We start from the raw sequence: 134,917 nt of genomic DNA, 5'->3' as shown, positions 1-134,917 counted from the left end.
GATGTATACTTTCTGCTGGCAGAAGGAGCAGGGGATGTGTAGTGATTTTCTTCTGAATGGGATCAATGGAAAGTTCTTGGTTGGTTGAGTACATAGTTGCTTGTAGCTCAGAAGGTATATGAAATTCTCATGTTATTTTAGGATGGATTGGTATATGCGGTATGTGTGGAGGTTGGGATTTGCGTGTGTAAGGTTGCGGTTCAGTTCTGAACGGAAGGCCATAAATTCTTAGGCAGCGAGCAGTTTCAGGTAATTAGAGAAATGAGCTTCAGATGATTAAGGAAATGATCTTCAGATGATTAATTAAATGGTATTGCTAGTTGGAGGTAATTTGACGAGGGTATATGTTTCATAAAAAGGAAATGTGATTAAGTTGATGGTACTTCGGTAGTATTGCGGCACTTTCTGGTAGATCGACTGCTGATATCCGAGTTTGCTTGGAGGCATAGAAGAATGTTAGAGTATCTCTCGTGGAATGATTGGGTATTAAAGATGTGGTATGTATTCGGACGGCGAAACTGGAATCAGGTATGGTGATTCGTGTGCTATATGGAGTTGGATACTGGAAATTCTCATACTCAGGTTATGTTGTGATGTCAGGTCGTGTGTATCGGCACTGTGTAGTGTCTATCGGGGTATGGAGACCTGAGTGGATCTTTTGCAGCTTGGTATGTAAGATTTTGGATGTAATATTGGGTATAGACTGGTTGTCATCGTGTTGCGTTATTCTGGACTATTGCGCTAAGGCGGCAATGTTGGCTATGCCGGGAATGCCACGGATTGAGTGGCGAGGTTCGACGGATGATGTTCTTGGTAGAGTGATTTTATATTTCGAAGGCCCGGCGGATGGCTGTGGAAGGATTGTTTTTCTTATTTTGGGCTCTCGTGATGGATGTCAGTGCAGCGGCCCCTCATATTGATCCAGTTCCGATGGTGAGGGACTTTTCGGATATGTTTCTTGTGGCCGGGCATGTCGCCAGGCAAGGTTGTTGATTTCGGTATTGATTTGATGCCGGGCACCGTATCGTATGGCACCGGCAGAGTTAAAAGGAGTTAAAGGAGCAGCTTCAGGATTTCCTTGATAAGAGTTTCGTTGGCAGGCCAATGTGGATGCGTGTTCTAACTTGAGTCGGCTTGGTTGGCTCCGGATTGTATCGTGGAGGGATGTGTTGATTCGATTGTTATTGAGCTTATTAGTAATCTGGGGAGATCTATGAGTTACCTTTTCTGTGTTGCGAGGCGTTATGATTTGTTGGGTTTAGGCACAGATGGTGCGGTTCCATTGGGGGTTTCTTAGCGGAAGTCGAGCGGGAAAGAGTATTGGATATTCCTCGGCAGATAGCGTATTGGTTATATCCCTTTGGGTTGAGTAGTGTTATGTATTTGCCTTACTGTGGTCATGATGATTTTCTTTGGTTCTAGACATCAATTACGCGTGGTCGTCAATTTCGAGCAAAGTGACTTGGGGTGTTTCATGTGGAGCAGTATTTGGATAGGATCGCGCATTACAGCGAAGTTATGTGGAGATATGACCTTGCGGGTTAGATTCGTATGTTCTATTTCTATGATGTGAGACGGGTTCTCAGCTTTGTGTTGTGGTGGTACCGGTGAGCTTGAGGTACAGCTCTTTCATTTGGGTCATTATCATGAGTTGAGTATGTTCGGATTATCTCTTATTGGTGCGCAGATTGCGCAAGTTACAGCTTTAGTCTGCATTGAGGTGTCATGTCACTAAAGTGGTTGTGTGTGATTAGATGAGATCGTTGGGATCATTAATGAATACGAGAGGATTCAATTTTTAGCACGTTGGAAGGATAAATATCGAGGGTTGGCTCAGAAATTTGCTATGGTTTTTGCCAAAGGAGTAGAGGCTTCATGAATGGTTGATATAAGAAATGGCTGTGGTTTACTCCGTGTTTCATTTATCATTGGCAGTATATGGAAGTGTTGGAATGAGACTTCAGTTGATAAGAGGTTTCCTATTGATATTCGATTGTTGTGTGCGGCTGCTGTGATTAGAAGTTATTGCTACCAGTGTTTTGAGTTATGTGGTATATCATGTAATTGCACCTGAGGTTGCAGGTATTGGTTATTACAGCTTGTTCGGGCTTATTCACAGTATAAATGTGAGATTCTGATCGCATTGAAGGTTTTAGAAGTGGAAAATGTGGTTCTATGGTTTTTGGGCTGGATTGGATTGTGAAATTTCAGTTTCTATGTGTTATCGAACCTATAGGAGATAGGGTGATGTGGGATCACCCCCGGGTATGTGCATGGTAAGGTCATTCGGCAATTGGTCGGCTTTTGGAACAACTCTGGGCACGTTCGAGGACGAACGTATGTTTAAGTGGGGGAGGATGTAACGACCCGACCGGTCGTTTTGAGTTTTTACACTTTGATTGCCAGTTCTCGGGCATGGCTTGCCCCGTGTGATGTATTACAACTTATTTAAATTGTAGGTTTTGGTTTTCAGGGTAATCGAAATGAATTTGGAAGAACAGTTCTCAGTTTGAAGCTGGAAATTTGAAAGGTTTGACCCAGATTTTACTTGTTTGTATATGATCTCGTATCGGAAATTTTATGATTTGGTTAGCTCCGTTAGGTGATTTGGGACTTAGGAGCGTGATCGGAATGCATTTTGGAAGTCCGTGGAAGGTTTAGGCTTGAATTGGCAAAATTAAGATTTCGGCGTTTTCCGGTTGATAGGTGAGATTTTGATATAGAGGTCGAAATGAAATTCCGAGAGTTGCAGTAGCTTCATTATGTCATTTTGGATGTGTGTGCAAAATTTCAGGTCATTCGAACTTGGTTTGGTTGGGTTTTTTATCAAAAGCGTATTTCGGAAGATTTTTAGAAACTTAAGCTTGAATCCGATGTGTTTTGGGTGAATTGATGTTAATTGAGGTGTTTTGATGATTGGAACAAGTTTGAATAAGGTATTGGGTTATGTTTGTGCTTTTGGTTGAGGTCCCGGGGGCCTCGGGGTGATTTCGGGTGGTCAACAGAGAGATTGGATATTTGTTGCAGCAGCTGATCTTGCTGCTTATGGTATTTTCGCATCTGTGGATTGGGGACCGCAGATGCGGCGCCGCAGATGTGGGTGATTTATCGCAAAAGCGAAAAAGGGGCAGATGGGCAGAGACCGCAGAAGCGGTATGTTGACCGCATCTACGATGTCGCAAATGCGGGAGTTTAGTCGCAGAAGCGGATTTTTGGTCCCTTAAGTGATTCCGCAGAAGCGGAGGTTTAGACCGCAAATGCGGTACCGCAGAAGCGGGTTTTGGACCGTAGATGCGGAAAGGCCTGGGCAGACCATATATGTTATTTCATTTTGCGATTTTGGGTTATTTCACCATTGTTGCCTTCGACCTTCGAGCTTTTTGGGCGATTCTGAAGAGAGAAATCAAGAGATTTCGTTAAGGTAAGGAATTTTGGACCTAAAACTCAATTCAATGGTTGTATTTCATGAATTTAGGGCTGTAATTGAAGGAATTAAAGGGAAAAAATGGAGGATTAAGGCTTGAGTTTAAGAGGCCTTTAAATGGGGATTTGAGGGGTCATTTGGACTCCGATTTTAGTATTGTTGATATGTATGAACTCATGGGGAGACGAGGAATCTATTGATGTAAAAATTTCTGAGTTTCAAGAAGTGGGCCCGGGGCTCGGGTTTTGCTAATTTCGGGATTAGTGCTCGTTATTGATTGTTTTCGCTTGGGCTTTGTTCCCTTGGCATATTTTTATGTCCTCGTTCTGATTTTGGATAGATCGACACGCGTGGAGGCCGATTCGAGGGGCAAAGGCGTCGCGAGCTAGAGATGTAGCCAGTTCGAGGTGAGTAATGGTTGTAAATGATGTTCTGAGTGTTTGAAACCCCGGATTGCACATCGTAGTGCTATATCGAGGTGAGGCACACGCTTAATGGCGAGCGTGGGGTCGTGCACTATTGGGGATTGTGACTTGGTCCGTCCCGATTGATTATTTTACCGCGTATTTTATTGAAATCTATTTGCTATCATCATTATTTGGGCTAAATGCCATATTTGAGCTCCGCGCTAATTATTTGAACCCTTCGGGGATTGTTGTTGATGTTTCCTTACTGTATTGACTTTATACTTGAACTCAGTCATGTTATTTTCACTGTTTTCAAAACTCAGCCATGTTTACTCTATTTTAATACTCAAATGATTTTTAAATGATGTTTTGGGCTGAGAAATACTGTTTTACTGTTGCCCGAGAGGCTTATGTGATTTTGACTGAGTAAGGCCGAGGGCCTGTGTTGTGAGGATATCTTTTGGTTCGGGCCGCACGCCGCAACGGTGATACACTGATAGTGATATAAGGCCGAGGGCCTGAGATTGTACGCCACGAGGTGGCTTGATATTGATATGAGGCCGAGAGCCTGCTTATGATGCCACGAGATGGCTTGATATTGCGCTTGGGCCGTAAGGGGCCCCTCCAGGAGTCTGCACACCCCCAGTGAGCGCGGGTACCTAGTGTGATGTGAGATATAGCCCGAGGAACTGGTATTGTTCTATGTGATTGCCTGAGGGGCTGGTAATGTTCTGAGATATTGACCGAGGGGCGGATTTGTTGATATTGTGCCCGAGGGGCGGATTTCTGTGCTTATCTGTACTAGTTGTTCTACATTCATTTGTGCAACTGTTGAAAAAGTTATTTTCAAAAGGGTTTAAACTGAGCTAAGATGTTTTATAGGATTTTACAGCTTCATTGCTTTTCTTACTGGTTTTGAAACTGCTTCTATATAGCATATTGATGCTCGTTTCGTGATTTCTTATCACTCAGTCTTTATTTATGATTATTACTCACTGAGTTGGAGTACTCACTTTACTCCATGCACCTTGTGTGCAGATCCAGGTATTGTTTCTGAGCTTGGTGGCAGTTGTCAGTGGAGTTAGCAAGGTAGTTGCCGGCGTTCGCAGCACTGCTTTCTCTCTCTTTACTCTAATAGACTATACTGAGTATATTTCAGACTTTGTCAGTTGTATTTAGACTTAGTAGATGCTCATGACTAGTGACACCCCGGTTTGGGCTGTGTTTGGGTTGTACTTCCACATTGTTATGATATTATCCGTTGTTTAGTGTTATTAAATCATGTTTTAGCCTGTTGTATTGTTGTTTAGCTGTTTAACATCGAATTGGAAATGTGTCGGCTGGCCTTGCCTTCACGAGTGGCGCCATCACGACCGGGTCTAGGTTTAGGGTCGTGACAATACTGACGCCACCAAATCGACGGTCGAGGAGCTATATCAAGTCTTATTGACCAAACACCTACCATATCGGAAGGTATACCTGGGCACGGGGTTAACCCCCGAGCTCAGGAAAAAGCTCGTTAATTTTCTTAAGATAACATATCTTGTTTCGCCTGATTCCATCTTGATATGACGGGGATCTCACCGGAGATAACCACTCATAAGTGGAGTTTGGACCCAAAGTTCCATCCGGTTAAGCAGAAGAGGAGACCTCAGTCCGAGGTCAAGCACTCATTCATCAAGGATGAGGTATATAAACTTCTTAAAATAGGTTCCATCCGGGAAGTTAAGTACCCGGATTGGCTAGCTAACATAGTGGTAGTACCTAAAAAGGAACTAACCTAAGAATGTGTGTAGATTACACAGACTTGAACAAGGCATGCCCTATGCATTCTTTTCCTTTGCCTAACATCGATCGAATGATCCGCGCGATGACTGGGCACGAGATACTCATCTTTCTCGATGCCTATTCCGGTTACAACGAAATTCGGATGGACCCGGGCGACCAAGAAAAGACTTCCTTTATCACTAAAACTGGCACCTACTGCTATAATGTATTGCCATTCAAATTAAAGAACATAGGTGCCACCTATCAACGCCTAGTAAACCGGATGTTCGAAGAACAGATTGGAAACTCAATGGATGTTTATATTGATGACATGTTAGTTAAGTCCCTGCGAGCAGAGCACCATTTGAAACATTTGCAGGAAACCTTCAACATATTGAAAAAATACAATATGAAGTTGAACCCAGAGAAATGCACATTCGGTGTCGGATCGGGAAAGTTCCTCGGATTCATGGTGTCTAATCGGGGAATTGAGATTAATCCTAACATGATCAAGGCCATAGAAGACATCACCGTGGTGGACAGCATCAAGGTCGTTCAGAGATTGACCGGGTGTATAAACACCCTGGGCCAGTTCATATCGAGGTCCTCAGACAAAAGCCAGGTTCTTCTCACTATTGAAAAAGAAGAATAACTTTTCCTGGACCTCGGAATGCCAACAAGCTTTGGAAGAACTCAAACACTACCTTTCTAGTCCGCCCCTACTCCACACTCCGAAGGCAGATGAGCAATTGTACCTTTACTTGGCGGTGTCCAGGGTGGCGGTAAGTGGAGTTTTAGTCCAAAACCAGGAAGGTATGCAATTTCCTATTTACTATGTTAGTAGGACTCTAGGCGAGGCCAAAACAAGGTATCCTCACCTGGAAAAATTGGCGCTCGCTTTGCTAAGTGCCTCCAAGAAGTTAAAACTGTACTTTCAATGTCACCCCATATGTATCGTAACCTCTTATCTACTGAGGAACATCATGCACAAGTCTGAGTTATCAGGTCTATTGGCCAAATGGGCCGTCGAAATTAGCGGGTACGATATCGAGTATCGACCCTGAACTGCCAAAAAATCTCAATTTTTTGTCGACTTCGTGGCCGACTTTACGTCGGCTATAGTTCCCAAAGTCGAAAGAGAATTACTGTTAGCCTCGGGGACTACCTTGGGAATTTGGACCCTTTTTACGAACGGAGCCTCAAACGAAAAAGGGTCCGGTCTCGGTATCGTACCGAAGCCCCCTACGGGAACTGTAGTTAGGCAATCTATTAGAACTGTGAAATTGACTAACAATAAGGCCGAGTATGAGGCCATGATTGTAGGTCTCGAATTGGCTAAAAGCCTTGGGGGCGAGTTGGTCGAAGCTAAGTGTGATTCCCTCCTTGTGGTAAATCAAGTCAATAGGACGTTCGAAGTAAAAGAGGAGCGAGATCAAAATAGGGCAACCTCATGCCTCTAAGCTAGGACTGGGAAGTTGTCCTCGGATCCTAAATCAAGAGCTCTGCGCACGAAGGCTACCAGGTTTAGCTTGGTCGAGGGGACTTTGTTCAAAAGAACATTCGATGGACTTCTTGCCATATGATTGGGGTCGGGAGATACCGAATATGCCCTGAGAGAAGTTCACGAAGGCACTTGTGGAAACCATCCGGGGGCGGAATCTTTGGTTCAGAAATTAATTAGGGTCGACTATTACTGGACCAAAATGGAGAAAGATACAAAGGACATTGTACGAAGATGTGATGCCTGCCACAGACACGCACCGATGGTCCACAAACCGGACGCACTGCTTCTTTCAATTTTGTCCCCATGGCCGTTTATGAAATGGGGAATGGACATTGTCGGTCCCCTGTCGTGGGCACCCGGTAAGGCTCAATTCATAGTTTTCATGACTGAATATTTTTCTAAATAGGTCAAAGCTCAAGCGTTCAAAAAAAACGAGAAAAGGAATTCATTGACTTTATCTAGGACCATATCATATGCCGATTCGGCATACCATCCGAAATCGTTTTCGATAATGGGAAACAATTCATCGGCAGCAAGGTAAGTAAGTTCTTCGAAGATCACATGATTAAGAAAATATTATCAACGCCTTACCACCCGAGTGGAAACGGACAAGCAGAATCTACAAATAAGACTATACTCCAAAACCTGGAAAAAAAAAGGTTGACCGATGCCAAAGGGAAATGGAAGGAAATCCCGCTCAAAGTCTTGTGGGCATACCATAAAACTTCGAAGTCTAGTACCTGGGCCACCCCATTTTCGTAGGTCTACGATGTCGAGGCCTTAATACCAGTCAAAGTGAGAGAACCGAGCCTTAGGTTCCAATATGTGATCGAAGAGTTTAACAGCGAGGCCATGAACACGAGCCTGGAAATATTGGAGTAGAGGCATGAGGTCACCCTAGTCCGGTTGGCCGCCCAGAAACAGCGGACAGAAAGATATTACAACCGAAGAGCCAACCTCCAACACTTCAAGATCGGGGACTTGGTGTTAAGGAAAGTTACACTGCACACCCGGAATCCAAACAAGGGGAAGCTGAGACTGAATTGGGAAGGACCATATCGAGTTGTCGGAATTACCGCCAAAGGCTCGTACGAACTCGAAGCAGGAAACAGTGTACAACTACCTAACAACTGGAACGTGACGCACTTAAAGCGGTACTACTACAAAGGTACGGCCTCATTTACTTTTTAATAATATTATGAATCGGACTAACACTTGCAGGCAACGGCCAAGGGACAATGTGACTATTGGGTCTGAAAGCACACATTGCACTCTTTTTCCCTTGAAACAGTTTTGTCCCAAAATGGGTTTTTCGGAAAGGTTTTTAATGAGGCGAAAGTAAATCGTGCTAACTTAGAATCGAAGGCCGGTCTCAACCGGGTCAATGGGCGTTCATTTCACATCAACAATATCTGAGTCCTCTCAAGATCGACCTTGAATATTGGGGGCCATTACCCTCGGGTTAAGTTCTTAGCAAGGAGGAAACTTTGTACTTGAATAGATAAGGATCGGTGGTTAATAGATAAGGCTCGGTGGTTAGAATTTATTGTAAGGGCCAAACGGTCGAGCGAATCGTGCCCACATAGTCCACCGTAGCCATTATACAAGCTTTTGCATGCTTTCGATCATGTACTTTACACACAGAAATGAAAGAAAGTTTCCACCTTGCTATTACGCATTTTTGCCTCTTAAATTATGGATCCAAAGATCCCCAAGGTTACCCCTATTCAGGGACTATCAAGCCCAGGATAACCCTATTCGGGGACTATTTATCCCAAGGGCTACCTCTCGACCATCAAGCCCAAGGGCTTCCCCTATTCAGGGAATAGCAAGCCCAAGGCCTACCCCTACTCGGGGAATGTCATTTGAAAAAAGTTCGAGCAACTTGGGCTACCAAATACCGGAGGCACAAAGCCTATTAGGCAGTGCCTAAACACAAAAGGCTACGGCCACCCTTAAAACGGCTCAGAGACATCCGAAGCTCGTAATTAGAACAGAAGGCCTATATAAAAGTCAAAACCTGTTAAAAGATTACCCTCGGCAAAAGCATCGTCTAAAATCACTTAAGCATCTTGAAAAAATTCCCGATCACATCGAGTTTTCAAAGCTCGAGCAAATAAAGTTGCATCAAAGTCAGGCTCCGTTCGAACTTCTAAAAAAATAAACGCCTTATAACTACGTCTGATTCTATAATAAGGCATTAGAAACATTGCAAGGATAGAAATTATGAAAAGATGCTGAAAGAATTAAAGACTCGAAATTTCCATTAAGGGAAAATTTTATATATATTCCGGCATATACATACATAGGCTTCTTAAAAACGGCCTCAAAATAAACAAAAAATGTACATAAGGCAAAACCAAAAAGTACTAAGGCATCTATGCCTAATCTTCACCAGGGCCCGACTAGTCACCATAGCCGTCGGAACCCTCCGACCCCTCGGAACCCTCAGTGCCCTCGGCACCTTCAGGCTTATATTGGCTTCCTCGATTTTATCCGACGGGTCAAAACCTCGGGCGTGGACTTCCTCGAGGGTCACTCTTCGGGATAGCCGCTTCATATATTCGGCCTTTTCCTGCAGGTGGGCCTCGGCTGCCTCCATATCGGCCTTATATTGGGACACCATTTAGTCGGCATCGGCAAAGTTTATATCCAATTTGGACTTCCATACCTCATATTGCGTCCCACTCTGCGACAGCCGAGCTCAGTTGTGCTCGGAGATCATCACTCAAGCTGGGACCATTTGTCAGCTTTCTCCTTCTCCGCCCGAAGTTGGACCTCTACCGATGCCAGCTTCGCCTTAGCGGTTTCCTTCTCCGAACCCAGCAGGTCCATTATGCTTTTCCACCCATAAGCCATGGCTTGGACCTCGTTCATCTCGACTTAGAGTTGGTCGATCTGGTCGATCATCTGTTGTACCTATGAGGTTTTGTCGTTAGCCACCACGACTAGCTCCTCATTTTTAACTTAAAAGACCTTTACCTTTTCGACCAGGTCAGCATGTCCCCGCCTCAGGGTCGAAGCTTCTTTCTGAGCCCTATCCAGCTCGGCCTGAAGGTCCTTGATGGCCCCGTCTTGTTGCTCACTGAGGAGCTTGTACATATCCTTCTTTTGAGCCTTCTCCTTGAATCGAACTCAAGTTGGTTGATCTCGGAGTGGTACCGAGAAAGCTCTCATGGTGAAGTACTGAGGCCTGCAAAAAAATGAAAATAGTGAGAGATATCAAAACTAAGTGAAATTCAAATGGGAGTATTGGTTCCTTACCTAGTTAAGCGCCTGTTGCGCCTAATTGAAGAGATACGGCGCGCCCACCTCGTTCATCTTTGCCTGGTCCTCCTCGGTCACGAGGCATCGAAGGTAGCTGGCTATGCCCACGGGAGGGGATAGAACCCGAGCATCCTCCGGGATAGCAAGAATAACTGTTTTCTTGCGACCGGGGTCCACACTCGGAGCGGGAAATTGATTAACCAATTTTGGGCTCGAACTCGGCCAGCCAGCTTCCGAAGATACATCCTTTTTCAGGACTTCCAGGTTGCCCAGCCCGGAAAAATCTTCTAAACTAGACGAATCCACACCATCGAAGAATGAAGGGGTCGTCCGCGCCGTGGACTCCTTTACTTGACTTATCTTTTCCTACTTAGGCATCCTCGAGCATGGACTTGGTGTAAGAGGGCGTCTCCATGATATCTATTACACCGGTCGCTTCCTTCGGAGTAGAACCGTCTTCTCGAGGGGTCTCGGCCCCCATCTCCATCTCGGCCTCTTGAGTCGGAGGGAGGTTGGTCTCATTGTGCACCCCCTTGACTGCGGCTTGTTCCCCGGCAAGGGTCGATCCGTGGGCAACAAAAATGTCATCTTCATTAGACTCATCCCTGATCCAGAGAAGCGAGTCAGAATCCGGCACCCAGGAGTTGGTGCTCTTCTTAGGCTTACGAGCTTCCCTCTTCTTTGGCTTCACCTCGGAACCCAGAGAGCCCGAAGACTTTTTTTTCCTCTTTTTCTTTTCCCCCGTGGCAGCCCCGTGTTGTCCTGTAACGGAGGAATCAATGAGTAGGGATGTGTCCTTGTCCCCTTTCAGCGGCCTAAGTTGGCTGGTCTTAGGTAAACCTGCGAAGGAAAGAGAAAGGGTCAGCATTATAAAAGTTCGGAGCGTAATAATAACCGTTCTGGGAAAGGCCTTACCATGAGAACGAGCCTCCCATCGACCCTTCGATAGCTTGCGCCACGAGTGCTCGAAATACAACATCTGCTTACAGATGCCGTCGATCCACTCCTTGAGCCGAGAGACCTCATTGGGAACCCGAGCAATAGCTGCACGATCACAGATACTGATGGTGAGGAAGGGAACAAAGAAGACCCGACACTTTAGGAAAGATTACACTTACGAGATGCGTTCCATTTCTTGGGGAACGGAAGAAACTCGGGAGGGATCGGATCTTCAGTCGTCACCCGAATGAAGCGCCCCTGCTAACCTCAGTCTCGATCCCCATCAATACTCGAAAAAGGGGCCTTGCTGGCCCAACGAGTGAGCTTGATTAGTCCCCCTCGGAAAATTTGGGGACTGTATAGACGGAGCAGGTGGTCGAGGTTTAACCGAGAGGATTCGGTGTGGCTCACAAAATAATGTAGGAGGATTACGATCCTCCAAAGAGACGGGTGGATTTTCCCGAGGCACACCTCGTACCTCTTACAGAAGGCCAAAATCACCGGGTCTACCAGGCCCAGCGTGAAGGGAAAAGTGTAAACACTTAAATACCCCTCCACGTGGGTAGTAATATCATCCTCGATCTCGGGGATTTCTACGTCCTTGCCTTCCTATTTACAGTCCTCTCATACCACGATAAGGACATCTTCGATAATGGAGCATATATATCTACATGCTCCTTCGCCCCGGTCCTGTTTAGATGAGGCCTTCTCGACTTTGAAGTCGTCTGCGATTGAGCAACCCCCAGGTATAAAGCTTTTGATGGGAGGCTCGGGGCAGCCTCGGGGACAACTGCCTCGGGGCAGCCATCTCGGGAGCAACCACTTCAGGAATAACTGCCTCAGAAGTAGCCACCTCGGTATTTGTAGCGGGGTGGGAAGATGAAGAGGCGGCATGTTGAGGAACTGATTTGGAACTTTTATCCATTACTATCTGAGAAAGTCTGAAAATTTATAGTAAAAGTATGAGGTTTGAAGGAACAAGTTTGAAGGCTGAAGAACAGAGTATGAAGATTTGAAGGTAGGATGAAGATCTAGGTAAGAACATAAGAACAATTATGGACATTTGAGATCAAAGATAAAGATATGAAAGTTTGAATGAGTTGGTAATAGCTAGAGAATTCGAAGGTGGAAGCTTGGATCGGAAAGTGGAAAAAGAGAAAAGGGTAGAAGCTTTTATAGGGGAAGTACGCGACGTTTTGCATTCGGGGGAGACCAGCCGATGGTTGACACATGTCCGAAGTCCGAACGACGCGATTGATAGGACGTTTCGACTTCTTTTTCGTTTGGTTGTAACATACGAAGGAAGGAACCGGGGAGCATCTATCGTTTCCCATCGTTTCGGAAAACCTACTCTCTAAGAAACGAGGGGACTATCTATATACGGGTAAAACCGGGGGTAGCTTATACCCCGATTTCCTGGTGGGGCAAACAAAGCAAAGGCATGATTATATGGGGTCGGAATCGAAGCCGGAACGCCTTGTATTGAGGTCAGAACGGAGTGGTCACCACCGGACCTCATAAGACAATACTTCTCTGACCCCAAAACGAGCTCCGAGACCTCGGAAAACACGACAACAGTTGCGCACGACTAACGAAGGGCCGCGATTTCCACACCTCATCGGATATCACGACGAAGATTCAGCCCGTATCGGCAGCGGATCAGTGATTAACCAAAAAGAAGATTTTTTACCTTTCTTAGAATTGTACTAGGGGTGAAACTCTCCTATTATATAAAGAGGGTAGTTTTATTTAATAGGGACACTGTAACACGCATATCAAGGCAATATAAACTTGCTTTTTCTGCTTCTAAGTTATTCAAAAGTTCTTATTTTTGCTCACAGTTCTTCATATATATTTGGCTCCAAATAGAGGACAGAATAATTGTTAAGCTCATATCCGAGCTCGGACTTAACATCACAACTGGTTTGGTTATTTATTTTATCTTTAGTTCGCTTATCTAACATTATTGATCACTTGTATTGAATTAATCCACATATCCTTAAAACCGCGTATAAATCCAATTGTTATCCATTTTTAAGGGTAACAAAAATATTTTTCATGGTAAATATTTCCATAGAAACAGTCTCTCTATCTCCACAAGGTAGGGGTAAGGTTTGCGTATACACTATCCTCCCCAAACTCCACTATGTGGAATTATAGTTGGTATGTTATTGTTATTATTGTTGATAAATATTTTTTTTCGTACCAAACACATTCTAGATGTTTCTACTTGCATTGTAAGGAACAACAATATTGACTTAAATCATTGATCAGCTCAGAAAGTATTCGGATTTAGGTTCTATACATCTGATAGGCTTGACCTGGTGGTTGAGCATAAAGGAGGTGAATTAGGTTTGTAATGGTAGTCCCTTTACTTTTCGTGGTAAAGACGTGGCTAAATGTAAAGGTTTAGTTGCAATACCAAATATAGGAGATGTATACAAATGAACGTAGTTCTTGTTTTTTTTTTTTTTTCCCCTTTCTGAAAGTTTCTATGTAACCTAAAGAAGTTATAAGAAATACAAAATGATGTGACATGCTTTTTGGGTTAAATTTAAGATGTCTTTGGTAATTTAAACCAATGGTTTTTGGTGATCGAACAGATTTTCATGAAGGATAGCTGGATATATGACAATCGCATTTATAAACTTGTTGGAAGTTACTTGTGAAGTACAATTTAAAATTTGTATAGCACTTTATAAATGAAAATAGCAACTTTGTCAACTTTGGTTTTATACAATCATCAGATTTTGAGAAGCATTAGAAGGACAAATGCAAATTACAGCAAATCTCATTCCATTATTTTCTAAACTTTTTAAAGTAGAAAAGCGAGCATTAATTGAGCATTAACTGTGCTTTAGCCAAGAATGATAGGACACACCAGGTACAAAAAGTTTGGAATTTTATTACTCTGGCAAGGATCAACAGTTCCCAAGCTAAGACGACAAAATAAATAGACTATTGAAAAGAACTCTTCTAACTTGCTCTCACTCATTTCTTTTCTCGTATTATGATTTCTTTCGTTTCGTTGCCTATTGAAACAAACAGGTAATGAATAGTTAACTAGCTCTTTTCGTTACTAATTGAAACCAATAGTTTTGTTTCTTAAAAAAGTTGAAGTCAGTGTTTCCGACGTGCTTGTACGGCTGAAGAAGATTGTAATGCTAACAAATTGTATAGCACCATAACTTTTTTACAATGGTTGAATTATATTGTCTTGAACATTTAACACATTTGAAAACTTCAAATTCTTAGACAAGTTGACTAGACTATTTCTGACCAACTTGGTGGATGAAAAATGAGTTTTACCAAGACAATAAAAAATTATTTGTCCAAGTTTCAGTGGATATATCACCATTCACCACCGATAAAATGATTAGCGATATTAAGTAATTAAAAATCGTGGAAAACAAATGTGAGAAATGAAGATTTAATCACAGCAACAGCTTTTATGGTAATGAAATGACCAGTGTATTTAATATAATATGGACATGTGAAAGCATATCATTATTGTTAAGTTCAATAAAGACTAAAAGAAAGTGCGGACCTCTCTAATCTACAACTTAGCTATGTTAAAATCACATAGAAATTCACGTTTTTCAGATGCACCAAGAAATGTCGCTACATCTTAAACAACTAAAACATAGGGCACCGAAGGGTGTAACATAATGGTCAATGAAATGGGTTGAGAACCATGTGGTCTTAGTTTCAAATCTCAGCAGAGGTAAAAATGCTTGGTGATTTTTTCTCATATGTCCAAGCTATTATAGATAAAGTTATTCGATACCTGCGCTGATAGGAGGTAGGCTAAAATTTCCTGGACACCACGATTATCAGAAGAAAAAAATAACAAGTATAACATATGTTGGAAGGACAAGTGCATTTAATATGAGCCCTACACCTTCAAGAAAGAAGTAGGAAGTTCCTTCCACCAAGGGAACGAAGTGGAAAATGGCCACTGGCTGCTGTGGGTGGGGAAATGGGGTTTGCCGATATCAAAGGAAAAAAATTTATGGACACATGCATGAGTTGAAATACAATAAATCTTCAATTTCTTCATTTTAACAGAAATGGACCTTCAGTATCTAAAATAATGAGTCAAGTAATTAAAAACTGGAGGCGAACCCCAAAAGTTGAGTTTTGAACTCATAATACGGCTGGGTTTGGGAACTTTAGGATCAAGAACAAAATAAACTAATCTAGTTTGGTTGATGAATTTTCAAATGGAGGCAACCCCCAATCGGCTGGGTTGAAATCAAGTAAAGAACTCAAAACCTGATCAGCAACTTCATGATATGAACTGTCCAACCTTGCATCTGGAACCATAACCACTGACCTGCATGCAGTGCATAAAACCCACGTCAGTTGATGATGATACCCTGACCATGAGCAGAGCTTTTATACATTCGTGTGGAAAACACATTTCCATAATCAAGGCAAAAATTCAGGAACAAAGTAGACAACAACGTGCTATGGAGAAGAGCAAGATCAGTGACTTCATCTAAAGATGCAAGAGAGGCATACAAGATATCTTCAATGAATTCTTGGGTATGCATCAGAATGAAAAGATGCAGGAGCATTTTGCTTTGTTGTACAAACACAGAATTGAATTTCTCTGTCAGTGAGAATGAAAAATAAGGATAAACATAGCAAATAACCTATGTTGCGCGGACTCTCCAAAATACTGCCGCACCCGTGTCGGATTCTCCAAAAATACACTGCTTTTTGGAGAATCCGACACGCACCCGGCATATTTTCGGAGAGTCCGAGCAACATAGCATATAACTGCCCCTCTTTTTGCATCTTCTTCGAGAAAAGTTTCTTTTCTTCTTTTTTTTCCTTTTGCTTCATCATATTTTTGCTGGAAAAAAACATGGTAAGCTGGCAGAAGGTAATCATAACCTTTTTCACAAAAGGAAGGATGGAAGAGCAAAGGAGCAAAAATAAAAGAAAAATTAAAGTGAAAGGAAGTTGAGCACATCTTATTTGGAGCATGGACAATATAATATGGGGTCCCAACATCGGATGAAACAAGAATTGGGTAGGCCCGGCTCTGATACCATGTGAAAGAATTGGACCTTGGACCTAACTCAGCCCCGAAAGTTAGCTCATGTGGTGAGAATTGCCCAATGCCATATAAAGAGACCACGAAAACCTCATCCCACCAATGTGGGAACTCAACAGTAATAATAGTAGGAAACAAAGGTGAGAAAGTTCAAAGGTTATGAAAATGGTTAACACTCCACACTTAAGACATCTGAATATATCAAATTAAAACAAGAAAAAAAAAAGATAGCCTTATAATAGATAAAACAGGAAACTCCATTAGAAACTAATTTGAAAAGACAAAAACCAGAGAAACGCCAAAAAGGAACCATGTTACAAGGACTCTGGTGATCACTATTAGCCAGATATTTGTGTCTGTATATTTAAGGATGCAAACAAGGACTGCTGTCTATCCATCATGGGTAAAACACTGGAGTTTGCGTGGGTGTCAGAGGAAATTTCAGGGTCCTGGTAAAGCAGCAAACAACTGAGGCAGTTGAGGGCGGAAAAATAATATAAATCTTTTTGCTTATCCGATGACCGTGATGGGGCAGAAAAAGAATTTAAATCAGAAAACAAAATTATAACACGAGGAAGCATCGTCAAACATGATAGGTTCAGAGAGTTTCTTGAAAGTCAAGACAATTCACAATAGGTGAAAGAAAAAAGCAAGATCCTGAAAAAAGAAGGCTTGGAGACCAAGTAAATTGACTTGTCAGACATCCCAAAAACTAGCAGCTAGATGAAACCAGTGTCGTCAGTGCAATAGAAAGATATATAAAAGGTAACCTTGTTTGCTATACTGAGCACGTAGCTCAGACATGGAGAACCATACCAAAATCATATTGTTCCCTCGATAAATTTTAACTAGGTGTTATCTTCAAGAGATTTACACCTTCTATGAGTTAATCAACTAAACATAATCTCAGTGCCAAATTAGTGAGAGATATATATTTAGACGAGTGACCATGCTCATAAAATCAATCAGTGTAACCTTTTGTAATGACCCGGACGGTCATTTTGTGTATTGTAGCCCCATTTCCCTATTTATTGCGTCTTCTATGTTCTTTTGTGGTTATGTGGCTTGTCGGGGTGGTTGGTTTGGTTTCGGGGAAGTGTTGGAGTGAATTGGGACACTTAGTCCCAAGGTTGGAAGCTTAAGTGGAAAGAGTTGACCGGATTTTGACTTTTGTGTAGACGACTCCGGACTGGTATTTTGATGATTCCAATAGTTTTGTATGGTAATTATGGACTTAGGCGTATGTCCGGATGTTGATTTGGAAGTCCGCAGTTGATTTGGTGTTTTTTGGCGATGTTGGAAAGTTGAAGGTTTGGAAGATTGAGAGGTTTGATCGGGAGTTGACTTTGTTGATTTCGGGTTTGGATTTTGGTTTCGAGAGTTGGAATAGGTTCGCTGTGTCATTTAGGACTTGCATGGAAAATTTGAGGTAATTCGAAAATTGAGGTATTTGGAGTTGATTTGATATGGTTCGGCATGAGTTTTAGAAGTTAAAAGTTCATTAGTTTCATTAGGCTTGAATTGAGGTACGATTCGTGGTTTTGGTATTTTTTGATGTGATTTGAGGCTTCGAGTAAGTTCGTATTGTGTTTTAAGACATGTTGGTATGTTTGGATGGGGTCCGGGGGGTCTCGGATGTGTTTCGTATGGGTTTCGGACCATTTCTCCATGTTCTGGCATAGCTGATCCTAATGTCTGATTTTCTTCTTCGCGATCACGGAAGGGTTGTCGCGATCGCGTAGTTTATTTTTGGAAGGCAGGCGGGTTGTTCTTCACGTTCGCGAAGTGGTAATCGCGTTCGCGATAGTTTGGTATGCAGTAGCCTTCACAATCGCGTTGCGGTCGTCGCGTTTGCGTAGAAGGTAGGCTGGCTGGGGGCATCTGGTTGTAAGCCTTTGCAGTCGCGAAGCTATACCCGTATTCGCGTAGTGTCAGGTTGTGTTGTGCTTCGTGTTCGCGTCCTTGGCTTCGTGTTCGCGTAGGGTCTTTTGAGGAGCGGAAAGTTTGTTCTTCGCGATCGCGAAGATGTGGCCGCGATCGCGAAGGGTATGCCTGGGCAGAATGTTTTAAATACCCTATTTCGAGGGTATGGTTATTATATCACACTTTGGGTTAGAGAACTCGATTTTGGGCGATTTTGGAGAGGATTGTCACGATTTGGATTGAGGTAAGTATTTTTTACTCGGATTTGTTATTATTTCATGATTCCATCTTTATTTTTAGCATTTAATTAGTGACTTAAAGTGAAGAAATTGGGGATTTTAGTAAAAACTTTCCTATAGTATAAAATAAGGATTTGAAGGACGATTTTGAGGTCGAAATTGGATGAAATTGGAATGGTTGAACTCGTAATTGAATGGATGTTTAGAATTTGTAAGTTTGACCGGGTTCCGGGGTGCGGGCCTGGAGTTGACTTTTTGGGTTGACTTTTTGATTTTGATGAAGATCGAAACTTTATTGTTCGAAGTTATTTCCTAGGGCATTATTTGTGATATTAAGTTGTTTGTGACTAGATTCGAGTCGTTCAGAGGCCGATTCGCGTGGGAAGGGCTTTTTGGAGTATTGAGTCTTGCGTTTTGAGGTAAGTAACATATCTAAACTTGGATTTTAGGGTATTTAACCATGGGAACTATGTTATATGAAAGGTATTGGGGTGACGTACGCGCTAGGTGACGGGCGTGTGTGTGCGCACCAGTGTGTTCATGATTTGAGGTGGCTTTTAGACTATTATGGGATTGGTTTGCTATCGTGCCTCGTCCTACCCATGTTTCTAAACATGTATGATCATTTGAGTTGTGATTTATGTTAGAAATCATGTCTAGACTATGTGCTATTTGTTTGAGACCCGATAGGGCTATTCTTGCTGTTTCTGAGTTATTTGCCTTAATTGTATACATGCTCTTAGTCATGATGCTATATCCGTGTATGATATATCTGCCTCGGTACTTTCTTATTTGATTCTTCACATGTTGCTGATGCCTCATATGTGTAACAATGTTGAATTGAATACTGTGAGATATGGTGAAGTGAGACTTGACCAGTTGATGACTGAGATTGGGCCATAGAGCCGATTGGTATTGATTTTGAGGTGACGCGTACGCCACGCTCATATTGAGCTACGTGTTAATGATTTGGGGCGACGCGTGCATCAGGCCTCACTATTGGGCTATATGGTTAGATTAGCGCTTAGGCAAGATCCGTCCCTCCGAAGTCTGACATGCCTGCAGTGAGCGCAAGCACAGTGTTTTATATACGTGCTTGCTGATGGGCAGCTATGCCACGCGCCCGTACAGTGCTAAGTGTTGATGTGTGGTTAATCTTAATGGTTTCACTGTGATATTGTTGATTTGACATGTATATTTGACATGTAGGCATAGAGATGTACCTGTCTCATGCTAGCCGGTAAATGAAGTATCTTATCCGCGTTGGGCTTAAATTGTTATACTTGGAAAGCATGCCTAAATTTCTGAAATGTGATCAAGCTGAACATAATATCATTGAGTTACCAACTTCTACTGTTTCTGAACTATTACTGATTATTGATATTGGTCTCTAGCTGTTGTTTCTGAGCTCGTCACTGCTTTCAGCCCAAAGTTAGTGTTGTTACTTATTGAGTACATGGGATCGGTTGTACTCATACTACATTCTGCACTTCGTGTGCAAATCCAGATACTTCCGGACGAGGTTATCTCCAGTGTTTTGTTGCTACCAGCTTTTGCGAGACTATGAGGTAGTTCTCTTTCATTATTTCTATTATTATTGTTTTACAATTCAGACAGTTGTATTGAGAATTTGGCCTTGTATTTTGATACTCAGTAGTGCTCATGTACTCATTGACACCAGATCTTTAGGATGGTTGTAGCAGTATTGTGGTTGTTTTCATAAGATATTTCATGATATTTCCATTATTGAGCTTATTAAACCGTGTTTATCCAAATTCGTTGTGTTTGTGTCACTGATGGCTTGCCTAGCAAGTAGTGCTAGGCGTCGTTACGGCTTCGGTGGGAGTTGGGTCATGAGACCTTTTGTACAGGATCTCAAGTACATAAGTCGAATGGAAAAACTATCCTAGTAAGAGCTACTAAGGCAAAAATACACATGACAAAATATAAGAAATGCACTTGTGCAAACATTTAATGGGAAGTGCATGGGGGTTAGTATCAGTAAACTCCTTAAACCATGAAAGAAGAAGTGCAATGAAGTTTAATTTTAATTGAAGCACTTAACTGAAAAGCAATAGCGTAGCTCTTTCAAGCTATCTGAAGAAAATTAAAAACATATCAGCAAACATTAAAGTTCTGGGTGATAGGCTTACATTCCAGCATTCTTGGCTGCAAGGACACCTGAGGGCGCATCTTCAAATACAAGAATCCTCTGTGGATCTACTGGTCCACCCTGTCCATGTTAAACTTTAAATATACAGCTCATAGGCATCCATGATATATCAGACTTTAATTATACCGACCATACTTCTAACTTTCCATTATCTGAAGGACTCAATTCTAGTTTTACTAATTAAATCTAACAACCTCAGCCCTGGTAACCAAATCGGTGTCAATTTACATTCTTTATTCCATGAAAGCTTGTACAATCAAAAAAAGTAGTCTTTTGTCTAATCCAGGGAACAAATTAAAGTTGCTTTTTTGTAGTCAAACGTACTAGTTTCCATCATGAATCTTTTAGATGTTGTACTCTTTCTGCTTCAAATTGAGCACCCACCTTCTAATTTTAGTTCATCCCAAAATAGTGGACTTCCTAAAAAGAGAACTATATAAACATACTATACCATAATGGGGCCCATTTTTTGCTCCTACACATATAAATAGACCTAAAAACGCCACTTTTGACACACTTTAGACCTAGGGAGAGCACAGAGCCGCCGTGGAGACCGAGAAGAGACCGACTTTTGACACACTTTCGACCTAAGGAAGCAAGAACACACTAGGAGCAGGCGGAGAATTCTTCGATGAGTTTTTCACTTCCTTCTTCCTATTTACATTATTGGTTATGAATTCTAGTATTGTAGTTTTGCATACTATTATGAATAGCTAATTTGTTATCTAGGGTTTTGATGGAACATATTGGAGGATGATTTTCCTGTTACGCTAACATAGATTTGTTGTAGCTTTTTCTCTATTTGTTCAACTACGTTTATATTGTGGTTGGTTGAAGAGCTCTCAATCGACTGTGCCTATTTAGTGTGTATTACTCGGGAGAGAGTGCATATTTAGGTAATTGTTGAACAACATCACTCCTAACGTATATGAGGGACCAATACGGAGGATTTAAAGGTGGGATTAGGGATAACGAAACCTTGGTACGATCCGAGTGAGCCGCACTTAATGCCAGCTAGCGTAATTCGGGAGAATATGTCTAGTAAATGTGGTAGTTACTCGGGAGAGAATTACAACACTCAGAGCACTCATGATCGGTAGAGAATACTTAGGCAAATTTATAGGAAACGTAGTGGAAAGGATTCCGACAATTGGAAATCATAATCCTAGACCTCCTTAATCTTTTCTCCAACCCGTAGTATCTTTAGTTGTTAATCTACTACTTTAATTATTTAGTTAATTAGATATAAGAATCTTAATATTTATAACTTAGGAATTGTTCGAACTTATCTTCTTAGTGATAGTCAACAACTGTAGCTAAGTCTTAATTCTCTATGGGATTCGACTCCGGACTTGTAAACCGGATTATATTTGCAACGACCGCTTAGTCCTTTTTATAAGGCATAGTTGGGCGTGATCAAGAATCTTCTTCTACATGAATAGCCTTTTTTTTCAAAAGAAGTGTTTTTTTTTCAAAGTTGAAGTGCTTGGCCAAGCTTTTAGAACGAAAAAAAATGGTTTTGGATAGAAACAGAAACAATATTGGAGAAGCAGAAAAAAGTAGCTTCTGTCTAAAAGCACTTTTTTTAAAAATATTTTTTTAGAAAAATACACTTAGAAGTACTTTTTTAAAGCTTGGTCAAACACTAGGTAGGGGTAAGGTCTGCGTACACACTACCCTCCCAAACCCCACGGTGTGGGGTAATACTAGGTATGTTGTTGTTGTTGGTCAAACACTAATTGCTGCTCAGAAGTGCTTTTCAAATCAACTAACCAAACACAAACTGATTTTCATCAAAAGTACTTTTGAGAAAAGCACTTTTGGAAAAAAACGCTTCTCAAAATAAGCTATTTTTTAAGCTTGGCCAAACAGGCTAGTATGCTAGCAGAGATAACCTTAGAATATTTGTCTTCTCAGTTTCAGCAATTTATGACATCTCAAGGAATTTTTCATCAGACATCTTGTCCTTATACTCCTCAGCAGAATGGGATTGCAGAGAGAAAGAATAGGAACCTCATTGAGACTGCTCGCACACTTCTCATTCAGTCCTATGTTCCGTTGCATTTTTGGGACGTGCAGTTCTCACAGCTTGTTACTTGATTAATCGGATGTCTTCATCTCCTACTCAGAATCAAGTCTCATATTCAGTATTGTTCCCCGAGTCACCTTTATACTCTCTTCCCCCTCGTGTGTTTGGGAGCACATATTTCGTTCATAACTTAGCCCCTGAGAAAGATAAGTTAGCTCCTCGTGCTCTTATGTCAGCTGATGTCACATTTTCTGAGTCTCGTCCTTTCTTTACCTCTTCTGATCATATTGATATATCTGAGGTCTTACCTATACCTACTTTTGAGTAGTCTACTATTGCTTCTCCAATATCCCCAATCACTGAAGTCTTACCCATACCGACTTTTAAGGAGTCTACTGTTGCTTCTCCAATATCCCAGTTGCAAGAACACCACTCTTGACTTATCACCGTCATCCTCGTCCAAAATCACGCCCCGCTGATTCACGTCCTGCACCTTACCCTGCTCCTACTCGGACTTGTCTCCTCCTAGTCCACCGATTGCACTTCGAAAAGGTATACGTTCCACATTTAATCTTAATCCCTATTATATCGGTTTAAGTTATCATTGTCTTTCATCACCCCGTTATGCGTTTGTATCGTCTTTGTCCTCTGTTTCCATCCCTAAGTCTAAAGGTGAAGCACTATCTCATCCAGAATGGCGACAAGCTATGATTAACAAGATGTCTGTTTCATATACGAGGGAGCTTGTTCCTCTTTCTTCAGGTAAATCTACCGTTGGTTATCGTTAGGTATATGCAGTCAAAGTTGGTCCAGATGGCCAGTGTTGATCGACTTAATGTCCGTCTTGTTGTCAAAGGGTATACTCAAATATTTAGGCCGATTACAATGATACTCTCTCTCCCGTGGATAAAATAGTATCAGTCCGCCTTTTTATATCCATGGTTGTTGCTCGCCATTGGCCTCTCTATCAGTTGGACATTAAGAATGTTTTTCTTCACGCTGACCTTGGGGATGAAGTTTATATGGAGCAACCACCTGGTTTTGTTGCTAGGGGGGGGGGGGGTCTAGCAGCCTTGTATGTCGGTTGCGTCATTCACTCTATGGTCTAAACAGTCTCCTCGAGCCTGGTTTGCTAAGTTCTGCACAATTACTCAAGGAGTTTGGCATCACTCGTAGTGAAGCTGATCACTATGTGTTTTATCGGCATTCTGCTTCAAATCTCTATATTTATCTAGTGGTTTATATTGACAATATTGGTATTACCGGCAATGATCAGGATGGTACTACTAAGTTGAAGCAACAATCTCTTTCAGCACTTTCAAACTAAGGATCTGGGCAGATTAAATTACTTTCTGGGTATTGAGGTCGCTCGGTCTAGCTCAGGTATTGCGATCTCACGACGGAAATATGCCTTAGACATTCTTGAGGAGACAGGAATGACGGGTTGTAGACCTGTCCGAATTCTAAACTTCTGCCTGGACAAGGGGAGCCATTTAGTGATCCTGCAAGATATAGGCATCTGGTTGGTAAATTAAATTGCCTCAAACTGACTAGAGCTAACATTTCCTTACCTGTGAGTGTTGTGAGTCAGTTTATGGATTCTCCCTGTGATAGTCATTGGTATGTAATTGTCTGCATTCTTCGGCATATAAAATCAGCTCCAGCCAAAGGATTATTATTTGAGAATCGAGGCCACAAGCAGATCGTTGGATATTCAGATGCTGATTGGGCAGGATCACCTTATGATACACGTTCTACGTATGGATATTGTTTTTTAGTAGGAGGTAAATTTGGTCTTTTGGAAGATCAAGTAACAGAACGTGGTTGCTCGGTCTAGTGCGGAAGCAGAAGATCAAGCAATGGCTATGGCAACATGTGAGCTAGTTTGGATCAAACAATTGCTCCAGGAGTTGAAATTTGGTGAGATCGGCCAGATGGAACTTGTGTGTGATAAACTGATAATCAAGATGTCCTTCATATTGCATAAAATCCGGTGTTCCATGAGAGAACTAAATACATTGAGATTGACTATCACTTCGTCATAGAAAAGACACTCTCTGACATATTGCTACAAAGTTTGTGAAGTCGAATAATCAACTTGCAGATATTTTCACCAAGTCTCTCACCGGTCCTCGTATTAGTTACATATGTAACAAGCTCGGTACATGATGTGGATGCACCGGCTATAAATAGGGCTATTATAAAACACTTAATAGAATATCAATAATATTTTCTCCTGTGTTTTCTCACAAGTACATTAAAAGTGATGGAGATAATTTGTCACAATGCTACATCCTAAGATAAATTATAGTCTTTACATTTTTAGTTGGGAGCTAGCAATTAAAGATGATAATGTGTTGATCATAGTGTCAGTGCGAATAGATTACAGAGTAAAATTTAAATCTCGAAAGAATTAGATTATGATGAAGCTTGATATAAGAACTAAGCCAACGGTAACACGTACATTTGAAAAGTTTAGTAGGTAAATTATCGGTTAGACAAGGTTTGTGTACTACAAGATTGACCCAGAGCTTAGATTAGTGTCATAGCTATGAGATCTCTCAGATTATGTCAACGGAAAAGGGCCACATTTGTCCCTCTACTATCGAAAATAAGCTATACCCTCCGTTTCAGTTTCATAATGATACACTTATTGTTATACTTTTGAGTTTATTTTACCCCTTATCCGTTGAATCCCTCTTCTAAACTTGAAAATAACATGTGGCAAGCCCTGATTGAACTAAAATAATCCGCTCCACTTTTAACTAAACCCAACCCGACCCAGCTTATTTACCCACCCATTCGAATCCCCCTAAATGCCCTCATTCTCTGATTCTCTGCCTTCACCCCTCAGCACTCTTAGCAACTCCAAAGCCATTGCCTTTGCTTTGTTGTTTCCATTAATAGGTACAGTGACAAGTTCAGGGATGACTCATTCATCCATCACCGGTTGACAATATTGAACCTTTTGAGAGCATAAAGAAAGAAGAAAAGCCACTGCATGCTCCTGGTCATTGCGATTGTAACGTTAGAGAAGTTTAACAAGTGAGGCAATGCATCCATCCATTTCAGCTATCGCAATTCTAGCATCTTCATTGATGCATAAGTTTTGCAAAATAATAACACAATCTCTTTCAAGAGCTCTATCCTCAAGAAAAGGAACCAACTCGGGAAACAAATCCGAAGGTACAATGAAGGAACCAATTTTGCTACTTTTTGACATGTCACATAATAATTTGATGGCTGATGCCTGCAATTCCCTTCCGTGGGCCCTGATTGAGGGTTGGTCTATTTAGACTGAGAATGAGGGAATGAGGGGATTTAGGGGGGTTCAGATGGGTAAGTAAATAAGTTGGGTCGGTTTGGATTTAATTAAGGGAAAAGGTTCAAATTTAACCCTCTACTTTTGAATATTATCTACATTTAACCTCCGTTATACTATCCGGCCAAATTTACCCCTACCATCAACAAACTTTTAAAAATTACTCCTCAGTCCGTCATGCGACCCAGAATCTTCCAAATCATTTTAGTTAAGTCACTTATTCTTCTTGATCCACTATTTTCAAAATAGTTGGCATTTACCTGCTTTCTTAATTGGAAAAAAGAAATAAGAGAAAGAAATATTAAAATAATGCAGCGGTTAGTAAACAAAGTATAGTAAATTGAAGAATCTAAATTAGGTAGCTTGTCTAAATTTCAAAGTATTTACAACACCCCAGCTTTAATGAATTCGTTCCACCAAAGGTATGAAGACTTTGCAAGTATTAGTGATAGAAGTTGAAGTTCCATGGAGATTTTGCATTGCCGAATTCAACTTTGCTTTAATCAAATGCCTATGCGTTGTGCACTCTAAAGTTAATCGACCGAACTCTATACTAACTAGACAATTACAAAATATATTCGAATATACACGTACATACATGATGAGCAGTCGCATATAATACATAATAATGGACCCATAGAAATTTGTTGTGTGTATATGGTAGAAAAATTATAAAAATTTTAAATCAGTTCCAAAATCATTATCACAAGAAGGGAAGTGGGTGTGATGGTAACTAAAAACATCCATGAATAATTTGTGTAGTTGAATACCTTTAGCATTCACATTAATAATATTTCTGAAAATAGTGGATCAAGATGAAGAAGGGGAGCCTTGGCGTAACTGGTAAAGTTGCTGCCATGTGACCAGGAGGTCACGGGTCCAAGCCGTGAAAACAGCCTCTTGGAGAAATGCAGGGTAAGGCTGCGTACAATAGACCCTTGTGGTCCGGTCTCTTCCCCGGACCCCGCACATAGCGGGAGCTTAGTGCACCGGGCTGCCCTTTAGTGGATCAAGATGAAGAACAAGTGATTTAAATAAAAGGGATATGGGAGATTTTGGGTTACTTAACGGACTAAGGGGTAATTTTTAAAAGCTTACACATGGTAAGGGTAAATTTGGCAGAATAGTATAACGGTAAGGGTAAATTTAGCCGAATAGTATAACGGAGGTTAAATGTAGACAACATCCGAAAGTAGAGGGGTAAATTTGGACCTTTTCCCTCTAATTAAAAGTGGGGCGGATTATTTTAGTTCAATCAGGGCTTGCCACGTGTTATTTTCAAGTTTAGAAGTGGGATTTAACGGATAAGGGGTAAAATAAACTCAAAAGTATAACAGTAAGTGTATCTTTGTTATGAAACTGAAACAGATGGTAAATATAGCTTATTTGCTATGGTAGAGGGGCAAATCTGGCCCTTTTCCGTTATGTCAATCTACAGGAAAAGCAATATTTTTTTAAAACAATAGTCCTCTGAGAAATAAAAATACATCAAAGTTAATCAGAAAACTACCTCAAATCTGTTTGCAGCTGCAAGGAATATATCAGGTGATGGCTTTCCTTGTTTAACTTCTGGATCATCACCGCGAACGATATGATGCATCAGTGAAAAAAGTTCACCATGTCTTTGAGTTTTCAAGTCAAAATGCCGTGTGTGTGTACTGAAAATGCATTTATATTAGTTCACTTATTGCATCTTACTTCTTAAAACATTATTTTAGCTTATGCAGAATGTAAGGCTACTTGCTATACTAATTGCGCCACCAACATTAAACTTTCTAAAGAACAAAACCAAAAGAAGATGTCATACCCCGTAGCAACACAAATTGGTATTCCATTTGCATGAAGGTGATGAATCAGGCGGCTGGACCCTGTAACAGGACAAAACGTTAAAAGATGCAAAGAGACTCGTGTATACTAATCTAATTTTGCATTAAACAAAATCAAAAGACTGAAATAAACAGTATGTACAATGTATATGCAAGTCAAGTTTCATACTTGATAGCCACTCTACTTCAGAGATAACTGTTCTAAAATTACATTACTAGACACAAGGAACTTGAAAAAACTATTATCCTAGAGGATGTTGGACAAGATTTACAAGAAAGGAGATAAGGAATCAGATTTAAGATCATGGGTGTAATTCTTCCAAGCAATTCTCAAGTTGCTATGCAGCTTTACTCACACAAGCTATAAATGTTTAATTTCAATCCTTTTGATAAGATTGAATTACTTAATTTGTCCCACGCAGACAGTGCTTTCTACATTTTACATAGGGACCTCTACAAATGGTGAATTTTTTGGAAGGAGTTAACAGATGCACAATACACAAAATGAATAGTCAAACTAACCATTTGCCATTGTGATGGTTGGAGCAGAAAGAAACCACTGCAAATCATTTCTCATGCTGGCAGAAATGTTCTAACTTTGAAGAGTGTACTACAAGAGGGTAACAGAAGCCTTTTCCTTGAATAACTAGGAAATCATATGCTCAATTTCACTTAAATATAGAATTTTCTTTTATAATTTTTTTTGATAATAGTGGTATCGAGGGCAGCTTGCATGCACCTCCACTAAATCAATCCAGTACCTATCATCTCCAACTAGCACATGTACCAGATAGCTCTAGCCACCAAGACTTTAGGCAAATTGGAAGTTTCATCCAGGGTCGCCTCTGCTGAGATTCGAATATAATTGATCAAGGTTGTTACTCCAGCTCCCAACCACTAGGCCATCCTCTGGCGACAGTTCCAAGGCTTTGAAATGCAAAATAAAGCAAAAATGTTATAAGGGAAGCTTTTATTTGGCATCTACGGTTACCTATCCCTGCATATTACCCGCTTCTTTTGGGTGATGAAAAGAAATGCAGAGCTATTTCCATCAAGTAAAGCACAGCCTCTCCAGAATATTAAACTCAGCTAAAGTTATCCCCTATTGGTAGAAGTTCATCGTGAAATATCATATAAGTTAGGCCCCATTAGCCGGCAAAGATAGAGATAAAGAGAAAGGATTGAAACCCCATTAGCAGCTTGTATGTTCAGGCAATATGGGTGTCTCATCCTTAAGAACTGGTTATTCCCTTAGCAAAACTTGGATAAAGTTGATTGCTATAAAGTAGCTTGCTTTGTATGGTTAGTTTCTAAGACGGCATGTCTGACTCAAGAAAACTTGAAGAGAAAGGGCTTCAAGTTATGCTCTAGATGCTTTTGTATGTGGGAAGGAGTCTGAGACCATCAACCACCTTTTCATTCACTGTCGACTCACTGACTAGCTGTGGCAATTGTTTCTCAGTATGAAAAGAATTAAGTGGGTTATGCCTAAGTCCACAGGAGATCTGCAAAAATGTTGAAACAATATGGGAGGTACAGTGAAGCATAAGAGAAGATGGAGCTCAATTCCAGCATGGGTATGGTGGACAGTATGGATGGAAAGGAACTTAGGTGTTTTGAAGGAAATGCAGCCCTTTACAGAAAGTTAAGATGAACTGTATGATGCCATTTTATTTTTGGTGTAAAGAAGAACTTCTGGAAGATGTAGAGGCTTTAGCAGATATCATTGGATCCTTGTAAGACCTTTTAGGGTCTCTTTTTGATGATCTTTTTGCTCTGTATATACGGCTTCAACACAGCCTTTTACCTTTCACAAAAATAAGCATTAAACCAGAAGATCTCGTCTTGTTTCAAGAGAGATTCGTGAGAACGCGACCCCCTGCCTTTTCTCTTTCACAAATTTCACAAATAGGAAGTTTAAAATCCGACTTGAATATTGAAGGGAACACCAGATATAATACAAAAAATTTCCACCTGTCCCTACTTGTCTATTTAGCACAATTCAAAACTTAATTTCACATCGTTTGGATCAACTTCTTTTATATAACGGTGGTGTCCAGTCTAGCTTGCGCACACCTCGACAGTTCTAACTATCACTTCAAAGTATCTTTTTCATGCTAAAAGATAAAAAATACATTCACACGGTTTTCACCTGAAGCTAAAACCTGAAATTTGTGCCATATACTGGTTGAGAAAATGGAAAACTAAATGTGAGAAGAACTAGGAGGAAACCCAGAGTTTTCTGGAAACAGAAGATTTCTTTAGTAACTAAAAAGAAAAATGGCTCTTTCAGTCACATCTCATGACGGAAGGGGTTATTGGAAAATCAATAGATAGATAAAAATGAAGGAATGATGTAACAGTCAGAAGAAACAAAACGATGATTACTGAAGCTAAACTCAAAAGTAACTTTGCAGAGAAAATTTGCAGAAGGGACCATCAAAGGGAACTAGGTCAAAAAGGAAGGTGGCTACTCCATGCCATTTTAAGACAAATAACCAATCCCATAAACGTCTGCTACTCTTATGTAGAACACTGAGGAAGGGTGAGAAACCTGAAACTTGAGAAAGGAATAAAGAAGAAGAATCTGCCACTAGTGCTTAAACTTGTACCTGGCATGAGGTCACTTGTGGGGAACATTTTCTGCAACATTTCCTCTCTTTCTACAAGAAAATCTTCAGCTGTAAGTGAATCACTTATTCCTGTCTCTTCAACAAAGACCCTGGCAGCCTCTATCGCCTTCTTCCCCATCATCTTTGCCTTGAGTGACCAATCAAAAGTCTTATTATACCTAGCAAGTATAATCTCCTGGACCTCCGTATAGAATTTCTCTGTGTCTGATACACAAAAGAAAAGCAACACATAAGCTAGTCAACCAAGACTTGAATTCAAGTAGCAACTATTCAACTACACAAAGATTTCCTTGTTTCTTTCCAATAGAATCCAACAAACAGGAAAAGCCTGGTATATCAATCTCCCCTTGGATCCCCCAAGTTAACAATCTATCCTCACCCATTCTTCCCATTATTTAGAAGCTCTCTTTTTTTCAAAGAAACAGACTGGAGTGTCCTAATATATCACATGATGTAAAAAACATTAAATCCAAATCAAATAAAAAGCCATGCAATGTCCGTTGTGGTTAAACCACATACATATACCCAAGGGGCATAACAGATTTGGCTGTGTAAATTTGTTCTATGGTTATTTAAGTTATATAACCTGGGTAACAAAAGAAAACCCAAAATAACAAACTCTTGGATTGAAAAAGTAAATGACCTCACTAAAAATCAAATGAAACGGTACATGGATCCTTTTTCTAAACTTCAAGATCACCTATAAGAAATAAACATCAATCTTACTGTTGCACTGAGAGAACGGGAGACTAGATTTTTTTCTTTGGTTGACAAAGAGGGAACTAAATTCTTTTTGACATTTATAAATCTCAAAGCGCAACAAGCTTTCTAGCGTATAAGAGTTTGTTGAGTTGTCCCATATCGTTGGGATGTGGAATATTTGCTCACCTTATATGGTCCTGTGCAATCCTCACTTCATGAGATTGTACACCTCTAAGAAAAGTAGAAGATAAAATAATGCATGGTAGAGGAGACTTTCTCTAACTATCCTGTTGCTAATGTCTCCACTACAGATGCACACCAGTGTAAGGTTTCTAGTGAAATAAGAATCATACCAGCGTATAGGCAGTGAGTAATATGTCATTAAAACAAAGAAAGCAAGTCTTTTTCTGCAATGGTAGCATGCTCTCAGAACCACCAAAGCTCGGTAATTTACTCTTCATTCCTTTTAATTAGGGGGAAATATAATCAAAGAGCTAGAAAGGCCATTTTGTTTTCTTTGATAGGTGAGAAATGTCTTAGTCTTGAGCTATGTTGCTTGGACTCTCCGAAAATGTCGCCGGGTGCGTGTCGGATCCTCCAATGGTAGTGCATTTTTTAAGGATCTGACACGGGTACGGCAACACTTTGGAGAGTCCCCACAACATAGGTCTTGAGTAACTTACGTGCCAGATATGTGATGTTACATCAGAAAGACATAGAAATACAAATTCCTATACATGCTTGAGGAACACACTTATTATACCATCTCCATTAGAATGTTTAGTGGCTTAATTTACCTATAGAAAACAACAACAACAATAACAACAACAACCAAATATATCCTACTAGTGGGGTCTGGGGAGGGTAGTGTGTACGCAGACCTTACCCCTACTCTGGGGTAGAGAGACTGTTTCCGATAGACCCTCGGCATCCGTCCCTCTAAGAACTCCCCACCTTGCTCTTGGGGTGACTCGAACTCACAACCTCTTGGTTGGAAATGGAGGGTGCTCACCACTACAGCAACCCACTCTTGTCGGTAAATTTACCTAGAGAGAAAAGTAGTAATAAATCTTGACTAATCTTCTCTGCATAAGAAATGGCCTAATGGTCACAAGGTTTCACTTAAAGAGACTAGATATTGTAGAGTTGTTCACATATCACTTATCATTGACAACTTGTGGTATCAATAAGAAAGGCCAACTTCAGAATTCCAAATCAAATAAGGCCCTCAAGCAGCGGCTGATTGTTTTGTTGCACCGCATGCGCTCAATATTCTCCCACGAATGAAACTTTACCCTTCAAAAGCTTTTCTAAATTTTTAAAAACGCCTTAAGGAATTACTTCTGTCCCCTCCAACCCCTAAGATATTTATTCAGAAGTTCCGCTAAGTATTGTCAAATAGATGAGCTTCCCTACCCTATTTTTACAAATCCTGAGTCTATCACAGCTAACAAGGTATAACATCAAAAGCACAGTATTCAACCTCTTCTTTTCAATCATAATCATATTCTCTATTATGGATTTTTTACCTCATTCTATACAAGACCCTCCTATCTCTTTCTTTTGTGAGCTCTGGTTATGGAAGATGTTGCATCTGGGATTGATGCAACTAGAAATGATTTGACAACTTATAGATGACAATTAGGACAATGACGAACTTGCATTTGTAGTTCACTAAATTTACACTAACTTTCACTGACAAATGCAACTTCGTCGCCGTGTCTACAAGTCATTAAATCATTACCAATTGCACCAATCCTAAATGCAACATCTTCCATAACCAGAGCTCACAAAAGGAAGAAATAAGAGGGCCTATGTAGATTGTGGTCAGAAATCAATATTAGAAAGTATGATTAAGACTGATTATGATTTAAAATAAGGGTAGAACATATCACACTCAAATTTTTAACTTCACATCCCAAAAAGGGCAGCCTGGTGCACTAAGCTCCCGCTATGCACGGGGTCCGGGAAGGGCCGGACCACAAGGGCCTATAGTAATAATCACATCCCCAATGATCACAAATTTTACGACATCCAAAGAACAGACAATTTAAGCAAACGATTGCATACCAAGGGTATACCAACCCTTGAAAAACTACTTATAGGAAATTCCCACAAGCACATTACCAGTTATTGGCAAAATGGGCAATTGGGTCAAGAAACAGTGGGCATTGCATTCTTAAGTCATCCAGATTTGCAAAATAGAATGGAACTATAGTAAATCTAGTAGGAAAGATCTTATACAGAATGATATATACACATATATACCTAGAAGAAGGCCGTCCATGTCAAAGATTACGTGAGTGGTTGAGGCTTTTCTTGCAGATGAAGCATCACTGCTGCCCTGATTTGCCATTTTTTGAACAACTTTTAAGCTTCTAGAAGCCCACAACAACCTGCAACCGGATCTGTAAGCTTATTTTTGGTTAGCCTCTCGGCTTAATTTGAAGAAAATGCACTAAAGCAGTACTGATGGGTTTAATTGAGTTTTTAGCGTATTAGCTGGTTGAACAATATTTAGTTGACGTCCCAGGAAAAGATTTAAAAATTCTCTCTCGTTTGGCCATATTAAAAAATTAAAAATATTATTTATTCATGGTATTCAGTTTTAAAAATAAAAAAAATTATAAAAAAGATTCAAGTTCCCAAAAATTGGTTTAGGGCAGTTTTTGAGCAAAAAAATTTTCTTCTACTCACAAAACTTCAACTTTTGTCAAATAAAATACATGTCCAAACACAACTTCAACTTCTAAAAAATATTTTTCAACATAATTTTAAAAACTCTTTTTCCAAGTTTCAATCAAATCTATGTCCAAACGTTAGAAGTTGCAACTTATAAACAAGTATTTATTCCTTTATAGGGTTTGTTTGGTAGGAAATGAAAATATTTTTTATTTTCTGAAAAATAAATATTTAGTAAGTAGGCAAAAAATATAGAGAAATTTTCATAAAGCACTATCTTTTAGTGGTAATTAGCTATCTATAGATACAATTGCTATATTATGGATTGTAGATACGTTTTCTGTTGTCATAAGATGTATTAGATGTATTTAAGCTATTGTATTCATGAATACAGTAGCAAAAATATGTGAATCGGGGAAGTCCAGCTAATCGGTTGTTGTATTCGAGTGTATTCGACTCTATTCATGGCGTGAAACACGGGATTACAGCTGGACAGATTATTGTATTCGACTGTATTCACGGCGTGAAATAGGGGATTACACTGTTTTTAAACGGAAAGTGAATCAATTAACATAATAGACTCCTAATATAACTCAACAAACTCAACATAACACACAAATTTTGTATTTTCAGTTATAAAAAAGATTCTCAACCAAAAAATACCCCAAAAACATAACAATCTTCAGAGAAATTATATAATACATCTAAATACATAAATTATATTAATTAAAAAAAATATGAATACATTCATGGCATATAGCGAGACAGTGAATGCAATAAAATACATAGAATACAGCGGGATACATTTAAATACAATGAAAAAAAAAGACAGTGAATACAATGAAATACATGGAATACAGCGAGATACATTGAATTACAATGAAAAAAATATAATGAATACAATGAAATACATGTAAATACAGCGTGATACGTTGAAAATACATTGAAATATATTAACCGAAATTTTGAGATGGGTGAGAGGAATTTGTCTCGGTTTTAGATGAAGGAGCAGCAAGGGGCGCCGAAACTGCCGCTGAAGATGCCATTTTTGGATCAAGATTGACGAAACCCTAGATGGAATACTACTGGATCGAAATGATTCTGAGTGAGTGGAAAAATAGGAACTGTGTATCGAAACCCTAGTGAAGTAGAGAGAAGAGAGCGTGGGTTCTGGACAAATTGAAATTTGGGAAGGGTGACTAATGGTAGGTGATGTGGGTGAGAGGAATTTTGAGATTGAGCATCGTGTTTTCAGGGAATGGGGGAAGAGAATGGCATGTATCAAAGTAGACAGAGAAAGAAAATAGTGTAACTGAATAGCGTATTTAGTGGCTTAGGGGTAGGAGGTAGGGGTGTACAAAGGAAACCGACAAACCGCACCAACCCGATAATCCGAGTCAAACCAAGAAAAAAAACCCGACTATGGTTTGGTTTGATTTGGTTTGGTGTTCGAGAAAAAAACCCGACCATAATTGGTTTGGTTTGGTTTTAACTAAAGAAAGTCAAACCGAAACCAAAACAACCCGACATTACATATATAGAAATTTTAGATATATTTAATATATAAATATACTTATTGTGATGTAATTTATAAATATTTCTTAAACTTTTTCATAATTTTATCTTTTAAAGTATTATTTCAAGGTTGGACTTAGAACTTTTGAATGTTCCAATAAGTTTTATAGCCATTAATATTAGTAACTTAAATAATGCTTACAAAAGCCCAAACCATAATCAAATCAATACTAATGCTAACAAAAAATATTCAATTCAATACTACGAACGGCAATGTATTGAATATCTATTTTTTGTTTTGCAATAATTTAGATAATTAATACTCCCTTATTAGTCTACTTATTTTAGCATGACTTAGTATTTTCAGGTTATGTTTATTTTTATTATGGTTTTTTAATTAGCAATATTTATAGTACATAATTTTATTATCTTTATTGTTGAATATTTAGGATAATGCTATGATACATCTCATATTTTTTATTATTTTCTTGGAAAATACCTTATATAGTTGTATCTTACTAGGATTAAAGAAATATTTTGTGCACAAGTTATATGTTTTGTGCTACGAAGATTTTACCGGAAAAAACCTCGAAAAACCTGAAAACCCGAGAAAAACCGATATTGAAAAACTCGAGTTTTATTAGTTTGGCTTGGTCTTTAGATTTAATAACCCGACACAATTGGCTTGGTTTGATAATTGCAAAATCCGAACCAACCCGACCTATGTACACCCCTAGTAGGAGGTAACTAAAATTAGATATTTTGCTATAAACATTAAAAGGTATCTACAGAGTATAATTTTTTTAAATGGTATTTATTTAAAATAAATAAGGTGTTAACCTTTGCTATAGGAGGTAAAAATTCCAAAAATATATCACCAGAGCATGGATATACGCAGAAGAGAGGGGGCCCATCCCCACCCAAAACTTTCATGCCTTCACACTTTAAAATACGGAAAGGCCTAAAAATGCCACTCAACTTACAGAAATGACCTATCGATGCCATCCGTTAAAAACTTGTTATTTCTATGCCACTACCGTTAGACATTTGGCCCATCTATGCCATTACTTGACTAACGACTGAATTTTTTTTTTTTAAATATTTATAAGACATATATTTCCACGTGTCCTGTCATTATTGGTCCGACTAAACCCCTACATAATTTTAACTTTGGTTAGGCATATCTACGCAAAACCAACCCGGTTAAAATATACCCAAATCATTAACCCAAACCTAATTTCAACCCAAATCTCTTTCATCAAAGAAGGTTAATTTCAAGTTCAAGTTCAAGGTTAATTTCAACCCGGTTAAAACACACCCAAGAAGATTGTTAATTTCAAGTTCAAGGTATGTTCTTGGGGGTTTGAATAATTGAGTTTTACAGTAAATTGGTTTTGTTCTTATCTGCCTTTTAACTCCGAATCGAAAATCTATTATCTGTCTTTTTACCCGAAATCGAGTATCCACCAATGAGATAAAAGTAATTTTTTTTCGAGTAACCTTTGCTCATCTCAAGGATAACCGATGCAGGCGCAGCCCCAATCATCATCAAGTTTTGGAGTGAGCAGTGGAGTTAGGTCAGCTGCAGCAAGGTTCTTAGGTGGAAATGGTAGTAAAGCACTTAGTTTTGTTGGAGGAAATGGTGGAAGTAAGTCTATTAATGGCATGAGTGGTAGGGTTGGATCATTTAGCGTGTCAAGTTCAAGCAATTCTCTTGGCAATTCGAACTTTGATGGCAAAGGAACCTATTTAGTGTTCAATGTTGGTGATGCAATTTTAATCAGTGACTTGAATTCTCGAGATTAGGTATGCTCATCAACAGATTTTGCTTTTCTGAGATGGTAGATTTGATGATACAGATGAAAGAGACGACCGGAGAGTGAAAGGGATTTGGGTTGAAATTAGGTTTGGGTTAATGATTTGGGTATGTTTTAACCAGGTAGGGTGTGGGTAGATAGGCCTAACCAAAGTTAAAATTATGTAGGGCATGGGTTAAGCCGGACCAATAATTACAGGACACGTGGAAATGTGGGTCTTATAAATATTAAAAGAAAAATCAGCCGTTAGTCAAGTAATGGCATAGATGGGCCAAATGTCTAACGGTAGTGGCATGGAAATATCAAGCTTTTAACGGATGGCATCGATAGGCCATTTCTGTAAGTTGAGTGGCATTTTTAGGCCTTTTCCGTTTAACATATGATGACTTTCACTTTTTTTGTGGTACTTGTTCCTCTTTTTTTCCTTTTTTTCTTTTGCTCCTTCTCTTAATTTCTATAAGAAAAAAAATTATCTTTGTATTTTCTCTCTCTTTGCACAATCAATTTTTTATTATTTATTTAAATTATATATTTGCTTCCATTTTTTTCTAGATTTTCACTATTGTATTTGAATGTGATAGTAATCATTTTCTATTCTTATATGTGTAATGTCAATTTTTTCTTGATTTTGAATTGGAGAATCATTTAGTCATATGATCGTGCGTTTGTTTATACACCCAAAATCTTGTAAATCAAACTGACTTAATTCGAAATGACACTAACCAAATCGAATTGTTTAAAATGAGTCAAATAGACTAAATGTACGTCTTAATTCAATCTCATTGACTGGCGGTACATTTGTATTAAAGACAATGGTACTCGTAGCCATCAACCCTATCACCAGGTCCTTGGAGACTAATTTGTTGAGTTGACTCAGACTTGCATGTCCAAGTCTCTTGTGCCAAAGGAGGGGATCATTGTCCAACACACTTAAGCAAGTGAGTTCATTTTCTGAAAGTGTGGACAGATCTACAATATATATATTGTTCACTTTTTTTTCCCTGCAAAACAATCTTGTCAGTGGTAAGCTTTATCACAAAACATTTGGTGGAGGTGAATGCTACCAAGTTACCTCTATCACACAATTGTGATACACTGATTAGACTGTATTTTAGGCCATCTATCAAGTAGATATTCTCAATAGGGTGAGAATCAGTCTTACCTACCTTTCCAACCTCAGTGATCTCACCTTTCTTCCCGTTTCCAAAGGAGACATTACCTCATTTGAGGTCCTTAAGTGAAAGGAACTGGTTCTTGCTTCCTATCATATGCTTTGAGTAGCCACTATCTATGTACCATATTTGGCTGCTCCCCTTCACATGGACCTACAAAAGAAAATCATGGGTTAGTCTTAGGAACCCAAACTAGTTTGGGTCCATTTCTATAGGAAAAAGGGTGTATCAGATTCTTTTTAGCCCCACTTGGCAGCCTATTTTTCCCTTTAACAAATTTCTTATTCTTTTGACTAGCCTTTTCTTTTGCAATGCATTCACTTTTATAGTGACCAGTTTTATCATAGTGTGTGCAAATTTTGTTCTCAGAAAGTGTGAGGTACTTGCTTTTGGGATCCCAATTAGGTGCAGGGGTCCCGTAGCCAAGTCCTCTCTTGTTGCTACTATGGTATTCATGTAGCCATGAAAGTGCATCGGAGGACATGTTCCATTTACAGGTTCTGTCTAGCTCGTGCTTGACCTTGCTTAGATCATCCTTTAGGACTCTTATCTGCTCATCTCTTTTGTACAACTCATCTTTCATTTTTCCTACATTTTCTTCTAAAGTAAGTTGTGTGTGATCAGCTTTTTTTTTACCTATTCCTACTTTCAATTTTAGATTTTCAGATCTAAGCTCTAGGACAGTAGTGTCAAGTTCATGAAGCTGATTCTTTAATACTGCATTTTTACTTTCACTTTCATTAGCCCTAAGCTCCAGATTTTTGAACTTAGCTTTCAAAATCACACACTCCTTAGACAACTATTCCTTTTCATTATTTAGATCCTCAGATTCATCAATAAAATTTAGAAGTAACTCAGATAGCCTTTCTTTAGACAAAAATTTAATCTTGTCTTTGAGATGTATTATACTTACCTCAGATTCCTCATCATATTGTCCAATGGCCATAAGTGCTTGTTCATCTCCATCTTCATCATCTGAGCTTTCATTTGAGCTTTCTCCCCAAGCAGCAACCATAGCCTTTGTTGATCCTTTGTTCTTCTTGGGTTGAACCTGTTCCTTCTTCATGTTTCTTCATTCAGCTCTTTCCTTCTTCCATTCAATTTCCCATTGAGGGCAGTTTTTCATGTGGTGATAAGTCTTCCTACACTTGTAGCACCCCTCATTGGTTTGCTTTTCAGGAACCCTTGGTTTGCTATAGCTTCCACTTCTTGAAGGACCCTTTCCTCGCATTAGGTACTTCTTGAAGTCTTTTGTGATCATGGCCATTTCATCATCTTCTAGTTCAGAACCTTCAGTGATTCTGAGTGCCATGATCTTTTCCTTCTTGGGTACATCCATATTCATGGTTTGCCTTCTAAGTTCATAAGTAGTGAGATTTCCAATTAGCTCATCCAACTTAAGAGTGGCAATGTTCTTTGATTCCTGAATGGCAGTGATTTTGCTCTCCTAAGTGACTGGCAAAACCCTTGTCAAAATCTTCTTAACTCTGTCTTCTTCAGGAATAATCCTTCCAAGAGACTTAAGTTCATTTGTTAGTGTGGTGAATCTTGTATACATCTCCAGGATGGTTTCCCCTTCTTTCATGGTGAAATTCTCATATTGAGAATACAGTAGTGTTCCTATGAACATCTTCACTTGAGGTGTTCCTTCATGAGCCACTTGCAAAGTGTCCCAAATTTCCTTAGTAGTGGTACAGATTTGAATTCTATTGTACTCGTCTGGACCAAGTCCACACACAAGCCATTTCTTGGCCTTAGCATTCTTCTCCCATTTCCTTAAGTCCTCAACACTGCAGTCAGCTCTTGTTTTTGGCACATCAACTCTTTCAGCATTTTTCTTCATGGTAGTCAGGGGACCATCAGCGACAATGTCCCATAGCTCATAGTCTTCTCTGATGATGTGATCTCTCATCCTATTTTTCCACCAAGAGTAGTACTGGCCATTAAAGAGTGGTGGCCTAGCAGTAGATTGCCCTTCCCAGTTTCCAGGTGGTGCACTCATCTTGATCTGTTCCTAAGGTGTTAGCCTCTTCAAGGATAACCTGCTCTGATACCAATTGATGTTTTAACTTCAATACCACACAAGAGGGGGGGGGGGGTGATTTGTGTGGTGTCCAATTTTTCACTTAAACTGATTATGGAAGGACCTTGTTCTTCTAAGTGTTCCTTAACCTGCTATTGCTAAAATAGTAAATGCGTAAAGTAAAGAACACAAGTATTTTACGTGGAAAACACCTGGCTCAAAAGGTGAAAAAATCACGACCTACTTCCCAATAGGATTTTCCCAAACTCTCCACTAAATCACTGAGCCAAAAACTGCATTTACAAAACACTTTTGTAAACCTAGGATTAACTCTAATCCCGTTGTGTCAAACAACCTCTAATTATTGCGACAACTTCAAGTTAACTCTAACTTGAATACTCAAAGTGCCTGGTACAATTGCCTCTAGATAAAGCTGAAAGGTAAAATATGAAAACACCTACTACAATTGAACTAGAATAAAAGACAGACACTTGGAACTAGTTCTTCTATCTGGTTCATGTAGCTTCAGATTTGCACACTTTAATCACGCACGAACTGCTTGCAAAATGCCTTGCTATTATGCTCTCAGTTCACGTTTAACTTCTACTTTTGTGCATCACCTATAAAGTGAGAATATCCTGCGATTTGTAGAATTAGTAGAGTAGAAAATAAGAGTTCTAATGGTACTCTTCCTTGGTGGAAGAGTTCTAGTTGATCTCGACTTCTAACTCCTCCCTTATCTTGGATAGTGTTCTCTTTGATTAAGGAGTCCTTCTCCTTATCAATTATGCAGCCTTTTCGATCAGGAGATATCAATTATACCAAGTTAAGCTTATCTCCTTCAAGTGCATCCCACTTGCTCGAATTTGCCCATGTATATGCACACAAGGGATGTACCTTGTTCATGCCTGAGCTTCCTTTGTCAATCTTCAAAACAAACCTTCACTTGGACCAACAACAATGTTGATGCAGAAGATAGGGTGATTGCATAAGTGTCTCGACATTTGAAGGTTCATGAGAAGAATTATCATGTGCATGATCTAGAGTTGGCAGCCATTATTCAAGTGTTGAAGATTTGAAGGCCCTATCTATACGACATTCCATATGAGGTCTATACTGACCATCGGAGTCTCCAACATTTGTTCAAGTAGAAGGACCTTAATTTGTGGCAACGGATATAGTTAGAGTTGCTGAAAGGCTATGATATCACCATATTATAGCATCTGTAGAAGGCTAATGTGGTGGCCGATGTATTGAGTAGTAAAGCTGAGAGTATGGCCAGTTTGGCTATTTACCGGTAGCAGAGAGGCCACTAGCCATGAATATACAGGCATGCCCTGGCCAATTTATTTGTGAGATTAGATATTTTAGAGCCTAATCATGTTCTTGCTTGGGTTGTGGCACAATCATTGTTGTTAGGGAATATCAAGGCTCGCTAGTCTGATGATCCTCACTTGTTGGTGTTGAAGGATACGGTACAGCGGGGTGGTGCTAAGGAGGTTGTGGTTGGTGATGATGGCGTTATGCGGCTTCAAGTCCGGATTTATATTCCAAACGTTGATGGGTTGAGAGATTTGATTCTTGAGAAGGCTCAGTGCTTGTGTTTTTTCATTTACCCATGTGTCACGAAGATATACCGTGACTTGAAATAGCACTACTAGTGGCGGAGAACGGAGAATGATATCGTTGCTTATGTCTCTCGGTGTTTGAATTATCAACTAGTGAAGTATGAGTATTAGAAGCCGGGAGGGTTAATTCAGAGGTTGGAGATACGGAAGTGGAAGTGGGAGCGCATCACTATGAATTTTATGGTAGGCTTACCACGTACCTTGAAGAAATACGATGCAGTTTGGGTTATTGTGGACCGGTTGACTAAGTCCGCACACTTTATTTCAATGATGACTACCTATTCTTAAGAGCAGCTGGCTCAGATTTACATTCATGAGATTGTTTGCCTTCATGGTGTGCCCGTGTCTATTATCTCAGATCGAGGCACTCAGTTCACATTGCAGTTTTGGAGAGCAATGTAGCGAGAGTTGGGCACACAGGTTGAGTTGAGAACAAAATTCCATCCTCAGACGGATAGACAATCCGAGCGCACCATTCAGATCTTTGAGGACATTTTATGTTCCCGTGTCATTGAGTTTGGAGGTGCATAGGACCAGTTTCTACTACTCGTAGAGTTATCCTACAACAACAGTTTTTAGCTGAGTATCCAGATGGCTCCTTATGAGGCCTTCTATGGGCGAAGATGTCGTTCTCCGGTTGGCTGGTTTGAGCCTAAGGAGGCTAGGTTGTTGGGCACAGATTTAGTCAGTGATGCCTTGGAAAAGGTGAAGGTGATTCAGGAGCAGGTTCGTACAACACTGTTCAGGCAGAAGAGTTATGCTGATAGGAAGGTTTGTGATGTTGCATTTATGGTGGGTGAGAAGGTTTTGTTTAGAGTTCCCCCCATGAAGGGTGTGATAAGGTTAGGTAAGAAGGGCAAGTTGATCCCTCGGTAATTGGTCTTTTTAAGGTTCTTGAAAGAGTGGGAGAGGTGGCTTACAGACTTGCATTGCCACCTAGTCTATCAGGTGTTCACCTAGCATTTCATGTTTTTATGTTGCGGAAGTATTATGGTGATCCGTCAAATATTTTGGACTTCAACACGGTACAGCTGGATGGGGATTCGACTTATGATGTGGAGCCGGTGGCCATTTTGGACCGGCAGGTTCGAAAGTTGAGGTAGAAGAATATAGCATCAGTGAAAGTTCATTGGAGAGGTCAACCGGTCAAAGAAGCTACTTGGGAGACTAAGCGGGAGATGCGGAGCAAATATCCACACCTATTTGAGGCTCTAGGTATGATTCTAGACCCGTTCGAGGACGAACATTGGTTTAAGAGGGGGAGAATTTAATGACACGGCCGATCGTTTTGTGTATTATAGCCCGTACCCCTATTTATTGCTTCCCCTACGTTCACTTGTGGCTATGTGACTTGCTAGGATGTTTAGGATTGGTTTTGGAGTGAATTGGGACACTTAGTCTCAAGGTTGGAGGTTTAAGTTGGAAGAGTTGACCGGAGTTTGGTTTTTGTGTATACGACTCTGAAATGGGGTTTTGATGGTTCTAATAGCTTCGCATGGTGATTTAGGAGTTAAGCGTATGTCCAGAATTTGATTTGGAGGTCCGTAGGTTGAATTGATGCTTTTTGGCGAAAGTTGGAAAGTTGATGGTTTAGAAGGTTTAGAGGTTTGACCGTGAGTTAACTTTGTTGATATCAGGTTTGTATTTTGGTTCTGAAAGTTGGAATAGGTCCGTTGTGTCATTTAGGACTAGTGTGCAAAATTTGAGCTCATTCAGAATTGGCTTAATATAATTCGGCATTAGTTTTAGAATTTGGAAGTTCATTAGTTTTATTAGGCTTGAATTGGGGTGCGATTCATAGCTTTGATGTTGTTTGATGTGATTTGAGGCTTCGAGTAAGTTTGTATTGTATTTTAGGGCTTGTTAATATGTTTGGATGGGGTCCCGGTGGCCTCGGTTGTGATTCAGATTGAATTCGGATTCATTTTGGACTTGGTGTTAATGCTGAAGCTTTATGGTTTCTGGTGTGATCGCATCTGCGGTGGACTGTGTCACAGGTATGTTTGAATAATCGATAAGCGAAGGAGGCTTGGCAAGGTTAGGAATGCAGATGCAGATAAGGAGCCACAGATGCGGAGCTGCATGTGCGGCCTATGGGTCGCAGGAGCGAAGGTGAGGCTAGAGGAGGTTGTCCGCAGATGTGGAAGAATTTGCGCAGAAGTGCTATCGCAGGTGCAGATCATTATCCGCAGAAGCGAAAGGCTGGATTTTGGAGGAAGCCACAGATACGGCCACTTTTCTTCAGAAGCGGAACCACAGATATTGTTAAGTGAGTCGTAGGTACGAAATTGCTAGGCGTAACATAAAAGGCGAGGGTTTGGTCATTTTTCTCATTTTGGAATTGCGGAGCACAGCTAAGGGCGATTTTTGGGAGACTTTTTGCTATAATTGAAGAGGTAAGTAAAGTTTAATCACTTTTCATAATAAATATTGATTAACCATTGATTATTACACCTAGTTTATGTGAATTTGAAGTAAATTTGGGAATTTTAGACCATGGTATTAGAGAGTGAGATTTATTGATTCGAGGGTCGATTTGTTGATGGAATTGGATGAAATTAGTATGGTTGGACTCGTAATTGAGTGGGTGTTCGGGATTTATGAATTTCTTCGGGTTCTAGGGTGTAAGCACGGGGTTGACTTTTTGGGTTGACTTTGTATATTTGATTCAAGACTTTAGCTTTTATCATTTAGAATTGTGTCCTATGGCTATTATTGATGGCATTAAGTTGTTTTAGCTACATTTGAGTCGTCCGGAGATCGATACACGCGGGAAGGGCTTATTGGAGGAGTGACTTGACTTGCTTGAGGTAAGTATATTACCTAAACTTGGTTAAGGCACTAGTTTCCTGAATTATTTGTGATAGCTACGTGTTATGGGTGCATATATGTGTGGGGTTTGAGTCCATGTGCGAGCACGGGGTATCTATCCATGTTTGACATAGTGCTTAGGCTATGATATGACTAGAATTTACTGTTAAGCTTTAAGATATGATGTTTCTCATATTTGTAACTGTGTTGTGAACTATTTGAGCCATGTTTGATAATTGCTATTTCTGTGATGAAATTGTCGATTTGAGATATGATAGCACACTTTGAACATGCTTACACTTTAGCATATCATTATACCAGTCCAGGAGCATGAAATTTGATATTCATTCATCATATACATGTATTCTTGTATATTTGCTTATGTGTGATAGGATTTGGATTGGATACCTGTGACCACGCCGGGCAGATTGTGTTGTTATACCTGTGACCACGCCTGATGGATTATGTTGTTATGCCTGTGATCAGACCAGACGGATTATGATATTGAGCCTGTGACCACGTCAGGCTAATACCACATCGAACTGGTCGTGCTGCATGTGGATATGGATTCATCCCCCTAGGGTCACCCTCTCATGTTTTTATCTTGATTGTGTACACGCGAATTTGAGGAAAAATGATCGGTGGTTTGGTACGAATATGGAATTATTGAGGAAAATCTGTCCAGTGTTTGTTTTGAATTTTGCACTTCATCTTTACTTGCAATTTCCATGGTTAATTACCTGATTTATTTGCACATAATCTCTATATGCTATAAAATTGCCATGGACAGAGAACTTGAGTAATTGCGCACACATACACACAGGGTCCTTTCTGTGCTTTATGACTTCATCACATTAATATTCTATACTTGTTAAATTGATAAAACGGTATAGGTTATAGCAAGTATCTTTCATAATTCTTTCTTCTTTTACCTCATTGAGGTTAGTTGTGATACTTGATGAGTACATTGGGTCGGTTATACTCATTCTACACTCTGCACTTAATTGTACAGATCCAGGTGTTAGACCCAGTTATCAGTAGCTGAGGCTTGTAGTTGAGCTGATCATTGACAGACGAGGTAGAACTGCATTCTCGACCGTAGTCTTGACGTCTCTTTTCCTATGTACTGTTGTCTTTATTTCAGACAGTATTGTATTTGGTCATTTCAGATTCGTATTTTCGTATTAGAGCTCATGACTCTGTATTCACCAGTTCTAGGGGATTTATCATGTATTAATTTTATTTTGTTATATTGAGGTTTCAAACTTATGTTATTTTTGTAAATTTTGCTATTTTCGTTCTTTATTGTCATATCTGGATTGCTTAGCAAGTGTGTTAGGCGCCATGACGACTGGTTGGGTTTTGGGTCATGACATTTAATTGGACAAGATGGGCTATTTCTGAAATTTTGGTTATACTTGATTTGGTCGTAGTCATGTTTCATGTATCACGCACACATCCACACTTTATTATTATGTCCTTGTGCACCTCATTGATTAATTGTGAGAATATGCCTATTTTATGATGAAATGTTATTTCGGATTGATATGATTATGGCATATATGGACATATTGAGCGGATTAATTTGGAAATGGCTTGAGATTTCTTCCATGCAGTTGTTGTGGTATTCTTATTCTTATGGCACGAGGTCTTTAACATGCAGTTATAATGATATTGTTACTGTTATGGCATGAGTTATATATCGTGTGGCATTTGAAAACGGATCTATCCCCCTAGGGTTACCCTCTCATGTTTCTTTCTTGATTGCATACATGTAGATTATGCTAAATTCACTGAAATTTAGTTGATTCTGATATAGAATCCGATGATGATGAGTTTGAGCATAAAGGTGGAAGCCTTGACCACTCAAGTGAATCCTTTATGCCTTATTATTCATTCCATATCATTTCTATGTTAAATTCTAACAAGTTACTAAATGCCTCTGTTATATCTTGATGACTTTTTAGTCAAGATTGAACTATCCATATTGAGTTGATATCCTATGATATGATCTTTGATGGACTTTTGCACCTGCGATGATCGCTGATACGGTCAACTGATCGCAAAAGCGGAGGCTGGGTTTTTAATGATTTTCCGCAGAAGCGAAACTTGGTCCGCAAAAGCGGTTCCGCAGATGCGGTGAATGAGCCGCAGATGCGAAAAACCTGGGCAGGATATTTAAAAATAAGGGTTCGCAATTTTAGTCTTGTTTCACATTTTGGACTCGGGCTTAGGCGATTTTGAAGAGGATTTTCAAAGGGAATTCTGTGGTAAGCTTCTTGTGTTTGATTTTGATCATAAATCTTGTTTCCCCATTGATTTTTCCACCTAGATTGTGTGGTGTTGAGGTGAAATTTGAGAGATTAGGGCTTGAGAATTAGAGAGTGGATTTTGGGGATTTGGAGGGGCAAATGTTGTTGAATTTTGAAGAATTTAGTATGGTTAGACTCGTGAGTGAATCGGTTTTTAGGTTTTGTGACTTTTGTTTGATTTCGAGACGTGGTCCCGGGGGCCGGGTTTGAGTCAATTTCGGATTTTGGCAATAATTTGGTATTTTTCTTGTGAAATTGATTCATTTAGCCTATATTGATCATATTGTATTTCTTGTGGCTAGATTCAGGACATTTGGAGGCCGATTTGAGAGGCAAAGGCATTTCGGAGTAGGATTTTGCTTGATTTGAGGTAAGTAACGCTTTCAAACTTGGTTTTGAGGGTTCGAAACCCCGAACTATGTGTTATGTGATTAGTACTGAGGTGACGCACTGTAACGACCCGACAGATCATTTTGAGCTTTTACACTTCGCTCGCTAGATATCGGGCATGGCTAGCCCCGTATTATGTATGGTGACTAATGTAAATCAGCGGTTTTGGTTTTTAGGTTAATCGGAATAGATATGGAAGGATGATTTCCAGCTTAAAGCTTTAAATTTGAAAGGTTTGACTCAGTCTTGACTTTTTAGTGTTTGATCTCGAATTTGGATTTTTATGATTTGGTTAGCTCCGTTAGGTGATTTGGGACTTAGGAGCGTGATCGGAATGTGTTTTGGAGGTCCGTGGTAGATTTAGGCTTGAATTGGCGAAATTAAAATTTTGGCGCTTTCCGGTTGATAGGTGAGATTTTGATATAGGGGTCGGAATGGAATTTCGGGAGTTGCAGTAGGTCCGTTGTGTCATTTGGGATGTGTGTGCAAAATTTCAGGTCATTCGGACGTGGTTTGATAGATTTTTTGATCAAAAGCGGAATTCGGGAGATTTTTGGAACCTTAGGCTTGAATCCAATGTGATTTGGTTGATTCGATGTTGTTTGAGGTGTTTTGAAGATTGGTATAGGTGTGGATAGTGGTATATGACTTGTTTGTGCTTTTGGTTGAGGTCCCGGGAGCCTCGGGGTGATTTCAGATGGTTGACGGAAGATTTTGAGTTGAGTTTGGCAGCTGAAGTTTTTCTATTGCTGTCATAACCGCACCTGCGGCTAGGGGACCGCAGGTGCGGACTCGCAGAAGCGAATATGGAGCCGCAGAAGCGGCCTCAGGCGAAGAGAGAGAAGGCGTCGATGCGGGATGTGATCCGCACCTGCGGGCCCGCAGATGCGGAGCCTGGGTCGCAGGTGCGGAAATAGGACTTAAGTGAGTAACCGCGGAAGCGGTGCTTTGACCGCAGAAGCGGTAGCGCAGATGCGACCATTTAACCGCGTTGCGATTTTGCTGTGTCAGAATATGTTTATTTCACCCTTCGCGATTTTGAGTGGTTTTTCATAACATTTCAAACGGGAAGAAGCTTTGGAGAGCTAATTGAAGGGAGAATTCAAGAGGGCTTCTTAGAGGTAAGGTCCTTGGTCCCTAAACTCATTTTTATGATGATTTTTAAGGTTGTAAGCTTGAATTATATGGGAAAATCAGTAGCAAATTGGAAGTTAGGGCTTGGAAATTGGAGACCTAAATCTAGGTATTTGAGGGGCCGTTTGTGGTCGGATTTTGATGTATTTGAGGGGCCGTTTGTGGTCGGATTTTGATGTATTTGATACGTATGAACTCGTGAGAGTGTAAGGATTCTAGTTTTATGATTTGTATCGGATTCCGAGACGTGGGCCCGGGGGTCGGGTTTGGCTAATTTCGAGATTTTTGGAGTAAATTGGTTATTTTCGAGTGGGTTGTGTTCCCTTAGCATATTTTTTATGGTATAAATCTATTTTGGATAGATTTGGAACATCCGGAGGCCGATTCGAGAGGCAAAGGCACCGCGGGCTAGAATTTGGACCGGATTGAGGTAAGTAATGACTGTAAATACTGTTCTGAGGGTATGAAACCCCGGATTTCACATTGTTGTGCTACTTTGAGGTGACGCGCAGCTAGATGACGAGTGTGGGGTCGTGCACCGTTGGGGATTGTGACTTGGTCCATCCCGTACGACTATTAAGTCGCCTATTTTACTTGAAAACTATTTGATATTGTTATATTTTGGAAAATATTATTGTGTTTGGGGCTAAATGCCGTGTCTGGGCCTTGTGCCGATTGTTTGGACCCCTAGGGGCTTTTACTACTGTTTTACCTCACTATTTTGGTTTAATGTTTACACTCAGTCATGCTATGTTCTTACTATTTTCATAACTCGGTCTTATTCACTCCTTTTGATTTCATAAATGATTTTGAGCCGGGTACTTGTTTTACTGTCAGCCTGAGGGGCTTGAGTGAGATCTGACTGAGTGAGGCCGAAGGCCTGTGTTGTGAGGATATCATGGGATCGGGCTGCGCGCTGCAGCATGTGGTACTGATTTGTGATATATGATAGGCCGAGGGCCTGACTTATTATGCCACGAGGTGGCTTGTGATTGATATGAGGCCGAGAGCCTGTTTGATTATGCCATGAGTGGCTTGTTATTGCGCTTAGGCCGTAAGGGGCCCCTCCCGGAGTATTTACACCCCCAGTGAGCGCGAGTACCCAGTGTGAGTGATGTGTTGCAGCCCGAGGGGCTGTTGTTATTTCATATTGTTGCCCGAGGGGCTGTCCTTGATCCATGTTGCCCGAGGGGCGGTTCTTGATTCACGTTATGCCTGAGGGGCTGATTACGAGTGATTGTGAGGTAGCCTGAGGGGCTGGTTTTGTTGATATTATGCCCGAGGGGCGGTTTATGGTACATGTTTTGCCCGAGGGGTTGTTTACGTTTCTATCATTTTTACTCACTGTTTTATCACTCGTTTGAAACTATTGAAAGTTGTTTTAAAAGGTTTTACCAAAATTCAGCATGATTTACGAAGTAAATGATTTCTGTACTGTTTTGGAAATGTATTGCTTTTGATGTAGCGTTATTGTTGGCCCAAGAACAGGTGAAGTTTTGAAGAATGACAAATGAACTCAGTCATGGACCAGGTCCATCTTGTGAAGCACAGTCATGATCAACCTATACACGTGAGAGGCACGTGAAGGAGATAAGTCCTACTGATAAAGCAGCAATATCTCCTGATCTGATCGAAAAGTTTGCATATTAGATAAGGAGAGAAAAATCTCCTTATATGAAGAGAACACAATCCATGATAAAGATAGTGTTAGAGTTTGATATCATCATGAACTCTTCTGCAATAGAAGAGCAGCAATTGAGGCCCAATCAAACTCTGATTACTAACCTATTAAATAACAGTGATTGTTCTCTTTTACAGGTATTGCACAAACGCAGAAGTTAAACTAAATTGAGAGCAAAAGAGCAAGGCGATTTTGCAAGCAATTTATGTGAGATTTGAGTGTGCACTCCTGAAGCTACTTGAACGAGATAGAAGAATCAGTTCCATTGTGTCTTTCTTTTATTCTAGTTCAGTCGTAGTAGGTGGTTTAAAATTGTACCTTTCAGCTTTCATAGAAGCAATTGTATTAGGTACTTAGAGTGTTCAAGTTATAGCTAACTTGAAGTTGTCGCAACAGTTGAGGCTGTGTGCTACAACGGGATTAGAGTTAATCCTTAGGTTTACAAAGAGTTTTGTAAATGCTGTTTTGGCTCAGTGATTTTAGTGGAAGTTTGGGAAAATCCTACTGAGTAGTAGGTCGTGGTTTTTTCACCTTTTGAGCCAGGTGTTTTCCACGTAAAAATCTCTGTGTTCTTTATTTTCAGTATTTATTATTCCGCTAACAGTAGTAGTTGGAACACCTAGAAGAACCGGGTTCTTCTATAGAGTAGTTAAGCAAAAATTAGGAAGGGCAATCCGCTGCTAGGCCTCCACTCTTCAATGGTCAGTACTATTCTTGGTGGAAGAACAGGATGAAAGATCACATCATAGGAGAAGACTATGAACTCTGGGACATAGTCACTGATGGTCCCTTGGCAACTACAAAGAAGAATGAGGAAGGAGTGGATGTGTCAAAGACAAGAGCTGACTGCACTGCTGAAGATTTGAAGAAATGGGAGAAGAATTCCAAGGCCAAGAAATGGCTTGTGTGTGGACTGGGTCTAGACGAGTACAGCAGGATTCAAAGTTGTACTACTGCAAAGGAAATACGGGACACTTTACAAGTGGCTCATGAAGGAACTCCTCAAGTAAAGAAATCAAGAGGAACACTGCTATACTCTCAATATGAGAACTTCAGTATGAAGGAAGGAGAATCTCCAGGAGATGTACACAAAGCTCACAACACTAACAAATGAACTAAAATCTCTTGGGAGAATTATCCTTGAAGAAGACAAAGTTGAGAAAATCTTGACAAGAGTCTTACCAGTGACTTGGGAAAGAAAAATCACTGCTATTCAGGAATCAAAGAACATTGCTACCCTCAAGCTGGATGAACTGATTGGAAACCTCACTGCCTATGAACTAAGAAGGCAAACCATGGAAATGGATGTACCCAAGAAGGAAAGAAGTCTGGCTCTCAGAATAGCTGCAGGTGCAGATCTGGAGGATGATGAAGTAGCCATGATCACTAGAGATTTCAAAAAGTACCTGATGAGAGAAAAGGGTTCTTCAAGAGGTACAACCTTCAACAAACCAAGGGTTCCTGAGAAACAGACCAATGAGGGTTGCTACAAATGTGGTAAGACTGATCACATGATCAAGAACTGTCCTCAATGGGAAATTGAGTGGAAGAAGGAAAGGGCTGAACGAAGGAACAGGAAGAAGGAACAGGTCCAAACTAAAAGGAAAAAAGGATCAACAAAGGCTCTGGTTGCTGCTTAGGGAGAAACATCATATGAGGACTCAGAAGATGAAGCTGGAGATGAACAAGCACTTATGGCCATCGGAGAATCAGATGATGAACAAGAGGTAAGTGTCCTTTATCTCAAAGACAAGATTAAATTCCCGTCTGAAGAAAGGTTGTCTGAACTATTGCTAGACTTCATTGATGAGTCTGAGATAATTAACAATGAGAAGGAAGATCTGTCTAGGGAATGTGTGATCCTAAAAGCCAAGTGCAAAATTCTAGAATCTAGGGCTAATGAGAGTGATAGTAAAATGCTGAGTTGAAGAACCAGGTTCTTGAACTTGACACAAGTGTCCTAGAACTTAGGTATGAGAACTTAAAACTAAAACTAGGAACAGGTAAAAAGAAAGATGATCACACTCAACTCACCCTAGAAGAAAACTTAGGAAAAATGAAGGATGAGTTGTACAGGAAGGATGAGCAGATAAAGTCTTAAATGAAGATCTAGGGAAGGTAAAACATGAATTAGACAGAACTTGCAAATGGAACAAGGCTTCTGATGCACTTTCCTGACTACAAGAACATCACAGTAGCAATAAAAGAGGACTTGGCTATGGGACTCAAGCACCTAAGTGGGATCCTAAAAGCAAGTATCTCACTCTTCCTGAGAACAAAATCTGCACACACTGTGGAAAGACTGGCCATTACAAAAATGAATGTAATGAAAAAGAAAGGGCCAGTCAAAAGAACAAAGCTTTTGTTCAAAAGAAAAATAGGCTGCCTAGGTGGGCTAAAAGGAATTTGATTTACCCCTTTGCCTGTAGAAAGGGACCCAAACTAGTTTGGGTTCCTAAGACTAACCCTTGATTTGTTTTTGCAGGTCCAAGTGAAGGGAAGTAGCCAAATATGGTACATGGATAGTGGCTGCTCGAAACATATGACTGGAAGAAAGAACCAGTTCCTTTCAGTTGAGGACTTAAAGGGAGGTAATGTCTCCTTTGGTAATGGGAAGAAAGGTGAGATTATTGGGGTTGGAAAGGTAGGTAAGACAGACTCACACTCCATTGAGAATGTCTACTTAATAGATGGCTTGAAATAAGCTTGATCAGTGTGTCACAACTGTGTGACAGAGGTAACCTTGTAGCATTCACCTCTACCAAATGTTTTGTGATTAATCTTATCACTGACAAGATTGTTTTGCAGGGAAAAAGAGTTAACAATATTTACATTGTAGATTTGTCTACTTTGTCAGAAAATGAACTCACCTGCCTAAGTGTGTTGGATAATGATCCCCTCCTGTGGCACAAAAGACTTGGTCATGCCAGTGTGAATCAGCTAAATAAATTAGTCTCTAAGGACTTGGTGATAGGACTACCTAACATCAAGTTCAAGGAAGACAAAGTTTGTGAGGCCTGTGCAAGGGGGAAGCAGGTAAGATCATCCTTCAAAAGCAAGAAAATGGTAAGCACAACCAAGACGTTGGAACTGGTTCATATGGATCTCTGTGGTCCAATGAGAACCTTGAGCAGAGGTGGAAAGAAATATGTGATGGTACTTGTTGATGATTACTCCAGATTTACTTAGGTACTATTTCTAACATCTAAAGATGAAGCATTTGACATGTTTACTGCTTTTGTTAGAAAAACTCAGAAACAACTAGGTAATCAACTTGCATCCATTAGGTCTGATCATGGAACTGAATTTGAAAATGCTAAGTTTGCTGAATTCTGTGATGAGCATGGTATAGACCATAACTTCTCTGCCCCTAGGACTCCTCAACAAAATGGAGTAGTTGAAAGAAAGAACAGGACTCTTGAAGAAATGGCTAGGACTATGCTTCTTTCTAGTAAATTGCCCCACAGCTTCTGGGCAGAGGCTGTAAACACTGCATGTCACATTATAAATAGATGCATGACTAGACCTCTTGTAGAGAAGACTCCCTATGAGTTACTTAAAGGGAGAAAACCAAATATATCCCATCTTAGGGCATTTGTATGCAAGTGCTGTGCACAATAATGGAAAAGACTTTCTAGGTAAGTTTGATCCCAGAAGTGATGAGGGAGTATTCTTGGGATATTCTTCACATAGCAAAGCATATGAAGTGTTCAATAAAAGAACTTTGTGTGTAGAAGAAAGTGTGTATGTTGTGTTTGATGAAACTAACATTCTTTCTGAGAGAAAGGAACATGAAGATGAAGCCATTGGACTGGTAAAGGACTTAACTGAAGTCTCAGCACAAGTTAAAGTGGCACCAAAAGAAGGAACAGGTGATGGAATAGGTTCTTCCATCCCGGGAAACCTGATAGGGGGAACTGATCAAAGAGGAATTGAAATAAATCCCCTAAAAGAACCTGTTCATGACCCTGTTCCTCAGCAACAGAACATGGGAGAAGTATCTAGTAGAAACCGGATGGTTGTGAAACCTCACAAGTATCAAAGTTCTCATCCTATTGAGAACCTAATCACTGATCCAACATCTCGAGTCAAAACTATATCACAATCAAAGAATCTGTGTGCTTTTGATGCTTTCCTATCTATTATTCAACCTAAAAATGTTGTTGAGGCTTTGCAGGATGCAGATTGGGTGAATGCAATGCAAGATGAACTCAATCAGTTCGAAAGAAGTCAAGTTTGGCATCTAGTTCCAAGACCCAAGGACAGATCAGTTATTGGTACAAAATGGGTCTTCAGAAACAAACTTGATGAAGATGGAACAGTTACAAGAAACAAGGCAAGACTGGTAGTCCAAGGTCACAGCCAAGAGGAGGGTATAGATTATGATGAGACTTTTGCTCCAGTTGCAAGACTAGAGGCAATAAGACTCCCCATAGCCTTTGCAGCACACATGGAATTCACTCTTCATCAGATGGATGTCAAAAGTGCCTTCCTGAATGGCTACCTGAAAGAAGAAGTGTTTGTGAAACAACCTCCAGGGTTTGAGATCAAGGAATGTCCTGAGCATGTGTACAAATTAGACAAGGCTCTCTATGGACTCAAGCAGGCTCCAAGAGCATGGTATGAACGACTGTCCAAATTTCTACTTGAACATGGCTACAAAAGAGGTAAAATTGACAGTACCTTATTCCTAAGGGAAAAAGGTAAGGATCTCCTTGTGGTACAAATATATGTTGATGACATAATTTTTGGGGCCACCACTGATAAGCTAAGTAAGGATTTTGCAAAACTAATGGGGAGTGAGTTTGAAATGAGTATGATGGGTGAGCTTAACTTCTACTTAGGCTTACAGATCAAACAAAGTCCAAATGGAACCATGATCCATTACCAGAAGTATGCAAAAGAGCTTATCAAAAAGTTTAAAATGGAAGAATCAAATGAAATAGACACACCCATTGCAACTGCCACTAAATTAGACATTGATGAACCCGGTTCATCAGTTGATCAAATGTTGTATAGGGGAATGATTGGTTCACTCTTGTATCTTATTGCCAGCAGACCTGACATTGTTTTCAGTGTAGGGCTTTGTGCTCGCTTTCAGGCTAATCCAAAAGATTCTCACTTGACTGCTGTCAAAAGGATACTAAGATATTTGAAAGGCACCACTGATCTGTGTCTTTGGTATCCTAAAGGTAGTAATTTCAATCTAGTAGGATATGCTGATTATGCATGTTTCCTTGTGAATAGGAAAAGCACCTCAGGTATGGCTCACTTTCTTGGTTCATATCTTGTATCATGGGCCACTAAAAAGCAAAATCCAGTGGCCTTATCCACTGCTGATGCTGAATATGTTGCTGCTGCATCTTGTTGTGCTCAACTACTATGGATCAAACAGCAGCTGGTAGATTTTGGCATTGAAGTTGGTTGCATTCCTATATTCTGTGATAACACTAGTGCTATAAGTATGACAAAGAACCCTGTTCATCATAAGAGGACTAAGCACATAGATGTTAGACACCACTTCTTGAGAGATAACTATGAGAAAGGATTGATCTCCATAGAATTTTGTGCTACTGATAAATAAATTGCTGACATCTTCACTAAAGCACTGAGTAGAGAAAACTTTGAGAGGAACGGGTTGGAATTAGGGATGATTAAGATCACCTAATAGGTCCAGCTCAGAATGCACAATGAAAAAAAAATTGAAAAAAAATTTTTTGGCTAGGAGTTCTAAACATGTGTAAATATATAGATTAATTCTTACTCAGCTTCATACTTTAATTAGTATACTCCTGTGACATGTGTTTATATGACTCACTGATCTCTTACAAAATTTTCTCTATTATGGCATTTGAGGCATTTTCAAGAGAGTTCTAAATGAAGAACCTGGTTCATCAGTATGGGTTCATATGAAAGCTCAGGTATGTTTTCTATACTCTGCACAATTAGAAAGATTAATAATTCAATCATGAGCAGAAGTCCTATACTTGTCAAATTCCTAGAAAATTCTATCTATTAGCATTGAACCAGTTCCGTCCATCTAGAACTCTAAACCGTAATTTTTGCCTAATATCTAGGGAAGCCAAATAGATCATTCAAAATCTGGAATTTCAGGTTGATTAGACTCCTATTTGACCACTGCAAAAGGCTGCCGTTACTTATTAAATGTGTAATCCCCTTTAAATACACATCAATTCTCCAGTCTTCGTCATAACTCTAAACCGTCAAAAGTTCGTTGTCATCTTCACTTACCATTTCTCCAAAATTCCCAAATTTTCTCAAAGAATCAACGATCATGTCTAACCCACAAGAAAATCATGAAACTCCTCCACCACCATCTCCCTCAAATTCATCCTCAACCACTCCACCCAGTGAATCTCCAAAACCTAGACTACGAAGGGTAAAAATGCTTGCTAGAAAGATTGTGGCATCTGGTGCTCTGAAGAAGGCTTTAAATGAAAGGTTGAAAGCAAGCCAAGTGAAAGCAAGCAAAGCTCAAAAATCTGACTCCAGCTCTGAGTCTGAATCCTATCAATCTGCTACTGAGGGGGAAGGACATGGGTCTTCTGACTCTGAAAAGACTCAAGAATCACCTTCCAAGGTAAGTTCACCTGTAATTGAAAATTTAGAGACTAGGTTTGTTCAGGTTGGACCCATTAGGGATGTTGAGTTGCCTGAGATACGTAGGAGTAGAGGTAATAAGAAGTTAGAAAAAGAAAAAGAGAGAGGGGGTGCATGTGGTGAAGAGATGGGAACTGGGAATAGTGTAGTACCTGCTATTTGTGGTGTTGAACATGAAAGGTAGAAGCGAGTGGCCTGAAGTCAGGGGAAAGTGGTTCTGGGGAAGCTGCTGAGGGTTTGGTTCATCTGAGCAAACAGAGAGATAAACCTGTTTCGTCTACTGAAGAGACCCTGGCAGATCTACTGAAAAAGGTTGGGGCAAGCTATGACCCAAAGAAACGCAGAACTCCCACGACAAAAGCCCCAAATGTTCCCAAGCCTTCCAAGAAAAGAAAAGCTTCATCCCCAACACCTACTGCCTCTTCAGTGACTAGGGGTAGAGCCACAAGAAGCATGGTAAAACAGAGTGAAGCTGATCTACAAAAAGCCTTAGAAGAAAGCAAGAAAAAGAAAATGGATAAGGGAAAGGGAAAGATTGCAGAATCCTCAGAGATTGTTGAGGAAGAGGAGATGGAACTGGTCCATCAAGAAAGGGGTACAACAGTGGAGGTTCCTACACCCAAGCCTAAAAGCCCAAGACTTCCTCCAAGAAGTCTTCCTCTGTGTCTGAGGCTGTTGAACCTTCACTAGCCAAGAGGACAAGATCTGCAATGAAAAACAAACAATCAAGAATTTCTGATGATGAAGACTGGAGTGGAGAAGAAGAAGAACATGATTCTGAGAAGGAACATGACAAGTTTGCCATGTTCGGCAGAAGGAAAATTTTGAAGGGAAGACTGTTGAAAGACCTGGTGCAACCAGGAATGATTAGGTTGGTGGATGCTTTAGCAGCTCAGGGGTGGAAGGACATGGTCCTTCAGATGGATGGTATGCTTGCCAGGAATGAGCTGATTGAATTTATGGCAAATGTTGTGGTTAAGGATGGCATAGTTAAAAGCCTGGTGAAAGGAGTTCAAGTGCAGTTTGATGCACAGAAACTGGGAGAGATTCTGGACATACCCTCTGAAGGTTTTGATGACTACACAAGGCAAAGGTGGCCTTGCCTGGACTCCCTCCTTACTGCCCTTGAAATCACCAAGAGGTTTTGTGATTCAGAAGAAGTGAATGAAGCCCGGACTGTGCAGAAGAGTGAAATAAGGCCTGAGCACAAGGTTGTGTTTGAATTTAAGTGCTTATTGCCTAGACAGGAGAGAAGGCACACTGCCAAATACATGGATCTGGTCCTTATGGAGTGCCTGGAGAGAGGAAAGGAAATCAATAGGCCTGCTTTCATTGTCAAGCTGCTAGACAGGGTCATAAATGGCTCCAAGGCTCATGCTACTCCTTATGGCTTTATTTTAACCACAGTTCTAGACAGGCTGAATGTGCCTCTGAAGAAATGGGAAATGGCCTCAAGCAAGGAACACTTTGGCATCAATACTCTGCTTGCTTGTGACTATCCAGTCAATGCTATCCCAAATGAACCTGGTTCATCCCAGAAGACACCCATCAACAGCAAAGTTAGAAGTCTGGTTCAGGAATGTGCAGCCAAGGATGCTGAAATAGCTAGGCTCAAGGCACGTGTGGTTGAAGTGGAAGCTGAGAGGGATGGTCTCAGATCTGAGCTTACCAAAGAAAAGGAGAAGAATGATGGAATTCATCAGAACATGTTGAATCTTCTCCAAACCCAATCCCAACCCTCTAGTTTCTCCAAGCCTTAGGACTTCTAGATCCTGTCTCCTGAACTTGTTCAGTACCCCCAGTGAACCAGATTAGGGATTTTTCTATCTTTCTATTTTTTCCTCATGGTTGGAATGTTTTTCTTTCTTTTTGTGAATTGTAGGTTGCAACATATCTCTATCAATGACAACTGCTGTTTTCTCTTATTCAATGATTAATCTGTCCTTGATAGTTTAAATATGTTTGTTTGATTACTGATGATTGCACCATGATTGCACTTGCAGTTGCCCCAGTGGCCATGAGTATTTATTAAAATCTGGGATTCACATTGTGTATGCAACTTTTCGATGATGCCAAAAGGGGGAAGAGATATTGTGCTTTACATATTCTAAAATAAGTGATGTTTATAACCTAATTAACCTGGTCCTTGATGATAAGTGAATTTTCTAAGTATAGTGTTGATGGTTAAGCTGAGTTCTTACAGGTTCCAAATCAGTAAAAAGTACATAGTTTGTCATCATCAAAAAGGGGGAATTTGTTGGCCCAAGAACAGGTGAAGTTTTGAAGAATGACAAATGAACTCAGTCATGGACCAGGTCCATCTTGTGAAGCACAGTCATGATCAACCTATACATGTGAGAGGCACGTGAAAGAGATAAGTCTGACAGATAAAGCGGTAATATCTCCTGATCTGATCGAAAAGGTTACATATTAGATAAGGAGAGAAAAATCTCCTTATATGAAGAGAACACAATCCAGGATAAAGATAGTGTTAGAGTTTGATATCATCGTGAACTCTTCTGCAATAGAAGAGCAGCAATTGAGTCCCAATCAAACTCTAATTACTAACCTATTAAATAACAGTGATTGTTCTCTTTTACAGGTATTGCACAAATGCAGAAGTTAAACTAAACTGAGAGCAAAAGAGCAAGGCGATTTTGCAAGCAATTTATGTGAGATTTGAGTGTGCACTCCTGAAGCTACTTGAACGAGATAGAAGAATCAGTTCCATTGTGTCTTTCTTTTATTCTAGTTCAATTGTAGTAGGTGGTTTAAAATTGTACCTTTCATCTTTCATAGAAGCAATTGTATTAGGTACTTAGAGTGTTCAAGTTATAGCTAACTAGAAGTTATCGCAATAGTTGAGGCTGTGTGCTACAACGGGATTAGAGTTAATCCTTAGGTTTACAAAGAGTTTTGTAAATGCTGTTTTGGCTTAGTGATTTTAGTGGAAGTTTGGGAAAATCCTACTGAGCAGTAGGTCATGGTTTTTTCACCTTTTGAGCCAGGTATTTTTCACATAAAAATCTCTGTGTTCTTTATTTTCAGTACTTATTATTCCGCAAACAGTAGTAGTTAGAACACCTAGAAGAACCAGGTTCTTCTATAGAGTAGTTAGAAAAAATTGGGTACCACACAAATCACCCCCCTCTTGTGTGGCATTAACGTTTAAAACATCAGTTATGACGTGGCTTACGTGTTTTCTTACTACTCGGCTTTCATTTACTTTTATTACTTACTAAGTTGGCGTACTCACATTACTCCCTGTACCTTGTGTGCAGATTCAGGTAGTTCTGAACTCGGTAGCGAGTGTTGATTGCTCAGTGGCAGAGTCATTGGAGTTAGCAAGGTAGCTGCCCGACGTTCGTAGCACTGCTTTTCTCCCTCTTGTCTTCCTTAGATTGGTTGAGTATATTTTTAGACTCTTCATTATATTCAGACCTTAGTAGATGCTCGTGACTTATGACACCCCGATGTCGGGCTTGTGTATTTATTCCGCATTGTTCATTTAGACTTACATTATGAGATTATTGATTATTAATGGCTTAAAAATAACTTTTATTGAATACTGATTGACTTCGGGAATTGTGTCGGTTTCCCTAGTTTCACGATAGGCGCCATCATGATCGGGTCGGTTTTTGGGTCGTGACAAGTTGGTATCAAAGCCTAGGTTACATAGGTCTCACGAGTCATGAGCAGGTTTAGTAGAGTCTCGCGGATCAGTACGGAGACGTCTGTACTTATCCTCGGGAGGCTGCAGAACCTTTAGGAAATCCCACATTCTTGAATTCTTATCGTGCGACATTGATTCAGCTTGAAATGTAACTCTTTGAACTCCTTCCACGCGTTCGTATGCGCACATGAGTGCTCGGTATCAGCTGTGCATCGATGGCTTGTGATTTCCCGAATTGAGGGGCGAGATATGATTTCTTTGTGTTGATGTTTGGCCAGTCCGGAGGACTTGAGGCCGGGCTTTGCTTGTAGCTTGAAAACTGAGGTATTGATTGTGTGAGCACGTACTTTTGAACTTATATATCCGATAGTGTCCCTATTAGTAGAAGTGATGGCTGGATGGCTATGTGATGAGCATGATGTGACTGCGTTGTGTTCATATGATTTAGATGTGATAAGAAGAGTCTACTTGAGGGTAGGAAGAATGACTTAGTGCTTGATTTTCATCTTGGTTTGATATGTAGCCCCGAGTTATGGGTGTGTTGAAGGATCTTTTTGTGTTGTCTAGTTGTGGAATGAAGTAAACTCCACGTTGTGGGGTAAGTTCAGATTTAGGAAGGGTAAGTGATCGAGTAATAGTATGATTATGGGGGAGTATGAAGAGATGTTAGTTTGAGGTAAAACAGGTGGGTTATCTCCTGCGGAGTGTTCTAAAGTTTGTGTGATCCTTTTTGATGTTTGTTGGAAGACCTCTTGTACCAGTGAAATATATGTGTTGCAATTTGAATTTGGATCGCTTAAAAGAGTGGGCTTGACTGTTACGAGGGTGAATGCAAAGTTTCAGATGAATTGAAATACTAGATGGTTGTGTTGCATTAGCTTATGAAGGATTTAGTTGAGTCTCACTATGTATTATGGCAGTAATAGAAAGTGTGGGCATTGTGAGTCTTCGTGTGTTTTGATCTATGGCTTGACGCCAAGTGGGGGAGTCTGCTATTGATCGATTGATTGCACGGTTATATGATATGTTGGTTCCAGTTTGAGGTATACTGGTGAATTAGTTATGGATTACAGAGGGTGAGATGGAGGATTATTCGAGTGAGGAAAATTTTGAACAGGATTGTATTATGCTTTACGGGTGTATAAGAATCACGGAATGACTTGAGTTGTTATTGGTAAAGGATGTTCGGTGCATAGAATAGGAAGTTGCTTGGTTGCATTAAGGTGAGGTTACATTCTGCGGTGTCAGAGTGCTGTTGGAGCACAGATCGTCCGGTCCGTCTGATCGGTCTAATTGCGATTTGAGTAGAGTGGATGACTCTCGAGAATGGTTCTAATGGGTTCAAGATTTTACATGTAATAATTGGAGATTTTCAAGTCGTATATTTGGCTAGAAATTGAGGTTTGCATTGGAGGGTGTCAAGGCTCGTAGTAGTTCTATATCATTATGGGATTCTATATATCAGTATCAGGAAGGTAAAGGTAATGGCTTTGGATTCGCAGAAAGTCCCTTCAAGGTAGGTATTTTGAATGTGGTTCTTTTGGGAATAGTTAAGAGAGTATTCAACGGCTTATGAGCCTTAAACGGTGTGGTTTTACGCTTGGGTCTCGTGTGGTGAGTCTGGGTTGAGGAAATTGTGGTGTTATAGCAAGAAGGAGTATCAAGTTGAAGGTAAATCAGAAGGAAACTCGGATAGATGGGATAGCTTGGTAGTAGGCCGGATCGGCATGGTAAGGATATGATTAGTTCTTTGGGTGCTGACAAAGTAATGAGTTTCTACAGGTGTTTCACAGCAATGCTCTTGGGTTTTAGTGGTCTGCATAGCTTGGTTGATGTGAGAAGGATCCAGTCCTGACGGTTTAGTTTTGTGCAAATGGAATTCGGGGAGTTCTTGATGGTTTCTACCACGGTTAGAGTTGTATTGTTGAGGGATGTGTTGATTCGATTGTTATTGAGCTTATTAGTGATCTGGGGAGATCTATGAGTTATCTTTCCGTGATGCGAGGCATTAGGATTTGTTGGTTATAGGCACATGTGGTGCGATTTTATTGGGGCCTCTCAGTGGAATTCGAGCAGGAAGAGTATTGGGTATTGCTCGGCAGATGGCGTATCGGTTGTGTCCTTTCGGGTTTGTGAAATTTTATGTCAATTGCTTCGCCGTGGGTATGATGATTGGCGCGCGGTTGTCGATTTTGAGCATAGTAACTTGAGGTGTTTCATGTGGACCAGTGTGTGGATAGGGTTGCGTATTGCAGCGAAGTTATATGGAGGTATGACCCTTCGGGTTGGATTCGTGTGTTCTATTTCTACGACGTGTGATGGGATCTCAGCATTCTGTTATGGTGGTGCTGGTGAGCTTGCGGTACAACTCTTTCATTTTAGTCATTTTTCATGATTTGAGTACGTTCGGATTGTTGCTATTTGGTGTGCGGACTGCACGAGTTGTGGCTTTAGATTGTGTTGATGTATCATGTCACCAGAGTAGTTGTGTTGGATTAGATGAGATCGTTGGGATCTAGAATGAATACAAACAGATCCAGTTTCAGCATGTCGGAAGGATAATATCGATGTTCGGCTCAGAAATTTGCTATGGTCCTTGCCAAAGGAGAAGTGGCTTCACGAATGGTTGATCTGAGGAATAGTTATGACTCTCTACGTGTTTCATTAATCATTGGCAGTACACGGAAGTGTTGGAATGAGGCTTTATTTGATAAGAGGCTTATTATCGATATTTGGTTGTTTTGAGCAACTGCTGTGATTAGAAGTTATCGCTACGAGTGTTTGAGTTATGTGGTATATCATGTAATTGCATCTGAAGTTACATATATGGTTTGTTACAGCTTGTTCGGGCTTATTCAGAGTATAGATGTAAGATTCTGATCTTGTGGATGATTTCAGAAGTGGAAATGTGGTTCTAAGGTTTATGGGCTAGGTTGGATTGTGGAATTACAGTTACATTGTGTTGTCGGACCTATATGAGATAGGGTGACGTGGGATCACCCCCGGGTATGTGCATGGTAAGGTTACTCAGCGATTGATGGTTTTCGGAAAGACTCTGGGCACGTTCGAGGACGAACGTATATTTAAGTGGGGGAGGATGTAACGACCCGACCGGTCGTTTTGAGCTTTTACACTTCGCTCGCCAGATCTCGGGCATGGCTAGCCCCGTATTATGTATGGTGACTAATGTAAATCGGCGGTTTTGGTTTTCAGGTTAATCGGAATAGATATGGAAGGATGATTCCAAGCTTGAAGATTTAAATTTAAAATGTTTGACTCAGTCTTGACTTTTTAGTGTTTGATCTCGAATTTGGATTTTTATGATTTGGTTAGCCCCATTAGGTTATTTGGGACTTAGGAGCGTGATCGGAATGTGTTTTGGAGGTCCGTGGTAGATTTAGGCTTGAATTGGCGAAACTGGAATTTTGGCGCTTTCCGATTGATAGGTGAGATTTTGATACAGGGGTCGGAATGGAATTTCGGGAGTTGCAGTAGGCCCGTTGTGTCATTTGGGATGTGTGTGCGAAATTTCAGGTCATTCGGACGTGGTTTGATAGACTATTTGATCAAAAGCGGAATTCGGGAGATTTTTGGAACCTTAGGCTTGAATCCGATGTGATTTGATTGATTCGATGTTGTTTGAGGTGTTTTGAAGATTGGTATAGGTGTGGATAGTGGTATATGACTTGTTTGTGCTTTTGGTTGAGGTCCCTGGGCCTCGGGGTGATTTCGGATGGTTGACGGAAGATTTTGAGTTGGGTTTGGCAGCTGAAGTTTTTCTATTGCTGTCATACCGCACCTGCGGCTAGGGGACCGCAGGTGCGGACTTGCTGAAGCGAATATGGAGCCGCAAAAGCGGCCTTAGGCGAAGTGAGAGAAAGCGCAAATGCGGGATGTGATCCGCACCACGGGCCCGCAGATGTGGAGCCTGGGTCGTAAGTGCGAAAATGGGACTTAAGTGAGTAACCGCAGAAGCGGTAGCGCAAATGCGACCATTTAACCGCAGGTGCGGTTTTGCTGGGTCAGAATATGTTTATTTCACCCTTCGCGATTTTGAGTGGTTTTTCATAACATTTCAAACGGGAAGAAGCTTTGGAAAGCTAATTGAAGGGAGAATTCAAGAGGGCTTCTTAGAGGTAAGGTCCTTGGTCCCTAAACTCGTTTTTATGATGATTTTTAAGGTTGTAAGCTTGAATTATATGGGAAAATCAGTAGCAAATTGGAAGTTAGGGCTTGGAAATTGGAGACCTAAATCTAGGGATTTGAGGGGCCGTTTATGGTCGGATTTTGATGTATTTGATATGTATGAACTCGTGAGAGTGTAAGGATTCTAGTTTTGTGATTTGTATCAGATTCCGAGACGTGGGCCCAGTGGTCGGGTTTGGCTAATTTCGGGGTTTTTGGTATAAATTGGTTATTTTCGAGTGGGCTTTGTTCCCTTAGCATATTTTTGATGGTATAAATCTTTTCTGGATAGATTTGGAACATCCGGAGGTCGATTCGAGAGGCAAAGGCACCGCGGGCTAGAATTTGGACCGGGTTGAGGTAAGTAATGACTGTAAATACTGTTCTGAGAGTATGAAACCCCGAATTTCACATCGTTGTGCTACTTTGAGGTGACGCACACGCTAGATGACGAGCGTGGGGTCGTGCACCATTGGGGATTGTGACTTGGTCGATCCCGTATGACTATTAAGTCGCATATTTTACTTGAAAACTATTTGATATTGTTATATTTTGGAAAATATTATTGTGTTTGGGGCTAAATGCCGTGTCTGGGCCTTGTGCGGATTGTTTGGACCCTTAGGGGCTTTTACTACTATTTTACCTCACTATTTTGGTTTAATGTTTACACTCAGTCATGCTATGTTCTTACTATTTTCATAACTCGGTTTTATTCACTCCTTTTGATTTCATAAATGATTTTGAGCCGAGTACTTGTTTTACTGTCAGCCCGAGGGTCTTGAGTGAGATCTGACTGAGTGAGGCCGAGGGCCTGTGTTGTGAGGATATCATGGGATCGGGCTGCGCGCCGCAGAATGTGGCACTGATCTGTGATATATGAGAGGCCGAGGGCCTGACTTATTATGCCACGAGGTGGCTTGTGATTGATATGAGGCTGAGAGCCTGTTTGATTATGCCACGAGATGGCTTATTATTGCGCTTGGGTCGTAAGGGACCCCTCCTGGAGTCTGTACACCCACAATGAGCGTGGGTACCCAGTGTGAGTGATGTGTTGTAGCCCGAGGGGCTGTTGTTATTTCATATTGTTGCCCGAGGGGCTGTCCTTGATCCATGTTGCCCGAGGAGCGGTTCTTGATTCACGTTATGCCCGAGGGGTTGATTACGAGTGATTGTGAGGTAGCCTGAGGGGCTGGTTCTGTTTATATTATGCCCGAGGGGCAGCTTATGGTACATGATTTGCCCGAGGGGCTGTTTATGTTTCTATCATTTTTACTCACTGTTTTATCACTCGTTTGAAACTATTGAAAGTTATTTTAAAAGGTTTTACCAAAACTGTGCATAATTTACGAAGTAAATGATTTCTGTAGTATTTTTGAAATGTACTGCTTTTGCTGTAGCGTTATGACGTGGCTTACGTGTTTTCTTACTGCTCGGCTTGCATTTACTTTTATTACTTACTGAGTTAGCGTACTCACATTACTCCCTGCACCTTGTGTGCAGATTCAGGTTGTTCTGAACCCGGTAGCTGGGTGTTGATTGCTCAGTGGTAGAGTCATTGGAGTTAGCAAGGTAGCTGCCCGACGTTCGCAGCACTGCTTTTCTCCCTCTTGTCTTCCTTAGATTGGCTTAGTATATTTTTAGACTCTTCATTGTATTCAGACCTTAGTAGATGCTCGTGACTTGTGACACCCCGATGTCGGGCTTGTTTATTTATTCCGCACTGTTCATTTAGACTTACATTATGAGATTATTGATTAATTAATGGCTTAAAAATGACTTTTATTGAATACTGATTGACTTCGGAAATTGTGTCGGCTGGCCTAGTTTCATGATAGGCGCCATCACGACCGAGTTGGTTTTTGGGTCGTGACACGCTCATGCCAAGTGACGGGCGTACGGGCGTGCATCGTGAGAATTGTGACCTAGGTGATTCCATGGCATTGTTTAGTGACTCTATCCTATTGATATCCATGTTTCCACCATGTGATAAAGTTATTGGGTTGTAAATCATGCTAGATATCATGTTTAGGCTTTATGCTGGTATTGTTGGGACCCTCAATGGTCGTTTCTTGTTGTCATCTCACTATTTTCATTAATATTCCGTACTCAGTCATGTTCATGCATATTTATATCATATCTCAGTCTCAGTTATTTATTGATTCATCATATTATTGTTCCGGTTTGTATTCATGACATTGTGAGCTCGTGGGTGAGACTGGAGAGATTGATGACTGAGTGAGGCCGAGAGCCTGATTATTAGTGACAGTTATGGGATCGAGCTGCACGTCGCAGCAATTATATTGATTTATGATAGCGCTTGGGCTGAAGGAGCCCCTCTAGAGTCTGTAACATACCCCCAGTGAGCGCGGATGATATTATTGAGGGATGGATCTACCCTGGACATGGATCTTGTCCGAGGCATTTGATACCTGGAGATGGATCTTCTCAACAAGGATGGATTGGCCTTTCTCGGTACTGAGTGACTGTTGTTAGTGATGCGTATATATTCCGAGATGGATTTTCCCTGGGCCGCATGAGCCATATACAGTACCGAGTGGTTGAGTATTTGAGAGTGTAAGCACATGAGGCTGATAGTATGGTGCATTTCATACAGCATGTGCATTGGCATGTAGAGGTAGCAGAGATTCATTCTTTACACTGTCCATATCTGCTCTACTTTATTGTTTTGAACTGCCTATTAAATTGAAAGCATGCCTACGTTTCTATACAATTATTTATCTTCTTATCTGTATCGGTTGAGTTCGTCACTACCTTTCAGTCCAAAGTTTGGACTCGTTACTTACTGAGTTGGTGTACTTACGTTACCCCCTGCGCCTCGTGTGCAGATCTAGGCGATACTAGTTGCAGCGGTGGTTGCTGATTGAGTTCTTTCAGAGTTTGGAGACTTTTGAGGTAGCTGCAAGGCGTTCGCAATCCTTGACTCTCCTTCTTTATCATTTGACGCATTTCAGTTTATTTCTCTAGACTCTGTAGTGGACTGTATTCGGATTTAGACGCTCATATACTCAGTGACACCCGATTTTGGGCTAAATTGTATCGTAATTTGGGATTTCTTATATTTTCAAACAGTTTTCTTTAAAACTTAAATGCTTCGTTATATCTTCAAACTTATTATTGTTGTGATGGGTTGTTAAGTTGAGGCTGGCCTAGTTCCACGATAGGCGCCATCACGACGGTAGATTTTTGGATCGTGACAAGTTGGTATCAGTGCCTAGGTTACATAGTTCTCACGAGTCATGAGCGGGTTTAGTAGAGTCTTGCGGATTGGTACGGAGACGTCTGTTCTTATCTTAAAGAGGCTGCAGAACCCTTAGGAAACTTCACATTCTTGAATTCTTGTCATGTGAATCTGTTGATTCTGGCAACTAAACTTATGTTATTCTATTCTCTCACAGATGGTGAGGACACGTGCTATCGGTAAGGACGGACAACTACCTGTACCACCTATTGGGGCTGTGAGAGGCTGAGGTCACTGTAGAGGCCGTGGTAGGGGCAGGGGTGCAGCCCGCACAGCAGTTAGGGCGACACCTGTAGATCCACCAGTTGCTCCAATTCAGGATCAGGTCCCGGTTGTAGATGCACCAGCGGGATCGCTCAAGCACCAGTCGTGCCTATTGTTATCCTAGGCCTTCAGGAGGCCCTAACTCAGATTTTGACTGTGTGCACCAGTCTTGCTCAGGCGGTCTCTGTTCCGGCCGCAGCAGCTACTTCTCAGGCCGGGGGAGGTGCTCATACTCCCACCGCCCGCACTCCTGAGCTGGTGGTACAGGGACTCCAGACACCGGGGGCACCACCAGCCCAATCGGTTGTAGCTGCTCAGGGCTATGCGGTTCCTGTCATGCCTGATGATGAGCAGCGTAGATTGGAGAGGTTTGGTATGTAGAGGGCGAGGATGCCCAGGGTTACTTGGATAAGTGTTAGAGAATTCTTCGTACATCAGGTATTCTGGAGACCAGTGGGGTCTCGTTCACTACTTTTCAGTTCTCTGAAGCTGCCTTCACTTGGTGGGAGGCTTATGAGAGGCGTAGGCCAGTTGGTGCAGTGCCCCTTACATGGCAGCATTTCTCCGTTCTCTTCCTAGAGAAGTATGTGTCGCAGTCCCGTAGAGAGGAGCTGAGCAGACAGTATGAGCAGTTGCGTTAGGATGATATGACTGTTATGCAATACGAGATGAGATTTTCTAAGCTAGCCTATCATGCTGTTTGGTTGGTTCCCATAGACAGGGAGAGGATCAGGAAGTTCGTTGATGGTCTTGCATATCAGATGCAGATACTTATGACTAGAGAGAGGGTGTCTAGTGCTACTTTTGAGGAGGTTGTTGACATTGCTCAGGAGATAGAGTCTGTTCGCCTCCAGGAGCGGGCTGAGAGGGAGGCCAAGAGGCCTCGTGGATCAGGTAGTTTTGGTGGTGTTTGATAAGATAGGGTTTTAACGTGTTCTAGGTCCATACTTGCCTACGCTTTTGTTATAAAATTGCTACAAAATAGTCCCAAAACGCTCACAAGTTGCACTTGATTGCAGGTTTGATCGACAAAGCGACGAAAGTCAAATATCGGCTCAGAAAGGAGTGAAACCTGCTCAAGTGTCAAAGACCAAGGAAGTTGAGGAAAAGAGGCCCTAGTGCGGACCGCGCATTTGTGAACGCGGCCGCACTAGGAGGTTCAGAGAATGGCGGAGTTGAAGGGAAGGCTATGCGGCCGCGGTCGTTTCCACGCGGTCCGCGGTCAGGCTCCGCGGCCGCGCTACACGTTTACGCGGTCCGCGGAGCAGAGATTCAGAGAGCCAAATATTTGACCACTTCCAAGCAAAGCGGCCCACGTCCACTTCTGTGCGGCCGCGCTAACTTTCACCGCGGCCGCGCTACATTTTTACGTGGTCCGCGGTCCTCAACTTCAGAGAAGCAGAAGCCAAGAGTTCAAGAGCCAGTGCAGCCGCGGCCATGTTTGCGCGGTCCGCACTGACCCCGCAGGGGTATTTTTGTCCAATTTTTCCAGCCCAGTATAAATAGAACCTTTTTCCATTTTTAGGAAAAATTTTGTTTTTCTGAAGCTGCTGAGCTCGTGAGAACGACTAGTTTAGCCATATTTGGCACTTTTGACCTTTAATATTGTATTTCCTTCTTAGCAATTAATTAATATGTTTACTTCTTCATGTATTTCTTTAATTTTTGCATCTAGCATGAGTAGCTAAACTCACTAGCTAGGGTTGTGGCTCAACCCTAGTGTGGGTAATTGATGGGTGTTGCCATCTACGTTTAGATTAATATTGGGTGTTTGTTATTTGGGTTAATTTTAGGTTTTAATTAAGGGTTGGTGGTTGCAAACACTGATTCTAGCTTGGTGGGTTTAACTCTTCTTGAGAAAGAGAGTCTATAACCCCAAAATTGACCCAACAAGGAATTGGGATGGACCCATGAGAAATGGCAGTCCCAATTAACGGGTTAAATCTCGAGAGAGTAATCTCCCTACTTGAACCCTAGTTTCTTGGTCTAATTGACCTACTCAATTGGTCTCGAGAGAGTCAATTGGGCAAAATCACTCTCTCTACCGAGAGGTGTGAGAGTGGGTACAATTGTGCAACGGTTATAGCATAAGCCCCAAACATGTCAATCTATCCTTAGTAGCATCTACCCGTTAGTTAACCACCTAGGTAATGCCACGACCCTAGTGCCTTTCTCTATATTAATTACAACTTAGCAATATTCCCGTAGCATAATTTAGTTTCAATCATTAGCTTTATAAAGGTAGATATAGAAATCAAAACCAAATATGTTTGAAGAGACATTAGAAGCACAACCGCAATTCTAGACTAAACAGACATTACAACTCCACTACTAGCTCCCTGTGGAAATTCGATCCCGAACCACTATTCGGGTAAAAGCTGTTGCGACCCGCTCTTCCTACCTTAGTGTAATGTTGAGTCGGCAGCGATCACTTTTTGGCGCCGTTGCCGGGGAGCTTACGGTGTTGACTATCAGTTTGGTTAGTTTTGTGTTTTGCTTCTCTTTCCTTCTTGTTTACTAATTTTGTTTGTGTCAATTAATCAGGTACTATGGCTTTAAATGGAAACGACCCTCTTGGAAACGTGATCGCGGGGGAGGAGGTAGAGGATATTGGAGATGAGGAGGTGCCTCTTGTACCTCCCGGACCAAGGAAGAGGCCGCCAGTCCAATCTAAATGACAACGTTCCAGACCCTCCTCCGCCACCTCCAAGAGCGGTCCCTCGGGTGCTGCCAAATCAAGGATATGCAAGTACCATTGTTCCTCCCCGAATTCGGGCGGGGAACTTTCAAATCACAAATGTTATGTTGACCTTGCTCGAGCAAAGAGGGTATTTTACGGGCGCCTCCGACCAAAATGCTTACAAGCACTTGAAGGGGTTCGTAGATACTTGCTGGGGGAGCAAGCAAACAAACGTGTCCGAGGATGCGTTGAGATTGAGGCTTTTCCCGTTCTCTCTTCGGGGTAAAGCGTTGGATTGGTTAGAAAGGCTCCCCAATCACTCTATCACCACATGGGATGAATTGGCGGACAAATTTATTGCCAAGTTCTTTTCTCCAAGTCATATGGCAGCTCTTCGGGATGAAATTCTAGCTTTCAAGCAAATGCCAACGGAACCTTTGCACGAGATATGGGAACGATATAGAACAATGGTGAAGGAGTGCCCTAATAACGACATGACTGAGGCAATGATCCAGCAGACTTTTTATAGGGGCATCAACACCACGAATCAGTGCATTGTGAACCAATTAGCCGGTGGGAACTTTTTGAAACTTTCTTACCAAGAAGCTTGTGATGTACTTGATGAAATGTCCGACACTTCTTCGGCATGGCAAAGCCGAGCAAATGTTCCCCAAGGTGACCCCACGGTCATCCATTTGCATAAGGAATTGAATGATCATGGCCAAGCTATTGCCGAGCTTACAACAACTATGAATCAATTGGCGAAGGCGCAATTGCAACAAGTCCAAAACCCGCGCCAAGTCAATGCAATGGAAAGTGTTTCTATGCTAAAAAGGAGGCAAAGAGGGCAACAACAACCTCAAGGTAATGGTGAGCAATTTGACAACAACAATGATGGTGGTGGTTATTCGAATGAGTGCTATGATGATCAAAGTGAGGAATGTCAATATGTCAATAACTACCAAGGAAATAGAGGAAATCAAGGGAATCAACAATGGCGTCCCCAAAGCAATTGGGGCAATCAACAAGGTGGCGGTAATTGGAATAACAATAACCAACAACAAGGCGGTAACAATTGGAACAACAACAATTAGAACAACAATTGGGGTAATCAAGGTAATAGTCAAGGCAATTGGAACGGGAACAACAACAATTGGAGCAACAACAATAACAATCAAGGAGGGTGGAATAATGGTGGTAGGGGGCAAGGCTTTCAAAGGCCCCCCACTGTTCCAACAACCAAACAATCCACCCCCCTTTCAGTCGCAAGGGTCTAGTTCTTCCGGAAGTGATATGGGGCGGATAGAGATGATGTTCGAGCAGATGATGAAAAAGAACCAAGACTCTGATGCACAATTGGCTTCGCATAACACATCTATCCGAAACCTAGAAGTGCAAATAGGACAAATTTCTCAAGCGTTGAATACCCGACCTAAGGGTGCGCTACCAAGTGACACGATAGTGAACCCAAAGGGAGGTAATAATCATGTAATGGCAGTCACAACGAGAAGCGGAAGAGGTGGTGATATGTCGGCCTCAAATGAAAACCGAGTGGTGAATGATGATATTGAGCTCCAAGAAGATGTGGATCCTTTGATCGTTGAAGATGTGGTTGAGACAAATGTGAACAAGGAAGTGAGAATAGATATTGATGAGGCCGAGGTGGAAACTCAAGAGGCCGTGAACCCGTCTAGGGAGCACATAATTGAAATTCCGGAGCCGGTGGTGCCAAAAGCCAAGGCACCCTTACCTAGACCACCTCCACCTTATCCTCAGCGGTTAGCAAAGCAAAAGAATGACAATCAGTTCAAGAAATTCATAGATATGATGAAAAACCTTACAATCAATGTGCCTTTGGTGGAGGCACTTGAACAAATACCGGGCTATGCAAAGTTCATGAAGGATTTGGTCACAAAGAAGCGTTCCATGGATTGTGAAACAATAAAGATGACGCACCAAGTTAGTGCGATAGTGCATTCTATGGCCCTAAAACTTGAAGACCCTGGAGCCTTTACTATTCCTTGCACTATCGGGAGTGCGGAGTTTTCTAAGGCCCTTTGTGACTTGGGGACTAGCATTAATTTGATGTCGTATTCAGTCTTCAAGACTTTGGGAATTGGGCAACCTAGGCCAACCTCGATGAGACTTCAAATGGCGGACCGGTCGATGAAGCGGCCTTTGGGTATAATTGACGACGTTCTTGTCCGGGTGGACAAATTCATATTGCCGGTCGACTTTGTCATATTGGATTGTAAAGTGGATTTTGAAGTGCCGATTATTCTTGGGAGACCTTTCCTAGCTACGGGGAAGACTTTGGTTGATGTTGAGGCAGGTGAGTTGACATTCCGAGTGGGAGATGAGAAGGTGGTATTCCATGTTTGCAAATCAATGAGACAACGCAATAGCACGGAAGTGTGTTCACTTGTGGACATTGTCACATCTGTGATAGTGGATGATACAAGTTCCATGATGAATGTTGAAGATCCTCTTGAGGCCGTACTTCTTGGCATGGATGTAGAAGATGATGCTAGCAGAGTGGAGTGTGTAAATGCATTGCATGGTATGGGTTCATATTCATATGAGCCTAGGAAGTTATCTTTGGATCTTGAAAACCACAAAACTCCACCAACTAAGCCATCTATTGAGGAGCCACCGGTGTTGGAGTTGAAGCCACTTCCTCCACACCTCAAGTATGAATTTTTGGGCTCTAATTCAACTCTTCCAGCTATTCTTTCTTCTTGCCTTACTAACTTGCAGGTGGAGGCCACTTTGGAGGTGCTTCAAAGGCGAAAAAGGGCAATAGGATGGACTCTGGCAGATATTAGGGGAATAAGCCCCGCATTTTGCATGCATAAGATCATCTTGGAGGAGGATGCAAGGCCGTCCCTTGAACATCAAAGAAGACTCAACGAGGCGATGCAAGAAGTGGTAAAGAAAGAGGTTATCAAGTGGCTTGACGCCAGAGTGGTTTATCCAATCTCTGACAGTTCGTGGACTTCTCCGGTCCAATGCGTGCCAAAGAAAGGAGGGATGACGGTGGTGCCCCAATGACAACAATGAGCTTATTCCCACTCGAACCATTACCGGGTGGAGAGTTTGCATGGACTACCGGAAACTCAACAAGGTGACCCGCAAGGATCATTTTCCCTTGCCATTCCTCGACCAAATGCTTGATCGTCTTGCGGGGAGAGCATTCTATTGTTTCTTGGATGGGTACTCGGGCTACAATCAAATTTTAATTGCCCCGGAGGACCAAGAGAAGACTACTTTTACATGCCCCTATGGAACATTTGCTTTCTCCCGGATGCCATTCGGATTGTGCAATGCTCCGGCGACCTTCCAACATTGCATGATGGCTATTTTCACCGATATGGTGGAGGACATATTGGAGGTCTTTATGGACGACTTTAGTGTGGTTGGTGACTCTTTTGATGAATGCTTGGTGAATTTGGATAGAGTCTTGGCTCGTTGTGAAGAAACTAACCTAGTTCTCAATTGGGAAAAATGCCATTTTATGGTTGAAGAAGGTATAGTGTTGGGCCACAAGATTTCAAAACATGGGATTGAGGTAGATAAGGCGAAAATTGAGGTGATTTCAAGGCTCCCTCCCCCTACTTCTGTCAAAGGGGTGAGGAGTTTTCTTGGGCACGCCGGGTTCTACCGGCGGTTTATCAAAGACTTCTCGAAGGTTGTGAATCCATTGTGCAAGCTACTAGAGAAAGATGCCAAGTTTGTTTTTGATGAAAAATGTATGGAGGCCTTTGAACTTTTAAAGCACAAGTTGACCACTACCCCTATCATAACCGCACCTAATTGGAGTTTGCCCTTTGAACTAATGTGTGATGCTAGTGATGTTGCAGTGGGGGCGGTGTTGGGTCAACGGGTTAACAAAATATTCCATCCCGTGTATTATGCAAGTAAGACTATGAATGAAGCTCAACGGAATTACACGGTGACGGAGAAGGAGTTATTGGCCATTGTATTTGCCATGGAGAAATTTCGGCCCTATCTTATGGGGGCCAAGGTGATTGTGCACACGGACCATGCAGCCCTTAGATGTTTAATGACAAAAAAAAGATTCCGCAGCAAGACTGATGAGATGGGTGTTACTTCTTCAAGAATTTGACTTAGAAATAGTGGACCAGAAGGGAAGCGAGAACCAAGTTGCGGACCATTTGTCCCGGTTAGAAGAAGGGAGGCCATGTGACGGTCTTGAGATAAATGATGCATTCCCCGACGAGCAACTTCTTTCTGTGTCAATGTGTGACATGCCATGGTTCGCGGACATCGCCAACTTCATTGTGACCGGAATTGTCCCGTGTGAGCTCTCTTCCAACCAAAAGAAGAAACTCAAACGGGATAGTTTGGATTTTTATTGGGATGATCCGTACTTGTTCAAAATTTGCACGGATGGTGTGATTAGAAGATGTGTCCCGGAAGGTGAACAATTGAGCATATTGGAGGCTTGTCACTCCTCCCCCTATGGTGGCCATCATGGAGGGGTGAGGACGGCTTCAAAGATCTTGAGTTGCGGTTTCTATTGGCCAACTTTGTTTAAAGATGCTAGTGACTTGGTAAAGAGATGTGATGCATGACAAAGAGCCGGCGGAATTTCAAAAAGGTATGAGATGCCTCTCAATACGATTCTCGAGGTAGATATTTTTGATGTTTGGGGCATCGATTTCATGGGTCCGTTTGTGAGCTCTTGTGGGAACACTTATATTCTTGTGGCGGTGGACTATGTCTCAAAGTGGGTGGAAGTCGTGGCTTTACCCAACAATGAAGCCCGAAGTGTTGTGGCATTCTTGAAAAAGAGTATCTTCACAAGGTTTGGTACCCCTCGTGCTATCATTAGTGATAGGGGGTCTCACTTTTGCAACAAGGCTTTTGATTCATTGCTTGCTAAGTATGGCGTAAATCACAAAGTGACCACCCCTATCATCCTCAGGCTAGTGGTCAACCGAGAAATAAAGAGTATCTTATCCAAGACGGTACATGCTAATAGGACCGATTGGTCGAAAAAGTTGGATGACGCTTTATGGGCTTACCGGACGGCTTATAGGACCCCAATTGGTATGTCCCCGTACCGGTTGGTGTTTGGGAAAGCTTGCCATCTTCCGGTGGAATTGGAGCACAAAGCTATGTGGGCCTTGAGAAAGTTGAACTTGGAATGGGATGTTGCGGCGAATCTCCGTGTTGAGCAACTTAATGAGCTTGATGAGTTTAGATTTCATGCCTACTCCAGCTCGTCCTTGTATAAGGACAAGATGAAGTATCTTCATGACAAATATGCTCGGGGAAAGGAATTCAAGGTTGGTGATATGGTTCTTCTTTTCAACTCCCGGTTGAGGTTATTTCCGGGCAAGCTCAAGTCAAAGTGGAGTGGGCCATTTGAAGTTGTATGTGTGACTCCGTTTGGTGCTCTTGATCTCAAGAACAAGAATGGTGAAGTTTTTCGGGTCAATGGGCATCGTGTCTAGCACTATTTGGGGAAGTTTGATGACAGCCACGTGGTGGCACTCATTCATTTGAAGTGATGTGATGGTAACATGCGTCGTTCCGCGACGTTAAATGAGGCGCTTCTTGGGAGGCAACCCATGTCTTTTTCTTTCTCTTTAATTTTCTTTGTAGTTTAGGATTTTTGAGCTAATTGTTTGTGAGATGTTGCAGGGATTGTGTTGAAGCAGTGCAAAACAAAGGAAAAAACACTGGTAGTCTCTGAAGTTGCCAGTGCGGACCGCGGTGCATTTTTGTGCGGTCCGCGCTGGCATGATTAAAAATGCATGCTCTCTGAAGTTTTCCACCGCGGCCGCGGTCAAATTTGTGCGGTCCGCGGTCACTTTTGCGCGGCCGCGCTGGTAGGTGAGTGTGGCCCCCCCAGTTTTTCTATAAATAGGGCCCTAAGGCTTCATTTTACCCTTTTCGCACTTTCAACACCCAGAGCTCTAAGACACTGTTCATCCCCTTCTAAGACTACTTTTCTGATTTCTTGGACTATTTGCACTCAATCCTCATCAACTTGGTAACATTTCATGCACTTGTGATTAATTAAATTTCTTATTTTCATTTTTTATAGCTTGTTCAGTAGCTTAGCTTCTTCTTTTTATTTAGCTGTTAGACTAGGTTGGTTTAAAACTAGGGTAATGCACCAAATCTTGCTTGATTAATGGGTGAACTGAGTAGGGACAAAGTAGGTGTAATAACTTGTACAAGAATGGCAAATTATGCACCCCTAACTTAGTACCCGGAAACCCTAGCTCAGCGCGGTCCGCGGTCATTTTTGCGCGATCGCGCTGCCCTGACGCGGTCCACGTTACAATTTTGTGCGGTCCGCGCTGGCCCACCGCGGACGCGTTGCATTTTTGTGCGGACCGCGATGGGAGATTCAGAGAGGGTGTATTTTGGGCCTTTGACCAACGCGGACCGCGTTGCATTTTTGTGCGGTCCGCGGTGCCCCTAACGCGGCCGCTGTCAAGTTTGTGCGGTCCGCATTGCTAGGTTCTGCAACCTGTTTCTGCTGCTGTGTACTGATATTGTCTATGCAATCTATTCTGATTCACTTGTTTCACAGTATGTGCTTAAACTAACAATTTTAGATGCTTATCTTTGCAGACAATGGTTAAACAACAGGGAGCCAAACAGTCATAATAACCCGGGAGAGGTGGTTCCTCCCGAAGGGGTAAAGGAAAAAGAATAGCAAAGCTCACTCCCCAGGCTAGGGAAAACATAAAAAGAACCCGAAAATTGATCAAAGTTGTTGATAGGGCTGCTTCGCATTCGTCGGGGAGTGAGTATGTACCCTCCAAAGACATCTCCTCCGATTCAATCCCAACTCATGTAACTGACCCCCTCCACCTAGTTGATACCCCTCCCCCTTCACCACCTCCAAAAGACCAGTGACTGTAGTCTCGGATTCTTCTAACGAGTCCGCAGCTGGCAGTGAGCAATACTCCACCTCCCCCACAGCTTCATTATCTGGGGAGAGTGCAGGTCCAGATGAGGGAGGTGCACCTCAGGTTGGGGGGATTGAGAGAACTAGGAAGCCTGAAGTCTGGGAGGATCGGTTTGTCAGTCAAATGGCCTTTCATAAGTTTAGGGAATGGTGGCCATTGAGGAAGTTGATACCGGAGAGGACTTTTATTGACACTGACCTTTTACCCCACAACCCGAACGTGCAGAGAGAATTTAGAACAAGATGGGGTTGGGAGTTGTTCATGGAGAGGTGCATCGATGCTAATGAGCACATGGTTAGGGAGTTCTACTCCAATGTGGCTCATATAGTAAAGGATACCAAGGTGACCAAAGTTAGAAACAAAACTGTGCTGTTTGATGGGAAATCGTTAAATGAATATTTGGGGTTCCGTGATGAAGACGAGTCCCTTTATTTGGTAAAGTTGGCAATGGGAGAGGAAGTCCGCCCGTGGTTGGCCCAGTACTTGGCAATCCCAGGTACTGTGTGATTGTGGTTACAAGCAGGAAAGAAGATATTCAGGAAGACATTCAGTTTTGAGGCTCGAGGGTGGTTGACCTTTGTATGCAGTCGGCTTGACCCTTCTACTCATGACCAGACGATTCCACTTACCCGAGTAGTTCTGGTTGCATCTATTATGGCTGGGTACCCGATCAACGTGGAAATGTGATGTCCCGTATTATTTCTGCGGTGGGGCAAGAGCATGACAGGAATTATCCTTTTCCAAACACCCTATCAATGTATTTCCGGGATCTGGAGGTAGACAGGAGGAGATATGATGTAAAGACCAAGCTGGTGGCTCCTTACTCTTGGTACAGTATGCAGGGTCCGGACAACCCCAAATCCAAGAACTACAAACCACCTTCCTCTGCCCCAACTGGCCAGTCTGAGGAGCCAGTTGCGGTAGAGCCTTCTGCCGAGCCTTCTGCCACACCTGCTGCCACTACAGTTGAGGACTTGCCTCCAGGACCTTCTTCTTCTGCTGGTCCCAGTACTTCCGCAGGCCCGAGAGTGCCATCTTCCAGGACTCATCCATTCACTGCCCATCAGCTGAGTCAGACTTAGGCTAGCCTGAACAATTGGATGTCAGCAGCGACATCCAAGTTGTCCACCTTGTCTTTCACTATTCAGGCCCAGGCAGCACCTCAGCCAGTTCAGATTCCTCAGTCCATTGAGGATACCTTGAAGAAGCTCCTGGAGAACTAGAAAAAGATTCTGAAGACTCAGGCTACCCTATCTGCAGCAGTGGAGTCACATGGCAAGGCTCTGAAGGAGCTTGTCAAGGAGCACAGGAAGATGCGGAGGTCACAGGCTTCCAAAGAGTCTGTGAAGGAGCTGCGGAAAGATGTGGACAAGCTATTGGCAGATCAGATGCCTTTAGACTTGTTATTTGGGGATCCAGCCCCTCCAGCAGCAACGCCAGTGCCACAGCCAGAGCAGGAGCAGGTACCCAGGTAGCCTAGGAAGAAGAGGAAGCTTCCCAGCACAGCAGATGTGGTTATTGAGGTGGCAGTCCCACAGGAGGCCTCTTCCACCTAGCCTTAGGATGCACCTGTCATACAGCCAGTCCAGGAGCAGGATCCAGTCCCAGCAGTTGAGCAGCAGGAGCCGGGAGCCAGTCTGAGGCTCCCGCACATACAGAGGACTTGGGGACCACAGATGACCCCATGCAGACGGACCTGGCTTAGGGAGCCCCTATATCCTTTGCTATGACTTTTTGTTTGATGCTTATTTTGGTAGTTGGCATTGGGGACAATGTCAGCTCTTATTCGTGGGGGTGCACCCTACCTTTTTGTTGAATCTGGATGACTGTACATATTTGACTCTGTTTTTTTAATTCCGTTTGGTTGATTTTCTATTTGGTATGTAAATAACCTTACATTCAGTACTTTTTATTTTCTATTTTGGTTTGTATATAAAGCTAAGTTACAATCTTATATATATTCATCCCTCGTTTGTATATTCTAACTCCTTATTGTAAATATTCATTCTATTTTAGTTTTTCGCAAAAAAAAATCGTTTTTAGCTTTATAGTTAGGTTCGTAGCCTTTTGTTTTATTTTTGACACTTCCAATAAGCCCTTGGTTTTCTTAAGGCCACGGTTCTTTCCAAGGGTGGAATATTGTGTGAACCGGGTGGCTCTTCCCGATGATGGATGGAGTGACTACCTTCTTAAGGGTTTGAGTCCGTTTCTTTGATTTTTCTTTTATTTTTGATAGTTGTAGTTAAGGGCACCTCAAGCAAAGCTTCACTTGGGCCTAGCACATTTGCCTTTGATCCCATGGTCAAAGACATAATGTTGTGTTTAGGATGGTGAAAGTCGTGGCCTTGAGACTCTTGCGTTGACCAAACAATCATCGTGTGGTCTTTTCGGACCATTGTGTGCTTGAATCGCAACTAAGGTCATTGTGGGCCCTCGACTCGATGTTTTAGCAATCCCTTAGCGTGTGTGGTGAGGAATCTAATTGTGAGTCCAAGTCCCGAGCCAATGGTCTAGAACTTGCCCTGAATGTTTGTTGAGGCGAAATCCTAGGTGAAATTTGACTTGAGAAGTGATTACAGGCTCTCCTTGATCCGAATGCTAAGTTGAACAATTCCATAGCCTACCAAAAAGATGATCCCTAGTTAACCCTTTTGAGCCTTAAACCTTTTCTTTCAAGAACCAATGCTACAAGCCTATACTCGTTCTAAATGATTACCCACTCTTAGCACCCAAATCTTCCCTTGAGTAATGGCAAATGTCTAAGTTTGGGGGGAGAGGCAAGTAAGGAAACAAAATGGTAGAAAGGTACAAAAGCAAAAGAAAAAGGAAGGCAATGAAAAAGCAAGAAAAGAAAAAGACAAAAAGAAAGTTCAAAGTGAACAAGAATAAAAAGGGAGTCAAAGGAAACAAAAGTGAAAAGAAAAAGGTGTGGAAAAAGTAAAAAAGGAGAAATATTTTGAATTGCATAAGAAAGAGTGACATTGTGTCTCTCTAACCCCTTGTAAAGAAGTGAAATACTCAAAAGAGTCAAAAGAGTTGTGCCATAATGAATCAAAAGAAGTGCGTAAGGGAAGATTGAACCCACTTGAATAAAAACATGTCCTACCCTTACCAAAAAGCCTTCATAATGACTCCACAAAAGCCCTATAGGATCTTGAGTTGAAGAAAACCTACATTAGTGGATACTTACATAAGGGGCAAGCATATGGTACCTAGAGCCGGACTTGTGACCTTCTTCTTGAGAGAGATGAGTGAAACTCCATCAACCGCGATTTGTGTGTTAATACTCTAAAAGGTGAGGTTCGCTTAGGAAGAGTTGAGGACGTGTGAGTTTGGGTTCCACAATGACCAAAGTAATTGAGATAAGCTCTTTGATGAAATGTGTCAACTTTTGATGCTCTTGCGTCACACTTGATCCATGGTATTTCAAAAGTTAAATGTGTTAATGATGCATTCGTATTGAGGGCAATTGTTAGTCCCAATTGATGCTTGTTGAGGTTGCCTTAGGATGGCTGGAATTATGTGGATTTTCCTCTAAGGGGTGGGTCTTATTTTGATTGCTTGAGGACAAGCAAAGGCTTAAGTTTGGGGGAGTTGATAAGTTAGGATTTTAATGTGTTTTATGCCCATACTTGCCTACGCTTTTGTTATAAAATTGCTACAAAATAGTCCCAAAACGCTCACAAGTTCCACTTGATTGCAGGTTTGATCGACAAAGCGACGAAAGTCAAATATCGGCTCAGAAAGGAGTGAAACCTGCTCAAGTGTCAAAGACCAAGGAAGTTCAGGAAAAGAGGCCCTAGTGCGGACCGCGCAACTATGAACGCGGCCGCACTAGGAGGTTCAGAGAAAGGCGGAGTTGAAGGGAAGGCTATGCGGCCACGGTCGTTTCCACGCGGTCCGCAGTCAGGCTCCGCGGTCGCGCTACACATTTACGCGGTCCGCGGAGCAGAGATTCAAAGAGCCAAATATTTGACCACTTCCAAGCAAAGCGACCCGCGTCCACTTCTGTGCGGCCGCGCTAACTTCCACCGCGGCTGCACTACATTTTTACGCGGTCCGCGGTCCTCAACTTCAGAGAAACAGAAGCCAAGAGTTCAAGAGCCAGTGCAGCCGCGATCATGTTTGCGTGGTCCGCGCTGACCTCGTAGGGGTATTTTTGTCCAATTTTTCCAGCCCAGTATAAATAAAACCTTTTCCATTTTTAGGAAAAGTTTTGTTTTTCTGAAGCTGCTGAGCTCGTGAGAACGACTAGTTTAGCCATATTTGGCACTTTTGACCTTTAATATTGTATTTCCTTCTTAGCAATTAATTAATATGTTTACTTTTTCATCTATTTGTTTAATTTTTAGCATGAATAGCTAAACTCACTAGCTAGGGTTGTGGCTCAACCCTAGTGTGGGTAATTGATGGGTGTTGCCATCTACGGTTAGGTTGATATTGGGTGTTTGTTATTTGGGTTAATTTTAGGTTTTAATTAAGGGTTGGTGGTTGCAAACACTGATTCTAGCTTGGTGGGTTTAACTCTTCTTGAGAAAGAGAGTCTATAACCCCAAAATTGACCCAACAAGGAATTGGGATGGACCCATGAGAAATGGTAATCCCAATTAACGGGTTAAATCTCGAGAGAGTAATCACCCTACTTGAACCCTAGTTGCTTGGTCTAATTGGCCTACTCAATTGGTCTCGAGAGAGTCAATTGGGCAAAATCACTCTCTCTACCGAGAGGTGTGAGAGTGGGTACGATTGTGCAACGGTTATAGCATAAGCCCCAAATATGTCAATCTATCCTTAGTGGCATCTACCCGTTAGTTAACCACCTAGGTAATGCCACGACCCTAGTGCCTTTCTCTATATTAATTACAACTTAGCAATATTCCCGTAGCATAATTTAGTTTCAATCATTAGCTTTATAAAGGTAGATATAGAAATCAAAACCAAATATGTTTGAAGAGACATCAGAAGCACAACCGCAATTCTAGACTAAACAGGACATTACAACTCCACTACTAGCTCCCTGTGGAAATTCGATCCCGAACCACTATTCGGGTAAAAGCTGTTGCAACCCGCTCTTCCTACCTTAGTGTAGTGTTGAGTCGGCAGCGATCAGTGTTCCTTTTGGAGGTCAGTTTCACCACGACAGGGGTCGTCCCTACAGACATGCTCAGAAGGCTCATCTAGTTCACCGTGGTGCATCATTTGGCCATGGTTCTCACAATTCTCAGCAGGATCACCCATCTCTCAGTGCCTTTCCAACTCAGAGTTCGACTCATGCACCATCAGCTCAGGGTTCATATAAGTCTGGTCCTTCTAGCGATTATCCCGGTACTCGAGGGCCCCTTCATTCCCCATCGCCATTTGCAGGGAGAGGTTGCTTTGAGTGTGGAGATTTGGGTCATATCAAGAGGTACTGTCCCCGCGTTACAGGAGGTTCATCTTAGCAGAGGAGCCAGCCTTCGACTTCAGCACTAGTTACATCACCACCCGTCCAGCCAGCTCGGGGTGGAGCTCAGTCAGCTAGAGGCCACCCTAGAGGGGGAGGCCGATCAGGTGGCGGCAGGCCCGTTTCTATGCACTCCCTGCCAGACCAGATGCTATTGTTTCAGACACAGTGATCACAGGTATTGTCTCAGTATGTCACCGAGATGCTTCAGTTATTTGACCCTGGTTCCACCTATTCATATGTATCATTGTATTTTTCCCATTATCTGGATAAGCCCCATGAGTCTTTAGTTTCATCTATTCATGTATCTACTCCGGTGGGCGATTATTGTTGCGAACCATGTGTATAGGTCGTGTGTAGTGACCATTGGGGGATTGGAGACTAGAGTGGATCTTCTACTGCTTAGTGTGGTTGATTTTGATGTGATATTGGGTATGGATTGGATGTCTCCCTATCATGCTATTTTAGACTGCCACGCTAAGACTGTAATATTGGCGATGCCGGGGTTGCCTTGGATCGAGTGGCGAGGTTCTTTAGACTATGTTCCCAGTAAGGTGATTTCATACTTGAAGGCCCAGCGGATGGTTGGGAAGGGTTATCTTTCTTATTTGGCCTTTGTGAGGGATGTCAGTGCAGATACCCCTACTATTGATTCTGTTCCGGCGGTGCGAGATTTTCCGGATGTGCTGCCTACAGACTTGCTGGGCATGCTGCCGGACAGGGATATTGACTTCGGTATTGATTTGGTACCGGACACCCAGCCCATATCTATTCCACAGTACTGTATGGTATCGACTGAGTTGAAGGAGTTAAAGGAGCAGCTTCGGGAGCTCCTTGAGAAGGGGTTTATTAGGCTTAGTGTGTCACCTTGGGGTGCGTCGGTTCTATTTGTGAAGAAGAAGGATGGCACCATGAGAATGTGCATTGATTACAGACAAATGAACAAAGTCACAATCAAGAACAAGTATCCTTTTCCGCGTATTGATGATCTATTTGACCAGCTTCAGGGAGCGAGGGTGTTCTCCAAGATTGATTTGAGGTCATGGTATCACCAATTAAGGATTCGGGACCTGGGTATTCGTAAGACAGCTTTCAAGACCCGTTATGGTCATTATGAGTTCCTTGTGATGTCTTTTGGACTGACCAATGCCCCAACAACATTCATGCATTTGATGAACAGTGTGTTCTAGCCTTATCTCGACTCGTTTTTTATTGTATTCATTGATGATATCCTGGTGTACTCTCGTAGCCAGGAGGAGCATGCCCAGTATTTGCGGATTGTGTTGCAGCGGTTGAGGGAGGAGAAGCTTTATGCTAAGTTCTCCAAGTGTGGGTTTTGGCTCAGTCTAGTAGCGTTCTTGGGACACGTGGTGTCCAGTGAGGGTATTCAGGTTGATCCGAAGAAGATAGAGGCGGTCCAAAGTTGGCCCAGACCGTCCTCAGCCATAAAGATTCGAAGCTTTCTTGGTTTGGCGGGTTATTACCATCGGTTCGTGCAGGTTTTCTCATCTATTGCATCGCCCTTGACCAAATTGACCCAAAAGGGTGCTCCTTTCAGGTGGTCTCATGAGTGTGAGGTGAGCTTTAAGAAGCTCAGGACTGCCTTGACCACAGCTCCAGTGTTAGTTCTGCCATCAGCTTCTGGTTCTTATACAGTATATTGTGATGCTTCTCGGATCGATATTGGGTGTGTCTTGATGCAGGAGGGTAGAGTGATTGCTTATGCTTCGCACCAGTTGAAGCCCCATGAGAAGAACTACCTTGTTCTTGATTTGGAGTTGGCTGCCATTGTTCACGCTAGGGGTGTACATAGGTCGGGTTGGTTCGGATTTTACAATTACCAAAACAAACCAATTGTGTCGCGTTATTAAATCTAAAGACCAAACCAAACCAATAAAATTCGGGTTTTTCACTCGGTTTTTCTCGGATTTTCTCGGGTTTTCGGGTTTTTCGGGTTTTTTTTTCCGGTAAAATCTTCGTAGAAGAAAACATATAAATTATGCTCAAAATATTTCTTTAATCCTAGTAAGATACAACTATATAAAGTATTTTCCAAGAAAATAATACGAATTACAAGATGTGTCATGGCATTATCCTAAAATATTTTACTATAAAGACAATAAAATTATGTAACATGAATATTGATAATTAAAAAGCCATAATAAAAAAAAAGCATAATCTAAAAAATACTAAGTCATGCTAAAATAAGTAGACTAATAAGGGAGTATTAATTACATGACTAAACGCTAAAGAAAAAAATAGGTTATGCATTTTTATCTAAATTATTGCAAAACAAAAAATAGATATTCAATACATTCCCGTTCATAGTATTGAATTCAATATCTTTTGTTAGCATTAGTATTGATTTGATTTTGGTTTGGCCTTTTGTTAGCATTATTTAATTTACTAATATTAATGGCTATAAAACTTATTTGGAACATTCAAAAGTTCTAAGTCCAATCTTGAAATAATACCTTAAAATATAAAATTATCAAAAATTTTAAGAAATATTCATAAATTACATCACAATAAGTATATTTATATATTAAATATATCTAAAATTTCTATATATGTAATGTCGGGTTGGTTTGGTTTCGGTTTGACTTTCTTTAGTTAAAACCAAACCAAACCAATTATGGTCGGGTTTTTTTTCCAACACCAAACCATATTCGGGTTTTTTTCTCGGTTTGACTCGGATTATCGGGTTGGTGCGATTTGTCGGTTTCCTTTGTACACCCCTAGTTCACGCGTTGAAGATTTGGAGGCACTATCTCTATGGTGTGTTTTGTGAGGTGTTTACTGATCATCGTAGCCTTCAGCACTGTTCAAACAGAAGGATCTCAATTTGAGGCAGCGGAGATGGTTGCAGCTGCTAAAGGACTATGATATTACCATTTTGTACCATCCGGGAAAGACCAATGTGGTGGCCGATGCCTTGAGTATGCATTTATTCATGTTGGGGAGAGACCTATTGCAGTTGATGTTCAGGCTTTGGCCAACCAGCTAGTGAGATTGGATATTTCGGAGCCCAGCCGGGTTCTAGCTTGTGTGGTTTCTTGGTCTTCCTTGTTTAATCGCATCAGAGAGCGCCAGTATGATGATCCTCATTTTCTTGTCCTCAAGGACAAGGTTCAGCATGATGATGCCAGAGATGTGACTATTGAAGATGATGGGGAATTGGGGATGCAGGGCCGGATATGTGTCCCAAATGTGGATGGGCTACGGGAGTTGATTCTTGAGGAGGCCTACAGTTTGCGGTATTCCATCCATCCGGGTGCCGCGAAGATGTATCAGGATTTGAGACAACACTATTGGTGGAGAAGGATGAAGAAAGATATAGTTGGGTTTGTAGCTTAGTGTCTCAACTATCATCAGGTGAAATATGAGCATCAGAGGCCGTGTGGATTGCTTCAGCAAATAGAGATTCCAGAGTAGAAGTGGGAGCGGATCATCATGGATTTCGTAGTTGGGCTCCCACGGACTTCGAGGAGGTTCGATGCTATTTGGGTGATTGTGGATCAGCTGACCAAGTCCGCGCACTTCATTGCAGTGAGTACTACATATTCTTCAAATCGGTTGGCTGAGATTTACATCAGAGAGATTGTTCGCCTGCACGGTGTGCCAGTTTCCATCATTTCAGACAGAGTCATGCGGTTCACATCGCAGTTTTGGAGAGCTGTGAGAGTTGGGCACTCAGGTTGAGTTAAGCACAACATTTCATCCTCAGACGGACGGACAGTCCGAGCGCACTATTCAGATATTGGAGGACATGTTACGTGCGTGTGTCATCGATTTTGGTGGTTCATGGGACCAGTTTCTGCCGCTCACGGAGTTTGCTTACAACAATAATTATCAGTAGAGTATTCAGATGGCACCGTACAAGGCTTTATGTCACGCCCCGAACCCGGGGAGCGAGACCGGCACCCGGTGCCTCACCTATCCTTGCGTACCAACTTGCGACTAAGGAACCCTGAACATGTAATGTCATACTTTGGCCATGGGCCACATTGCAAGACAATTGCGAATACTGACTAAATCTCAATATAAAGATGGGCCGACAAGGCCGTCATAACTACTACAGCTGATAAACCAACAAAATATACCTAAAAGGCCTACAAGCCCAACATACTGCATTAGCTGACAGGATATGTCTACAAGCCTCTACTGATGGATATACTATGATCGGAACCGGGCCCCGACCTACTCATAACATATATACATATATACAAAGATGTACGTAAAGCTCTAGACCCGGCAACTCCGAAAGGTATGGAGCTTGCCGATCAAGCTGAACTCGGGCAACATCTAATGAGGAGGTCTACCCATTTGTTTGTCTGAACCTGCACGCATGAAATGCAGCGCCCCCAGAAAAGGAACGTCAGTACGAAATAATGTACCGAGTATGTAAGGCAATATAATGAAAGCCGAAACTGAACTGATAATATAATAACTAAAAGCAACCGGGAGTCAAAGATAATCTGAAGATATGCTTACCTGCTGATACTGACTCCACTCTCTCAATATAGTAAGTAAAATAGTTGTCCGGCCTTATAAGGCTCGGTATATATATATATATATATATATATATATATATATATATATATATATATATATATATATATATATATACATATATATATATATATAACTGCTCTGCCGTAGTAGGCTCGCTCACAGACGCTCGGCCATACTAGGCTCTGTATCTCGACCATGCTGGGCTCGCTCATAGGCGCTCGGCCACAGTAGGCTCGGTATATAACTTACCATCTGATCAGAGGTTGCACAATAGGGGCCTGCCCATCGATTATAGCTCGATGATAATGAAAATACTTTTAATATTGTATATATGTAAATTCTCTGCTCTCTTGACTGGAAGAAGAAAATACTCAATTGAATATGAAATTCCAATAAGGAGAATATTGTAACTTACAAAACTAGGAAAATATACGTAATTTGCGAGACTAGCAAAATGTACGTAAATTCCGGGATATGAGTTTTTCTTTATGGCTCATTAACAAACTCGTGTAATGACAAGATCATGCAAAATGAAATAAGGGCTTAGCCTTAACATACCCGTTCCTTGAATTATTTGATCGAAGTGAAGTTTCTGCTTCGAAAATTGGAACGAAACTTTGCTTGGATTTGTTGAAGTTGGACGAATTTGCTTCTGTTCGTAAGTTTTTAAACAAGAAAAGTCATAACACCAACTTTTGCCATTTCCATCTCTTGATAATACTTGTAACGTGAAAGGTTGCTATGTTTTGTCTAGTTTCAGAATGTATTTTGAGTGATAATTGTCTTGGTCATCTCAACTATTATATTATAAGAGGTGTCTTCCATACAAGGCATAAGGTTGCCACCTCTCAAATATTTTTAAGAGTCATTATCTTGGTTAGGGAGGGCTGCCACGTGTCTTATAATTAATTAATTGTCCACTTATTGGTTAACGGGGTAATGTTTCGTTACCCGGTTCAATTACCCGCATAATTTAAAAATTGTCCCAAATTACTTAAAATTTTATTTATTTTTAATATATATATATATATATATATATACTCTATACATTATACTACCGTGGTCATATGGTACCTTGCATGATACTAGTTCATAATTATCGGGTATTATCGCTCGACCCGTATTTTATTTCAAATTAGCCACTGTCAACGAAACTCATTTTCTTTAATCCGTGTACCCCTTTATCCTTTATAACATTTATTTATCTCTTGTTATAAATAGCGTGAGTACGTTAACGTCAAGATGATCTCATCCCCGAGTCTACGTCGATTAACTGAAAATGAAATTTTAACGTACGAAAACGCGAGATGTAACACTTTATGTGGGGGGCGGTGTAGATCCCCAGTGGGTTGGCTCGAGCCGGGCGAGGCTAGGCTATTAGGTACTAACTTGGTTCAGGATGCATTGGACAAGGTGAAAGTGATTCAGGAGCGGCTTCGCACGGCGCAGTCAAGACAAAAGAGTTGTACTGACAGAAAGGTCTGTGATGTGTCTTACATGGTTGGGGAGAAGGTTTTGCTGAAGGTTTCACCCATGAAGGGTGTTATGAGATTTGGGAAGAAAGGAAAGCTGAGCCCTCGATTTATTGGGCTGTTTGAGGTGCTTCGGAGGATTGGGGAGGTGGCTTATGAGCTTGCTTTGCTACCTAGCTTTTCGGGTGTGCATCCAGTATTTCATGTTTCTATGCTCCGGAAGTATATCGGCGATACGTCTCATGTTTTGGATTTCAGCACGGTTCAGTTAGATGGTGATTTGACTTATGATGTGGAGCCGGTGGCTATTTAGGAGCGGCAAGTCCGAAAGTTGATATCAAAGAATATAGCTTCAGTAAAAGTGCAGTGGAGAGGTCAGCCCGTAGAGGAGGATACTTGGGAGATCTAGAGGGAGATGCGGAGCAGATACCTACACCTATTAGAGGCTCCAGGTATGTTTCTAGACCCGTTCGAGGACGAATGTTTGTTTAAGGAGGGGAGGGAGGATATAACGACCCGGCCAGCCGTTTTGAGAGTTGTAGCCCCGTTCCCCCATTTTTCTGCTTCTTTTGTGCTCTACAGTTGTACTATGACTTATCGGGTTAGTTGGTTCGGGTCCGGAGTGATTTTTGAGTGAGTTGAGACACTTAGTCTCTTGTGAGAAGGTTTAAGTTGGAAAAGGTGACCGGATGTTGACTTATGTGTAAACGACCTCAGATTTGAATTTTGATGGTTCCGTTAGCTCTGGTAGATGATTTTGGGCTTAGGAGCGCGTCCGGAATGTGATTTGGAGGTCCGTGGTAGAATTAGGCTTGATTTGGCGAAAGTTAGAATTTTGGCGATTCTAGCTAGTAGTGGAAATTTTGATATCGGGGTCGGATTGGATTTTTGAAAGTCAGAGTAGGTTCGTGGTGTCATTTCTGACCCTTGTGCATAATTTGAGGTTATTCAGGCGTGGTTTGGTAAGTTTCGGCATCATTTGAAGAATTCGGAAATTTAGAAGTTCTTAGGCTTGAATCTGGGGGTAATTTGGTGTTTTGATGTTGTTTTGAGTGATTTTAAGGTTCGACTAAGTTTGCATGATGTTATGGGATGTGTTAGTATGATTGGTTGAGGTCCCGAGGGCCTCGGGCTAGTTTCGAGTGATTTACAGAACAAGTTTGGAAATTGGAAGGCTGTTGATGTTGTACTCAACTGTTATAATCGCACCTGCGGATGTCTCATCGTAGGTGCGAGCCCGCAGAAGCGAGCAAGAGATCGCAGATGCGAGACTGGAGGAGCTGGGCAGAAGGCGCATGTGTGATGAAGTTCTCGCACCTGCGATGGTCGCAGAAGCGGATTATGGGGCACATGTGCGTGTTTGGACCGCAGGTGCGATGAACTTCCGCACTTGCGATGATCGCTGATGCGGTCAACTGACCACAGAAGCAGAGGTTAGGTTTTTAATGATTTTCCGCAGAAGCGGAACTTGGTCCGCAGAAGCGGTTCCGCAGATGCGGTAAATGAGCCGCAGTTCCGAAAAACTTGGGCAGGATATTTAACAATAAGGGTTCGCGATTTTAGTCTTGTTTCAACATTTTAGACTCAGGATTAGGCGATTTTGAAGAGGATTTCCGAGGGGAATTCTGTGGTAAGCTTCTTGTGTTTGATTTTGATCATAAATCTTGTTTCCCCATTGATTTTCCCACCTGGATTGTGTGGTGTTGAGGTGAAATTTGGGAGATTAGGGCTTGAGAATTGGAGAGTGGATTTTGGGGATTTGGAGGGGCAAATGATGTCGGATTTTGATGAATTTAGTATGGTTAGACTCGCGAGTGAATGGGCTTTTAGGTTTTGTGACTTTTGTCATATTTCGAGACATGGGCCCGGGGGCAGGGTTTGAGCCGGTTTTGGATTTTGGCTATAATTTGGTATTTATCTTGCGGAATTGATTCCTTTAGCCTATATTGATCGTATTGTATTGCTTGTGGCTAGATTCGGCACGTTTGGAGGCCGATTTGAGAGGCAAAGGCCTTTTGGAGTAGGATTTCGCTTGATTTGAGGTAAGTAACGCTTTCAAACTTGGTTCTGAGGGTTCGAAACCTCGAACTATGTGTTATGTGATTAGTACTGAGGTGACGCACATGCCAAGTGACGGGCGTGCGGGCGTGCATCTTGAGAATTGTGACCTGGGTAATTCCATGGCACCGTTTAGTGACTCTATCTTGTTGATATCCATGTTTCCACCATATGATAAAGATATTGGGCTGTAAATAATGCTAGATATCATGTTTATGCTTTATGCCGGTATTGTTGGGACCCTCAGTGGTCGTTTCTTGCTATCATCTCACTATTTTCATTTATATTCCGTACACAGTCATGTTCATGCATTTTTATATCATATCTCAGTCTCAGTTATTTATTGATTTATCATATCATTGTTCAAGGTTATTTTCATGATATTGTGAGCCCGTGGGTGAGACTGGAGAGATTGATGACTGAGTGAGGCCGAGAACCTGATTATGAGTGACAGTTATGGGATCGGGCTGCACGCCGCAACGGTTATATTGATTTATGATAGCGCTTGGGTTGAAGGAGCCCCTCCGGAGTCTATAACACACCCTCAGTGAGCGCGGATGATATTATTAAGGGATGGATCTTCCCTGGACATGGATCTTGTCTGAAGCATTTGATACTTGGAGATGGATCTTCCCCACAGGGCTGGATTGGCCTTCCTCGGTACTGAGTGACTGTTGTAAGTGATGTGTATATATTCCGGGAATAGTTCTTCCCTGGGCCGTGTGAGCCATATACAGTACCGAGTGGTTGAGTATTTTAGAGGGTGAGCACATGAGGCTGATAGTATGGTGCATTTCATACAGCATGTGCATTGGCATGTACAGGTAGCACAGATTCATTCTTTACATTGTCCATATCTGCTCTATTTTACTGTTTTGAACTGCCTATTAAATTGAAAGCATGCCTACGTTTCTGTACAGGTATTTCTGTTCTTATCTGCATCGGTTGAGTACGTCACTACCTTTCAGTCCAAAGTTTGAACTCGTTACTAAGTTGGTGTACTCACGTTACCCCCTGCGCCTCGTGTGCAGATTTAGGCGATACCGGTCGCAGCGGTGGTTTCTGATTGAGTTCTTTCAAAGTTTGGAGGCTTTTGAGGTAGTTACACGGCTTTCGCAGGCCTTGACTCTCCTTCTTTATCATTTGTCGCATTTCAGTTTATTTCTCTAGACTCTGTAGTGGGTTGTATTCGGATTTAGACGCTCATGTACTCAGTGACACTCCCAGTTTTGGGTTATATTGTACCGTAATTTGGGATTTCTTATGTTTTCAAACAGTTTTCTTTAATGTTAAATGCTTCCGTTATATCTTCAAACTTATTATTGCTGTGATGGGTTGTTAAGTTGAGGCTGGCCTAGTTCCACGATAGGCTCCATCACGACGGTAGATTTTGGGTCATGACAATTGTACAAAATTTTAAGCTTATAAAAGTCGATCAATGTTTAAGGGATATTTTAGTCATTCAACATTTAGCATAAATTATTCGTGCTTTTATAATAACTAGTCTCAAGGTACGCGCGTTGCCCGTGTACCCTATGTCAGAAAATATAATTTCTTAGAGTTACATAAATATTATTAAAATATGATGAGTTATAAATAAAAAATAAATTTTCTAAAGGGAAATTTACATGAAAATACACTTGGAGAAAGCACTTTTCAGCCGCCTAACCCATAAATACGGTTTCATCCGGTAGCCCACAAACATTAATCAATTTTAAAAAACAAGTCGAACTTCATCAACTACACCCAAAATCACGCCTAAATCAGATTTCGCTTTTTTTCTTTCATTTTTATCTTTTCCCTTTTTCCATTTTCATTCTTATTTATTTTTTACTTCCCTCTGTATAGTATTTCCTAAAATTCACAATATCAGGAAGTTGAAGTAAAAAATATATTCATCCTTAGAGTCTATAATTTTATTTTTATATTTTTTCTTTTGCAAAATTTAAAGTTTTGTAAGGGAAAATCTTATTTCACTGGAAAAAATAAAAATTTACATTATTAAACACCTTATATACATTGTTATACATAGTCATACGTTAATTATACATAAATATATAATTACACTATCTGAAGGCAATTTTTTTACAATTATCTATGTTGTATAATTATGTATAATCTTGTATACTTGTGTATAATCATGTATAATTCTTTATAGCTATGAGAATACACATAAATATACATGGTTATAATTATGTATAATCTTGTATACTTGTGTATAATCATGTATAATTCTGTATAACTATGAGAATACACACAAATATACATGGTTATACATGATTATACAAAGTATATATAGTTATATACAACATATACATCATTCCTCCCTTCGGAAGTCATTAAAAGTGAGAAGAAGAAGAAGAAGAAGAAGAAGAAGAAGAAGAAGAAGGAGGAGGAGGAGGAGGAGGAGGAAAAATTACCAAAAAAAAAAAGGAGATTTCATAACTTAGAATAAGAGACAAGAATTAAAAGAAATAACCACTCAATATTTTCTTTTTCTTCAAACGGGAATAAAAGGATCCTCTAATGTGAAATTCGGAATCGGCTTCGGCGAGCACTGAATCGAAAAGAAAAAGACTACAAAAGATAGATCCGGTGTGGATTGTTCAACAATGTTATTTTGTGGAAGAGGAAGATACAGATGAATGGCGTTCTCTGCAACTTTTCGGTGTTCATCTTCTCTATGTCGTCCTCTGAATAATTCAACAATTTCACGCGCTTTGCCTCAATCATCTTCTTCACTCTCCTTTCGATCTTCGCCTTCACTTTTTAACCGCAAAAAGTCTTTGTCTATTCGATCTGCTACACTTGAAGGTAATCTTTTACATATTTGAGTTTTGGATTAATAGCCTAATAGAAAGGAAATATGAAGAAGAACTCGACTATTTTGCCAGAGAGAGAGAGAGAAAGAGCATGAGCAAATTGAAAATGAAAGAGAAAGAGAGGTAGGGAGAAAATCTGAAAGAGAAAACTGATTTGGGAATGGAAAAGTTTCCTCCGCATAAAGAAAAAGAGTGGGGGCGGCGATGTGGCTAATCGGTAAAAATAATTTTTCAACATTATAGAAACTGGGCCATACCTAGTAAGAAGGGAAAATATAGGCCCAATTTTGTTAGAATATTGGGCCAACTGACAATGAGAGTAGTTTTGTCTTTTCTAAAAAGTTTATACTCCTGAAAATTATAAATTTTGATCATTTTTAACAAAGGAAGAAAATGTGCACCAAAGAAATTCTCCAAATGACCAACAAATCATATGATATTAGAAAAAATAACAAGAACTACTACACTACATAACCCGAAATCTTGAGAATTTTATTATCGAGATGAATTCTAAAGAGAAAGTAGCTTTGAAAAAATTGCCCAAGAGCGTATTTGTAATCTTCGTGTTTGTGTAGCTATGTGTGTGTTTGGAACATTGATGAAAAATTACTGCGAAACATCATACAGTTACTTCTAACTTAAATAGAAAAATAACTTTTAACGATTTCCAACTAAAAAAAAATTAACAAAACAATAATTACAACTTTACACAACTCCTAAGATACTTGACACCTAATATTTCGACTAAAAATTTCAAATCACTTTAACTTTAGTACTTAAATCTTATGCATATTAACTTGACTGGTTCAATAACTTGGGTTAACTTATAAGAAACTTTCAGAAACCACTATCTCTTAGTGGTTATTAGCTAGTTGTAGCTACCATTTATTATATTATTCCATATAGCTATGTTTTCAGGTATTTTAAAGTGTATTCGATGTATTTAAGCTACTGTATTCATGAATACAATAGCATTTCTAGGCGTGAAACAGGGGATTACAGCTAGACAAATTTTTGTATTCGACTGTATTCACGGCGTGAAAAGGGGGATTACAGCTAGACAAATTATTATATTCGACTGTATTCACGATATGTATTTGTGAATACAGTAACGTAAATAGCGTAATTCATGGCCTATTCAGCTGTTTTTAAATGGAAAGTGAATCAATTAACATAATAGACTCCTAATATAACTCAACAAACTCAATTATAACACACAAAATTTATATTTCCAGATATAAAAAAGATTCTCAACCGAAAAATACCCCAAAAATATTTGAATACATATATACATCTAAATACATTAATTATATTAATTAAAAAAATATATGAACACATTCATGGGATATAGAGAGACAATGATACAATAAAATACATAAAATACAGCGGGATACATTAAAATACAATGGAAAAAAAAGATAATGTATACAATGAAATACATAGAATACAACGAGATACATTGAAATACAATGAAAAAAAAGGTAACAGACTCTTCAAGTTGCTCAGCCCCAAACTCCGTCGTCTTTGTTCAAGAACAACCCTAATGTCGTCTCGTCAAGAGGGCCGCGATTCTGACTCGAAACTCTCAAAATTTGGCGCAAAAACGAAAGAAATTCCTTACTTTCAATGCAGATTGTCTTCTTTTGTTAGTAATTGCGAATTTGGTAGATGAAGAAAAGCAGCAATGGAGGTGGTGAGAGGTAAGAGTTGCAATAGCCATGTCCAGATTTCATTCAACTCAACAACTCGTCCCAATTTGATCGGCGATTCTTGCTTCGTTTGCATAGATCGACCACAAATTAAATTAAAATCCTTCGTCTCTTAAATCGTCTCTCTCTCTTCAATTATTTTCTCCTCTACACAGAGTCAGAAGAGTTTGTAAATTATGATGGAGAAACAGAATCGTTGAGAGAGAGAGAGAGAGGGTTTTTAAAAATCTGAAAGAATGAGAGAGAAAAATAATACAAAGAGTATTTTATGGCTTAAGGGCAGGAGGTAACCATAAATAGATATTTGGCTATAAAAATCAAAAGGTAGCTATGGAATATAACTTTTTAAAAGGGTATTTATTTAAAATAAATAAGGTATTGGACAAGAAAGTCGAGCCTAAGGTGATTTTATAATAATTAGTTTAAAGCTATAGAATTCACTAAAGAACTAAATAAAATTTCAAGAGTAAATTCTATAAAAATAAAAACAAAAACAATGATCTCATAAATATAATTAGCTATATATGACAATACTTACATAAACATGCAAAGAAGAACTAACACCGTTTGAAGGTGTGTAGGCAAACATGAGTGACAATATTTGTACTAAAAGATTAATTTATGAAGAGTAGATAAATTATTGTAAGGCCCCGTGAAAATTTATACTCAAAACCTAGTAGCTCGTAGTGCCTCGTTCCGAGCGTGTGTTAGGAATGTGTAAAATTCTTTGCGGCGAGCTTGCTCGCCGCGGTTCGGACCCTTTGTACTGATCTAAGCATTTAAAAATCAAGAATCAAAGTTTTCCAGAAAAGTGCTATTATGCGGTTTAGAGTGCGGTTGCAAATCAAGTATGCGGACCGCATTTCTATCGCAAAGTGAGTCAGTGTGTTAATCAAATTTGAGGTCAAAATACGGTCCATTATACGATCGCATAACTGATATGCGGACCGCATAGTCGTCGCATATCATCTTGGAATTTTGCAAAGGACAGTTATGCGGTGCATTATGCGACCGCAGAACGTGTATGCGGACCACATTTCTGCCGCAAACCCAGACAGAAGGGTCAGATTCTTGGAGCACTTTTGCGGTCTATTCTGCGGGCCGCATTTCTTCTTTGCGATCGCAAATGCGATCGCACACCTGACTCGGGGCTCCTATTTTTCTAAATTTTAAACCCGACCCCTTCTTCAATAAAACTCCCCAACCCCTCATTTTAACATATTTTCTGAACAAACTAGAGAGAGGGGAGAGAGAGTTCTTGAGAGAGGAAGTCCTACCTTCATCAACTTGATTCTTCAAAGTCACCCAGGCCGGGAAATTTCAAGCAATTGTCTTCGTCTCCGTTCTTGCAGGTAAAATACCCAGTCCTTTTTCATTGGTTTTCGGGTTTAAACAAAAAGGAGATTCTCATGCATTGATTCTTGAAAATAAAAGTTGAAAACATACATGCATGTTCTTTAATACCTAAAATCTAGTAAAAAGAATTGGGTAGGAGTATAAATTTGCAAAAGGGGCGGTTGATAACCTAAATAAATTCGGGTAGTAATTGTGAACTTCAATTCTAAGATATATGTGTTAACTTGTGAACTAGATTGTCGGTACTAGGCTGTTGGTGAGCCGAAGTAGAAGTAAAAAAGGGAAATTCGATTCCAGGTATGGATGGCTAACTTTGACCTTTGTAAAGTCACCTTGTTTGGTGTACGAGTATTTGGTATGTGATACTTGTGTGGACTATTTGTGAATTCTTGTGATTGATATGCCTTGAACGTTGTTGGTTAAGTCTCCCGATATAATGGTGTAAGTAAATGGCAACAAACCAAGTGTGTGTGTGTGTGTGAATGTGTTTATGTGGTAAAAGCTGTGTAACAAATGATGGAAAGAAATCGTGATTGATGCAATTGAAACAACTGTGGTAATATCGTATGTGACTTGTCGTGGGCAATTATCGTTGTGACTTAAATTGTATGTGGGTTGTTGTATATGATGGAAATGGTATTGATGGTTATGAAAATTCTTTGTGATTTGTTGTTGTTGTCGTGTGAAATGTGATTTGTTGTTGTTGTTGTGTGAAATGTGATTGTTCGGCGGGATCGGATTGCGCGCCGCAACACGAAGTAATAAGGTGTGGGTTGTGGTGATAAGGGTGGCCGAGTTAATAAGGGTGGGAAAGTAATCATAATCACTATTGAAATGAAAATATGAGAAAGTTGTGAAATCCTTGATGTGATGAAATAATGTTGAAAGGGGAAAATGAGAGATTGTGAAACTTGTTTGACTTTGGTTGTTCCTTTCGTGTGCATTTGATTGTTGATTCTATTACTGTTTGTTATCTGTGTATTGATTGATTCTACTTGGGGTAAAGTTTGTTCATCTACCAGTACAATTCAGATGTACTGACGTCCTTTTTGCCGGGGGTGCAACATTCGTGTTATGATTGTAGGTGGTTCTATAGCAGGTACTCCAGTCCACCGACAGTAGCACTCCTTCACTTCCCGTCAGCTGAATTGGTGAGCCCCTTTCCTCTCGGGGCCCTGCGTGGCTCATGCCGCTTTTCTTCCCGGAGTCTTATTTTTGGTATTTGTGTAAGGTATAGCCGGAGCCTTGTTACCAGCAAGTATTATAAAACTCTTTTGTATCCTTAGAGGCTCCGTAGACAGGAAACGTGGGTTATGTACTTATGTATTTTGTATATGGGCAGTATAACTTGTAAACCACGCTAAGTAACCATGTATGTTATGTATAATTCGTAAAAAAGTATTTTAATTATAAATAGCTATTCCCTTTGATTAATGAGTAATGAAAACACGGAGTAGCACGTAGGATAAGAAAGGCACCCAGGTCCGCTTGACTGGGGCTACCCGGTCGAGTGCCGGTCGCGCCCCTCAGTTTTGGGGCGTGGCAATTATAAGCATTGGACCCACATACGTCAACACCAACTTCTTTTTACAATTTATATTTTTTTTAATATAAAAATCTTATAAATAGATGCATAGGCAAAATAATAATCTCCAATAAATCAACCACAACGAAAAAATTACATAATATAAGAATCAATTGTACAAAAAATGAATACAACAAAAAAAAAATGCCGAGTTGCACAAGCTTTATTGATTTTTAGACATCATTTGAGAGACTTACCAGCTCTATATGGATAGCAAGACATTACCCTAGTTGAATAGCAAGAAATACAAGCATAAGCTAACTTCCCTTCCAAAAGTTCTACTGAAATCGTAATCACTAACCTTTCAATTTGCATTCTTAATCAAGCATGCATATATGAGACATACGTCCTATAATATTCATAATTTACAATCTCTGTAATTTTTTTAATCAAGAATGCATGTTTATTGTTACATAGCTTGAAGAAGAGATTACATGTAAAAAGTTTACCTCAAATCTCAAGTTAGTTCACCTCGGATGTTGGCGCTATCAAGATATAGAAGTAAAGTGAATGCTAAACCTAAATAAAGATAAGTAACATGAATTAATTGATAATAAAGAACCAAACCACAATAACGAATCATAGACAAAGAAGAACTAAAAAAATCATAAACCTAGTGGAAAGCTACGTCTTAATAAAGAATCCTAATTATACCTGTAGACAATAAATTTGTGTCGAGAAAATAAAATCAGAACCGAAAAATATTGCAACAACTAGTATTTTATTTCAAATATTTGAGTGTACAATCTCTATGAATCATCAGATTGTTCTTTTCAATAGTAAATAAATTCAAGAGCCTTTGAGCTTGATCTTGAATATGCAGTTGTTGCCACGAACGGTGACTTGAATTTAACTAGCACGAACTTTGATTTGAACTCGTACTCCTTGAATCTTGATTTGTTTTTCGTTCTTGAGCTTGAACTTGATTTGTTCTTCATTCTTGAGCTTGAACTTGATTTGTTCTTCGTTCTTGAGCTTGAACTTGATTGCTTGAATCTTGAAACTTGTGGAGGAATTTGCAGCGTTTGATCCACGAGCTCTTTCTTGCTTCTTGTTATAACTTCTGGTCCCTTTTCTAGGTTATGAACACCTCTATTTATAGTTGTAGGAGGAAAGAATTGTGATGAGAACAAACTCTTTCCGACCAATCAAATCGAAGTGTGACAAGGCCGCATTTGATTGGCCAGAACATATCACTTTCACACATGGCGCGATTTCATTAGCCTTTTAATGTGACTTGGCATGACTTGTCATTTTGACACGTGGCATGATCCCATTAGATCTTCTGTTTGACTTGGCGTGCCACGTCATTTGACATGTGGCACCCAACTGGGCCTCTAGGAAGATGGCATATTGGGCCTAATGAAGTTGCCTTATCATTTAATTTGTAGTCCAATTGAATGGACTNGATGAGCGAGTCGCTTCTGCGGTTCCCAAGCCGCAGAAGCGAAAATACCAGAAGGAACAAAATACCAGCTGCTGCAAACTTAGAAATTTTCCTCCGTTAACCACCCGGAATCATCCCGAGGCCCCCGGGACCTCAACCAAAAGCACGAATACCACCTAATACCTTATTCAAACTTGTACCAATCTTGAAAACACCTAAAACAACGCCAGAAATCCGAATTAATCTAAGATTCAAGCCTAAGAACTTCAAATTCCTTCCAAATACAATTTCGATCAAAAACCTAACCAAAACACGTACGAATGACCTGAAATTTTGCACACACATCCCAAATGACATGACGGAGCTACTGCAACTTCCGGAATTCCAATCCGACCCTCGGATCAAAAACTCACTATCGGACCGGAAATTTCAAAAATTCAAACTTCGGCATTTCAAGTCTAAATGAGCTACGGACTTCCAAAATACATTCCGAACACGCTGCCAATCCCGAAATCACCTAACGGAGCTAACGGAACCATCAAATTTCCATTCCGAGGTCGTCTTCACACTGTTCCGACTTCGGACCATTTTTCAACACTTAAGCACTCATTTAGGGACTAAGTGTCCCAAAACACTCCGAATCCTAACACCGAACATCCCGGCAAACCAAAATAGCAGAAATGAACTTAGGGGAAGCAGTTAAGGAGGGATCGGGGCATACATTCCAAAAATGACCGCCCGGGTCGTTACATCCTCCTACACTTAAACATTCGTTCGTCCTCGAACGAGCATATAGAACATACCTGAAGTAGTGAAAAGATGAGGGTACTGGCTGTGCATATCCCGCTCGGTCTCCCAAGTCGCCTCCTCGGCCGGCTGACCCCGCCACTGAACCTTCACTGAAGTAATGTTCTTTGACCTCAACTTCCTGATCTGTCTGTCCAATATAGCCATTGGCTCCTCAACATAGGATAGATCTTTGTCCAACTGGAGTGAACTGAAATCCAACACATACAACGGATCACCGTGATACCTCCGGAGCATCGAAACATGAAATACCAGATGAACTCCGGCCAAACTAGGAGGCAAGGCAAGCTCATAACCTCCCCAACTCGCCGCAAGATCTCAAAAGGGCCAATAAACCTCGGACTCAACTTTCCTTTCTTCCCAAACCTCATGACGCCTTTCATAGGGGAGACCCGAAGCAGAACCCGCTCACCAACCATATATGAAACATCACGAACCTTCCTGTCCGCGTAACTCTTCTGTCTGGACTGGGCTGTACGGAGTCTATCCTAAATCGTCTTAACCTTCTCCAATGCATCCTGTACTAACTCTGTGCCCAATAGCCTGGCCTCACCCGGCTCAAACCAACCCACCGGATATCTACATCTCCTACCATATAAAGCCTCATACGGCGCCATCTGAATGCTGGACTGATAACTATCGTTGTAAGCAAACTCCGCCAGTGGCAAGAATTGATCCCAAGACCCTCCAGTTCCATGATTCAATGTTTAACTCCTCATGCACCTTACCGTGCTACCACAACTCAGTTGAGCACACCAGCTCGATCAATTCTGAAGATATTTCTTTTTATTCAAGTAAATAAGCCTTAGAGCCCAATTACAACATCCGGAATTTTATGCCCGACCTGTTTCCAGCATATGATCACCATAACAATCACTACACGCTATACCCAAACATGGCTGCATAACTTGCTGAAGTTCACACCTCGCATCACTTTACTCACCGGACCACAGTAACATTTCCTGATCGACTTAGTCAAAAATTCCACGAATCTGATGCTCTTATTGCACCCCATGACATGCACAGGCCTCACTCTAACTCTTGCAAGGCCATCACAACGGAGAGATGTGCGGAAATTCATAATCAACAATCGAGTCAACCAATCACTGAGTCTATACTCCCGACAAGAAGCATTACCTCATTCTAAACCAATTAATGGCCTTTGCCTCTTAATAGATATTTTACGTAATCAGATTGCACTGATCCTAAATCCAACAATCTCGTCTCACCCAGTACGAATGCTCAGACAATAAGCCACCCAACATGACCAAAAGTCTCATATGATGACACAATGGCCAATAGGCTACCAATTAGAATGCGATACAAAAAAAAGGAAAGTGAACTCTGAAAAGAAATTTCAATTACCCCGCTCGCGAATCATACATGCGATGCGGGCGCACAGCTAATATGAGCCTCCTCCAGAAAATAGGAAACATAACACAATAAACAGATATGGGAAACTGTACTGAACATCACACTTATTGCGGCGTGCAACCCGATCCGAGCAATCATAACCATGGCGGCGTGCCACCCGATCCAAATAACATACCCGTGGCGGCGTGCCACCCGATCCACACATGGAGCTCACATAAGGAGATGTACATAGAGCTAAATTGCTCATTACAACAAGATACTAAGCATCAATCATAACCATGCTAAGTGTATAACACCATTCCCTGGGGAGACATATAACCCTATAATCCATAAACTCGGGCACAACTGAGGTGCGATACAAGATCTGAATCTCAAGAGCCATTCTGCTCATATAACATCATCACCACGCAGAACATCAACACATAAAAATTTACCAAGCCGTCTCATAACTCATACGGCGCAATACATCATTACCTGGAATAGCTGATGACAAAATAACACCCCGAATAAGGAACGCTCGCTGAAACGACTACAACTGGCCTGATATAAAGCCCTGCTCACATACAAATCAATCCACTGATCTCAAGCCGATTTCTGATTGCACCAACTTGGCTAATAACCTTTCAAAGGTCCATAGTAACCTCCTTTTCCTCATAACACATAAGAACAACCATCATAACCGGAGCAACCTCCTCAGTTCGCAACCCAACAAACAAAGTGCCCTCCCGGCATAAATTCTAAAATTAATGATGTTACCACAATCCTCATGCCTGGTTTAAATCTTTAGTCAATCAAGTGACTACATGTCACACTTATACAATCTTCCCGTGGGACACACTCCCACAATCTTCCGAAATGAATAACGGGTCCGCACATCGAAACCATCGGCCGCACTAACGCTGAAAAGCGATCAAGAATCCTTAACCAGGATGCAAAGCCTTTTTCACAACACATCGATCTCAGTGACACTGAAGACAATACCAATTTACTTTAAGCATTCCACCCTTTTTCTTGCTCATCCGAGCTCGTGACATCTTTGTCCACACCGAGCTGTTACCTTGATCTTTACTTCGAATCCCATACCACTCACTGCACCTAACATGACACNCTAAGAAACAGAGTTGAACTCATCTTATTCAGACATCCAATTCCACGTAACTATCTTCGAAATTGATGCCTAATTCCGTGGAATTTGAATTTGAATGGACTCGTAAAGATAGATTCCAGAGTCTTTGAGTTTCAATCGGACTGTAATTCTCTCAACAGCGTCCAGTCTGATGAACTCAAATCCTTATTTTAAGGAGATCAACTCGTAGGGTGTCTATTGAATCCACGCCTATAAATACAAATACTGAGCAACATCTATTTTTCGCGTCATAGTTTATAACCAAAGGCAGTCTCGAGGCTCTTCTCAGGTAATGCTCGTCATTTTCCTTCTTCCTTTTTTTTTGGTGCCTTCTTTTTTTTTTTTTTTTGTTGTTGTAGGCAATGGAGATATCTTCATCAACAAGGTTAGATGCACATAGAAGGAAAATTCGTGGCAAAAAATAGAAGGACAAATTCTCAACAGTATATAGAAGTATCAAATCCATGACAACATATAGAAGGATCAAATCCATGAAGGGGCCAACTTAAGGTGCAAAGGGACTAAACGTCCACCTTAATATTAGAAAATTATAGTTCTTTTAAGGACAAACCTACGATGAGGTCAACTTAAGGTGCAAAGAGACGTCAACGTCCACCTTAAGATTGAAAAATTATAGTTCCTTTTAAGGACAAACCTGCGAAGAGAACAACTTAAGGTGCAAAGGGACTAACATGTCCACCTTAAGATTGGCAAATTAGAAAACTTCAACTTGAAGACTTAGCGGACTTTACAGATTTCAACTTGAAGACCAATAAATTTGAAGATTTGACGGACTTGAAAATTTGGTGGACTTTGATGCTTTAACTTGAAGAGCAGTAGACTTTTAAACATCAACTTGAAAAATTAGCAGACTTGAAGACTTCAGCTTTAAGACCTGTAGGACTTAAATAATTCAACTTGAAGATCGGTGAATTTGAGGACTTCAAATTCAAGACCGACGGACATGAAGACTTGGAGGGATTGAATACTTCAACTTAAAGTTTGGTGAATTTGCAGACTTCAACTTGAAGGGAGGTGGACTTTCAAAATTCAACTTGAAGGGAGGTGGATTTGCAAAATTCAACTTGAAGAGCGGCTAACTTGAGCACTTCAACTTGATCACCGACAAACTTGAAGACTGGCGGACTTGCACGCTTCAACTTGAAGGGTGGTGGACTTGCAAAATTTAACCTGAAGAGCGACATACTTGAAGATTTGGAGGGCTATATAATTCAACTTGAGGACTGATGAACTTGAGGACTTCAAATTGAAGATTTGGCATTCTATTAAAAGTCTACATCCATCGGAGATGCCAATTTGCTATGGTGGCTTGCCCCTCGGTGAAGAGGATCAGGTCATACAGTAGTTCAGAATAGGTGTTTTTTTTATGTCCTAACTTTTGCCTAGGCTTCCTCTTTCGAGATTTTCAACCTAGCGGACCCTTTTTTGTTTGTTTTTGGTGGGCCGTACACAGTTTAGACTCATGCGGGCCAGGAGTGTAAGAATATGCAGTTTAGGCTCGTGCGTCAAGGAGCGTAGCGATTTGCAATTTAAGCTCGTATTTTGAGTAGCTTTGCAACCTGAAGATTTTGCTCAAATTTGAAGAGCTTAAAGACATGTAGTTAGGATCGTGGCAGTAGCGTAATAATTTGAAGATTTAGCTTATGTTTCGAAATGCTTCACAACTTGAAGACTTGCTCAATTTTGAAAAGCTTTGCAACTTGAAGTTTGGCTCGAATTTGAAAAGCTTTGCGACTTGAAGTCTTTTCTCGACTTTGAAGAGTTTTTCGACTTGAGTCTTTACTCGAATTTGAGGAGTTTAGCAACTTGAACACTTTGTTTGAATTTGAAGAGCTTTACGTCTTGAAGTTTGGCTCGAATTTGAAAAGCTTTGCAACTTGAAGTCTTTGCTCGACTTTGAAGAGCTTTTGACTTGAGTCTTTGCTCGAATTTCAAGAGTTTTGCAACTTGAACACTTTGTTTGAATTTGAAGAGCTTTACGTCTTGAAGTTTGGCTCGAATTTAAAAAGCTTTGCAACTTGAAGTCTTTGCTCGACTTTGAAGAGCTTTCGACTTGAGCCTTTGCTCGAATTTGAAGAACTTTGCAACTTGAACACTTTGCTAGAATTTGAAGAGCTTCACGTCTTAAAGATTTAGTTCAAAATTGGGGAGCTTCGGTACATACAATATATGCTCATGTGCCAAGAAGCATTATAACTTGCAGTTTAGGCTCGTGCGTTGAGGAGCGTTATAACTTGCAGTTTTAGGCTCATGTGTTGAGGAGCATTATAACTTGTAGTTTAGGCTCATGCGTTAAGGAGCATAGTAACATGCATGGACTCTTCAGTTTCATCTTCGGATGAATACTTACCCCTATTCTGAGCATCGTCTGCTTCTATTTCATCATGAGGCTCAAAGTCAGGAGACCTTTGATCTCCACTTGTAGCCATACACAATTCTATATCATGTGCATGAGTTGCTAGTTCTTCAAATGTTTTGGGCTTTATGCCTTTTAAGATATAGCAAAGACTCTAATGCATGCCTTGAATGCATATTTCAGTGCCAGAAGTTTCGCTAAGCCTCTCTTTGCAGTTGAGGCCTGCATTCCTCCAACGATTGATAAAGTCGATAACTGGTTCACCCTTTCGTTGGTGAGTATTGGTAAGTTCTATCATACTCACAGTACGTCTCGTGCTATAAAAGCGATTGAGGAACTCTTGCTCTAGTTGATCCCAGCTACCAATAGATCCAGCCTCGAGGTCTGTGTACCAGTCAAAAGCATTTCCTTTTAGCAAGAGGACAAACTGCTTGACGAGGTAATCTCCATAAGTCCCAGCATTGTTGCACGTCTCAACGAAGTGCGCCACATGTTGCTTTGGATTATATTTACCATCAAACTATTGAAACTTTGGAGGTTGGTAGCCAGTAGGCATCTTCAACATATTGACCCTTGAAGTGTACGACTTTGCATATGTAAGGGAGGACTTGGCAGCAACTTCATACTTGTTCTTAATAGTTCCTTCAATGAACTCCTTCAGTAGATCGATCGGAATCATCCCTTCAGGTTAGACAGGGATAGCCTTAGCGGATGCTACTTGTCTTGGGGGAGAATCACTCTTTGGAACTTCTGGGAGCTTGCCAGGTGCGTGGGTGGATTCTTCCTCCATCAAGATTCCCACCCTATATGTTAGCTTGTCGATTCTAGCATCTTGATTTTGCATGCACTTGGTCAAGCCAGCGATTGCTTCTATCAAGTTTGCTAATTGCTCCTCCACAGATGAAGTGTTTGTCACCATGGCTTGAATGATTGTCGTGTACAATGGCGAATAGCATGGATTGTCACACAGATTGATCTTCGATTGGCTCACGCTATGTAGTGTAAGTGGGGAGGATCCATCACTTGAAGCATCATCATCTTCCTTCACATCAGAGTACTTGGATCCGGAGAGGTCAGCAGAGCAAGAGTTTTCTTGATCTTTTCAGCAGTATCGCTTCCTCCTTTGGGTGCGTTTGTGGAAGATCTTGCTTCTTTTGAGGATGAAGATCCGAAAATAGGGATTGATGCGGACGACACTTGGGGTGATTGTTGTCCTAAAGATCTTGCTTTGCTCCTTGTAACTGGCTCAAAGCTTTCAAAGGTAACATCGAATATGCTTTCCACATCAACATAGAACTTGGAATTAGCAACCTTAATGGAAGTTGATCTGGAGCTGATTTTTTGTGAAGCCATTTCGATGTTCTTGAACTTTGGTGATTGAAAAGTTGAGATGAGAGGTAGAGATTGTTCCATTGGGCGTGCCAGAATTTGTAAACAATAAATTTGTGTCGAGAAAATAAATTTAGGACCGCAAATATTGCAACAATCATAGTATTTTATTTCAAATATTTGAGTGTACAATCTCTATGAATCCTCTGATTCTTCTTTCCAATAGTAAATAAATTCAAGGGCCTTTGAGCTTGATCTTGAATATGTAGTTGTTGCCACGAACGATGATCTTGAATTCAACTAGCACGAACTGTGATTTAAACTCGTACTTCTTGAATCTTGATTTGTTTTTCGTTCTTGAGCTTGAACTTGATTTGTTCTTCGTTCTTGAGCTTGAACTTGATTTCTTGAACTTGGACTTGATTGCTTGAAGCTTGAAACTTGTGGAAGAATTTGCAGCATTTGATCCACGAGCTCTTTCTTGCTTCTTGTTATAACTTCTGGTGTCTTTTCTGGATTATGAAGACCCCTATTTATAGTTGTGGGAGGGAAGAATTATGATAAGAACAAACTCTTTCCGACCAATCAAATCGAAGTGTGACAGGGCTGCATTTGATTGGCCAGAACATGTCACTTGCGCACCTGGCACGATTTTATTAGCCTTTTAATGTGACTTGGCATGCCTTGTCATTTTGACACGTGGCATGATCCCATTGGCTCTTCTGTTTGACTTGGCGTGCCACGTCATTTGACACGTGGCACCAAACTGAGCCTCTAGGAAGATGAAATCTTGGGCTTAATGAAGTGGACTCATCACCTTAGCCCAACTGAATGGGCTAGCCCAATGGATTAAGACTTATTTATTTAATCCATATATATTGGACTTATATAATTAATTCAATTATATTAGCCCATAATATTTATTTGGACCAATATATCCTGAATCTTTAAATATAATCCAAATTGTTTTATGGATTTAATTTTAGTAAATTTATATGCCTACAATACCTAAACAAAGGAGAGCCTAAAGAATTATAAACCTAAATAAAGTAAAGTCCTAGCCAACAGAAAACACTAAACGAGAGTTTTTGTTTTCCGAAAAAAAAATTCTGATTACAATTGCAATTATATCCAACGTAGAATACATATACGAAGGGTAAAAAAGACGAACAATATTTTGATGGGGCTTCGTGCTTTTAATATAGTATTAGTTTCTACGAACGTGCGTTGCACGTAAGTAATGACACGTGATGTTTTAGTCAATTGTTTAAATGAAGGCACTAAATCTAATTAATGAGAGAAATATAAGAATACAACAACTAAATATATATAATGTGATAATTATCAAAATGCCAGAAAATATTACTCCTATTACATTAGTTAATACGTGAATTAAAATTAATTAGACACTTTCGAGCCTGCAAAAATAATTAATTTAGTCATGTTAGTTAGAATATTATTATGTACTTATATTTTATAAATATGTTATGTGATGATATCTTACCTAAAAAAAAATTGTAGGCGACGTTCTTTGTGTATGTTGCCTTCTGACGGTTGAACAACCTTTCACCATATAGGTTCATTGTTAAGTTAATTATTTCTTATATTCCCTCCATTTCATATTAGATGAGGTACATTCCTTTTTAATCTGTTCCAATACAAATGACACATTTCTAAATTTGGACATAATTCAAACTTTAAACTCTTCATTTTACCCATTTACCCTTAATGAGAAGCTTTTATAGCCACATAAATGGCATGGCCCCACAAACCTTTTACCCCGTAAGCTTTTAAGACCACAAGTTTCAAAAGTCTTGTTCTTTCTTCTTAAACTCCGTGCCGAGTCAAACTACCTCATCTAATATGAAACGGAGGGAGTATATGTTTGTGTGTATATAATAGGCACAAAAACTCTTCTACTGATACAATATCAAATTTGTAATGGGTTAGGTTCTAACTCTCTAAATGCTTAACGATTTTCTATTTAATTAGGAAACATTGCAGATTTTCAGTTATATAAATTTTACCGTATGCCTTCTCCCTCTTCCAGTCAGCCGTAGTTCGTAAGTCTTTGAATGCCAACCGTGAAAACATATATTTTAGTAAGTTTTAAATTCCTTTTGACAGCTAAGTTCCTTCCGTTTTCTTTTACGTTGTTTTAGTTTACTTTGAGGCTCCATGATGCATTAGCTTCTTCTTTTTTTTCAAATTGTCAATTGCTTTTAATCAGAGAGTTGATGATATTCTTATTAATTTAAAATTGATATTCTATTACATGTAGAATGATTTTGCAGAAAAAATGCAATTCTCATGTTACTGAGAAACTTGGATCCTTCAAATAGATTTTGTAATGTATATAGAGGTTTTGACAACAACGTTATACGTGCAAAAATCATGATGAGTTAATGTACTTCTAAGCATGTGTTCCCCAAAATTCAACTTTCGCATCCGGAAAATGAAGGATATCCTTTTAAATTTGTCCAAAAATAAATTTTCATTACACTTTTATGTTTTGCAATGACAATAAATAAAGTACAAGGGCAAACAATTTCAAATGTTGATTGTGTTGGGTTTTTAAAGGTATTTAATTAATATATTAAATACTTAAAAGAGGGTGAATGGGAAATGGAGGGAAATGAAATTTTTGAGTGAAATTTTAAGTTCCCCCTCCCTTGGCAAATGGGCATTGTCCCATATTGGAAGAGGAAGAGGTTTTTTATGGGTATATAAGCAATTGCTCTTCTTCTAGCTCTTAAAGAGTTGAGAAGAAGGCAAGCCTCGCGCCGTCGTCGTCGTCGCTCGCTCGGCTTCGGATTTGGATTTGGTCAAATGATCGATTGATTGATTAACTTTTTGGACCAAATTTATTTGTTAATAGTAAAATATTAATCGAAATGTTATTAAATATTTGTTTTAATAACAAAATATTAATATTAAATCCAATCCGTTTTTCTGTTTTGGTAACAGAAAAGTAACTACCCTCTTCAATTTTCCCTCTTTATTTTCCCTCTTTATTATTGAGTAAATGGCCATTTATGTAATGGCATTTATGTTGTGGGCGTTTTGCATAAACAGCCATTCTGAAGAGACCCAACTTTGGCTATAAATACAACACTATTCTGCTCAGAATTTTAACTACAATTTTCTGAGTTTCCTCTCCTTCTTCTGCATACTTTTAGCATCAAAACAAAGTAAAAAGTAAGTGTGATTTGCTACCGAACTTTGTGTTCGCTGAAACACTGGGGTTTGAAGTACCACTACACCAGTGTGTAATTCGTTCTATCCTGGGAGGAAATAATCCATAACCTTGGGTACTAGGAGGGGATTAAATTCCTTAAGGAAACACTGTGAATTCAGTGGGCTCGAATTGGTTTATGTCATTTCTGTTTATATTCATTACTGTTTATATTCATTTATATTTCCAGAATTTATTTTACAAATACAGTGTAATAACAGATTGTATATGCAACAACATATTTTCTCGCACAAAAAATTATAAATTACACGTTCGAGATGGTGTCAATCTTTTCCAACAAAAGTTCTTATCACGACGAAACAATCAAAGCATCAGAACGGAATTTAAAGAAGATGAGTACTTAGTTGTCATAAATAAAAAGATTACATAATTACATTTAATCATGAAAGTCAAAGTAAGATATGGGTAGATAGAAATTTTATTTACCAAATCTCCTCATAATTATAACATAAGGTCTTCACTCCAACAAGGATAATTTGAAAAGAAACAAAAAACAAAAAGATAAAGTGAAAATAAGAAGTGATATTACCTGAGCAATGTATCCTTCAAGTAACATGCCTTTGAAAAATTGATGAAAAGTGAAAGGACATACATGAGACCTTATAGTTTTAGAACTTTTCAGAAGCACCCGATGTATGATACTGATTTCAATTATCACACATTGCACTATTATCTTCAGTTTTAAAATTTGCCTGACAAAAAAAGTTATTCACAAAATTGAATACTATAATCAAGCTTGACAGTGAGTCTTGTTATTTATTTTCTTTTTGAGACGTAGAAAAATATGAATTCAGAGAAAAAGAAGAGAAAATTCTTGCCCGAAGAATTCATGAATATTATCAATAGCAATTCGAAAAAAATTACAAATCTTCTTTATAGTATTTAGAGTTGATAAATTTTAATATAAAAAAAAAGAGTGAATAACTTTGTGATTTTACTCTTATTAGTCCTATAAACGTAACATTTTTTAACTGAACAAGGAATACTCCTAAACTTAAAAGGAGTTAAAATTCTAGCAGGATTTAATAACTAAATTTGCAAACCTTCTTTATTAGTTTTCTTTTACAAATTTAAAATGAGGAAGGATGTAATATACAAAATTTAGTTAATTTTAAAGTCCTAAATATTAGATAAATAATTAAATGTGTATTCATAAATATTAGTAAAATGATTAAATGACTGTTTTGTTTAGTGTGAAATCTATTCTTGTAATAGCTACAACTTTGCAGTTCAAAATGAAAACTACCCAAAGTTCCGCTGATATAGACAGTGGAATAATAGCTTCTTCGATAAATGTGTTTGCCTATATATTTCGAAAAAAGAAAAGAATTTATATAAGATAAAATTGTATAATTAAAATAGACAAAGAAAAGTAAGGATTCCTAATTCGAAAGAATAAAAGAGAACTCTAAACTAAAGGAATTGAAAGTGCTCGAATAAAAAATACTCCTAAACCAAAAAGGAGTTGTAACCAGTTAAAACTTAATAAAGGACCAAAGGAATTGATGTTAAAATTTAAATGTACAATATAATGATGCGGTGAGGAGTAGTCCAAAAAGATAAAGTCCTAAAGGAATTTGACCCAAAATCAACTTTGTAGGCTTGTCATATGTGTAGTTCGAACCGGAAAAGAATTTCAGTTTTAGGTGACTTACAATTATATCCTCAAATTATACAAATATTTAAGGTTATAAAAGTCGATCAATATTTTAAGGATATTTTAGTCGTTCAACATTTAGCATAAATTATTCGTGCTTTTATAATAATATAGATAGAGATAGATATAGATAGATTGATTGATGATATTGATATAAAATAGATAGATAGATAGATATAAATAAGGGAAACTTACACAAATGTCCCAAATAAATCTCAACTTACCAACCTCTAGCCATTAGTCATAGACTTACCAAAACTAGCCAACAAAAATTGAAAAACCAAATAATAGGGTTCTTCTCTCAAAGAATCACATGCAAAAATCACCTTCCATATTTTTAAGCGTGATTAGCAACATTAGACACAAGATGGGAAGGAAATTTCATGGACGGGGTAGCAAATAAGGTGATGAAATACAAAAATCTATACAACATTCCAAAAATCTAAACAAAAAAGGAACTTTTTCGATGGGTATAGTTGAAATTCATTGAAAATATATAGATAAGTCAATATACAAAATTTGAGGAAGATTGGAGGTGATTTGGACTGGTTTTGTATCAAAATTCGTAATTAAATCGAGTTCAAAAAAGTCTTCTGCGACACATGTATCAAACATGTATCACGCATGTATCACACACACAGGTATACATGTCATACACAATTGATACAAATATGATACATATGTGATACACAAATGATACACAGTGTGATACACATATCATTTTTTTTTCATGTTCAGCTTTTACTTCGAATTTTCAATTCAAACCACCTCAAAACTTCACCAAATCATCCAAAAACTGAGATTCAAGCTCCTTAAGTTGTGCCCAATCTATTATAATAACACCCACTCAAAACAAAGCAAAAATTTGATATTTTTTGCTACAAATAGCTAATTGGCTAATTTGACTAATATTAGTAATATTTTATCAATTGGCCAATTTTTGTAATGAGCTACTTATAAATGGACATAGCTGGTAATTTCCCTATAAATAAATATAGATTAGACAAATCGGTTTTTTATTAAAAGTACTTTTGAAAAGAACTTGTTTATAAAATGTACTTTTCCATATTTTTTTTTTCAAAATAAGCTGAAGCTTGCCCCAACATGCTGAGCAACAAGCCCGACCCGTTTAACAATTGGTCCGATCATCCTCTTTCCATCCGCATCATCATCTAAGCTCTCTTCCTCTCTCCGATCTCTGCAACGAGAGAAAAGCTCAACTACAATTCTCTGCACTTCTCAAGTAAGTGAATCTTTGTCAAATTGCTGGTTGAAACATGATCTAGAATCCCAGATTTTTCTTCAGAAAACACACACACACATACAGAGCTGTCAGTTGTAAGACTTTTTCTGTAGAATTTATCAAGATCTGATTTAAAGATCAGCCCCCAAAATGTCTTGTTTGGCACTTTCCCTTCAACCCACAAATGGACCTGACATCTTACTCCAAACCCGTGAATGGTTCCCTCCTTCTCGTGCCCTAATGGCCCTTTCCGCTTTTCGCCAAACCCGCCTTGCCTTTTCCAAACAAGCCCAACCACCCACCCCCTCTGACTCTTCTTCTGATCCTTCTATGTCCCTTGGTGATGACCCGCTCGCTGCTTCTTCGGGTCAAGTTATTGTTGGTGTCGAATCCAGGTACCGTGTTGTATACCGCCTTGTTAACTCGATTTATGTCCTTGCTATTACCACTGCTGATGATAATAACGACAAAGAAATGGTTGTTAATAATGTGTTTGAGTGTATTAGTATTGTGAATCAAGCTGTTTCTGTGGTGGTTACTGCATGCCGGGGTGTTGATGTCACTCCGGAGAAGTTAGCTAAGAAGTACGCAGAGATATATATGGCTTTGGATATTGTGTTAAGAGGGGTTAGTAATATTAGGCTGGCGGCTATGTTGGCGTCTATGCACGGGGAGAGTATAGCCAAGATGGTGCATTCTGCTATTCATACGGAGAATAAGATCAGGGGAGCTGATAGTTGGGTGAATGTGGAGGCTCATGCGTTGGAACAAGAAGGTGGAGTGGAATCGTTCTCAAAAGTCTTGTTTGAGTTGCCTCAGGAGACGTTGGAGGCGGGTGATGAGGTGGCAGCATCGTTGGCGATTACGGGTGGAGAAAAGGAGGAGGAGAAAATTGAGGAGATTGAGGCGGAGAAAGATCCATTTGCTGCAAGTGATATGATTAATAAGCCGGAGTCTTTGGTAGGTGATTTTAAGAAGGATAAGGATAAGGATAGTTCGGATGTATCGAAAGCATTGGCAGGGCTTGAGGTGACTACCTTGCCACCTGCTGCAGCTACCCAGTCAACCCATATTGGTGTGGAAGGGTTTGAAGGGGATTATGGTGGGATAGAGTTTAGTAATGATGGATCAACTCTGCAGCAGGACTTTGAAGGGATTAATGATGCTTGGGGTGGTGGATTAGATGCTTCAGAGTATGTGGGAACTAAAAAGGTGAAGAAAGATCAGGGTCTTGGTGGGCTTGAGTTACTGGAGACTAGTGAACCACCTAAAGTTGCAGCTGGAGCTGCTACTGATGGTGGTGCTGGGAAAAAACTTGAGGATATTTTGGTGAAGAAAATGAATGGTCCAGAAATGTTCATCACCGAGGAGATCAGTGCGGAGTTCAGAGAATCGTTGCTTGCTAGGGTTGGGTTGATGGGCGTTGTTTTCTTAAGAACAGTGCCCCCAAAGTCTTCTGATGATAAGGAAACTGAGTTTTCCTTCAAGGTTGAAGGCACTGCTGGTGTTAAGAGGTTTGTCATGCAAAACTCTCATGTGAGCAGCCTTGGGAATGGTTTGTTTCATGTGAAGACAGCACCTTCAAATGAGCCTATACCTATTATTAAGTACAGTTTGCTGCCGCGTTTAACTCCATTGCCTTTGAGGATTCGACTTGTTAAGCGTCTTAGTGGGACATTACTTTCTGTAATGCTGCAGTACGTTGCAAATCCTGATCTTCCAGTTCCATTAACCAATGTAACCTTTGTCCTGAAATTGCCAGTAGACCCCACATTATTGAAAGTTACACCCAAAGCTGTATTGAACCGGTCTGAGAGAGAACTGAAATGGCATGTTGATGAGATCCCACTCAAGGGTCATCCTGGTAAGCTGAGGGCGAGGTTCCCTGTAGATATTAATGATGATGATGGTGGGGAAGAGCTAGTGCTTTTTGGTTACGTAAAGTTTTCATCCCAAGGGCCTAGATCTTTGTCTGGCATTTCTCTGCAGCCAGCTATAGAGGGCAAGGCCGATTTTTATGAGGTTGATCACAGGTATTCAAGTGGAGTTTACACGTGCAATTAAGCATCAAAGATTTTTTATTTGTTGGTTTCAAAATTGTGTTTTTTGCTTTCTATCTTCTCGACATGGTATGAGATGTCAAAGTATTTGCAGCTTTCTTTGAATGTACTAGAATGTAATCTAGGTGATCTGTTCTTTTGAGGAATTCTTGTGTTTAAATCTTTTCAGTCGTTCTCTTTATGTAATGGGACAAAACATTTTGATATCTGATGTATGTGGTCCAAATAAAATGTTTTGTTTTCTGGGTCTTAACATCTGTACCTTCTCTTGTTTGTGAGAGAAATTCTGGAACATTTTGTCCTGGGAATCATTATAAGCAATCTGTCAGGTTTGTTGCTTGCTACATATAAATGTAGAATTGTTGTTTCATGGCTGTGGTTATCTTGGACCTTATATGCAAAGGGTGATTCATTAACTGCACTGCCTGAGAACTTTTCGAAGAAATTCTGGTGATTAAACAATCAACTCTATTTGTCATCAGTAGAAGTGTCGTTCGGTTGCAGAAACTTATGTTTACATCATACTTATTTGCATCTTGGCTTATGGAGTTGTTTTTCTTGAAATCAGTAAATATTTTTGAACTATTGTTATTGGCTCCAATGTTGTGTCCTCCCTGTACTAAAATTTCACAGAATGTGGATAGGACTAGGGATACATTGTTGGTTCGAAATTCAGAGTGAATCTGTACAATCTGCAATGTATTTAAATAGTTAAAATAAATCATATTAGCCATTAATGGAACTCCCATTTGTCCACAAAAGAAGAGTCCGGCAAAACCAAGCATTGAACCTGTGGATGTGCATCAATCCCTTGAAAAGGTTCTCCGTCCCTCCTTGTCTACAGGCACTAAAATTGACACCTAGAGACAGTTTTTCCACACCTTTGTACTTCTGCATTTGCAGTAAAAACACCGAAGCCTGGACAAACTCTCTGGCCAAGTTCCCTGGTTCAGTGAATGCCCTTCTACAAGAACACGTTGTTAGGTCGTGTTTGAAGCACAGCTGAGCTTCAAAGAGCATTATCTGCACCGAAGAAAGCATACAGTGATAATATGCGGAAAATGTTGCATGTAGGCCCTGAGTCTTGTTCAGCAGTGTCTAAACTATTAAAAGAAGAGGATACTGAAGCTTGGGGCTTTGAACCATATGGTTTAGATGAAACTGATAGCAAATGCAAGGCTCTTGTTCACAAGGGGATTTTGCTAGTAGCAAATATCAAGTTTCTACTTCCCTACCTTTCAAATTTCAAAGTCGTTCTCTCTTGTCGTAGTGTTGGATGCAGTGGATTAATGATCTCCAAGATATCTAACAAGACTCTTCCAGAGTTGGCAAGGGTGGCTGCTGATGGTTTAGTTATTTTACCTGGTAAATACTATTAACTTTGGTCATTACAATTTTCTTAAATTGTTCAGCTGGTACACTATTTTGGAGCTGGTGATATTAAACTGAGGTAAGGTTACTCTGGCATATTATTTACTATAAGAAGGCAGTTATTGTTGTGATGTTTGACCTTATAATAAAAACCATTTCACATGTGGCTAAAATATTTGATTGCGTTCTTAGGTTATCTTGGTCACCAAAGGTTAAAGTGGCGGAGCTATCAAATTTGGCTGCCTAGTAAGTCAATGATATTTTTTCTATCGCTTAAGTATGTATTGATGATGGTATCTCTCTCTCTCTCTCTGTAGATTTAATATTCATCAACGATAGGTCATATTTGTTTTAAGCCAGAGCTGACGCTTCCATTGCATATGTTATACTCAGACCTAATTACCATGTTCTGTGTCGTGCATCTTGACTTGTACAACTATCACTACAAGAAAGTGATGATACAACGACATTTATTTAGTGACATTTGAAATAAATGTTGGGGAAAAAAATAATTTAATGACATCTATAAAAATGCTGTAAAAACGGTGTTTGACGCAAAATGTCGAAAACATATTACCAACATTTACAACTAATGTTGGATTTTTTAATTGTTAAATCATTCTTATCACTAGAATAGAAAAACTACTGGATGCATAAATTTTATAATCGACAAAAGAGTTTGGAACAAAATAAGAGGTTAAAATAATCTATTTAGGCAAGTTAAATGTTGTTTGTACAACTAGAATAAGTGAGTACTCTTCTAAAAGCAATACAAAACAAAGCATAAGACCAAAAAGTCTAGAAAACTAGAACCATCAAAGGCCACTCTAGTACTCATGTGGGTTGTTTGGAGTGAGAGGAATATTAGAGCTTTTAATGGAGTAGAGAAAGATCTTGTACGCTCGAGGAGTAGCCTCTTTTCCCTTATTTATTTTTGGGTGCACCCCGGAAGTTCTTATTTGTATAGAAGATTGGGTGTCAGTCGTAGAAAACCATGTTCTCTTGTAAGGTTTTCTACTTTTTGGTATATTCCTTGTATACGCGCATCTATTTTGTCCTTTTTAATATTACCTTATCAAAAAAAATGATTAGCCAAGATATTGCCACCAGAAGACACCCAATTCGTAGAAGCACCAAAACCCCTGATTGAATACCAAAACCAAATAGAAGCCTATGATGCATGTATTTCGCAAATCTACTCCATCTTTTCTCAAATCCCATCCGATTTTTGTCAAATTGGGTCGACTCTGGCTCCGTAATGCATTCGTTCTCTACAATTAAGGCTATCAAAGAATATGGAGAGCTTTGGACTAGTTTGGAGATTCGTTTTTTTTTTTTTTTTTTTCTTTAAAGGTTTTAGGGCTTCCCTCCTTTGAATTTCCTAAAGTTGTAGCTTTCTTTACTAATTAAAAATTTCAAACTACTGATAATTCTTAGTATTTTATCAAGCTTGGACTGTGCGTAAGGCGAGTGATACTATTCCCCTAATTTAGATCCTTACTGATTTAAGAGATTTGGAACCAATAACATTATAGATACGTAGAGATTATTAGTAAGATTTGGCGTTGGCTCTTGATTTATTCTTAAAGTACCTCTTATACTATGTTTGCACATTATGTAATTTCACGTGAATCTCTGTACATTCCAGTGTTATCAAAGGTGAAAAGCGTAAAAAAGCTCTAAGGTCTATTAGGGCTTTAAGCGCAAAGCACAAATAAAGCGCGGGCTTTAATGAAGAAAGGCGCAAATGGAGAAAAACTACAAATATGTATGTGTAGCCCAAGACTGATATCAATAAGCATGAATACCAAATATAAGGACAAAGAAATAGAAGAAAATTTTCGATAAAGTAAAATATCAATTGCATAGTGTCGCTTCTTCAGGATTACGTTTATTGGCAAGAAAAAGTATGTCTTAGAGCCTTGATGCAACACTGAAGTGCGAGGCTCAACATGTTTTGAGCCTAGCTTTAGGGCTTAAGCGCGCCTTTGATAATACTGGTACATTCTATCTATCAGTCGATAGTTCGCCATTTATTTGCAGTTTGAAGAATACATGAAATGGAGGCAACACTACTGGAATAACGTTGATATAGGGTTCACGAATCTTTGTGAGGCTTTTGCAGGCTCGTATCTACTTTCTATTTCGTTTAATAACGAGTAGATAAGCCAAGAAATAGCTCATCTACGTGCAAATTTGAAGAAAATATTCCTGAAGCAAGTAACTCATCTAGCTAGTATTATTAATCATTCTTAATTAGCACTCTAAATTGCTGCAATGCTTTTACTACTTTTTTCAACATGTTCTTTAAAAAAATTTAAGATCATCAGTGACTGAGATTGCAAATACCACTTCACTAGGTAGAGGTAAGGTCTGCGTACACACTACCCTCCCCAAACCTCCAGGGGCGAATATACATGGTCATAAGAGTGGTCAATTGACCACCCTTCGTTGAAAAATTACACCGTGTAGATAAGTAAAATATTACGTTTTAGAGGTATATAACACATATTGAACACCCTTTTGTGGGAATTTTTTTTTTACTTCTTTCAAATTTGAATACCCTTGGGGAAATTTCTAGCTTCGCCACTGCAGACCCCACATGTGAGAATATGATGGGTAGCTAGTTTAAACTAATTTTTTCATTAAATTAAAATATGGAGAGCTAATTCTTTGTTATGTAGGAGTCAGAAAAGTATTTTTGTGTTCTAAAAGTATTTTCGAGGTTTCCTGTTTCCTAGTTAATTAAGCTCTTTATATTTGTTTGCATTCTAAAATAGATCTAATTTAAGTTAAATCAAATATTTATTTGATATTAGTTCCGTAAAATTTGGATTTACTCGAAATACTACTCCGTCGTTGTTAGATTATTTTATTTTTTGGGTGTCTAGTAGTTTGATATTGCTTAGCCACCATAAATGTTACTCCCTCCGTTTCATATAGATGAGGTAGTTTGACTCGGCACGGAGTTTAAGAAAAAAGAAGAAGACTTTTGAGTGGTCTTAAAAGCTTAAGGAGTAAAAGGTTTGTGGGGCCATGACATTTGTGTGACTACAAAAGCTTCTCATTAAAGGTAAATGGGTAAAATGAAGATTTTAAAGTTAAATTATTTCTATATTTAGAAATGTGTCATTTGTTTTGGAACAGACTAAAAAGGAAAGTACCTCATCTAATATGAAACGGAGGGAGTAAAAAATTTTGGTTCGCGAGAGTAACTTTAGAAAAAGAAATTGAATCTGGATATATTTTTTTAATCATTATTATGGACAATATCTCTTTATTCATTAGTAAAGTATGATCTAAATATGCATATGCTGTGATTTATCCTTTGTAATTTCTGAATATTATGCCTATGTATATTTATTTTATCAATGTTTTTAGTTGATGTCTCGTTTCGTTGTTACTTGCCATTGGTATTTCCGTAGTTTGCTAGCAGTACTTCGTTCATATTGTCGTCTGCTGCTCGGAATTAGTTTTCTAAATATATTATCTTGCTACTACTTGTTATCAGTACCCCTTTCATATTATCTATTGCTATCTTCGATTTAATTTTCTAATTATTGTCTTGCTATTACTTGCTACCAAGGCTTCTCTCACCTTCTTTAGCCGAGGGTCTATCGGAAACAGTCTCTCTGCCCTTCCAGGGTAGGGGTAAGGCTGCGTACATCCTACCCTCCCCAGACCCCACTTGTGGGACCACACTGGGTTGTTGTTGTTGTAATGTTTTTAGTTGATGATGAGTGGCACTTTTGTATCAACCCCCCCCCTCTCTTTATATATATATATATATATATATATATATATATATATATATATATATTAATGAATAAGAATAGGATAAACTTATTAAAATGATTCGTTATATGAGAATGGAGCCAAAGATTTTCTTCATTTTGCTTCATTTTGGGGATGTGCCATGGTGTATGTTATTCGCTGATGACATAGTTCTAATTGATGAGACGCGAGACAGTGTTAACGAGAGGTTGGAGGCAGGCCCTTTGAGTCTAAGGGTTTCAAGTTGAGCAGGACTAAGACAGAGTACCTGGAGTGTAAGTTTAACGCTGAGTCAAGGGAAGTATGCAAGGACATGAGGCTTGGATCACAGGTTATCTCCAAGAGAGGTAGTTTCAAGTAACTTGTGTTGGTTATCCAGGGGGACGGAGAGATCGACGAGGACGTTACTCACTGTATAGGGGGAGACTGGATGAATGGAGGCTAGCATCTGGAGTCTTGTGTGACAAAAAAGTGCCACCGATACTCAAAGGTAAGTTTTATGAAACTGTGTTTAGACCAGAAGATGAAGGTAGCAGAGATGAGGATGTTGAGGTGGATATGCGGACACACTAGAACGGATAAGATTAGGAATGAGGATATTCGGGAGAAGGTGGGCGTGGTCCCTGTGGATGACAAGATGCGGGAAGCGAGGCTCAGATGGTTCGACACGTGCGGAGGAGAAACCTTGATGCTCCAGTGAGGAGGTGTGAGCGGTTGGTTTGGTGGGTACGAGAAAGGTAGAGGGCGCCGTAAGAAGTATTGGGAAGAGGTGATTAAGCAGGACATGACACGACTACAGATTTTCGAGGACATGGCCTTGATAGGAAGGTCTGAAGGTCAAGCATTAGGGTTGTAGGCTAGGGGGTAGTTGAGCTTTTTCTACTTCATACCGGGGGTGAGGCGGGTTTGATAGGGTTGATCTTAGACGGTTAGTGGTTAATGTTGAGTCCACACTATCCTTTCTGTTTATCATAGCCCTGGGCGTTAATTACTGGTTATTGTTATTGCATGTCATCTATTTTATGGTTTTTATGCGTCTATTACTATTTCTATGGTTTCTGCTGACGTTACTGATGAATTGTCTCTTCTTGTTTTATTTCCGTCTTCCTGAGCCGAGGGTCTATCGGAAACAGCCTTTCTGCCCCATCGGGGTAGGGCAAGGTCTGCGTACGCACTACCCTCCCCAGACCCCACTTTGTGGGATTTTACCGGGTTATTTTATTGTTGTAGATAGGCTTGATGCATCAAAATTCTTGTGTCCATGCCGAAAGTGTCGTAATATGAAATTTGTTCCAAAAGATTTGATTATTGAACACCTTATGGTTGATGAATTTCTAACTAGTTACAATACTTGGATTTTTCATGGCGATATATCATCTTCAGCAATGTCCTTTAATTAATTGGATAGGGGAGATGAAATATAAGACTTGTTACATGATATTTTTTGAGTTCCTCCTACAAGAGACTTTGTTGATATGGACTTTCTTGATATGGACAGTACTGATAGTAGATTTGGTTGGTCAAATCAACATAGAAGGAGGTTTGATAAGAAGACCGAAGAATTTTTTAACTTAATGAAAGAAGCTAAGCGTGATTTATTATTGAGAACCAAATATTCGTTACTTTCTTTCCTTGCTCGTTTATTACGTTTAAAGTGTCTCAATGGGTAGAACAACAATTTATTTTCCATGCTGCTAGAGTTGCTAAAAGATTTCTAAAGGTGAAACATTGTCCAAGTCCTTTAATGTTGCAAAGAATTTAAAAAAAAATTAGAGCTCAAATACAAACAGATACATGCGTGTCGACATTACGGTATGGTCTATTGGAATGAGACAAAAGATAGAAGAGATTATAAGTTCTGCAAAGCTCCAAGATATAAACAATCTGTAGGTGCATCAATTAGTTATAGCTCGGAAACCTCAAATAATTCCCACAAAGGTGTTTAGATGTTTTTTATTGATACCATGACTTCAAAGGTTATTCATGTCATGTAAAACATCTACTCAAATGAGATAGCATGCTGAAGGTCACGTTAGAGACATAGCAATGCGAAATCTTGTTGATAATATTGCTTAGAGACAATTTGATAGATTGCATCTAGATTTTGCTCGAGATCCTTAGGATGTTAGACTTGGATTATCTTCATATGACTTTAAGTCCGTCTATGTCTATCTCACATAGCTTATGGCCAGTTGTCTTGGTTCCGTGTAATTTGCCATCATGGTTGTGCATGAAATAACCATATATATTATACAGATACACTTTTGGATACTAAGTAAATTGAAGCATGTGTCTGATTCTTAGTTGTTTTTCCCTCTGAAGCAGAGTTTGGCGACTATGTTTTAACAATATTTCTTATATAGGAAATTTTAGTTCTTTATCTTGGTTTTCTGCTTTGAACTTCTTAGCGACTTGACTTACTATCATACGGAGATTGACAGCTGTCTAAATAGGCAGTTGAAGAAAGTTCTGATGTAGTAAAATGATTTTGGTAGTGACGGTGCTTATCCCCATTCTTTTTATGCCGAGGTAGATCATTTTTCAGAGCGATACCAAATGCCAGTAAGGTTGCTAAGCTAGAGAAGTCATAGAGCTCTTTGTTTTTCTTAATATCATGTATTAATGGATATCACTCCAGTTCAGATATGAAAAAGAAAAAGAAACAAGTCTTCATATTGACATAGCTGTCTCTGTTAGATGTAAAATGGTTCTTTTATACATTGTTACTTGTAGATTGACTCGGATAGAGGACATCATTGAAAAGGTGCAGCAGTAGAGCATTCCCTTAAGCTAGCAGACAGACAGAAGAATGTACCTGAACGTCACTAGGCTTCCTCTCTTTGACCCGTCTCCACTTGTCCTTTTTTTTGTCATCCTTTTTTGCGGATATATTTATATGATAGGGATTGAGGCGTAGTATTTTTTTTTTGTTGCTGTTATGGATATTTATAGGTATTGATATCATTGTCTGTGCCGGACACTGTACCAAGTCAGGGCGCGTAATACTGTGAAGAACTTTTGCTAGTCTGTCCATCAGGAAAAGGTAATACCAACTGAGCTCATCCACAAAATTATACTTGTATAAGAGGCAAGCGTGCATTCTACTTTGATGATTCTTGGTTCATCTATGTCATACTATAACATCTCTATTTTTGTCGTATGCTTAAGCCAACTTAGGACACATGTCTACCTTTTCTGTAGTTTTTGTTCTACATACATCTCTATAGTTGTGAAGGCAATGACAAAAAGTTTTGTTGATCTCTGCACCTTCCAATAAGAAATCTCACTGTAAAATGCTTTTCCATGAAGCAATGGAAAGCTGTTTTATTCATCGAAACCTAGTGTGAGTTGGTAGGTTCGTCAACAAGGATTTGGTGATGTGTCTCCTTTTTTTTTCTTTTTTTTTGTTCATAAGTCCCAGATCTTTGGTTTAGTAGTAAAAGCGTAACATGTGATGTGTAGGTTACTTGCACGCCACGAACCTGCTATAGACAAAACCTTGTTATTTAATTGGATGATAAGGGTAGATGAGTGGGCTCATTATCCATCGAGTTTCGAACCGTGAACTAATGGAACTTGGGGATTCTCGATTATTTAAAAGTCAATCTTTTTTCTAAATGTAAAAGTTGCTTCAATCAATTTATTCTCAGCTTTCTCTTGGGTTGGCTTTCATGCATCCTGCATATTAATGTTAAGTCTGTTTGCCTGATTCTTGGTTTTTCACTGAAGCGTAGTTTGGGGACTATGTTTCTTACCATATTTTCTGCATAGCTTATTTTAGTACTTTATTTTCTTTTTCTGCTGTCAACTTCTTAGTGACTTGACTTACCATCATGTGGAGATGGAGGGCTGTCTAAATAGGCAGTTTGATGAAGGTTCAGATGTAGCATGGAAATGGATACTCCAGTAGTAAAACAATTGTAGTAATGACTGCATAATATTTACTCTGGAGTCTACATTTTTGGTGATACGCATGCTCGCTAAGCTAGAGAAGTCATAGAGCTCTGAGTTTGTCTTAATATCCTGTAATGGATGTAAGTCCAGTGATTGCTATATCTCTTCAAATTGCAAAAAGAAAAAGAAAGAATTCTTCAGTAGACATATATGCTGTCTGTGTTAGGTGTTGATCGGCTCTTTTATACATCGTATACTTGTGCACTTGTGGCGTGAGCGGCTATCACGGAGGACATTATTGAAAAAGTTGAGCAGCTGAGCATCTCCTGAAGTTAGAAGACAGACGAAAAAATGCACCCCCCAAACATTTTTCCAAACATGTGTAATTATGATTGCAATTTGGATTCTCTACGACATATCAAACTGGAAAGCTTATTTTAGGGAGATTGATTTAGCTTATAATGATAACATCAATTATTTGCTTTAGAGTAGGGAAATAAAGAAGGATTTAAGTTATATAAATTCACCGCGTGATATTTTTCATGCAACCAATCTAATTTAACCGATTATAGCAAATTATTAAGAAAGAATTACAAGAAAATACACATGACTTCACACCATAACAAAAAATGGCCCATATTTTTAAGTTTTACCCCACCTAGCCCACGTTATACATATTTTGAAAACTGAAATGGTATTTTAAATTCTTAAGCATTATGACCTTTTCATATCTATGTAGTGGTTACATATCCTCTCCAGGAAGAGGTCTTCTAAAAGCTTCTTCTTTGCTGCTCGTGTTTTTCAATTACAATTGCTTAAAATTAGAGTGTCAATTGTTATTACTCCCTTCGTCCTATTTTTATTGATTTTAGTTGGAAATATTGTGCTTTTGAAAACACTAGCAAATTCAAAATTTGTGTTCTTACAACCATTTCTTCTAAAAGTTATGGAGTTAAATCTATGTTCTCACAACCATTGCTTTCACTATCTCTTCTTCTAACATCTTCTACATATGTTTCAAAGGACCGTGTATTTTCTGCTTGTTCTCTTGTGTCACCTGCTTGCAATGTAAGAAAATTGAAGAGTAGAAGTCCACCATTGGAGACCATTCAAAGCTTTGTTTTTGAAAATGGTTTTTTTGAATTTGTTAGTTGTTTGGATTGAGTGTTGTTCCAATTGATTGAAAATATCAATAGGAGTTCAAAATTTAAATTTGAAGTGATTTGGATTAGATTTGAGCAAGATTTGAGTTAAATTTTAGAAAAGACGCAAGGAAAAAGACGAAGTCAGTTTTTTGTATAATTATGTATAATCTTGTATAATAGTGTATATTAGTGTAGAAACACAGCTTATACACTATTATACACTTTTATACACCTTTATACAAGCGTCTGTAGACGAACTTTTTCCACGATTTTCAGTTGCAATTCTTGTTCAAAACCAGTCCAAATCTCCATTAAATGACTTCAAATTTTATATACAACCTCCTTATACTATTTCTAACAAGTCTAAATAACACCCACTCCAAATTTCTCACAAAATTAAATTCGGAATTTAAACCCACATATTTGAGCTTGTTAAAAATCTAATTTTCACCACCCAAATGAATTTGATTTGTTGAATTAATATTTGAGTCACAGTTAGTTACTGATTCGAAAATAAATTTAAAAGCTTGAGGAATCTTTTTTAAAAATTAAATAGTAATTTTGAGAATCTATTGGAGTTGGATGTTGAATCTTAGTTTATTATTTTTGGGCTAGTTGATTATAAATTAAAATATGGGCTATAAAATTGAAAAGTAGGGAGCCCAGTTGTTCTAATGTGAAATTGTCCCAATTATTAAAGGAAACTTACATAAATGTCCCAAATAAGTTTCAACTTATCAACTTTTAGCCATTAATCATAGACTTATCAAAACTAGTCAAGCATATATAAAAATTAAAAATTTAAATAAATAAGATTCTTTCTCTCCAAGAATCACACGCAAAGATCTCCTTTCATATTTTGGATGAGGTAGCAAACAAAGTGATTAAATACAAAAAAAATATTATATACAAGATTCAGAAAATCTAAGTAAAAAAAAGGACCCTTTTCAATGGGTATGGTTGTAATTCATTGAAAACATATATATGAGGCAATATACAAATTTTGAGGAAGAATGGAGGTGATCTGGACTGATTTGGTATCAAAATTCATTGTTAAAACCGAGTTTACAAAATTCTTTTGCAACACATATATCACGCACACTGGTATACAAGATATACATTAGATACAAATATGATACGTATGTGATACACATAATTTTTGTTCATGTTTCATCTTCTACTTCGAACTTTCAATTCAAATCACCTCAAAACTATGACAAATCATCTGAAAATTCAAACTCTTTAAAATGTAGCCAGTCTATTCTAATAACACCTACTCAAAAAAGTAAAAATTTGACCCTTTTTTTTTTACTACAAATAGCTAATTGGCTAATATTGATAACATTTGGCTAATATAAGTAATATTTAATGAATTGGCCAATTTTTGTAATATAGAAGGACATAGCTGATGGTTTCCCAATTATTAATCTATTATTTAGGTTAACAAAATGACTTGCTATCAAGAGTTACATATTATCGTAGGTTAACTTAAATTAACTAGATAGTGTACAAAATTATTACAGGATAAGAGAACTTAACTCCAATATAGAACTAATGACCCGACATTTGTTGTAGACTGTGTAGTAAGAGATTTATATGTCAGTAAAAAATATAGAATATCTGGTGCTAGAGAAATTAATAATTTTATATATTATTTTTGGATTAATAGCCGTGGAAACAACCTCTTGTAGAAATGCAAGATAAGGCTGTATACGATAGACCCTTGTAGTCCGGCCTTTTTCGAACCCCGCGCATAGCGCAAGCTTAGTGCACCAGGCTGCCCAGTAAACCATCCACCACTGATTAGCAAAATCCCTTATCCTATCTCATCATCATGGTCACAAAATAACCACTTCTAACTGTACACAGAAAGGAAGACAAGTAGCCATGTCTTCCTTAGCAACCAGACAACTTTTCCACATAACAAGTAGTAATTCCCAAGAGCAAATTTGTCCTTTCAGGTCTAGTCCTGTGTTCCTAACCAACAAGACCAACAACAGTAATAGATTCTTTAACATCAGTGACTTTCCGGATTACAAGAATTTGACTGTTGTGGTAAAGGCAGCTGCTGGGGATGGAAGAATTTCACCTACGAATCAAGATGATGAAGATGGGGTGTCCTTAGAAACCATGAAATTGCCTCTGTATGTTGATCTTGCCAGATTTGAAACTCCACTTTTTCAGGTATTTTTTATTGTGATTTTGTTTCTAGATAATTGTTTTCCACCAAAATTGTTTAAATTTCTCTAGGACGGGTCCTAGCTAGCTTGCCTCCACCTCTAGCGGCCTAACCTACACCTCTAATGGCATGACCTCCACCTTTAGATGCCTGACCCCTACCTTTAGCTGGCTGAGCGGGCGGTGAAGCACCCGGTGCCGGGACCATGGCACGAGAACCCTGATGCTGTGAGCTACCGATGTCCGAGGGCAAAATCTAGCAATGTGCCTAGGATCACCACAAGTATAACAGGACCTCGCCTGCTATGACTGATGACCCTGAAACTGACCCTACTGACCTGAGTAACCACCCTGAAAACTCTAGAGCGGAGGTGCACTAATAGGAGCTGGTGGTGCATTGTAGACTAGCTGGTCGGAATGAGACATATAAGGACCGCGACCACCTGAAGCACTATGGGATGCCTTGAGCGCTGAATGAAATGGCCTGTGTTACATCCCGTACTTTAACGTTAGGATTCGTCAAAGTAATAATATATGAGTTGGAAGGGATTAAGGTTATACATGAAGATAAGAATATAAGATCGTGTAAGTTTGAAGAATTTCGGAACTACTATATATTGGCTTGATATGTATTTTCATTGAAGCAAACTATTTTCAGTAAAAGTTGATAAATACGATTTTATATGGTTGTGATAAGTTTTTAAATTAAGTACATGACATGTGGAAGTTTATAAATGAGATTTTATTTATTTTAAGAGTAGATAGTATTTTATCATAAGAAAAGTTATCATTTTTCCATTTTGAGAATTTATAATACAAAAAGAATTTTTTTATTGTAAAGATATAAATTATTTTCTCACAAGGAAAGAAGGTTATCCTTTTTACCATTTTAAGAATTAAGCGTACGAAAATTTGTACTCTTTATATGAGATTAGAAAAATTAGAAGTTGAGAAAATATAGGTATTTTTACATCAGTGACTTTCCAGGTTAAAATACCTATCTAAGTGGTGCTGTCAGACTGATCCTTAAAATGGTTAAGGCAGTGAAAGATACGGTGAGGTCGACCAAAAGTGATTGATTTATCGCCACAGGTATGTTAAGGCTATCCTTTCTTTCTTTTGGCATGATCCAAGTATCGATACGTAAACGTAATATTATTCCATAAGTGTTTCTACTCTTAGCAGTTAAGGATGTCTATGTTATTCATTCCCGTAAAGTGATATTCAAGCATGTCTAAGTACATATCCAGTTCTCTATTGAGGTATTTGATAAAGATGTTAATGTTCATAATATGCATTTACCACCGAGCTACGGCCGGTCGGGCAGTTATACATTTACCACCGTGCTACGGTCGATCGGGCAGTTACCACCGATTGGGCAGTTATGTATCATTATTTACCACCGGTTGGGCAGTCATGCATTTACCACCGTGCGATGGCCAGTCGGGCAGTTACCACTGGTTGGGCAGTTATGCATCATTATTTACCACCGGTTGGGCAGTCATGCATTTACCACCGTGTGATGGCCGGTCGGGTAGTTACCACTGATCAGTTGGGCAGTCATACATCATACGATATGAATAATAGTCTCAAAGCGAATCATTATATATGCAAGTATGAATATACGGTGGCGCTTCAGAGATGCAGGTTGATTCTTATATGTCTTTAATTAATGTTGACTTATTGTTATATTTCAGTTCTGCCTTACATACTCAGTACATTATTCGTACTGACATCCTTTTGTTGGGGACGCTGCATTCATGCCTGCAGGTATAACTAATCAGTTTGACGAGCCCTCATCGTAGACGAGATTGGCATTCAGTGAAGGATCGGTAAGACTCCATCTCATTCGGAGTGCAGCCGAGTCTATGAGTCATCATGTCAGAGTTTTGCTACAGACTTATGGGTAGGCTAGTACCCTGTCCCATGTGATGTCAAGCTATCTTAGAGGCTTTGTAGACAGAGGTTCATTTTGTACAGTATGTCAGAGGCCTTGACGGCCCATATGTATTCATGATTTAAGAAAAATAGTTCAGTGATACAGTGTTGCCCACATATAGTTATACATTACAAGTTGTGGCCATGTTGGCCCATGATAGTTACAAAAGGAATGAATGAGTTACAGAGTGGTTCGCTCGGGCCAGTACGGCACCGAGTGCCAGCCACGCCTCCCCAGGTTTGGGGCGTGAAAGCCCGGGAGGATGGCCTCTACCAAAGGTACCCCTGCCTCCAGATGAGGCACCACTGAAACCACCGGAATGACGAGGCCTCTTATCTGACCCCTGCCCTCTCTCCTGTGAAAGAACCATCTCGATCCGCATGGCGACATTAGCATCTGTCTGAAAAGAAATTTCACCCCCAATCTCCTTGGCCATCTGTAACTTGATAGGGTGAATGAGTCCCTCAATAAACCTCCTCACCCTCTCTCACTTAGTAGGAAGCAAAAGAAGAGTATGACAATCTAGGTCCACAAAACGGGTCTCGTATTGAGTGACTGATATACTGCCCTACTAGAGACGCTCAAACTGCCTACGGTAATCCTCCCTCAGTGTGATAGGGAGGAAATTGTCTAGAAATAGCTGAGAGAACTGGATCCAAGTAAGATTAGGTGACCCAGCTGGTCTGGTCGATACAAAATCCTTCCACCACTTCTTGGCGGAACCCGTCATATGAAACACAACAAAATCGACCCCATTGGTCTCAACTATCCCTATGTTTCGCAGCACCTCATGACAACGGTCAAGATAATCCTGTGGGTCCTCATAAGGTGCACCACTGAAGTGAACTGGGAAAAGCTTGGTAACTTGTCCAATCTCAATAAACCCTCAGAAGACATGGCAGGTCCATCACCGGCCTGTGCCGCAACAACCGACTAAACTACTCCAACTAGCGGGGCTGCTGGAGTCTGATACTGGAGAGCCATCCGCTTTGGAGTGTGAGTAGCGGGAGTCTGTGCTCCTCCCTTGGCTTGAGAGACTGCTGGTGCCATAGGAAATGTACCGGCTCGGGCCACACTCTCCATAAGGCTCACCAAACGGACTAGAGCGTCTTGAAGTACCGGGGTGGCGATGAACCCCTCCGGGACCTGAGCTGGTCCAAAAGGTACAGTCTGAGCTGGAACCTCCTCATCAAAATCCACCTCAGGCTCCGCTGCTGGTGCTGCTGCTCGAGCTCTAGGCCGAGCTATGCCTCTGCCTCGGCCTCGTCCTCTGCCCCTTGTACGATCTTAACTCTGGGGGGGGGGGATTTGCGGTTAGGATAGGAATATACCTAATCGCCTTTCTTGGTTATTATACGGGAATTATAAATGTGTTCTTGTTAATTCTAATTCCATAGGAATATAGGTATTAGATTAGCTTGAATAGGCGAGTTGTACTTCGGGAGAAGGCTACGAGCAATATTAACCCTGTCAACCAATAAACCAGATAAATTAATTAGACGATTTAAGTGAAAAACTCAACGGGATTGTTAGCTAACCCATAACTCTAGAATATTCACTCACATTGAATTCGTCTCAATAATTCGCCAACTTGTTTTCTTTAATCTCTTAATTTGTTACTCTAGATTAATTTTAGTTAAATATTCATACTTTAGGATTCGCTTGAATAGATTAATTGTTTGGTTTAATTTAGTTGATAGTTAATCACAAGTCCCGGTGGGTATGATATCTGGACTTACAATCATGTATTACTTGTCGACCACGTATACTTGCGTGTGTCACACCTCCTTTTTTACACACCACCCCGAAAGGTAGTGTATAAGGGAGTTTTTCCATTTTAATTGACATTATTCGAATTGGGATTATTTATTTATTTCAGAGTCGCCACTTGGGATAGGTTTGGCTTTTGGTGTCCCAAGTCACCGATTTATCTTGAATCCCAAATCAAGGAAATTTCGACTTCCCGAATGGAGTCTGCGAACCAAAAATTCTGAATAAGGAATTCTGTTGACTCGGAGGAAGGTGTTAGGCACCTCTGGATCCCGTGGTTCTAGCACGGTCGCTTAAACTATTATAAATGGCTTGATATCTGATTTTAATACATGTCATCCTATAGTGTAATTTTTAAATTATTTACCGCTTTTAATTAATTTTAAAGAAATTGAACGTTGTTTAAAACATGTTTTTGGATCACGTCACATGAAATGCACCTGGATCTGCGACACATTTTATTCAATGTTTTAGGATTTGGATTTGGGTCACATTAAATGCACACCCGAATTTAGGAAAAGTAAAATTATTAAAGAACGCGCCTAAAGTGGCTAACGTGTTATTAACTTTGCGGGAGGCCATGAAAATTCGCTAAATGGCACGTCCCGAGTTCTAAATATTTTAATGTGAATATTTAAAGCGGGCCACGCAATTTGTGAATTTTGTTTGGCGCGGCGCACCCCGTTTTATTTTAAAGGTCATCCTAAAAGAACTATTATTTTCTATTAAGTATTGTCTCTAGAGGGCCTAATTAATTAGCATTGTTATTTGACTATTGTTAGAAATGTTCAAACAAACTTGGGCCTCAAGATCAAGTCCAAATTCAAACAAGGGGACCTTCATTTATTGAAGGCCTCTTAATTCAAATTTGCTACTTAACTTGGAAAGCCTAAAATTGTTTTACGAAATGAAACCCATAGTTTTTGATTAAAGCCTTCAGCATTTGGCTTCGAAGTTGGTCCAATAGTGAGGAATTTTCAGCCAGTTTTATGAGGAGTTGCCCCAAATGGGCTTCTGCACAGGCCCAGCGTGAGGGCATCGAAATTGGGACTTAGGCCCGGACCGCCCAGGCCCTTGATTTAATGAAATCAATTGAGTTAGAAGGGGGTGGGCCTGGTGTCAATTCTGGACTGTTATTGTATAACTGGGCCATGTTAAATCAATTCTTTATGGCCCAGACGGTCCAGGTAATAATCAAATTAAACTAAACTAGCTTTACTAAATTAATAATGATTCAAATTATAAACTAATATCTGGACTTAATTTCTGATGCACATGAAACATGAAACTAGAATTTAAGAGGAAGCTAATGGTGGACGTTGAGATACAATCTCACATACAAATAGAATTGAAACATTTTATTCATGTGAATCTACTAGGCTAACGGACCTCTCATAAGAAGATATGAAAATCATTGACCACTGATATTGAACGAAAATAGATCACCTGTAATTATTAAATGCCTAAGCTTAATGAATTACAAGTTTTCAATTCCTTCAAATGACTTCAAATGCTCAAATCGCAGGCTAAACCATAGCAAACTCTCAATTTCGAACTAATAGGCTAATAGACCTACTCAAATTCCTATAAAGTCCTGCTTCAATTACAATAACCTATATGCTGTGTATAGTAACCTATATGCAAACAATAAACGTCCAGTTTTCAATTACAATGTTTCCAAAGGGGAAATGATAGAAATCATCCTACAAATACAGGGAGTTATTGAATGAAACAGTAATTCTAGTGCACAAGCAGACATGTAAAACATAATAGATCTTCTAATCCTCTTATTTCCTTCTTCAAATCAGCCTTTCAACAGCACATAGGGATTTTGAGATGTATGTACCTAGAAATGTGTTGAAAGTAAGAAGATGAAGGATCAGCAACAGTAAACAGCAATTAACAGCAGCCTAAGGTTAACCTCAAACTCAGAGAGTGATACCAAGCAAACAGGGAATGTTTTGAAGCAAACAACACCAATAAACACCCAAACTCAGCTTAATTGACCCAAATTGAACTCAAAATAACCTCCAGGATCCTCTAAAACTTCAACTACTGAAGATATAAAGGAACTTAAACCATTTGACCTCGGATGAGCTGTGATTTGGCTTTAGAACTAAAAAAAACTCAAATATTTTCAATGAAACAGTAAGTTCTTTTTTTTAGATTTTTAGTAGCTTTTTCAGTAGCTTTTGAGTTTGAATTTTGTTTTTTTTTTGAATTTTCAGATTTTTTGGACCTGTCAAACTCTCAGATTTTCAAAACTCCTGAAACTTGCAAGACTTTTAGACCTCTCCCACTTTAAGACCTCCAAAACTTCAAAACTTCTAAAACTTGTGAAACAAGGCAAGGGGTATGCCTTTTTATAGGCAAAGCCTAGGGCAACCTTCAGATTTCTGTTTTACACCCTAAGTCCTTCTTTTATTTTCAGTTTTTAACTATTAGACCCCTCATTTCATGCCTTGTTGGCCAAGTTATACTGTTAACTTCCTGAAATTTTAATTGGAACCCCATTCTAGAAGGTTCTAGGGGTTTCCAATTTCAGTTACTTGCAGGATTCGCTTATTTGAAATACCTATACTACCCTTAATTTGATTCTGAATTACTAATCTAGTCAAACTAAATCCCCAGCCCTTTTTAGCTTGGTCAAAATTTGACTATAGTTAACTGCCCAAAGAGCTGAGAGGATCAACTATAACCAAACCAATTCAATCAGCGCTAAAAATTAATTCTAATTAACCAAATGTCTTAAGGCTAAATTTGTTATTAAACTAACAAACAGTAAACTAACAACTAAAATCAAACAAATAGAACTGAAACTACACTATGAAGAAAGGCAAAATAATCAAAACAAAATAAAAAATGTAAAATAGTGGCAAACATGGAATCCTACGGTTAAAATTAAACAGGCAATCAAATCAAATAATAAAACGAGTCATAACACCAGCACAAATCTAAACTCTAAATCAACCCTAACTCACATAAAAGAAATACTGAAGATGAACGAAAACCCTCCATGAACATGTCGTGATGGCACCTAGTTCCTACAACTAGGTAAGCCTAACAGTGCGGAATAACAAATTAATATTTGCGAAATAATTAATTAAAACTGAACATACGGAAATAATAACTGTATATAAGGCCACTCGGCCTAAACAACTCAAAAATATGCGGAAGTCTACAACTAAATCCCAAAACCCGGAAACTCACGGGAAACACAAGCTAATAGAATGTAGTGATCTGCTCTACA

General features: G+C 40.0%; 4 protein-coding genes and 1 pseudogene across 5 annotated transcripts; 4 read left to right on the top strand and 1 right to left on the bottom strand.

Annotated features, from left to right (window-relative positions):
* Window positions 15,334-33,738, bottom strand: LOC109234217 ((DL)-glycerol-3-phosphatase 2). Its single transcript, XM_019400102.1, has 6 exons — window positions 33,489-33,738; window positions 30,498-30,722; window positions 27,867-27,927; window positions 27,570-27,717; window positions 20,689-20,768; window positions 15,334-15,644 (listed from the first exon to the last, which is right to left on the bottom strand). The coding sequence occupies exons 1-6, from the start codon at window positions 33,574-33,576 to the stop codon at window positions 15,503-15,505; spliced, it is 744 nt and encodes a 247-aa protein (XP_019255647.1). The 5' UTR covers window positions 33,577-33,738; the 3' UTR covers window positions 15,334-15,502.
* On the top strand, window positions 48,377-74,752 carry LOC109234748 (annotated as a pseudogene).
* LOC109234215 lies at window positions 113,371-115,910 on the top strand. Its single transcript, XM_019400100.1, has one exon. The coding sequence runs from the start codon at window positions 113,687-113,689 to the stop codon at window positions 115,598-115,600; it is 1,914 nt and encodes a 637-aa protein (XP_019255645.1). The 5' UTR covers window positions 113,371-113,686; the 3' UTR covers window positions 115,601-115,910.
* LOC109234216 (uncharacterized protein At3g49720-like) lies at window positions 116,284-125,140 on the top strand. The gene is made up of 4 exons (XM_019400101.1): window positions 116,284-116,961; window positions 117,160-117,213; window positions 123,694-123,784; window positions 124,558-125,140. The coding sequence occupies exons 1-3, from the start codon at window positions 116,649-116,651 to the stop codon at window positions 123,750-123,752; spliced, it is 426 nt and encodes a 141-aa protein (XP_019255646.1). The 5' UTR covers window positions 116,284-116,648; the 3' UTR covers window positions 123,753-123,784; window positions 124,558-125,140.
* On the top strand, window positions 127,593-129,768 carry LOC109234994. 2 transcript variants are annotated; one of them, XM_019401020.1, is made up of 2 exons: window positions 127,593-127,964; window positions 129,729-129,768. In XM_019401020.1, the coding sequence occupies exons 1-2, from the start codon at window positions 127,668-127,670 to the stop codon at window positions 129,732-129,734; spliced, it is 303 nt and encodes a 100-aa protein (XP_019256565.1). In that variant the 5' UTR covers window positions 127,593-127,667; the 3' UTR covers window positions 129,735-129,768. The 2 variants fall into 2 exon arrangements, with proteins under 2 accessions (XP_019256565.1, XP_019256564.1); XM_019401019.1 differs by lacking the exon at window positions 129,729-129,768 and adding an exon at window positions 128,946-129,119.

The sequence above is a fragment of the Nicotiana attenuata genome, chromosome 11, assembly GCF_001879085.1.
Source record: "Nicotiana attenuata strain UT chromosome 11, NIATTr2, whole genome shotgun sequence".
NCBI classification, from domain to species: Eukaryota; Viridiplantae; Streptophyta; class Magnoliopsida; order Solanales; family Solanaceae; genus Nicotiana; species Nicotiana attenuata.
The sequence above is the reverse complement of the archived record's forward strand: the minus strand, read 5'-3'. Positions and strand labels throughout refer to the sequence as shown.

Coding starts and splice junctions, on each gene's coding strand:
- LOC109234217 (XM_019400102.1), bottom strand. CDS start 33,576: ATGGCAAATCAGGGCAGCAGTGATGCTTCATCTGCAAGAAAAGCCTCA. Junction 27,928..30,497: donor CACAAGTGACCTCATGCCAG/GTACAAGTTTAA, acceptor GTCCTGTTACAG/GGTCCAGCCGCCTGATTCAT. Junction 15,645..20,688: donor GCAGCCAAGAATGCTGGAAT/GTAAGCCTATCA, acceptor CACTGCATGCAG/GTCAGTGGTTATGGTTCCAG.
- LOC109234215 (XM_019400100.1), top strand. CDS start 113,687: ATGTCTTGTTTGGCACTTTCCCTTCAACCCACAAATGGACCTGACATC.
- LOC109234216 (XM_019400101.1), top strand. CDS start 116,649: ATGCGGAAAATGTTGCATGTAGGCCCTGAGTCTTGTTCAGCAGTGTCT. Junction 116,962..117,159: donor TGGTTTAGTTATTTTACCTG/GTAAATACTATT, acceptor TTGCGTTCTTAG/GTTATCTTGGTCACCAAAGG. Junction 117,214..123,693: donor CTATCAAATTTGGCTGCCTA/GTAAGTCAATGA, acceptor GGATATTTATAG/GTATTGATATCATTGTCTGT.
- LOC109234994 (XM_019401019.1), top strand. CDS start 127,668: ATGTCTTCCTTAGCAACCAGACAACTTTTCCACATAACAAGTAGTAAT.